This window comes from Hippopotamus amphibius, chromosome 2 (genome assembly GCF_030028045.1).
Source record: "Hippopotamus amphibius kiboko isolate mHipAmp2 chromosome 2, mHipAmp2.hap2, whole genome shotgun sequence".
NCBI classification, from domain to species: domain Eukaryota; kingdom Metazoa; phylum Chordata; class Mammalia; order Artiodactyla; family Hippopotamidae; genus Hippopotamus; species Hippopotamus amphibius.
Window position 1 is genome coordinate 116,573,948 of NC_080187.1, and position 144,179 is coordinate 116,718,126.

At 41.5% G+C, this 144,179-nt stretch overlaps 1 protein-coding gene and 4 pseudogenes across 1 annotated transcript; 2 read left to right on the top strand and 3 right to left on the bottom strand.

Annotated features, from left to right (window-relative positions):
- Positions 1-12,977: 12,977 nt before the first annotated feature.
- On the top strand, positions 12,978-13,696 carry LOC130846550 (proteasome activator complex subunit 3-like; annotated as a pseudogene).
- Positions 13,697-15,560: 1,864 nt separating this feature from the next.
- LOC130844443 (intelectin-1-like) lies at positions 15,561-48,157 on the bottom strand (annotated as a pseudogene).
- A 12,216-nt stretch (positions 48,158-60,373) lies between these two features.
- On the bottom strand, positions 60,374-60,926 carry LOC130846369 (39S ribosomal protein L42, mitochondrial-like). Its single transcript, XM_057724567.1, has one exon. The coding sequence runs from the start codon at positions 60,880-60,882 to the stop codon at positions 60,451-60,453; it is 432 nt and encodes a 143-aa protein (XP_057580550.1). The 5' UTR covers positions 60,883-60,926; the 3' UTR covers positions 60,374-60,450.
- A 3,466-nt stretch (positions 60,927-64,392) lies between these two features.
- LOC130847629 (U5 spliceosomal RNA) lies at positions 64,393-64,500 on the top strand (annotated as a pseudogene).
- A 30,957-nt stretch (positions 64,501-95,457) lies between these two features.
- On the bottom strand, positions 95,458-113,290 carry LOC130846829 (stabilizer of axonemal microtubules 2-like; annotated as a pseudogene).
- Between the last annotated feature and the right edge of the window lie 30,889 nt (positions 113,291-144,179).

Below are 144,179 nucleotides of genomic sequence, written 5' to 3' on the forward strand. Positions count from 1 at the left end.
TGATTTTCTGTCTTGGTAATCAGTCCACTGATGTCAATGCAGTGTTACAGTCTCCTACTATTATTTCATTATCATCAGTTTCTCCTTTTGTGTGTTAGTATTTCCTTTATATATTTAGGTGCTCCTATAGTGGGTGCTTATATGTTCACAAGTGTAATATCCTCTTCTTGTATTGGTCCCTTATTATATAATGCCCTTCTTTGTCTTTCTTTATAGCCTTCATCTAAAGTCTATTTTGTCTGATATGAGTATTGCTACCCCTGCTTCCTTGTCATTTCCATTTACATGCAGTATTTTTTCTATCCCCTCACTTTCAGTCTCTGTTTATCATAGGCCCTGAAGTGAGTCTCTTTTCTTGTAGGTATGTTGTACTTTTTTAAAAACCCAATCTGCCATTCTATCTTTTGATTGGAGCATTTAGTCAATTGACATTTAAAGTAATTAATAATAGGTATGTGCTCATCATTTTAATCCTTGTTTTCCAGTTATTTTTGTAGTTCTTTTTTGTTCATGTCTTTTCCTTGTTTTTACTGTTGTGGTTTCGTTATTTTCTTTTGTAGTATGCTTGACTTCCTTTCTTTTTGGTTTTTGTGAATTTATTGTAGGTTTTTAATTTGTGGTTACCATGGAGTTCTAGTATGTTGACCCATAACTATATCTACTTGCTTTAAACTGATAGTTACTCAAGTTCAAACACATTCTAAAAGGTCTATATTTTCCCCCCTCACACCATTTGTAATTTTTGATGTCATATTTTACATCTTCATATTTATCCCTTAACTGTTGAATGTAGTTATGGTTGCTTTATATTTTTTTGTCTTTTAATCTACTTACTGGCTTATTTAAGTGATCTTCAATTCTTACTATATATTTGCCTTTCCTGGTGGAATTTTCCCTTTTCTATAGGTTCTAACTTCTTTTTCATTTAGAGAAGTTCTTTCAACATTTCTTTTAGAGTAGGTTTAGTATTGCTGAATTCTTTTAGTTTTTGCTTGTCTGATAAATTCTTTATCTTTCTTCTATTCTAAATGATAATCTTGCTGGGTTTAGTATCCTAGATTGCAGATTTTCCTCTTTCAGGACTTTGAGTATATTATGCCACTACCCTGTGGCCTGGTAACGTTTCTACATAGAAATCAGCTGATAGCCTTATGGGGTGTCCCCTGTAACTGACTCTTTGTTTCTCTCTTGCTGCCTTTAGAATCCTCTCTTTAACTTTTGCCAATTTTAATTAGAATATTTCTTGGTGTGGGTCTATTTGGGTTCACATTATTTGGGACTCTCTGTGCTTCCTGTACCTGGATGTTTGTTTCTTTCTCTAGGTTTGGGAAGTTTTCAATCATAACTTCTTCAAATACATTTTTGATTCCTTCTCTCTTTTCCATCTGGAACTCCTATTATGCATAGGTTGGCATGTGGATCTCCTATCTTGCTTTCATTTTTATTTTTCATTTGTTTTTATGTCTGCAGTTCTGATTGGGTGATTTCCATTATTCCACCTTCCAGATCACTTATTCATTCCTCTGTGTCATTAGTCCACTATTCATTGCTTCTAGATTGCTTTTTACCTCAGAAGTTGATTATCTATTTTTGATTGGCTCATCTTTATGGTTTCTAGTTGCTTTTAAGTGTGATCTGTTTCTCTATTGATAAAAACTTTTTTTTTTTATTACCACCTTTTTGAACTCAGGGTCCGGTAGACTGGTAAGCTCTGTTTCATTATTTGTCCTTTCAGGGGATTTCTCTTGCTCTTTAATTTGGAGTAGTTCCTCTACCTTTTCATTTTACTTAACATTTTCTGTCTCTATGAAATTAGGAGAAACCATCATCTATTGTGGTGTTGGAGGGGTGTTTTTATGTGGGAGCATCCCTGTATGTGTTTAATGTCTTTGATGTGAGGGCTGGTTTTGATATGGACACCAACCACATCTTTCTTCAGGGTGCTGTTATCACTTTGATGCGGATGTGGGTGGTGTTCAGGTATCTAAAGCCTGTGCAGAGTCTGAGATAAGACTTCCTCTCTGCTCCATGGCTGTCGCTGCTCTGCCAGGGGTGGGTTCTGCTCACTAGTTGTTGGAGTAGAGGCCCTGAGGGTCAGGCTCCATCATGGTCCATTCCCCTTGAGAGTGTGTCCTGCCCCACAGGAAGTTATTGCTGAAGCAAGTGAGCCCCATGTGCTCACAGAGGCCCAGTGTGCTGCCTCTGTAGCAACTGCAGATCTGCTCAGATGTAGTGCAAGGCTGTGGTGTTGAGTGGGTGAGTCTGGAACATTTTCTAGACTGTGGCTGTGGATGGGGCACTGTGGCTGCAGAAATTGAGGTGGCTGCTTTGCCTCTGTGGCAGTCTTCTTCCAGGACATGTCTGCCACAGAGCCAGCATGCTTAGCTGTTGTGTAGAGGTGGCAGAGCCAGGGCACTCTGACATGTTGTGTGCTTCTGTGGCAATGCATAAGCATCTGCTGACAGTGGCCACTGTCCCATCTGGATCACACCCTAGGTTCACTGGGCTGTCTCTGTGTAGCTAGATCAAGTCTTCTTATGAAGCCTATCTGCCCCAGATCCAGCGCTAAGCTGTGGTGTGGAGTGGTGGGGGCAAGAATATTTGGTCCTGTGGTGCTGCCTGAGTTGCGCATTGACTATGGCCACCACTGCCCCACCTGGATCACACCTCAGCTCCCCAGTCTGTCTCTGTGTATCTAGACCAAGTCTTTTCCCAGGGCCTGGTTGGCCCAGATCTCACACCAAGCTGTGGTGGTGCTGAAGTATTCACCTGCTCACACTGGGGAGTATGCAGAGGCAAGTCTCTCTCCACCCTGATTGTTGGCAAGCCAGCACATGCACACTCCTCAGGAGTAGAGTCTAGACTTCTTTCAACCCTTCTGTCTGTCCCAGTAGTTCTTCCAGCAGGCAAGGGGGTTATTTCCTCCACACAAGACCACAGGACTTGGATGCCTAGACTGTGGCTCAACCTTCTCACTCCCCAGGGTGAAAGTCCACCCATGCGGACCAGTCCCTCCCAGATTAGATACCTCCCTGATCAGATGCCCTTTTTCCATTCTACCCAGTTACATAGAAATCTTTCTTGCAGATGTTGTTGCATAAGAGTCCTTTTGTCAGTTTCCAATTAGTTTGCCATGAGAATGGTTCTACATGTAGATGTATTTTTGATATGTTTTTGTGGGTAGACGAGCTTGATGATCTCTTACACCTGCATCATAATCTGTCTTCTGGGATATTTCTTTTTCTTTTTTAATATTTATTTATTTGTGCTGGTTCTTAGTTGCAGCATTCGGGATCTAGTTCTCTGACAAGGGATTGAACCTGGGCCCCCTGCAATGGGAGCACAGAGTCTTCACAACTGGACAACCAAGGAAGTCCCATGGGATGTTTCTTTTATTGATGTTGAATTGTATGGAATGCTTATATATTTGGGGTATTAACTCCTTATAAGTCATATCACTTGCGAATATTTTCTCCCATTCAGTAGGTTTACTTTATGTTTTCTCATTGGATTCCTTTGCTTTGCAAAAGATTTTCAGTTTAATCAGGTCCCATTTGTTTAATTTGCTTTTGTTTCCTTTGCCTTAAGAGACAGATCTAAACCATAAATATTGCTGTGATTTATGTCAAAGCATATGCCTATGTTTTCTTCTAGGAGTTTTGTGGTTTCTGGTCTTACATGTAGGTCTTTAATCCATTTGAGTTTTAGTGTATGGTGTTAGAGAATGTTCTAAAGTTATTCCTTCACATGTAGCTGTCCAGCTTCCCTGGCACCACTTATTGAAGAGACTGTCTTTACTGTACATTCTTGCCTCTTTTGTTGTAGTTTAATTGCCCTTATGTTTGTGAATTTATTTCTGGGCTATCTGTTTGGTTATACTGATCTGTGTGTATGTTTTTGTGACAGTATGACACTACTGTTTTAATACTGTAGCTTGTAATATAGTCTGAAGTCAGGGAGCATGACACCTCAGCTCAGTTTTTGTTTCTTTATTTGTTTGTTTGTTTTCTGGCCACACCATGGGGCTTGTGGGATTTCAGTTCCCTGACCAGGAATTGAACCTGGGTCCTCAGAAGACAGAGCTCTGAATCCTAACTACTGTACTGCCAAGGAATTCCACCTCCAGCTCTGTTCCTCTTTATCAAGTATTGTTTTGGTTACCCAGGGGTCTTTGTGTTTCTATACAATTTTAAAAATTGTGTGTTCTAGTTCTCTGAAAAATGCCATTGGTATTTTGATAGGAATTTTATTGAATCTGTCAATTGCCTTGGGTGATATGACTATTTTAACTATATTAAGTCTTTTAATCCATTGAATATAGTACATCTTTCCATCTGTGTTATTTTTCTTTTTTTTTTTTTGTATTTTTAAATTTTTATCATTTGTGTCATTTTCAATTTCTTTCATCAGTGTCTTATAGTTTTCCAAGTCCAGGTCTTTTACCTCTTTCGGTAGGTTTATTCCTAGATATTTTATCATTTTTGATGTGACTGTAAATGGGATTGTTTTCTTAATTTCTCTTTCTGATAGTTTGTTGTTAGTGTACAGACATGCAACAGATTTCTGTGTACTCATTTTGTATCCTGCAACTTTATTGAATTCATTGATAAAATCTAGTAGTTTTCTGGTGGTATCTTTAGGATTTTCTATATATACTATCATGTCTCCTGCAAACAGTGACAGTTTTACTTCTTCCTTTTCGTTTTATTCATTTTATTTCCGTTTCTTCTCTGATTGCTGTGGCTAAGGCTTCCAATACTATGTTAGTTAGTACTGGCGAGAATAGGCATCCTTGTCTTCTTCCTGAATTCTGAGGAAAGGCTTTCAGCTTTCCACCACTGAGTATCATGTTACCTGTGGACTTATCATATATGGTCTTTATTATGTTGAGATAGGTTCCCTCTATACCCACTTTCTTGTGATTTTTTTTATAAATAGATGTTAAATTTTGTCAAAAGATTTTCCTGCATCTAATGAGATAACCAAGTGGTTTTTACTCTTTGATTAGTTAATGTGGTGTATCACACTGATTGATTTGTGAATATTGAAAACATCCTTGCATCCCTGGGATAAATCCCACTTGATCATGGTGTTTTATCCTTTTAATGCATCATTGGATTCAGTTTAATTTTTTTGAGGATTTTGAATCTATGTTCATCAGTAATTTTGGCCTGTAATTTTCTTTTTTGTGCGTGATATCTTTGTCTGGTTTTGGTATCAAGGTATGTTAGCTTCATAGTGAGTTCAAAAGTATTCCTTCTTCTGAAGTTGTCTGGAATAATTTGAGAAGAATAGGCATTAACTCTTCTCCAAATGCTTGGCAGAATTCATTTGTGAAGCCATCTGGTCTTGGACTTTTGTTTGTAGGTATTTTTTAATTAATTACAGATTCAATTTCATTATTAGTAATTTGTCTGTTCATATTTTCTGTTTCTTCCTGGTTCAGTCTTGGGAGATTGCACATTTCTTGGAATTTTCCTGTTTCTTCTAGGTTGTTTGTTTTATTGGCATATAGCTGTCAAATTCAACCCATAATTCTTTGTATTTCTGTGGTTTTGGTTGTAACTTAGCCTTTTTCATTTCTGTTTTTATTGATTTGGGTCCTCTCTCTTTTTTTCTTGATGAGTTTGATTAAAGGCTTATGAATTTTGTTTACCTTTTCAAAGAACTAGCTTTAGTTTAGTTTCACTGGTCTCTTCCTTTTTTTTTCTTTAGTCTCTTGCTCATTTATTTATGTGCTGAGATTTACGATTTCTTTCCTTCTATTAACTTTAGATTTTGCTTGTTATTCTTTTTCTATTTCCTTTAGCTGTAAGTGTAGGTTATTTACTCGATATTTTTCTTATTTCCTGGTGTAAGCTTGTATTGCTGTAAACTTCCCTCTTAGAAATGCTTTGCTGCATTCCATAGATTCTGAATCATTGTGTTTTCACTTTCATTTGTCTCCAGGTATTTTTTCTTTTTTGATTTTTCCAGTGATTCATTGGTTGTTTAGTAGCATATTGTTTAGCCTCTATGTGTTTGTGTTTTATGCTGTTTTTATCTTTTATTGATTTCTAGTCTCAAAGTATTGTGGTTGGAAAATATACTTGCAATGATTCAGTCCTCTTAAATTTCCTAAGTCTTGTTTTCTGGCCTAGTTTGTTATCTATCCTGTAGAATGTTTCATGTGCACTGAAAAGAATGTGAATTCTGCTGATTTTGGATGGATACATGTGATAAAATGTATTAAGGCCAATGTTTCCTTATTGATTTTCTGTCTGCCTAATGTGTCCATTGATGTAATTGAGGTGTTGAGGTTGCATACTATTATTGCATTATGGTCAATTCCTCCTTTATGTCTGTTAATATTTGCTTTATGCATTTAGGTGCTCCTATATTGGGTGCATAACATTTACAATTGTTATATCTCCTTCTTGTATTGATCTGTTAATCATTATGTGATGTCCTTGTTTGTCACTTGTAACAGTTTTTGTTTTAAACTCTAAATTGTCTGATATGAAAATTGTTACCTGAGGTTTTTTTGATTTCCATTTGCATGGAATACATTTTTTTCAATCTCCTCAATTTCAGTCTGTGTGTGTCCTCTTAATTATCTCATTTGATTTCCATAAAAACAACATTTTCACCAATGATTGCACAAGATTCTAATTCTACTTGGTGAGTGGTCAGTGTTTCTACAGCATGTTGATTTTGGCATACCATAGAAGCTCTGCTGTTAACTTGTCACTGAAACATTTCCCAGGTTAGCATAATATTTCTAGTACATATTTATTGGAGTATAATTGCCTTACAGTGTTATATTAGTTTCTGCTGTACAGCAAAGTGAATCAGCTACATTTATACATATATCACCACATCCCATTCCTCTCAAACCTCCCACCCACCCTCCCCATCCCACCCCTCCAGGTCATCACAATCATCAAGTTGATCTCCATGCATTATACAGCACCTTCCCACTAGCCATCTATTTTATGTTTGGCAGTGTATATATGTCAATGCTACTCTCTCACTTGGTCCCATATTCCCCTTCCTTCCCACCACCCTGTCCTCAAGTCCGTTCTCTACATCTGCATCTTTATTATTGCCATGCCACTGGGTTCATCAGTACCACTTTTTTAGATTCCATATATATGCATTAGCATATGGTATTTGTTTTCCTCTTTCTGACTTACTTCACTCTGTATGACAGACTTGAGGCCATCCACCTCACTACAAATAATTCAATTTCTTTCCTTTGTATGGCTGAGTAATGTTCCATTGTCTATATGTGCCACATCTTCTTTATCCATTCATCTGTCAATGGAAATTTAGGTTGCTTTCATGTCTTGGCTATTGTAAATAGTGCTGCAATGAACATTGCGGTATATGTATGGTTTTATTTTTTTTCATGTATGATTTTGAATTATGGTTTTCTCAGGCAATATGCCCAGTAGAGTGATTGCTGGGTCACATGGCAATTCTATTTTTTAGTTTTTCAAGGGATCTCCATACTGTTTTCCATAGCAGCTGTATCAATTTACATTCCCACCAACAGTGCAGGAAGGTTCCCTTTTCACCACACCCTCTCCAGCATTTATGGTTTCTAGATTTTTTGATGAGGGTCATTCTGACCGGTGTGAGGTGATACCTCATTGTGGTTTTGATTTGCATTTCTCTCATAATTAGTGATGTTGAACATCTTTTCATGTGCCTCTTAGCCACTTGTATGTCTTCTTTGGAGAAATGTCTATTTAGGTCTTCCACCCATTTTTGGATTGGGATTTTTTTTTTTTTTTTTTTTGGTTTTTTTTTGGGGGGGGGGTACACCAGGTTCAATCAACTGTTTTTATACACATATCCCCGTATTCCCTCCCTTCCTTGATGCCCCCCCTCGAGTCCCCCCCACCCTCCCTGCCCCAGTCCTCTAAGGCATCGTCCATCCTCGAGTTGGACTCCCTTTGTTATACAACAACTTCCCACTGACTATTTTACAGTTGGTAGTATATATATGTCTGTGCTACTCTCTCGCTTCTTCTCAGTTTCCCCTTCACCCCCCGCCCCCTCCCATACCTCGAGTTCTCCAGTCCATTCTCTGTATCTGCTTCCTTGTTCTTGTCACTGAGTTCATCAGTACCATTTTTAGATTCCGTATATGTGAGTTAGCATACAATATTTGTCCTTCTCTTTCTGACTTACTTCACTCTGTATGACAGATTGTAGTTCTATCCACCTCATTACATAGAGCTCCATCTCATCCCTTTTTAGAGCTGAGTAATATTCCATTGTATATATATGCCACATCTTCTGTATCCATTCATTTGTTGATGGGCATTTAGGTTGCTTCCATGTCCTGGCTATTGTAAAGAGTGCTGCAATAAACATTATGGTACATGTTTCTTTTGGGATTATGGTTTTCTTTGGGTATATGCCCAGGAGTGGGATTACTGGATCATATGGTAGTTCTATTTGTAGTTTTTGAAGGAACCTCCAAATTGTTTTCCATAGTGGCTGTACCAACTTACAGTCCCACCAACAGTGCAGGAGAGTTCCCTTTTCTCCACACCCTCTCCAACATTTGTTGTTTCCAGACTTTGTGATGATGGCCATTCTGATTGGTGTGAGGTGATACCTCATTGTGGCTTTGACTTGCATTTCTCTGATGATTAGTGATGTTGAGCATCTTTTCATGTGTTTGTTGGCCATCTGTATGTCTTCTTTGGAGAAATGTCTATTTAGGTCTTCTGCCCATTTGTGGATTGGGTTATTTGCTTTGTTTGTTTTTTTGATATCAAACTGCATGTGCTGCTTGTATATTTTGGAGATTAATCCTTTGTCAGTTGCTTCATTTGAAAATATTATCTTTGATTCTGAGAATTGTCTTTTAGTCTTGTTCATAATTTCCTTTGTTGTGCAAAAGCTTTTAAGTTTCATTAGGTCCTATTTGTTTACTTTTGCTTTTATTTCCATTACTCTAGGAGGTGGGTCAAAAAGGAGCTTGCTGTGATTTATGTCATAGAGTGTTTTTGCCTGTGTTTTCCTCTAAGAGTTTTATAGTGTTTGGCCTTACATTTAGGCCTTTAATTCATTTTGAGTTTATTTTTGTGTATGGTGTTAGTAAGTGTTCTAATTTCATCCCTTTACATGTAGCTGTCCAGTTTTCTCAACACCACTTTTTGAAGAGGTTATGTTTTCTCCATTGTATATTCTTGCCCCTTCTGTCAGAGACGAGATGACTGTATGTGCGTGGGTTTATCTCTGGGCTTTCTATCCTGTTCACTTGATCTATGTCTCTGTTTTTGTGCCAGTACCATACTGTCTTGATTATTGTACATTTGTAGTATAGTGTGAAGTCAGGGAGCCTGATTCCTCCAACTCCATCTTTCTTTCTCAAGGTTGTTTTGGCTATTTTGGGGTGAAAAGAACTTGGATTTCTAATACACAAATGGATTTTCTATGATTTCTCAACTGGCACATTTATGTGCACAACTTAACAAATTAGCCCAAGTTGTAATTTGGCTGGCAGTTAGGGTACAGTATTTTGTGACAGTAGGAGCCAGGTATCCAAGTCCACATTGTCTTCACTATTTAGGTGGGAACCTTTATAGACTTTGTTGCACATAAAATAAAAAGACCAGTGTAGTTTACATACAATATTGGATTGGACCCTGAGATGCCCAGGGTCTGGAGTATTCCATGACCTTTGCCACTGGTAATGTTAGTATCCACACATCTCCATTTTTCCAGATGCTCCTATCTGTGAGATTGTGCAATAGGTGATATAGAAGGCCTGTAGTCTGATTTTGGCAGCTACAAAACTTGGTTTTGCCACCTGGCCAAGTAAGTCGAGATTTTTTTGTCTATCTGTATATAGTTGGTAGTACTGAACAGCTTAATCATGGAGGCACCTTCAGTATCGCAGTTGTACACAAGTGACTTGTAAGTCATCCAAAACACTTGGTGACTTGGCAGACCGCAGACATTTGTGCTAAAAAAGGTAGTGTTAGAGTCACTTACAGACTCCTTGAGATGTTTGAAGAGGCCACCTGTAGAATGAAACCACAGAGTTTGATTGTAATGTTGTCTTGAGGGTGTTGCTGTGGGTCTGTTCTCGCATGGTTTGCATGCATCCAGGAACTTTTTTCTTTTGTTTTGATGACAGTGTAGCTATTCAGCAATACCTATAAGGTCCTTCCCATCAAGATGCTAGAGCTTGTTTTCTTCTAAAAATCCTAATGTACATCTAGTCTCTTGGTCTAAAGGGATGGCAAAGCTTCAGTCTGTGGGGGCCATGCACCCCTATTGGCAATATGCTTCAAGTACACTAGTTAGTTTTTTTGTATAGTTAGTCATAATATCAAATTGTTCACTTATGTTCCCATAACGTGAATTCAGGCGTGGAACATTTAGAGATGCCAGTAGGCATTGCATATCGAAACACTATTTCTAAAGGGGTCAACCCATGTATGCTATTTGGAGTATTCCAGATCTTTATAAGGGAAGGAGGAACTTATAGCCATTTTAGTTCCGTTTATTGACAGGTCTCTCCTAGAGTCTTTTTTATGTCTAGATTTTTACATTCCACTTGTCCTGATGATTGAGGATAGTATGGGATATGAAATTTCAATGAGTGCCACATGGTTTTTGCAAGCAAGTGGCTTATCTCTGCTGTAAAATGAGTTCCTTGATCTCCAATCCATTAAGAAATGCCAGCATGAGGAATAATCTCAGTTATTTATTTACCAGTGCTGTGGCATTGGCATGTCTAGTCAGATAGCATTCAGTCCATCCACTAGACATGTATATGATAACCAAACAGTGAGAACAGCATAAAGTTGGGGGCAAATCTATAAAATCTATTTGCTGTGATGCAAAGATCAGTGTGGGCCTGAGAGGACTTCCTGAGGAATACTGATGTCTTCCAGAAGTTTGGTGAGATTTACAAGTAGTGCACTGGGAAATAATTTGGTCAGAAATTTTGTGTATGCCAGAACAGAGTCAATTTTCTTTTAGTTCCTTAACTATCTCCAATCTGCACATATGTAACATTTGATGGGAAATAAATGCAAGCCAAAAGTCAGTAGAAAAAAGTTATAGGAAGTCCATTTGCCCCAATGTACAATCCATCTGGTAATTGTTTGGCACCTTTTTGTATCCATTTGTCTTTTTCATGTTGTGAGGCATTTGCCTGATAGTTAATAATATTAGTTAGGGACAAAGGCAGGTTTACAAACTGGGTGGAGAAAGGATAAGGGTGTCCATTTTTTTGAGTGGCATGTTTAGCAGTTCTGTCAGCCCAATCATTCCCTAAAGCTATAGCATGGGTCTCTTTAGTATGAGCCGAACATGAACAATAGCAATTTTAGAAGGGAGGTGAGTAGCTGGTAATAAGGCAGCAGTTATAGGCTCATTAGCAGTAGGAATACCTTCAGAAGTTAAGAACCCATGGGATTTCCTAGTTGTGCCAACAGCATGGCAGACTGCAAAAGCATATTTTGAGTCTGTGTAACTAGTGGCAGTTTTCACTTTTGCTAAGGTGCATGCTCTAGCTTGGGCTGATTTTATAGTGGGCAAAGAATATGCTTCAGGCGTTTCATGTGGGGAAACTACAGCATAACCAATTATTATGTTTCCCTGGAAATTTCATTTACAATAGCCATCATAAAATAAAAGTAAGTCTGCTCCAATAAAGATCTGAGGAAACAAACAAACAAACAAAAAGTAAGTCTAGGTTATCTAAAGGGATATCTGAGAGACCCTCTCATGCCTTTGAGACCATTTCTATAGTTGCAAAACAATCATGTGGAATGGAGTGAGGCTCTCCATCACAGCAGCGGGGCATGGGCGGGGGGAAGGTGTAGTAAAGTAGGGGGGAGGGTGTAGTAAAGTAGCTGGATTTAAAGTGTTACAATGATTTAGGATGATGGAAGCATTAGTTTAAAAAGTCTGCTCATAGGTGGTTTGTTGCTGTGTAGAGAGATCTTGCATCCTATGAACTTGTAAGATAGCAGACACACCATGAGGGATGAATGGGGGTAGCCTAAGATTACAGCACTGGCTTTATCAATCAAGGTGGCAGCTGCAGTCACTTAATGTAAGCCTGGGGGCATACCTGATGCCACAGGGTCTAATTGGTATGAGAAATATGCTATAGGATGTTTTTGAGAGGCAAAAGATTATTCTAGAATTCCTGCAGCAATTCCATTAATTTTTATGGCAGTATAGATGAAAGGGTTTGTCAAGATTAAGTAAGTCAAGAGCCAGGGGTTTGACAGAGCTAACTCTAAAGCTGAAAAGGAGGTTAATGCCTCTCAAGGCCAGGAAATGGGCTCCAGGCTGGTGTCTGAGACACACGCATACAGAGGTTTAGTAATGGATGCAAAATTGGGGTAGCCAGCTGCCCCTAAAAATTTATGCAACTTTTTTTTTGTTTTACTAAGAGAGATGGACAAAATTGACTCAAGGTGGTTTGAATGCTTTGAATGCTCTGAGATAGTCCATGTCCTAAGTAGGTAACAATTGTTTATACCACCTGAAGTTTCTCCAACTCAAAAGACCTGTCATTTGGCCATTGATGAGTAGCATCCCCATTAGTACACTCATCCTAACCGTGGCTCAATCCAATGAGCCTTTTTTTAAAATGGAAAGACCAGAGGGGCACAGATGATGTAGAAAATTCACCCCCAAAATTAGCCTAAGAAAGTAAAGGCCTTTGAGCTTTTATATGAACCTAGGCAGGTGCCATGGAAGGAGACCCTGTCAGCTAGGCTGAAATTTGTAGGTGGTGCTTGTAATTAAAAATACGGTCTAGGAGCAGGCAGCAGGCACAGGCAGCAGGCTGGTGGGCTGACAGAGGGTGTGAAGGCAGGGAGCGAGCCAGCTGTAAGTGAGTCAGAGAGGGTGGCTGCATCCCAGAAGCAGCTGAGATTCCCCCCTCCCTCTGACCCCCTCCCGGAGCCCACAGGTCTCCAGCAGAGCAGATGTGGCCCAGCCCAGCCATGGTCTCATTGCTGAAGGTGGATTAGGAAGTGAAGCTCAAGGTTGATTCTTTCGAGGAGTGGATCACAAGTGAGGCAGAAGACTTGGTGGCAACTTTTTCCCCCCAAAAATTGTTAAAACTTGATAGTTTTTTGAAGGAATCAACCCTAAACATCTATAACCTAACTCAGATCCACTCAGACATGAATCTCCCTGTCCCTGACCCCATTCTTCTCACCAATAGCCATGATAGACTGGATGGTCCCACTTACAAGAAGCCAAGATTGGATGACTGTGAAGAGGGAACCAAGGAAACCAAGATGTTTATGATGCCCAATGGGATGCTAGAAAGCAACCAGCAGCTGGTGGACATTATTGAAAAAGCGAAGCCCAAGATCCGGCTGCTGGTCAAGAAATGCAACATTGTCAAAATGTGGGTGCAACTCCTGATTCCTAGGAGAGAAGATGGCAACAGCTTTGGGGTGTCCATTCAGGAGGACACATTGCAGAACTGAGAACTGTTGAGAAGAAAGCTGCATCTGATCTGGACCAGATTTCTAGATATTATATTACAAGAGCCAAATTGGTTTCTAAAATAGCTAAATATCCCCATGTGAAGGACTATTGCCCCACAGTGACAGAGCTAAGGAATCATTATGTCACTCTACATGACATGATCCTGAAAAATATCGAGAAGATCAGATGGCCCTGGAGCAGCAATGCACAGACACTGTTCTGAGGCCAGGGCAGGGCCAGGGGACTCTGAGTCTGGCTCAAGACTGACATTGCCTTGGTTTGTTACATGACCATGGTGGTGGGGAAACTGGCTGGAAATAGTAATTGCACCTCTCTCTGTTTTTAGTTAGAGTCTAATGAAACTCTGTGACGTGTTTACCTCTTTTTTCAGGCCTCAGGAACTCCTCTATTTCCTTCCCTAATGCCCCATGCCACCCATCCTGATTTCTGGAGACCTCCAGGTTTGTGTGCACACGATGTTGGCACAAGAATATTTGTGTTTTCTCTCCCCGGCTCCCTCCTGTGTCTTGGGCTCTGTGTTTTCTTCCTTTGATGATTAGTTGGTTAGAAGCTGAGGGAACTGGAAGGAAAGTGCTAGTTTCATAGGAACTGGGTTGGGGTGGGGGATCAACTCCTCTCTTCCTGATGGAAGGTTAGTGTCCCTTGCCACTATGGGACATTGGATCCTCCCGGCCAGAATAGAGAGCCTTCAATAAATGTGCCGAGAAAACTGGACAGTTACATGTAAAAGAGTGATATCAGAGCATCTTCTCACACTGTGTAAAAAAAAAATAAACTCAAAATGGATTAAAGACCTAAATATAAGGCCTGAAACCATAAAACTCCCAGAAGAGAGTATAGGTAGAACACTCTGACACAAATCATAGCAATAGTTTTTTGGATCTGTCTCCTAAGGCAAAAGAAATCAAAGCAAAAAAAAACAAATGGACCTAATGAAATTAAAAGCTTTTTCACACAGCAGAGGAAACCATTCACCAAATGAAAAGACAACCTATGGAATGGGAGAAAATATTTACAAATGACATGACTAACAATAGGTTAATATGCAAAATATACAAACAGCTTATACAACTCAATATCAAATAAAAAAACACAAGAAACAAAAAACAAAAAACCAATCAACACAATCAAAAATGGGGCAGAAGATCTGAATAGACAGTTTTACAAAGAAGTTATACAAATGGCTAACAAGCACATGAAAAAATGCTCCACACTGCTAATCATCAGATCAGAGAAATGCAAATCAAAATCACAGTGAGATATCACTTCACACCTATCAGAATGACTATCATCAAAAAGACCACAAATAACAAGTATTTATGAGGATGTGGAGAAGAGGGAACCATTGTACACTGTTGGTAGGGATGTAAGTTGGTGCAGCCAATATGAAAAATATTTTGAAACTTCCTCAGAAAACTAAAAATAACTATCATATGATCCAGCAATTCCACTCTGGGTATATACCTGGAAAAAATGAAAACAGTAATTCGAAAAGATATGTGCACCCTAGTGTTCACAGCAGCACTACCTTCAACAGTCAAGGTATGGAAGCCACCCAAGTGTCCATACAAGTGAATAAAGATATGGACACACACACACACACACACACACATTCTTCAAAAGAAATTGAAATTCTGCCATTTTCAGCAATGTGGATGTACACAGAGAATATTATGCTCAGTGAAATTAGACAGAGAGACAAATACTGTGTGATATCACTTATATGTGGAATCTAAAATTTGAAACAAATAACTGTATGTAGCAAAACAGAAACAGATGCACAGATATAGAAAACAAACTGGCAAACTGGCGGTTACCAGTGGGGAGAGGGAAGGGTGGAGGAGCAAAAATGGGATATGAGATTAAGAGATGCAAATTACTATGTATAAAATAGAAAAGCAACAAATATATATGGTATTGCACAGGGAATTAAACCATTACTTTGTAATAACTTTTAATGGAGTATAAGCTGTAAAAATACCAAATCACTATGCTGTACACCAGAAACTAATATAACTAATATAATCAACTATACTTGATTTAAAAAATTGTGTCCTCTCCAGGGCTCACTTGCCAGTAACAACAATCCCTTCCTCCAGTGGATAACTCTGAATATTTCGGTAGGCTGTCAGACCAACAGGTACCCATAAAATACAGCATCAACCCAGGAACCATCGTGTTTATAAGTCTGTTGAAGATTTGTGGTTGCCAAGGGGGAAGGGGGGATTGGGAAGGGATGGGCTGGGAGTTTGGGGTTAGCAGATGCAAACTATTATATATAGAATGGACAAACCACAAGGTCCTACTGCATAGCACAGGGAACTATATTTAATATCCTGTGATAAATCACAATGGAAAATAATACAAAAAGCATGTATGTGTATGTATAACTGAACCACCTTTCTATATACCTGAAACTAACACAACACTGTAAATCAGCTATATCCCAATATAAAATAAAAATTAAATTAAAAATAAGCAAATAACAGTGTCAAAAATATCCTATGATAAACTGTAATGGAAAAGAATATAAAAAGCATGTATGTGTATGTATAATTGAGTCACTTTGCTGTACAGCAGTAATTAACACAACCTTGTAAATCAACTATACTTCAATTTAAAAAAAAGTCTGTTGCAAACCTTCCTTAATATTCTTCAGTAAATTGGACACACTTTGTGAATAGGGACAAACTTTATTTAACATCATTTAACAATCACAAATATAAGCATAAAAGGAATGGTAATAATAAATATAATGATGAATGGTGATGCTGAGTGATCACTGTCATAAAGATATGAATCGTCCCACTATCAATAAATAATAGCAATGCTAATAAACCTAAGGAATGGGGGATTATGGACTCCCCTGGATTGAATGACAAATTTCTTGTGGTATTTTTTATAGAGTCAGAGTCCTAGATTTGCACAGGTTTTGGAATCACAGTCAGGTCTGTCACAATTTTCATGTGATTGTCACCACACATCTGTCACAAGCTTCTTATAATTTTCACATCACACCTGACACAACTGACTTAGAGGGCCAGGATAGGGAGGGTGGGAGGGAGTCACAGGAGGGAGGGGATATAGGGATATATGTATAAATACAGCTGATTCACTTTCATGTACCTCAAAACCTGGTGCAAGAGTGTAAAGCAATTATATTTCAATAAAGAGCTTAAAAAAGAAAAGACACGGACTTCTGTCTTTCTTCTTCTCCAGCCCTCCCTCCACATCCCCATCTCCCACCCTCCCTTCCACAGGCTCTGCTCCAGCCACACTCAGCTCCCCACCCTTTCCCAGCTGGGTGGTAAGGAATCCAACCTTGTAGTCATCACTGGTGGCCACCTCTGCAGACCCAAAGGTGTTGTAATTGGCCCATTTGCCATCCCCCTCTGGGTAGTCTGCCCTGCTGCCCTGCTGACTGGACCAGCGATCGCCCACTGTGCACTTTCCAAGCATGTTGTTCTTGTACACACTGGCCACCAGGGTCCAGCCACCACCCCCAGAGGTCATGTCACAGAACATCTGGCACACGATGCTGTTCTCAGTACGAAGGAAATACTGGTCATCTGCAGAGGGAACCAGCCCTGAGACCCCCTGTCTGAGAGCACAGGGTCCATCTCAGGCCCCACAACCGGAAAGACGCTGGGAAGTCAAATGTATCCTGGACATTCCCACACATATCCTGTTCTCGGAGGACAATTCTCTATGGGTCAGCTGTGAACAGGGACACTGACAGCCTTTGTTACATGCTACCTATTCAAAGACTTTATAGAGCAAACATGCTTAGAAAACAGAGTTGGCATCTCCTCCAGATAGTGCCTCCTTCTGGCCAGGAGAGGCCAGAAATCATCGCCCGACCACATCTCAAGTCTACATCAGGATGTTGCCTCTGCAGCTCAGAGCAAAGAGCAGGCATGGTCACAGCCCATTATATGAGACTCAGATTCCCCAAGCACAGAGCTCCTCTCCTGTGCCCAGCCCCAAAGAGAAGAAACTGACCTGAAGAAGACTTGCTGTCTCCTGGCCAGCCCAACTTGTCAGCCTGCTTGGCACACAAGCTCCCTGTGCACCTGTCTCCTGGCCTCTTCCCATCACCCTGTTGGGTGGGGACTCAGGGAACCAGCACAGGAAAATGCTAACCCTCTGGCTACTGCTGTGAGTGGGAATAATACATTTCTTAGTCTCACTGTCAGGAGTTTCATATTTTCTGCCAGCACATGTGAACCTGTGCCTGGCTAACTCTTTAGCTTAAAGAAGGGAACAATCTTAAACTCATCACTGCTCTGGTCACCTCCTAGAGAGTCACCAGGAACATTGCATTCTCTCTGTGTTCAGAACATCATGTCTGCTGTGCCTGGGTTGGACCAAAAAGCCTCAGAATTCCTGCTGGAAATCTCCTTGGCTGTTGCGGAGGTCACAGCAGACAGGAGTGGTGGGCACTCTCCTCTTGCTGTCTATGGCTGGGATTTGTTTAGCTTAAAAGTGACTGAATGAGAGGATGCTGTGTTGGTTTCTAACTCACCACCTGCTTCACCACAACTTTCTTTGATTTCCTTGCAACTTCTGGGCAGGAAAGACAGGAACTGGGTACAAGTTTTGCTCTCCCAAAACATCTCAGGAGATGGGGTCACTGCTAGAGAATGAGAGGATAATCCCCATTAATAGTCTGGTGCCACTCACCCCAGCCTTTCTGGCCATCGGGTACCAGCCCCTCCCACTTCACCAGTTCATCACTGGGCTTTGAGGCCCCAGAGGTCAGGATCCTCTCTGCTAAGACTAGCTGGCCCGTGATCTAGTACAGGCTTAACACTTGCATCCTTCTGCCCAACTAATTAAAAAGGAAAACTATCATCATACCTACTGTGAGGAATGGAACTGTGAGGAGGAGAACTAGAAAAGGATGTTCCCTGAGCACAGCCCTGACCAGTCAGCTCCCTCTTGGATTCCCAAGGCCACACAGAGGCACAAAATTGCACCCCCTCACCAAGCTTCAGAACAAACTCCCAGAGAGGCCCGCAATCAGCACCTAGGCCACAGCTCAAGTTGGCTGCAAAGTGTGGCTTCTCTGCATCTCCTCGACTCCCCCTCTGGCCCAGGACTTCAGCATCCAGCCCAGCTCTACTCTCTCTGCTCCACTGCACACCTGGGTGAGCTGAAGAAACTGCTGCTCCTGACTGACTTACCTGCACCCAGCCCTCTGGTGGCCACAGAGAGGAACAGCAGGAGGAAGAATCTGGCCCCTGGCCTCTAAGGGGAAAGGAGATGCACAAGGTCATTGGCTGCAGCATCCTTTCTCTCTCTCCCTTGATCCCTGAACTTTCTGAGTAAGGAAACCTCAAATGGAAAGTGATGGGCTTCTGGGCATTCTAGGATCTCCTGAAATAGCCTCCAACCCACCAACCCCACAAATCCTTAAGGGACCACAGGCTCCTTTCTCTAAAATTCCCCATCCCTGAAACCAAGACCAGACCTGAGCTGGCATCCTCGCTCCCCACACACTCAGATCTTGTCTCTGACTCAGAAACAGCTTCCTCACAGCACAGAGAGCTTCCTTCCTCACAGATGCCAGGAACTGAGTGTTCCTGGCCAGGTGGAGACTCAGAGCTACTACCTCTGCAGAGAGTCCTGAGGTGGGTGAAGTGCTGAGCCTTTATGGGGAGAGCAAGCCACGTGGGCCCTGCCCAGCCCTGCCCACTTCAGGCTGCAGGCCCCTCCCTCAGGCAGGCACCCTGCCCTTGAAGGTCCCCAGGCCTTGAACGCTGGCAATGAGAAGGGATATGTGACTGGCTGGAGGGGCAGGGAGCAGTGCTCCTGGTCACACAGGTGACACTCACCACTGGGGAACCCACTGGGTCAGAGCACATAGTGTTACATTCTGTAACAGACTCTCAGGGCGGACGGGACCTCTCAGCCTTCCCTGCAACCTGTCCTGCTCCCACCACAGTCAGGGGCTCCAGTGCCTCACATGTCTCTCAATACGTCATCCTTCTAGTCTCTCGTGAAACTCTCCGTGAAGCCTTCTCTAACTCCCCAACCCAGCAAAGCTGATGGCTTCTCCCCATCCTTCTGCTGCACTTTGTCCAACCCCTAATTATGACATGTGCCACACTATCATGTCATTCTTTTATTTTCTTTTTGGTGAGAAATAATTGAAAATTTAGAGAACATTGCAAAAATTAAAACAATACAAAAACACGCATATAGCATTTACATGAATTCACCTACAGTTAGTATTTTACTGCATCTGTTTTTCCCTGTATGCTCTCTCTCACAGTGCAGACACAAACACTTTTTTGTGGAAAGTTGAGGCTAGTTACATACATAAAGGCCCTTTCCTGTAGATACCTGTGTATCTTCTTAACAGTGAAATTCTCATATATAACCACATGCAATTTTGAAATTCATATCATTACCCCTTTTTAATGTAACCAGTACTTTCCTAGGGTCCACCAGCCCAGGAGTTCTACTGAGCCGGCTTTCAAGGTACTGAAATGTCTCTGACTTTCGTTCCCTCCCGTCACTAGGAGATTCCTGTCTACACTGGAGCCCATAATCCCCAGGGCATGTTCTACACCTGCTTATGAGCAAGATTTCTCCACTCCACACATGTTCCCCGCCCCACACCTTTCAGCGCTGTCCACTGCCCAGTCTCTGGCTGACCACTGAACCGATGACTCTTCATCCCCGTCACCTCTGGTGCTGGACCTGCTCTCTGGAGCCAGATGCTGATGTTCAGGGTACTGCTTGCTCTTGCTCCTGGGCCTCTGGCCCCACATCTTTGCTGTCCAAGGTGCAGGAGCCGTTCAACATATTCAGTGCTGAAGATAGCAAATGTCTTACACACTTAACCAAAACCCAACCCAAGAACTGGAATGTTGTTAGTAACTTACATTTACCCAGGGGCTTCTCTACATCACCATTGTTTGTATTGCTGTTGTTGGGAAAGAAAGAGGAAGGGAGAGATGGGGAGAGGACTGACCTGTCTCCCATGAATCTCAGCTGTTTGGTACAAAAATAAGGAAATGACCACTAATATCACTTCATCAGGAAATTTCTCAGGTAATCATTAGTGTTGTTTACTGTGATTAATTCTCCTTTTTTTGGCAGCACTGGAAGACTGTGCCTCTTCTCTGGGAAGTTAAACAAGCCAGGGAAATTGTTCTAGCCAAGAAATTTGAGCAGAAAGGGTTACTTTTAGGCTGAAGCCGTTACCAGGCAGGGCACAAGTTAACATAGTCTTTTTCCCAGCTTCAGGAAATAACTCAAATATGCAGCGCTGCCTTGGTGGTCTGTTTATAGCTGATGAAGTGACTAATGTTGGAGGTTAGAAGGAGGTGTTCTGTGTCCTCTTGTAGGGAAAATGGTAAATGCATTGCACATGGTATCTCAGGAGGTACGTGATATACCTACTGCACTGGAGCTTTCAGGGAAGACCTCAGGGAAACAATGTCAGCACTGCGTGTCAGCTGCCCTGTTCTATATCACAAAGGAGAGGGTCTCAGGGAGAGAAGGTAGTCTGTTTTGCAAGCAGGAATGAAAGGAATAACTGATTCTGGGTCTTCAACCAGCAAATAGTATGGAAAAATGTCCTTATTATATCATCTTCAATCAGGACACAGGACACAAACACACACATAGACACACACACCTGGGCTACCATTATATACTTATATATACAGAAATACCACCCCCCAAATCTTTCTCTTTATGGACCTCCATCCAGAGCATGTATGTACTATTTGGTGTCTCATGTACATTATAGTAACCAGTGACACAGACCCAAACTAGCAAGGGAGGCAGCGGGGAAGTATTGCTCCCACACAACATACCAAACTCCTAAAATTTGACTAGTTACGTCTGGAAGAATATAACAATACATTTTTAATTGCATTGGGATTGCGTCATCTTCCAGATGTTCATTTTTAGGCATCAACACATGGCTTTTTCCTCTGCTAAATGCTGTTGCCCATGTTTCTATCGTGGGACTACTGAGAATGTGTGGCCAAATGTATATTGAGCGACCTCTACCGAAAAGGTCTGGAATTGCTGGCTGAGACCTCGAGCACCCCGAAAACCTGTGCTGTGAGGGGTTGTGACTACAGTACAGGTTTGGCATGTGCTGACATTCAGTCCTCTTAAGTTCCAAACTTGAATATTTGGGATAAGATAAAATATTTTAATGATTCTGAAAAATATGAAATCTGAATTTGTGTATCTTAGTATCTATCTCAAGGAACTTTTTGCATTAAAATATCAAATTGAATAAATCTATACTCCTTTCAAAAACTACACTCCTTTTAAAAAATGTCACCATATCCAGGGACTTCCCTGGTGGTGCATTGTTTAAGAATTCACCTGCCAATGCAGGGGACACAGGTTTGAGCCCTTGTCTGGGAAGATCCCACATGCCACAGAGCAGCTAAGCCCGTACACCACAACTACTGAGCCTGGGCTCTAGAACCCACAAGCCACAACTACTGAGCCCGTGTGCCACAAATGGTGAAGTCCGCAGGCTCTAGGGTCCGTGCTCCACAACAAAAGATACCACCACAATGAGAAGCCCACGCACTGCTGCAAAGAGTAGCCCCCATTCGCCACAACAAGAGAAAGCGTGCAGCAACGAAGACCCTACACAGCTAAAAATCATCAATCAATCAATAAAGAATGTCACCATATCCAATCCTCACTTAAAAGCCCATTGTGGCTTTACCCCAATAAGTACATTAGCATTGCGATCTTACAGAATATCACCGTGTACTTGAGTACTGAAAGCTTGTTTTGTAGTCACAACATCCTAAAGGCAGGCCAAGGTTTTAGGCCTGGTTATGGTCTATTTCTGCAATTCTTAAAAATTCTTATTCCCAGACATCTGAGAACTCTTTTCTGATGTTAATTCATCTGAACCTATTGAGTAATTCATTTCCTTGACATTCTCAAAATAGAAAACGTTAGCTTGGCAGACATGGAAAACCACCTTGTTCCTAAGAATTGCTGTGAGAGAAAAATAAATACTTGAATGCAATGCTATCAGTTCCATAATAAACTCTTGCCTCACGATTCTCTAAATATACTGGAGGAAGTAGTTGATTCTTTCATTGAGAAAGAGAGGTAAATATTTTTTCTCAAAGAACTCATTGACTCCAGGATATGAATAGGGTCAAATATTTTGATCTGGAGAGGCATTTGTACTGAATCAAATATTCACAAATTGCCACCTAAAGATTGTGGCAGGTCATGACACTTCCAGTGGTTGGCCTACAACATCCAAAATATAAGAACAAAATTGTGAGTTTTCCATGGAACTCAATATATTCACGCTAAAGGACTATACTTACTCTGTGATTATGGCCTCTCTATTTTGTTGTGGCTCAAATAACTTTCAGGGAAATTGATATTGATAACAGATATTCTATTTTTGCTTTGTAATCTTTAATTAGCAATTTTTAAAATTTGATAACTTTATATTGTTTCCCATGGAAATAAATGAATGTCATGAGAAGCTCTAAGTCTATGACTCTGTGCTGAGCCTAATGTAGTCCTGAGAAAACCAAAGTTCTCTACTCCACTGGGCAAAGTATGTGGGCAGAGGCACCACTGGGCTTTCCTCTTAAAGCACCCAGCAGCAATCCCTAGGGAGTTTACAAAATAAACAAAGGATCCCATCTTAGCAAGGTGGGATCTTCATTTCAAGAAGCTGATGGATGGAGGGAGAGATAAGAAAAAGCTCCTCCACCCCTTGAAAGGAGAATTCAGGGACTGTTCTGGTTTGGTGGTTAAGTCTCTCACCCCTTTCCCTTTGGGGAATCAGTAAAATACTTTATGTCCATCTTTGCTTTATATATTTAATGGTCTGTTGTTGCATAAAGGTTTATAATTGCCATATCTTCTTGATGTATTGATCCTTTCTTAATATATACTGTCCTTTGTCTCTTGTGACTTTTTTTTATTTAACGTTTATTTTGTCAAATATTAGTATACCAAAGCTGCTCTTTTTTTTTTTTAATTTTTTAATTTTTTTATTATTTTTATTTTTTTCTTTTTTTTTTTCTTTTTTTTTTGGGGGGGGGTACACCAGGTTCAATCATCTGTTTTTATACACATATCCCTGTATTCCCTCCCTTCCTTGACTCCCCCTCCTCGAGTCCCCCCACCCTCCCTGCCCCAGTCCTCTAAGGCATCTTCCATCCTCGAGTTGGACTCCCTTTGTTATACAACAACTTCCCACTGACTGTTTTACAGTTGGTAGTATATATATGTCTGTGCTACTCTCACACTTCGTCTCAGTTTCCCCTTCACCCCCCGCACCCTCCCATACCTCGAGTTCTCCAGTCCATTCTCTGTATCTGCATGCTTGTTCTTGTCACTGAGATCATCAGTACCATTTTTAGATTCCGTATATGTGAGTTAGCATACAATATTTGTCCTTCTCCTTCTGACTTACTTCACTATGTATGACAGATTGTAGTTCTATCCACCTCATTACATAGAGCTCCATCTCATCCCTTTTTAGAGCTGAGTAATATTCCATTGTATATATATGCCACATCTTCTGTATCCATTCATTTGTTGATGGGCATTTCGGTTGCTTCCATGTCCTGGCTATTGTAAAGAGTGCTGCAATAAACATTATGGTACAAGTTTCTTTTAGGATTATGGTTTTCTTTGGGTATATGCCCAGGAGTGGGATTACTGGATCATATGGGAATTCTATTTGTAGTTTTTTAAGGAACCTCCAAATTGTTTTCCATAGTGGCTGTACCAACTTACAGTCCCACCAACAGTGCAGGAGAGTTCCCTTTTCTCCACACCCTCTCCAACATTTGTTGTTTCCAGACTTTGTGATGATGGCCATTCTGATTGGTGTGAGGTGATACCTCATTGTGGCTTTGACTTGCATTTCTCTGATGATGAGTGATGCTGAGCATCTTTTCATGTGTTTGTTGGCCATCTGTATGTCTTCTTTGGAGAAATGTCTCTTTAGGTCTTCAGCCCATTTGTGGATTGGGTTATTTGCTTTTTTGGTATTAAGCTGCATGAGCTGCTTGTATATTTTGGAGGCTAATCCTTTGTCCGTTGTTTCATAGGCAATTATTTTTTCCCATTCTGAGGGTTGCCTTTTAGTCTTGTTTATGGTTTCTTTTGCTGTGCAAAAGCTTTTAAGTTTCATGAGGTCCCATTTGTTTATTTTTGATTTTATTTCCATGATTCTAGGAGGTGGGTCAAAGAGGATCTTGCTTTGATGGATGTCATAGAGTGTTCTGCCTATGTTTTCCTCTAGGAGTTTTATAGTGTCTGGCCTTACATGTAGGTCTTTAATCCATTTGGAGTTTATTTTTGTGTATGGTGTTAGGAAGTGTTCTAATTGCATTCTTTTACATGTTGCTGTCCAATTTTCCCAGCACCACTTATTGAAGAGGCTGTCTTTTTGCCATTGTATACTCGTGCCTCCTTTGTCAAAGATAAGGTGCCCATATGTGTTTGGGCTTACTTCTGAGTTCTCTATTCTATTCCATTAGTCTTCCTTTCTCTTTTTGTGCCAGTACCATACTGTCTTGATCACTATGGCTTTGTAGTATAGTTTGAAGTCAGGAAGCCTGATTCCACCAACTCCATTTTTCCTTCTCAAGATTGCTTTGGCTATTCGGGGTCTTTTGCGTTTCCATACAAATCGTAAGATTTCTTGCTCTAGTTCTGTGAAAAATGCCATTGGTAATTTGATCAGGATTGCATTGAATCTGTAAATTGCTTTGGGTAGTACAGACATTTTCACGATGTTGATTCTTCCAATCCAGGAACATGGTATGTCCCTCCATCTGTTTGTATCGTCTTTGATTTCTTTCATCAGTGACTTAAAGTTTTCTGCATACAGATCTTTTGCCTCCTTAGGCAGGTTTATTCCTAGGTATTTGATTCTTTTTGTTGCAATGGTGAGTGGGAGAGTTTCCTTAATTTCTCTTTCTGCTCTTCCATCGTTAGTGTATAGGAATGCAAGAGATTTCTGTGCATTAATTTTGTATCCTGCTACTTTACTAAACTTATCAATTAGTGCTAGCAGTTTTCTGGTAGAGTCTTTAGGATTTTCTATATATAATATCATGTCATCTGCAAAGAGTGACAATTTTACTTCTTCTTTTCCAATTTGGATTCCTTTAATTTCTTTTTCTTCTCTGATTGCTGTGGCTAAAACTTCCAAAACTATGTTGAATAATAGTGGTGAGAGTGGACACCCTTGTCTTGTTCCTGTTCTTAGAGGGAATTCTTCCAGTTTTTCCCCATTGAGAATGATGTTGGCTTTTGGTTTTTCATATATGGCTTTTATTATGTTGAGGTAATTTACTTCTATGCCCATTTTCTGGAGAGCTTTTATCATAAATGGATGTTGAACTTTGTCAAAAGCTTTTTCTTCATCTATTGAAATGATCATATGGTTTTTATCCTTCAATTTGTTGATATGATGTATCACATTGATTGATTTGTGTATATTGAAGAAACCTTGCATCCCAGAGATAAACCCCACTTGATCATGGTGTATGATTTTTTTAATGTGCTGTTGCAGTCTGTTAGCGAGTATTTTGTTGAGGATTTTTGCATCTATATTCATCAGTGATATTGGTCTGTAATTTTCTTTTTTTGTGACATCTTTGCCTGGTTTTGGTATCAGGGTGATGGTAGCCTTGTAGAATGAGTTTGGGAGTGCTCCGCCTTCTGCAATATTTTGGAAGAGTTTGAGAAGGATAGGTGTTAACTCTTCTCGAAATGTTTGATAGAATTCGCCCGTGAACCCATCTGGTCCTGGGCTTTTGTGTGTTGGGAGATTTTTAATCACTGCCTCAATTTCCGTACTTGTGATTGGTCTGTTCATAGTTTCTATTTCTTCCTGGTTCAGTCTTGGAAGATTGTATTTTTCTAAGAATGTATCCATTTCTTCCAGGTTATCCAATTGATTGGCATATAGTTGCTTGTAGTAGTCTCTCATGATGCTTTGTATTTCTGAGGTGTCCGTTGTTACTTCTCCTTTTTCATTTCTAATTCTGTTGATTTGCATCTTCTCCCTTTTTTTCTTGATGAGTCTGGCTAATGGTTTATCAATTTTGTTAATCTTCTCAAAGAACCAGCTTTTAGTTTTATTTATTTTTCTTATGGTTTCTTTCCTTTCTTTTTCATTTATTTCTGCTCTGATCTTTATGATTTCTTTCCTTCTGCTCACTTTGGGGTTTCTTTGTTCTTCTTTCTCTAGTTGTTTGAGGTGTAAGGTTAGGTTGTTTATTCGATCATTTTCTTGTTTCTTAAGGTAGGACTGTATTGCTATAAACTTCCCTCTTAGAACTGCTTTTGCTGCATCCCATAGGTTTTGGGTTGTTGTGTTTTCATTGTCATTTGTTTCTAGATATTTTTGATTTCCTCTTTGATTTCTTTAGTGATTCCTTGGTTGTTTAGGAGTGAATTGTTTAGCCTCCATGTGTTTATATTTTTTGCAGTTTTTTTCCTGTAATTGATGTCTAGTCTCATGACGTTGTGGTCTGAGAAGATGCTTGATATGATTTCAATTTTCTTGAATTTGCTGAGGTTTGATTTGTGACCCAAGATGTGATCTATCCTGGAAAATGTTCCGTGTGCACTTGAGAAGAAAGTGTAGTCTGTCGTTTTTGGATGGAATGTCCTATAAATATCCATTAAGTTGAGATGGTCTATAAAGCTTGTGTGTCTTTATTTATTTTCTGTTTGGATGATCTGTTCATTGATGTAAGTGGGGTGTTCAAGTCTCCCACTATTATTGTGTTACTGTCGATGTCCCCTTTTATAGCTGTTAGCATTTGCCTTATGTATTGAGGTGCTCCTATATTGGGGGCATAGATATTTACCATTGTGATATGTTCTTCTTGAATGGATCCCTTGATCATTATGTAGTGTCCTTCCTTGTCTCTTGTAATAGTCTTTACTTTCAAGTCTAATTTGACTGATATGAGTATTGCTACTCCAGCTTTCTTTTGACTTCCATTTGCATGGAATATCTTTTTCCATCCCTTTACTTTCAGTCTATATGTGTTGCTTGGTCTGAAGTGGGTTTCTTGTAGGCAGCATATAGAAGGGTCTTGTTTTTGTATCCATTCAGCCAGTCTGTGTCTTTTGGTTGGAGCATTTCATCCATTTACATTTAAAGTGATTATTGACATGCGTGTTCCTATTACCATTTTCTTAATTGTTTTGGGTTTGTATTTGTAGGTCTTTTCCTTTTCTAGTGTTTCCTACTTAGAGAAGTTCCTTTAGCACTTGTTGTAAGGCTGGTTTGGTGGTGCTGAATTCTCTTAACTTTTGCTTGTCTGGAAAGCTCTTGATTTCTCCCTCAAATCTGAATGAGATTCTTGCTGGGTAGAGTATTCTTGGCTGTAGATTTCTCTCTTTCAGGACTTTCAGTATATCCTGCCATTCCCTTCTGGCCTGCAGAGTTTCTGTAGAAAGGTCAGCTGTTATCCTGATGGGTTTTCCCTTATATGTTGTTTGTTGCTTTTCTCTTGCTGCTTTTAATATTTTTTCTTTGTGTTTAATTGTTGTTAGTTTGATTAATATGTGTCTTGGTGTATTTCTCCTTGGGTTTATTCTGTATGGGACTCTCTGTGCTTCTTGGACTTGGTTAATTATTTCCTTTCCCATGTTGGGGAAGTTTTCCACTAGAACCTCTTGAAATATTTTCTCAGACCCTTTCTTGTTTTCTTCTTCTTCTGGGGTGCCTATAATTCGAATGTTGGTACGTTTAAGGTTATCACTGAAGTCTCTGAGAATGTCTTCTAATCCTTTTATTCTTTTTTCTTTTTCCTGCTCTGTGGCAGTTATTTCCCCCATTCTATCTTCCACCTCACTTATTCATTCTTCTGCCTCAGTCATTCTGCTGGTTATAGCATCTAGAGTATTTTTAATTTCAGTTATTTTCTTATCCATGGCTGTTTGTTTTTCTGAGTTCTTATGAACTGTTTCTTGTACTTTCTCTATTTTGTTATTGAGATTTTGTATCATTTTTACTATCATTACTCTAAATTCTTCTTCAGGCATTTTTCCTATTTCCTCCTCATTTATTTGGTCTTGTGGGTTTTTTTCCTGCTCCTTTGCCTGCATGGTGTTTCTTTGTTTCCTCATGGTTGTCCAAACTTTTGGGGTTGCTTGTCCTGGCGATAGAGGTGTTTATAGAAGACTGTCCAAGCCTCACACTAATGTCCAAGTATTGGATTACACGAATATTAAGTCTAAGAAACACATACACGTATAAGACACACAATTACTGAATCCGTTAGGACATAAGGCTCTAGAACAACCTGACAGAACCCCAGTGTGCTATCAGATATTCAAAGAGAAACCCAACAGAAATTGACAACTGAAACAGAACAAATCAGAGACAAAAGCAAAAGCAAACAAACAACAAATAACACCCTACACATACAAACATCAATCCAGGGAGATTTTGTAAGCTAGGATCAAATATAGAAAAGAGCTGGAGTACCACCAGACAGAATGGAGATTCTCAGAATGTAATTAGACAACTGTACTAAGAACTAAGATAAAGACAAAAACCTAATATTAAATACCAAGGCTGTGCGTCATCTGGAGAATAAAGCAAGTAGTCTGAGCAGACCGATAGTGTTGCTTATAAGTATGTTAAGATAAAATAAAGTTAAAAAGGCTGGAAGAAAGGGGAACAGAAGAGCATAATGTGGTTGGAAATATGCAAAGAAAAAGAAAGGAATAGAAATGTATAAAAGATAGGGATGAAAGGAAAGTATGAGAGATATTTTGTCCGTACTACCAAAAGCTTAGCTACATATAGAAATATATAAAAAGGCAAAAAAAAAAAAGGATAAAAAATATCATTAAAAAATTATGTTATAAAACTTGTAGATCCCTTAGGGCTAAGATCGTATTTAATAAAAAAAAAAAAAAAAAAAAAAAAAAAAAAAGAGTGATAGAGAAAGAAAAAAAAAAAAAAAAACCAGAACTGATCCCCGAATGGACCAGTTCAATAGGTATTGATACTACTATTTCTGTTTCCTTAGCGTCTCAGCTGTAAGTGTCCTTCTCCTTGCCTTGGGTTTTTTTTGCATTATTCTGTGACCAGCAGAGGTTCCTTTATTGTTCATCTGTAAGTGTCAGTGTGTGGGGAGGGAGAGGGTACAATAGTGGCTCCTTCCCCTGGGAGTGAGTGAGCAGTGGCGCACTGTTGTTTCAGTCAGGCTTGGAGGTGCCTGTTGCAGAGGGCGCTGGTGGCTCAGGCGTACACAGAAAGTCTTAGAGTTGGGCCTCTCTCAGGGTTTTTTTCTTTTTGATGCTGTTGTTTTTTTTTTTTTTTTCCTCTCGGCAGCCTCCCTGCTGCTGGCGTTGCAAGGGGTTTTAATCTAGCCCCGCCTGAGCGCCTGAGCGTGCTTGTTATCCCTGAGCACCTTAGGTGGCCCCCAGGGCGTCTCTCCACTGCCTGTTGCAGAGGTGCCGAAAGAGAGGGAGAGGCTAAGCGCGCGGCTCCTCCCCCCCGCCCGGGAGCCTGCAGCCTCCAGCCGCCATCATGGCTGGGCAGCTCTCAGGGACGGGCACTCCTCTCCGCGGACCTCCTCCCTCCTGTCCTCTCGGTCCGTCACCCTACCGGCAACAATGTTTCTCACCCTGAACCAGCTCTCCGGTTCCCACGCTCCCGCTCCTGGACCCTCCGTTCAGCCGCGGATCGATGTCTCGGTCCGGGAACGCTGAGCTGCGCTGCGGACCCTCCGTATGTTTCTCACTCCCTCCCATCTGCCACAGCTCCGCCGCTTCACCCTCTTTGAGCCCTCGTAGATGCCTCCCTACCGGCTATGTCGGGCTCCCCGCAGCCCTTTCTGGCCCCGCTGCCCTTTCTGGTGTCCGAGGCCGTCTGCTGGTGTTCAGCTGGTTCTCTGTGGGAATGACTGCGTCCTTCCATGCATTCCCAATGCATCTGTGGAGAGGGATGCACTCCACGTCTCTCTACTTCGCCGCCATCTTTTCTCTCAGCCAACCCTGCTCTTTTTATTGCTATTTTCACAGAATATCATTTTCCCTTCTCTCACTTTTATTTACTTTCAACCTATTTGCATCTTCAGATCTAACCTGAGTCTCTTGGAGACAGTATAGACTTGGATCGTGATTTTTTTTTTTTTGTAGTTGCTTTTTTAAAAAAAATTTGCCCATGAAAATCAGCTTGCAGGATCTCAGTTCCCTGGCTAGGGACTGAATCCAGGCCACAGTAGGGAAAGTGCTGAATCCCAAGCACCAGACCACCAGGGGATTTCCCTGGATCATGATTTTTTTTTTAAATCCATTCTGCCTAATTCTCTTTTTGATGGAGAATTTAATCTATGTACATTTAAAGTGGTTACTAATAAAGGGGGACTTACTGTTATCATTTTGCTCTGTTTTCTATATGTCTTGTAGATTTTAGTTTCTCATCTCCTTCACCACTGTTTTCTTTTGTGTTTAGTTGATAATTTTTTTGGAGTGAAATGTTTAAATTGTATTCTCATTTCCTTTCATATATTCTATAGCTGTTTTATTTGTGCTTAACATGGAAATTACATGTAACATACTAAACTTATTATATTTGAATTTATACCAGGTTAACTTCAATAACATACACAAGATGCTCCTTTATACTTCTGCCCCAACCCCTTTCTCTTGCTGATATCACAAAATTACATTTTTATTATATTGTGTGTCCAAAAACATAAACTAATAATGTTTTGAATGCATTTGTCTCTTAAATTATGCAGAAAAAAGTGTAGTCATGGTGTTTGCATAATTTGCTTCCAGGGGTGTCTCTCCCAGCCATTCCTCTGAATTTGCCATCTTTCCACTGCACTCTACAACTCAATGAACATGTTTTTGTTTTCTTAACATCTGTTTCAGAGTTTACCACAATGCATGGCACAGTGATTCTTCAGCAAAGGGGCCCCAAAATGTCTTTTTCATGAGTGGGTAAAACTGAATTCAAGTAGACTTTTCAAAATTCTCAAGAATGCAACATTATGATAGCTAGCATGTTGTATCAAGCAGATGCCATAAGCCAGGCACTCTTTTAAGGACAGTAATGTTATTTCACTTAATTTTTATAGAAACAACATGTGAGGACTTTACTGTTATTAGCTGCACTTTATTATTATCTACATGAGCTGTATTCAGTTAAAGAAACTGAGGCTCTGATATATGAACAACTAACTATCTAAGGGCCAGGTGAATGTAGGGAGCCAAGATTTGGAGTAAATACATCTAATTCTAGAGCTTGGACTTGTCATCATGCACTTGACAGATGTGGGGCACAAAAAAATACAATGGCAAAAGGTAAAAACTTCCTAGCTCAGAGTTCTTTGGTTCCTCCAGGGGAGGAAGGGACCACAGTTAAAGTCACCTTCTCAAAGAGGTTCTCCCTAACACTCTTTGCTGGACTTGTGGCTGCTTTTCTGTTCTCCCACAGCTCCTCTGTGTGTCCTCATCTGAGCACTTTTCACCTTGCACAGAAATAGCCTATGGGCCCCACCACCTGCAGCTTTAGAATGGAGCTCATCTGTCTCCTCTACCACTGCACCCCCAGCACTTACCCAGGAACTAGTAAACATTCAGTAAAAATTGTTGGAATGAATGCATAAAGGAAGGTGGGGAAAGAAAAATTATCCTTATATTTCCACCCCTGGTCTGTGCACCCTCACACCAAGGAGAATCACATAGGGAAACAGCAATGAGAGGCAAAATAAAATCACATTCCCTGTCATCTTCTCCAGTTGGAGGAAGGACTGCTGGGAGCAATGAGGGCAGAGACATGTGCATGTGGGGATAGAGAACGGGACCAAGAGATAAGGAGGGTGAAGAGGACAAGGGGTAAGAGAGAGGGCAGGGAAAAACAGGGAACAGAAAACAAGGTATTGAGGAAAGGTGAAAAAATAGGTGAAGAAAGGCTGCGGAGACAGTACTAACAATTTCCAACCCAGGACCACATAAATCTAGTTTAAACAATGAAAAACGTCCCAAGCATGTTTAAAGCAAACTTCTTTCCTTTTCACTTCCCCTTTCTCCCTTTTTTGTCCTTCATCTTCCTCTCCTTCTCCTTCCTCCTCATCTTCTAATTTCCCCCAAGGAAAAGGGCTAAGGACTTTGCACTTCTTGTTCTAGCCAGTGAGAAATAATTGACACATGGCAGGTGGGAGAAAATTGGAAGGGCTTGCTATCACCAGATTTGCATCCAAGAGGAAAAACACTGGAAAATATCTAAGATTTAGTCATGGGTCAGGACTGACATCATCCACATCCTATCTGTATGGATAACACATGAGGGATAATTTGGCCACTTGGCTTCTTTGGAATGAGCCCCTGAGGAGGGGATCCCAGGAGTTGTCAATCCACTGCCCAAGAAGAGTATCCATCATCACAGGCCTGCCAGCCCCATCCATCCTTAAGGAGACATCCCCAGAAATGAGGCTACGATATACCCGACATGCATATGGGGAGTAAGCTTTCATCCTTTAGTACCCACCCCCCAAAACTAAACACTTTTCTTCTTTCTGCTCTTCAGATGATGGACTTAAATTGATCAATCCACGTCGGTGTGTTAGGAAGGGTGAGGATAAAACGCTTCCCCTCCGCCCTTAATATTTTGGTTATTTTAAGGGCACCCTGAAAGGGGATTGGGGGGTGGCATGTCCCTCTGTCAGGATTCTTGAGCCCTAACACTCCAAGCACAAAACAAGTTAAAGGACCATCGACCAGAACAGTACACATTCTTTTGAAAGAACCTATGGTGCTCTTCCCTCTGCAGGAAAAGGAGTCCCAGAAACACCATGCCTTGCACTGATGTGATTATTCTTCTCTCCTCTGCAAGGAACGTTCTAGTTACCAGGCGAGTTGTTCTCCACCCTGGGATCCGATGATGGGAGGAGAGGTTCGTGTCCCACACCACAGAGCTATCAACAGTAGAAGTCAGCACAGCGGCCTCAGTTATCTCCTGGCTGAGGCTAAAATTACTGTGAGGTCCACATCCATTCCAGTCAAAATCAGAGAAGTCCCACACTGCAAGGGATTAGACTCTGGGAAGATTCCTCCTGCAGCACTCCAGTGCTGAGACATGAGGATAGGAGGGCACAGTAATGGGAGAGCTGCTGCAGAGGCCAATGGCATCTTTGTGGCCAAATCCAGCGGACACGTCGGTCCTCATTGCTCCTCACAGACGATCCTCTCCTCTTCTATCTCAGCAACGTCATTTCCTCCTGACTCACCTTCAGCATTTCTGAACAGTCATTCTCAAGCTCCGTGACTTACTCTCTTCTCATGAATTCCATAACTACGGGTCCCCAGGAGAGGATACACATCCCCTCCCTTATAGACTACATAACCCCTGGGCTTCAGACACTGAAATTTCTCTGATGGCCGCCAAACTGCTCTCTGTGGTCCAGATGTTTCTTGTGCTGAACCTCAACATCCAACCGCCGCCTAGATAACTACAAGGCAGCTCAACCCCACGTGACCAAAACAGCTAGCTCTGTCCCTCACTGATCCCAAACCAGTTCATCCTCCAGACATAGAAACCCTCAGTCACCCACATGGAAACCATGCAGTGATTCCGCACCTCTTCCCTTCCCATCTTCTGTGTGCCACTGCCCATAAATATAAAGTCTTTGGACTGATCGAATCCCGCCACTCTCCCCATAGGCACTGGCCCCTTCAAGCCTTCATGGGGGTTATGGAACCTACTCCTCACTGGCCTCCTTGTCCTAGAATCTGTCCCCTCTGTGCTACCAGCATGATCTGTGTATAATACACACACATGACCAGGTCAGCTTTCCCTTTAAAATGCTTTAATGGTCCCATTGCATAAAGCATCAAGTCCAGAATCATCAGCAGCCATGAGGACCTGGCTTGTCACAGGAGGAGGAGGAGTGCACAGAGCCCTGCCCCCTTAGTGCCCCCCTCACCACTCATCACTCCTCATCAGATCCCAGGTCCTCCCTGAGAGGGAAGTGGGAAAGGGACAAGCTGAAGCCTGAGGAGGAAGAAGAGATGGGATCTCAGGGTCACCTGCCAGCAGGTAAGGACACTTGTCCCAGACTGTAGGTGTGGAGAGGGGTGGGTCCACAGTGAATGTGCTCACTCTTGACCACGCCAACTCCGAGCAGCCCTGGTCTCCCTCCTCATCCTGCCTCTGGCCATGAGACATCCCACAGAGATGGGAACAAATGAGCTGGGTGATCCCTGGTCCAGAGGGGACATGCAGGCTGCTGCCAGTGAGAGCCGTGTCCACCTGCCCTGGAAGGTAGTGCTCCTGTTGACCGCGGACCAGAGACCATGCCCGTGGTGGGGAGGGGGTGGCCTGAGTGAGGACAAGGGATGTCCAGGGTTCTTCCAGTAACCCCCCTACCCAATGAGCATGTGGGCAAACCTTACCCGGGGATAGGGACATCAAAGTTTGCTCTGAAAAGCTAAAACTCAGGTTGAGAAATCTCACCTCCAAAAGGCTTCCACAGAGTGTTTCTGCACACAAGCCTCACCCAACTCAGGCAACCGAGCAGCACATCCCAAAGGTGAGCATCCAACAGCAGTGTTTTGAAGCCCCAACCTTTGCAGTTCAGTCCTCAAAGGTACAGGATGCCTGTACCTGGATGGAGGCTCCTATAGCCCTGGCCCCAGAGACTCAGCAGGGAGTAAAGGAGGGTCACAAATAGACACACTCACACCATGGTCACACCACACTCACACACACACACTCACACTTGTAAGCAAGTTCCCCCTGAGCCCCACAGGGACTTACATGTGACTGTCCCCTGGTGACTCATGCTTCAGCACACAAGGCTCTGACTGCTCTCTCATTATTAAATTCCTGAACTGGACAACACACAGTGAGGTCCTCAGAAAACAAGGGGCAGAAGACAGTACTAAAGTACGTGCTAGAAATAGCCTATGTAGGTCACCCCACAGATTCTCTGTGCCCAACACTCCAGCTGATTGGTGTAGCCCAGCAGCTTCATGAACAGTCGCTGGTCATCTGGCCCCAGACTTTACCCACCCTGAGACCAAGATCCAGTCCTCAGAGAGGCCCCTGGTGTCCCAGAGGCTTGAGAGGGGAAACTCACCTACACAGGACGACCACACCCAAAGACCTCCAAGGGTGCAGTGGCCGTATTAGCAGATTTACTCACTCTGATCCTGTGCACACTTTTCTTGTCCTCCTTTAAGATCTCAAATTTCCAAACATAAATAATGACTGCTTTGAATTTTACATCAGAGGCTCAATCCACATGAAGGATCTTATGCTGCAAACTTCAGATGCACTAAAATAAACTAATGGTTCCCCATCGCATAGAAAGAAAACTGTCTCACCCTTGTGTTGGTTACTCTGCCCTGTGCACACGAAGCCAGCCTGGTCCTAAATGTTGCTGAGGGGCTGACAGTGCAGCTTCCAGGGGTAAAGTGTCTGGAGCCAAGGTGCCTCATTCCAAAGCCTGACTCACCTAAGTATACCCTGGGATCTTGGGCAAGTTCTTGAACTTCACATTGCTTCAGTTTTCTGATCTGTACAGTGGATCAGGTAATAGCTCAGACATCAAGAGTAGATTAAATGAGACAACACACACAGCATTCATAGAAAAGAGCCAGGCTGTAGTAAGTGAAAATAACTGTTAGCTCACATAATTGAATTTACCACCTTTGCTGTTACAAGTTCAGAGGAGCATTAAAGACTCACTCTGGCCAAGGGGTGAGGAATAAGGTGCCGTTTTCTGGGCATCACCAAAGTCAGAGACCACAGGTGTTGCCAGGCTGTTGTCTGGACAACACTCTCCTTCTCCACATTCCACGGGGAATTTCTGTAAGACACAAGTAAGTCACTGAGTGAGGATGATAGGTTTCACTCTGAGAGATGCTGCTATTCTTAGAGGACAAAGGGGGACCAATGCTTTCTCAGTAACTGAGATTATTCCAAAACCAGTCAAAGTAAGATCTTTCGATTTTCCTGCATCTCTGACAGCCCAGGCCACCATGCATGCTCTCTCTCCCTCTCTGTCTCTCTCTCTCTCACTCACACTCTCTCTCTCCCCTGCCTCCCCCAACCACCACCGAATCCTCCTCTCCCATAGGTCTCTTCCCTTGCCTGGCTCAGATTTCCCGAGAGAAGCAGGACAGGACTGTCACAGAGTCTAGGTTAGGGGAACATGGATGATAGGACCACAGGTGCAAGCTCAGTCACTTGCTGGTCTCTGCACTGGGGAAACCAGCCCCAGCCAGCAGCCCTGGGAGCCTGGGAGAACGAAAGAGGTTGTATCCCAGATCCTGGAAGAAGCCAGTGCTGCTGCAGTACCTCAGCAGGGAGCTGTCCCTCCAGTGCTCCAGGGGGACTTGGGCACATGCCAAATGCCCAGGTGCTGGGCCTGGATGTCATAGTAGCCAGGGTTCTGAGAGCAACACACACTCAGCCTGCCCAGCCCAGGAGGCCCACCAGCCAAAGACCCACACACGCAGCCCTCACTTGAGCTGAGGGCTCTGGGCATCAAGGGGGCAGGTGGCAGCCCTGTTCAGACACCCCTCCAGCAGATGATGAAGTCCCACCACCCAAACAGCGTTGGTAGGAGGAAGTTCTGATTCAAGACATGGAATTCTGTCTTTCTTCTTCTCCAGCCCTACCTCCAGTCCCATCTCCCACCCTCCCTTCCACAGGCTCTGCTCCAGTCACACTCAGCTTCCCACCCTTTCCCAGCTAGGTGATCAGTGCCACCAACCTTGTAGTCATCGCTGGTGGCCGCCTCTGCAGACCCAAAGGTGTTGTAACTGGTCCAGTTGCCATCCCCCTCTGCATAGTCTGCCCTGCTGCCCTGCTGACTGGACCAGAGATCACCCACTGTACATTTCCCATGCATGTAGTTCTCATGCACACTGGCCCTAGGGTCCAGCGGCCACCCCCAGAGGTCATGTCACAGAAGGTCTGGTAGATGACTCCATTCTCAGTGCAGAGAATACACAGGCCATCTGCAGAGGGAACCAGACCAGAGACCCCCTGTCTGAGAGCACATGGTCCATCTCAGATCCCACAACCAAAACTGTCCTGGGAACCAGAAACATGATTGAAAGGCTTCTCCACTGAATCTTATCACTGAGTGTCCCTACTGGCGCTGACATCTCCCCAAGATCAGAAGACCATGCCCCATGACTGAGGCAGAGCCTAGAATTATCAAAACTTCCAATGACTTTCCTCAACAATTGAAACACTGAAACCCAGCAATTCTACTCCTAGGTATATACCCAAAGCAATTGAAAGGTGAGACTCCCAGGCTTGGACACCAGTGTTTGTTGCAGCATTACTCAGGTGGTCTTTCCTCTGTGCATGCATCCCTAGTGACTCTGTGTGTGTCCAAATGTCTTCCTCTTGTAAGGATACCAATAAGTGGATTGGACCCAAACTGATGGCCTCATTTTAACTTCATAAACTCTTTAAAGACCCAATCCCCAGAATGTCCCCAGTTGTCCAGTGGTTAATACTCCATGCTTCCAATGCAGGGGCACTGGGTTCAGTCCCTGATCAGGGAACTAAATCCCGTGTGCTGCAGCTAATGGAGTAAGCATGTCACAACTGAGACCTGACACAGCCAAGATAAATTTAAAAAATGAAGAAGAAGCTTTAAAGACCCAACTCCCATACGCACTTGTGTTCTGAGGTACTCGATGTTAGAGTTCTGGCATGAATTTGGGGGAAACACAGTTCAACATATGATAATCTGTGTTATTTTTTTTACAATATGTATTGAAGTATAGTTGATTTACAATGTTGTGCCAATCTCTGCTGTACAGCAAAGTGACTCTGTTATACACATATAGACAATTCTTTTTTTTTAAATTCATTTCCATTGTGGTTGATCACAGGGTACTGAATATGGTTCCCTGTGTTATACAGTGGGACCTGGTTGTTTATCCATCCTGTATATGATAGATTACTTTTCCTAATCTCAAACTCCCAATCCTTCCCTCCCCCAAACCCCTCTCCCTGGGCAACCACAAGTCTGTCCTCTATGTCTGTGAGTCTGTTTCTGTTTTGTAGATAGGTTCATTTGTCCCATATTTTAGCTTCCATATATAAGTGGTAGCATGTGGTATTTGTCTTTCTCTTTCTGACTTACTTCACTTAGTATGATAATCTCTAGTTGCACCCATGTTGCTGCAAAGGGTAATATTTCATTCTTTTTTATGGCTGAGTAGTATTCCATTGTATATATACCACATCCTCTTTATCCATTCATCTGCTGATGGACATTTAGGTTGATTCCATGTTTTGGCTATTGCGAATAGTGCTGCTATGAACATAGGGGTGCATGTATCTTTTTGAATTATAGTTTTGTCCAGGTATATGCCCAGGAGTGGGATTGCTGGATCATATGGTAATTCTATTTTTACTTTTCTGAGGAACGTCCACACTGTTTTCCATAGTGGCTGCACCAACTTACATTCCCACCAACTGTGTAGGAGGGTTCCCTTTTCTCCACACCCTCTCCAGCATTTCTTATTTGCTGCCTTTTTAACAATGGCCATTCTGACCGGCGTGATGTAGTACCTCATTGTAGTTTTGATTTGTATTTCTCTAATAATTAGTGATGTTGAACATTTTTTCATTTGCCTACTGGCCACCAGTATATCTTCTTTGGAAATGTCTTTTAAGGTCTTCTGCCCATTTTTTGATCAGATAACCCATACAAATTTGTAAGATTAAGAAATATCTGTAACAAAAAAAAGGGATCACTTCCTCTGACTCCTTTCTAGAAGAAATGAAGTTCTTCCCAGAGTCCCCAGCACACTTTTCCTCATGTCTCAAAGGGAAGAGATAGGACACATGCCCACTCCTGAATCAGCCTCTGGGAAGGAGGGTGGAACCCCCTTGGTGGTCTCCAGCTAATCATCTGGACATGAGATGATGTTGGTGACCATAGAACGAGGTTCTTCTAAGGCCCCCATTACTGAAATGTCCTCTTGACACCTTCTAATCCTCGCTGTGTCCACTGTTGGCCCACTCTCATCCTGTCCCCATGTGCTGCCAGCAAGGGTCCTTATAAACCACAAGCATGTCCACGATCCCAGTGAAAACACTCATGTTGTCAGCTAGAGCCCCAGCTCACACTCTACACCATGGGGGCTGCATCAGTCACCTACTGCAGCACAACAAGCCACTCCAAACCCAGCAGCTTAACACAACAACAGCCATTTCTTTTGCTCATGAGTCTGCAATTTAAGCAGAGCTCAGTGAGGACGGCTTGTTTCTACTGCACATGGTGTCCCCGGGACATTTGAATACCTTCTCTCTCCTTCAATCACTCCTCTCTCCTTCTCTCCTCCCTCAATATCCTGCCCTCCCCCCAAGCACCTCAACTTTGCCTTCTCTCTCCCTACTCTCCTTTCCTCTTTTCCTCTTTACTTTCTCTGACTCCTGACTCCTTCCTCTTATTCCCCCTTCCTCTCTCCATTAACCCTCGTCCCTGTTCCTCATGTGGAATCAGCTGTGGTCAACCATCCTCTCTCTCCCACCCCACAAAGCACCGTGGGACCTGGGACAGATTTCTGGTCAGAACTCTGCCTCCTCCGAGTCTCTTCCAGAATCATGATAAAGAAACAAGCAGAGTGATCACAAATTACATAACTTTGAATGTTTTCTTCATCTGTTTCATTTTTTTCCTAATCCTTTTCTTTCTGAATTGGCAACTCCCAACTCAAGTGTCAGCACTTTCATCTTTGCCTCAGGCGTTTATGTGTGGATGTTCCAGGCTGGGATAAATAGCGCCAGAAATGGTTTTGGAAACAGGCTGTCAGGAAGGGCTTTAGAGTCTAATCACTCACATATGTGAAAGGAAGGGGGACTGTTGCTACCAGTCAGTGGGATTGGTGAACACCTGGCACTTGCCTCTCCACCTTTCTCTTCCCCATTTTGTGCCCTTGTGCCCTGTAGGTCAACTTCCCTTATCACTGAACTTCCACGTGCACCAGAAGTTAGGATTCAGCAAGAGAAGTTAAGAGGGAAACTGTAGACCCACCAAGGAACATTACAGCTTTGGCAGTGAGGAGGAGCTGGGGAAACAGAGGGAAGTAGGAGGTCGAGATGGCAGTCAACTCATCTTTCTACTACAGGACAGACTAAACAGGGGAGACAAAATACAGTTTGAGGCTGGGTTGTGTGTGGTGACAAGCTGAGGCTTATTAAAAGGTGGAGGAGGGTTGGTCCAAATGTAAAAGAGGGAATAAATAATTGATTCTGATAGAGTATTGCTTTTTGTGAATTTAGATTCATCACCAATCACCAGTCTGTATCAACATAACTCAAAATGTAGATACAGCCACTGTGGAAAACAGTATGGAGGTTCCTTAAATTACTGAAAACAGAATTACCATATGACCCAGAAATCCCACTGCTGGGCATATACCCAGAGAAAACCATAATTCAAAATGACGTGTGCACTCCGATGTTGATTGCAGCACAATCTACAATAGCCATCACATGGAAGCAACCTAAATGTCCACCAACAGACGAATGAATAAAGAAGATGTGGTACATATATACAATGGACTCACTCAGCCTTATAAAGGAACAAAACTGGGTCATTTGTAGAGATGTGGATGGACCTAGAGAGTGTCATACAGAAGTAAGTCAGAAGAGAAAAGCAAATATCATATATTAATTCATATATGTGGAATCTAGAAAAATGGTACAGATGAACCAGTTTCCAAGGCAGAAAAGAGAGGAACAGATGTAGAGAACTAACACATGAACACCAAGGGGAGGAAGGGAGTATTGGGATGGATTGGGAGATTGGGATTGACATATATACACTAACATGTATAAAATAGATAACAAATGAGAAATAAAAAGAAAGAAGGGGATAGGACAGGGAAGACTCCTCAGTATTCTGTAATGGCATATATGGGAAATGAATCTAAAAAAGAGTGTACGTATGTATATGTATAACAGATTCACTTTGCTGTACACCTGAAACTAACATAACATTTTAAATCAACTGTACCTCAATAAAATTTTTTAATGTTTTTAGGCAAAAAAATATTGACAGTAGGTTTGTGTGTAGAGAGAGAATAGTGTGGAAGGTAGCCATCCCCCTTCCAACCTCACATCCAGCCCAGCATCTCCAGTGACTTCTATATGTTTTATTGTACAAAAAATACTTTATTGTAAAACATTAACACACATACAGAAAATGATATAAAACATACATTTTCACAACTTATCAAAAAGCAAATAGCTATGGAATCACCACCCTGTTTAAGAAATAAAATTTTCCCAGTGCTCCAAAAATACTCCTTCCAGATGACTAAGTCCTTCTAAGCCGTGTCCTGGGATCTGTTTTGTAGATACTGAAACCCCCACCAGGTGGAGGAAGTTAACTGTATGCTCACCACAAGCAAGTAGACCCCAGATCAGTTGGAACCTGAAGGTTGATGATGTTGACTCCCAATTACCTCACCATCAACCAATCAGAAGAATGTCCACTACCTGATCCTGCACCTGCAACCTGCTTCCTCACCCGGTCACTATAAACATTTCCCTGAAAGCCATCGGGAAGCTCAGGGGTTTTTGAGTGTTAGCTACCCAAACTCCTTGCTGGGTGCCTGCAGGAAATGCTGCACTTTCCTTCACTACAACCCTGTGTCAGTAGATTGGCTTTCCTGCACACAGGCAAGCAGACTCAAGTTTGGTTTTCTAACACCCTGATGACGAGAGAGAAATAAGGCAAGAGGTATCAAAAATGAGTCAATCCCAGGCTGGGCCTTGGCTGCAGCTTTAGCCACTCCAATGCTGAGGAGCACCTGGGGAGTCTGTGGGAACCAAGTGTGGTGAGAGGAAGAATCAAGATGGTGGAGTAGGAGGACGTGTGCACACTCCCTCCTGCAAGAGCACCAGAATTACACCTAAGTGCTGAACAACCATCCACAGAAAGACACTGGATCTCACCAAAAAAAACCACCCCACATCCAGAGACAAAGGAGAAGCCACAATGAGATGGTAGGAGGGGTGCAATTGCATTAAAATCAAATCCCATAAATGCTGGGTGGGTGACTCACAAGCTGGAGAACAGTTATACTGCAGAAGTCCTGAGGGTTCTGAGCCCCACATCAGGCTTCCTAACCTGGGGGTCCAGAAATGGGAGGAAGAATCCCCAGAGAATCAGACTTTGAAAGCCAGCGGGATTTCATTGCAGGACCTCCACAGGACTTGGAGAAAAGGAGACTCCACTCTTGGATGGCACACAAAAAAGTATGCTCACCAGGACCCAGGGGGAAGGAGCAGTGACCCCATAGGAGACTGAACCAGACCTACCTGCTGGTGTTGGAGTGTTGCCTGCAGAGTTGGGGGGCAGCTGTGGCTCACCGAGGAGACAGGGGCACTGGCAGCAGGGGTTCTGAGAAGTGCTCATTGGTATGAACCCTTCCAGAGTCCACCATTAGCTCCACCAAAGAGCCTGTAAGATCCAGTACTGGCTCACCTCGGGCCAAATGACCACCAGGGTGGGAACACAGCCCCACCCACCGGCAGACAAGCATATTAAAGTGTCACTGAGCTGAACCCACCAAATTGGAAAAGTTTTACTGAGCTCTGCCCACCCAGCCCAACCCACCATCAGTCCCTCCCATGAGCCTCCTAGACAGCTTCCTCCACAAGAGGGAAGACAGCAGAATCAAGCAGTATCAGCAGTATTTCATCTTGAAGAACTGAAAATCACAGCCACAGAAAGATAGAGAAAATGAAAAGGAAAGGATTTTGTACCAGATGAAGGGACAAGATAAAACATCAGGAAAACAACTAAATGAAGAGGAGATAGGCACTCTTCCAGAAATAGAATTCAGAATAATGATGGTGAAGATGATCCAAGACTTTGAAAAAAGATTGGATGCAAAGATGGAAAAGTTGAAAGAAATGTTTACCAAAGACCTAGAAGATTTAAAGAACAAACTAACAGAGACATGTAACACAATAACTGAAATGAAAAATATACTAGAAGGAACCAACAGCAAATTAACTGAGGCAGAAGGGCGAATAAGTGAGCTGGAAGACAGAATGGTGATAATCACGGATGCAGAAAAGAATAAAGAAAAAAGAATGAAAAGAACTGAAGACAGCCTAAGAGACCTCTGGGACAATATTAAGCACACCAACATTTGCATTATAGAGGTCCCAGAGGAGAAGAGAGAGAGAAAGGACCTGAGAAAATACTGGAAGAGAATCTAATTGAAAACTTCCCTAACATGGGAAAGGAAATAGCTACCCAAGTCCAGGAAGCTCAGAGAGTACCAGGCAGGATAAACCCAAGGAGAAACATGCCAAGACATAGAGTAGTCAAAATTGACAAAAATGAAAGACAGAGAAAAGTTATTAAAAGCGACAAGGGAAAAACAACAAATAACATACAAGGGAACTCCCATAAGGATAACAGCTGATTTCTCAGCAGAAACGCTGCAAGCCAGAAGGGAGTGGCACGATATACTTAAAGTGATGGCAGGAAAGAACCTGCAACCAAGAATACTCTACCCAGCAAGGATCTCATTCAGATTCAATGGAGAAATCAAAAGCTTTACAGACAAACAACAGCTAAGAGAATTCAGCACCACCAAACCAGCCCTACAACAAATGCTAAAGGAACTTCTCTAAGTAGGAAACACAAGAGAAGGAAAGGATCTACTGAGACCAAAACAAAACAGTTAAGAAAATGGTAATAGGAACAGACATATCGATAATTACCTTGAATGTAAATGGACTAAATGCCCCAACCAAAAGACACGGACTAGCTGAATGGATACAAAAACAAGACCCATATACATGCTGTCTACAAGAGACCCACTTCAGACCTAGGGACACATACAGATGGAAAGTGAGGGGATGGAAAAAGTTATTCCATGGTCTCATAGATTCAGAGTTCTGAGAGGAGGTGGAATAAGTGAGAAAGCTCACCTCAATTCCCAACAGGGCAAATGATGGTTACACTTGATGTTTTTCTAGGTGTCCTGGATGTTTCAGATTGGTTTTCTGTTTTTTTCTTAACTTTTTCCAGATCTTTATTGGGGTATAATTGCTTTACACTGTTGTGCCAGTTTCCACTGTGCAACAAAGTGAATCAGCTGTATTTATACATATATCCCATATCTCCTCCCTCTTGTACCTCCTTTTAGTTAAAAAAAGAAAAAAAACTTTAGGCTCTGCCATGTGGCTTGTGGGATCTTAGTTCCCAGTTCAGGGATGGAACCTAGGGCCTTGACAGTGAAAGTGAAGCATCCTAACCACTGGACCACCAGGGAATTCCCTCAAGATGGATTTCAAAGATCCTTTAAGGGTCCTCTTAAAAAACAAATGTCAGAGCTGTCCAAATTAGCCATGAGTGATTTGGGGGAGGTGAGGTGGGGAGCCGTGGCCACTCAAAAATGTATGCATCACCTAGCATGATTTCTTCTATGAATTATTTTTTACTTAAACAAAAGATATGATAGTGTTCATGAAGTTCTGAATCTTTTTTTGTTTTTGATTTTCCCCCCACAGTAATTATTTTTTAAAGGAAAGAAAGGAGCACAGCTGCACACAAGCATTTGAAGAGCGATGGTGTCTGGGCAAAACACAACCAGAGAAACAGAGCATGTTCCCTATGTCTTTGCACAATAGACAACATTAAAAAAAAGCAACTCACTAACATAAGAGCTTAGACATGAGATGATAAAACATAAGAATGAAATGGAAAACTATGGAGCTGAGGAAACAAAGTACGAAACATAACTTTATTAGAAACTAGCAAATAATTCAGAATCACAAAGAAAAACAGAACATGGCTGAAAATGAAACAAATGGCATAGAGGCAAGACTTGGAAGTGAATGCACTGTTGAGAGAGAAAGAGAAGCTTTTAAAGCAATTAGAGGAGTGGAAGGAGGCTGCAAAGGAAGCTTTTGGAGTGCCGGGAATCTTTTGTATCATGAATGGGGCTGGGGTTTGGTGGTTGTGTACCTCTGTTAATACTCATCACTTTAAACAGACACAGTTTTGGTATGTAAATTATACCTCTCTAAATTGATTTTTAATGCAGTTTTTAGCGATAAAATGAGAGGGAACCTAAACAATCCAATACTGAAGATAACTGGATTCTTAAAGTAGAGGTTTCAACACATGAAACAGAAAAAAAAATGTTCATAAATAAAATATGTGAAAAATGTGCCCAAAATACAGTTTGGAAAGGTACACTGTCTTCCAGGAAAAAGTGATAAAAAGTGTTTAAAATTAAAAACCTAAAGGTTTTGGACTTCCTAGGTGGCGCAGTGGGTAAGAATCTGCCTGCCAATGAAGGGGACATGGGTTCGATCCCTGCCCCAGGAAGATAGCACATGCCATGGAGCAACTAAGCCCATGCGCCACAACTATTGAGGCTGCGCTCTAGAGCCCGTGACCCACAACTATTGAGCCCATGTGCCACAACTACTGAAGCCCACGCACCTAGAGCCCGTACTCCACAACAAGAGAGGCCACCACAATGAGAAGCCTGAGCACCACAAAGAAGAGTAGCCCCCGCTCACTGAAACTAGAGAAAGCCCATGTGCAGCAATGAAGATCCAACACCTCCATAAAATAAATACATAAATAAATAAATTTATTAAAAAAAATCTAGACCTTTCAGCAGAATAATGCCCCCCACGAAAGATGCCCACACCCTAATCCCTAGAATTTATGAACCTGTTACAATTCATGTCAAAAGGGATTTTGCAGATGTGATTAAGGTTATGAACCTCAAGAGAGGGAGATTAGCCTAGTTGGCCTAATCTAATCAGGCAAATCGTTAAAAACAGAAAAAATTCTCTGTCAAACTTTAAAGAAGTTACTTAAATAAAACATGGGAAAAGAAAGCATATGAACTATATTCTGTTCACTTTGGTAGAAGACAAATTAAATGTCTGAATTTATTCTTCAATGAAACTATCATTCAATCCAGAGAGAAATCATTGTCTAAAAGTAGAAAAAAGAAGAATGTTAAAAAATAGTTATCTCAGATGTAATTCCAGGGAACTGGGAAGTCAAACTAGAATAACCTCCATTCAGACCCAGCTTGGTGTTCAAATATTTGGAGAAACGTCATGGACGTGGTAGCAATGAACCAAAACTGAACTTAGAAGCCCAGACGCTATCCTTTGTCTCTCCCTACTACCCTTCCTTTTAAAAGTTCTATCAGTCAGGATGCTTCTGGCTGCAATTAAGGAAAACTAACCTCAAATTATTGTGTCATAAAGTGGACATATTGACTCATGCAAACGGGAAGTGCGGAGTGATATCTTCTGAGCCTCAGTAGGACTTCGGCTCTGTGACTCCGCAATTCTCAGAGTTTGTTCTTGTCTGGGAGCTGGCATTGGCCTTGGGGGGGGGGTGGTTATCTACCCCGCAACCACTCCAGTCTAATTGAGATGGTTTATATCATATGCCTGCCTCTGAACTAGTGACTGGGACCAGAGGACTTCACATCCTGCCTGACTTAGGCCTGGGTTATGCATCTATTACTGAACAAATACCTGTGGCAATAAGGACATTATGGGCCATCCTGAAACTGGGGATGGGCTCAATCCCACCCAAACTTCACGACTGCTATGCATAGAAGAGAGGAAAAGGGGAAGAATTACAAGTGTTACAAAAGTGGTGTGGTAGAGACTGGCTGGTTGTTCGAAGCCATTTCCTGGGCACAAATAGATATAGACAGATCACATTTCCCAGGCTCCAGGGCAGTTAGGTGTGGCCAGGTGGCCAATGCAACAGACAGACATGGACTATTTCCAGATCTGGTTCCTAAAAGCCTCTCATCCACAATCCCTCATGCTCTTTCCCCTTCTGCAAGCTGCCCATGCAGACATGCAAGGTGATCTTGGGGGGGCCATGTGTTGAAGATGGCAGAGCCACAGGAATGGAAGGAGCCTTGGGCCCTGAGAAGAGTACTCCACTGATCACGAACACCTATTTTACACTTTATGTGACTGAGCAACTTCTTTCCAGGTTGAGACTTCTGTATATCTGGGGGGTTGTTACAACAGTCAGCCTATCCTAACAGGTGAAGAAATTAAATTAAGGTCCACAAGGTTGGATGACTTGCCCAAGATACAGTTAACTGATGAAATAGACACAAAAACACAGGATGCAATGATCTTGCGACAGGAATGCAAAAGCAGAATAGAAAACAAGTATAAAAAGAGAAGTAACGAGCAACACGGTGTCACTAAGGATCTTTTAGGCAGGATGTACAAGTGAGGAAGCAGGGTAACTGCAAAGCCCTTTCTATGTCAAAACTGGTGGAAATTTTCCCACAAGTTATCTCCCACAAGTTATCCATTCTTCTCTCAGCAAACAGAATTACTGGAAAGTTCTCTGATAACTGAGAATGCAAACTGCTTCAGAGTCAGAATTAGGAACAGTAAGTCCTATTACACATAAAAGTGGTATTAATTCTCAAGCTGAAAAGCATTTGGGGGCTTGGGCTGCACCCCAGTGCAGGGGCAGCTACTGTCTGTCTGACCAGCACCCTCCCTGCCTCTGAGAGCTGCTCCCCATCCGACTACCTACTTCTGGGAAAGCCATTGCTCCTCACAGAGGCCAGCACTGGCCACTGTGCAGGCAGGTGTTCCAAGCCAGGCCATCGTAGTTCTTCCCAGGAATTAAAGGAAGAGGCTCAGTCCTGCTCCACTGACGAAGCTGTGAAATGTGAGGCCGGGAGCTATTGGTGGGCACTGTTTCTTGCTGAGCAGAAAAACAGCAGCCCAAGAAAATGAAGCTGGCATCACATGGAAGGGAAAGATGGAGAAGAGTTGTGGTTTCACGTGGCCCGGAGGCTGGCATACCCCTGTCCTTCCCATGGTTTGGTTATGTAAGCCAGGCTATGGTGGCCCACAAATTTCACTTTGGGCCTCTGCTAGTTCAGATTAGGTTGATGTCACTTGGCAATCAAAAGAATCCTGACCAGTATAATCAGGAAAATTGCCTGAAAACACAGACAAACAAAAATCTTCCTAACATCTCACAAATCTCCAAAAGTAAAATGAAAAGTACAGAAGTAGCAACATCGAGTATGGACTCAGAAACCAGGGTACTGGGACTGAATCCCCGTGTGGCCAGTTACTAGCCAGGGAACCTTGGGAAATTGTTAAACCTCCCACTTGCCTCGGTTTTCTTACTCTTAAAGGTGAACCTTTAGGGTAACACCAAGCCCACTGGGTTTTCTTAAGGATTAAATTAGCTAATACACATAAAGTACTTGGAACAGTACCTGGTATGTAGTAAACATTCAATATAGGATGGATTTATCATTATATTTTATCAGTCTTAGTTGGTTTCCAGCTTAGTGTCCCATGTTTTTAGTAAGTCAAGGTGGAACAAGCCAGGTGAAAACAGGTGCCAAGCTGACCAGAGAAAACAGCATGTGTGTCCCACAAAACCTGATCCTCAGCAGTGCACCATCAAATCCAGATGCTCTTTCATTTGTAATGAAGGGACAGCTTCTTCAGGTGCCCACCAAGGAGAGGCCAGTTCAGCAGCCTCACACCCCTCCAGGAGGTGAGCAAGACCAGCTGTATCCGCCACCAGCAGGCTCCTCTGCTCCCTAGGATATCCATTCTCTCCAACGTCCTCTAACTCCCTGGGCCCTCAGGGCCACAGTGAAACAGCCAGGAGGGCAAATGCTGTCCCAGAGCAGCCTATAGGGACCTCTCCATCTTCTGTACATGCATGACCTTGACAGTGAGAACCCTTCATCCTATCTTAGGCTCATCTTTTTTTTTTTTTTTTTTGTAATGGAATTTAACAAAGAAAAATTTGAGGGCATTTGTCCCAGACATAAGATACTTCCTACAACAATCACCTACTTCCTTCATAGAGCTCTACCTTCTCCAAAGTTCTTCTGCTATTTCTGCTGATTAAGTTAGGGAGAAATTCTCAGCAGAGTGCTTTCATGGAAACTGCACAGTCAAAAGCCTAGAGGTTGGGAACTTCCCAGGTGGCTCAGTGGATAAGACTCCATGATCCCGATGCAGGGGACCTGGGTTTGATCCCTGGTCAGGGAACCAGATCCCACATGCATGCTGCAACTAAGAGTTTGCATGTCACAACTAAGAAGCCAGAGAGCCACAATTAAGGAGACTGCCTGATGCAACTAAGGAGCCCTGGAGCCACAACAAAGGTGCCCACATGCTACAACTAAGGAGCTGCTGAGCTGCAACTAAGGGGGATGCCTGCTGCAACTAAGACCTGGTGCAAACAAATAAATAAATAAATATTAAAAAAAAAAGAAAGAAAGAAAAGAAAAGCCCAGAGATGTTAGGTCCCTGAAAGTATAAGTACTTGAAGCGTTCGGTCTGTAAAGGTGTAGGATGAAGCTAGAGAAGGGGGCAGAAGGCACATCTGGCTGGGCTTTGAGGTCACGGAAAGGAGTCTAAATCTGGCAGTGGGCAGCCACAGAGGGCTGGAAGCAGGGAATGGCATAATCAGGTCTGCATCTGATTGCCGTGAGCCTCCTCTGAATCTCTGCTTGCAGGGCAGCAGATCTCCCAGACGTCCGCCTGTGGGACCTGCTTACGTGGGAAGTAGAGAAATAAGGTCTGAAGACATGTTTTTCAGAAGAATAGCTCAGGTGGGGTAGAAATTCCAGAAATTTTCCTTGTGATGGAGAAATAATACATAGGTAGATCATTTTAGCACCCTGGCTCTAGAGTGGCAGAGAAGGCTGAGAACAACGGGAGCAAGGCAAAGCCCTCATGCCACCAATTAGAAACCACTGACTCAGAGCAACCGGGTGCGGAAGCGCCAGGGCCCAGGGACAGTGTCGTGCTCACAGGGCTCTCTAGAGCCAAGCGATGGGACAGGCACACTGCTCCCACTGGCCACAGCCTGCCTGCTGGAAGAACACCTGCAATTCCTACTAGCCCTGACCCCTCCAGCCAGCCTATGATATTCTGCTCCAGCAGAAACTGAGCAGTAAGCAAACTGTACATTGGAGCAAAGCTAGCCTCGTAAACAAGTGAACCCAAACCAAAACCCTGTGATCACCAGAGAGATTCACCTGGGGTCTGAAGCTGTCCTATACTGCAGAAATATCCTTGGCCTCTCAAGACAAACACAGCTTTTGGCACTGAAAACTTTTTTGGTTTACAGGCCATAAAACCACTGCACCCCTGTTTATTCTTCCATTATCTCTATGTTCAGCAGCACTGAAAGGATTGTAAGAGAGCTTCTTACTCTACTGACCCACTGGTGAGAAAATGCAATTCTGATCAGTAAGCAAAAAGAAACCAGAAAAGTCTGTCACGTTTACGGTGCATGGCAGGTAGCCTCCCACACCTTCTCTCATACACTTATTTTATATACAAGGAACTGTCGCTCACAGACAAGTTATGTGACTTGAGCCGGCTCACAGCCAGAATTCAAACCCAAGCCTGATGCTAATTCCCCTGCCCTCTTTTGAACTGGAGAATTAGGGGTCAGGGAGACACATACAAACAGAGGCAAGCCTATTCCCTAATGAGTGTATCATCTAATAGGGGAGGCAACATCACATATCCCACATTACCTGCAAATGCCTGGTGCAGTTCCTGGTGCACAGTAAGCTCTAAAGAAATATGGCTTGAGTGAATGAAGGAGGTTTTGTTGTGATCCAATACTTTGTTGTCCAATAAAGAATCAGTGACTATCACACAAACTTACCAAACCAGAGTTTTCTGTGTAGATGGAGAGCTGATGAGGGAATTTCTACAATGGGGGAAAAGTGAGACTAGAAGGCCTCTAAAACACTTTCCAACTCAGTCTCTGAAAACTCATCCCACTGCAGACATTAGTGTCTAACAGAAGTGCTGATTGACTTTTGTCAGTGTTAAAAACGAGTCTATGTTTGTTCATACTGCACACTAATATCATTATATTTAACAATGTTCTGAAACTCCAAAGCAATCCAATAAGAAAACAAAGATTAAGAAGTATTACTGATACTGGACTTCCTAGATGGCGCAGTGGTTAAGAATCTGCCTGCCAATGCAGGGGACTCGGGATTGAGCCCTGCTCTGGGAAGATTCCACATGCTATGGAGCAACTAAGCCCGTGCACCACAACTATTGAGCCTGTGCTTTAGAGCCTGTGAACCACAACTATTGAGCCCGTGTGCTGCAATTACTGAAGCCCACACACCTAGAGCCTGTGCTCCACAACAAGGGGAAGCCACTACAATGAGGAGCCCGTGCACCACAATGAAGAGTAGCCCCCATTTACAGCAACTAGAGGAAGCCCATGTGCAGCAATGATGACCCAACACAGCCAATAAATAAATAAAATAAAGAGATAAATTCATTTTAAAAAAAAGAAGTATTACTGATACCGTTGGAAAGGAAAACCCAAAACCATCAGTCAGCTAATAATGTAAACATTTATCTCAAGCCAAGACACTCTACATTTAAAATTTATCTATTTCACAATAATAAAAAAAGGCGAGATTGGGGAAAGATGGCGGTGAAGTAGAAGGACATGGAATGCATCCCTATCCACAGATGCATCAGGAATACAACAAAAGGTGCAATAATTCCCACAGAGTACCAGCTGAACGCTAGCAGAAGAACTAGGACACCAGAAAGGACTGCAAAAATCTTGACATAACTGGGTAGGACAGAGGGGAAAAAAAAGGAGAAAGAGGAGGAGAAGAAAGGAAAGGGACGGGTCCCACACCTTGGGGAAGGGGGAGCTGAAAAAGAGGGAAAATTGCCGAATTCAGGGAAACATCCCTTATCTGACAGGGAAACCCCTTCTCCAATGGGGAATTTCCCTTGATTAGAAGGGAGGCATCTGGGACTGTTCAAAGAGGGTGAAGCAGCTGATCTGTGGCAGATGGGAAAGAGTGAGAAACACACGGAGGGTCCGCACCACAGCTCAGCATGTCTGGATGGAGACATCAGTTTACAGCTGAACAGGGGCTCTGGGAGCTGGAACATGGGAACTGGAGAACTGGTATAGGGTAAGAAACATTGTTGGCAGTGGGGAGATGGGCTGAGGGGACAGGAGGGAAGAAATCTGCTGTGGAGAATGCCTACTGTGGAAAGATGTGTGGCCATGGTGGCAGCTCAATACTTCTGGCTCACAAGGAGGGGGGGAGGAGCCACAGGTGTAGTCTCTCTCTAGGTGCCTGTGACAGACAAAGGAAGGCCCCCTCTGGGCCTGGCTAACACACTCAGGGGTAACAAAGGCCCTCCAGTGGGGCTGGCCTAGAGTGCCTGCATCCAAGAGCCAAAAGTCTGCAGAGTGGCCCAGCTCTGGAGACATTCTGTTTACACCTGAGCTGTCAGCTTCCCTCTGCAATAGGCACTACCACCGCTGCCTGAGCCACCCCAGGCAGGGCACTACTACAGGAGTCATATGCATGGGGGAGGAGTGGAGGTTGCAGTCACTCTCTTTGCCTGAGCCGCCAGTGTCCCTCTGCAATAGGAACTGCCACTGGCACCTGGACCACCTCGACCAAGGCGGGGTGCTACTGCTCACTCACTCCCACAGGAAGGAGCCACCATTGTACCCTCTCTCTCCCCACACACCAGCACTTACAGATGAACAATAAAGGAAGCTCTGCTAGTCACAGAGTAATACAAAAAGCCCAAGGTGGGTAGAAGGACACTTACAGCTGAGACCCCAAGGAAACAGAAATATTATTATTCAGTTTACTGATCTGGTCCATTCTGGGGTCAGTTCTAGCTTTTCTTTTTTTGTTTTAATTAATTAATTACAATCTTAGTCCTAAGGGATCTACACATTTTATAACATATTGTTCTATTCTATTTTTTTCTTCTATTTTTATTTTTAGACTTTCTATATATTTCTATTTCTAGCTTAGTTTTTTGTTGTGCTGATTTTATCTCTCCTACCTTCTTTCCTTCTCTATCTTTTATACATTTCTATTTTTTTCTTTTTCTTCTCATATTTCTAGTCACACTACACTCTTCTGTTGCACTGTCTTCTCTCCTTTGTTAGTTTATCTTAATATATTTATAATCAATATTACTGGTCTGCTCTGTTTCCTTGCTTTATTCTCCAAATGACACACTGCTTTGGTTTTTATTATTAGATTTTGTCTTTATCTTAGTTCTAATCATAATTGTCTGATTTTGTTTTGGGAATCTTCAGTCTATCCGGTTGTACTCTTGCTCTTTATTATATTTGATCCTAGCTTTCAAAATGTCCCTGAATTTGTGTTTGTGTGTGTGTGGTTGTTTGTTTGTTTGTTTGCTTTTTAGGGTTTTTGTTTGTTTGTTTGTTTGTTTGTTTGAATTTTTGCTGTTTTTCTCTTTGATTGTCTGATTGTATACTGGGGTTTTGCTGTCCGGTCTTTCTAGTACTTTATGTTCCATTGGATTTGGTATTTGTGTGTCTTGTGCATGTATGTGTTTCCGTGATTTAGTATTTGTTTGACTCAACACTCTGTCATTAGTCTGGGGCTTAGACACTCTCTTTTAAACCCCTTTATCACCAGGGCAAGGAACCTCTGAAGTCTGGACTACTTGATCAGAATTCAAGTAGGAGGCTCTGGAGAGGGAGCACCGAATCCAGGATGCCATACCACTAGGGAGTCCTCAGCCACAGGGAAGGTTAACTGTAGAAAATTCTCAAGGAGTCCTGTATCAGAATCTAAGACCCAGCTTTGTCTGACTGTTTGCAACGGCCAGTGCTGAATACCTCACATCAAACTACAAACAAGACAGGAAGACAAAGCCACCCATCAGCACACAGACTACCTAAAGGCATAGTAAGCTCACAGATACCCCAAAAGACACCACCTGACACAGCCCTGCTCATCAGAGAGAAAAGACTCAGAGCCACACACTGGAAAGCAGGCACCAGAATCTCCAACCAGGAAGCCTACTCAAGACACTGGACAAACCCCACCACAGGGAGCAGAAAGCAGAAACAAGAAGAATTACTACTACATAGCAGAGGGAAGGGAGACAGCAAATCCTACAAATTAGACAAAATGAGAAAACAAAGAAACACCTTGCAGGCAAAGGAGCAGGAAAAAACCCACAAGACCAAATAAGTGAAGAGGAAATAGGAAAATTGCCTGAAAAAGAATTCAGAGTAATGATAATAAAGATGATCCAAAATCTCAACAACAAAATAGAGAAAATACTAGAAAAAGATAATAAGGACTCAGAAGCACTAAAGAGCAAACAGACAGTAATAAACAACAAAATAACCATAATTAAAAATACTCTAGATGGTATAAACAGCAGAATAACTGAAGCAGAACAATGAGTGTTAGTTGGAAGATAGCATGGGGAAATAACTGCCACAGAGCAGGAAAAAGAAAAAGAATAAAAAGAATGGAAGACAGTCTCAGAGACCTTGGTGACAACATTAAGCACACCAACATTCAAATCATAGGTGTCCCAGAAGAAGAAGAAAAAAAGAAAGGTTCTGAGAAAATATTTGAAGAGGTTATAGTGGAAAACTTCCCCAAAATGGGAAAGGAAATAATTAATCAAGTCCAAGAAGTGCAGAGAGTCCCATACAGGATAAGCCCAAGAAGAAATACACCAAGGCACATATTAATTACACTAACAAAAATCAAACACAAGGAAAAAATATTAAAAGCAGCAAGAGAAAGGCAACAAAAAACATATAAGGGAAAACCCATAAGGATAACAGCTGATCTTTCTACAGAAGCTCTGCAGGCCAGAAGGGAGTGCCAGGATGTATTGAAAGTCCTGAAAGAGGAAAACCTACAGCCAAGAATACTCTACCCAGCAAGAATCTCATTCAGATTTGATGGCGAAATCAAAAGCTTTACAGACAAACAAAAGTTAAGAGAATTCAGCACCACCAAACCAGCCTTACAACAATTGCTAAAGGAACTTCAATAAGTAGGAAACACAAGAGTAGGAAAACACTTACAAATACAAATCCAAAACAATTAAGAAAATGGTAATAGGAACATACATTTCAATAATCACCTTAAATGTAAATGGATTAAATGCCCCAACCAAAAGACACAGGCTGGCTGAATGGATACAAAAACAAGACCCTTCTATATTCTGCCTACAAGAAACACACTTTAGACCAAGCAACACATATAGATTGAAAGTAAGTGGATGGAAAAAGATATTCCATGCAAATGGAAGTCAAAAGAAAGCTGGAGTAGCAATACTCATATCAGACAAATTAGACTTTAAAGTAAAGACTATTATAAGAGACAAGGAAGGACACTACAAAATGATCAAGGGATCCATCCAAGAAGAACATATAACAATTGTAAACATCTATGCACCCAACATAGAAGCATCTCAATACATAAGGCAAATGCTAACAGCCATAAAAGGGGACATTGACAGCAACACAATAATAGTAGGAGACTTGAACACCCCACTTACAACAATGGACAGATCATCCAAACAGAAAATAAATAAGGAAATACAAGCTTTACATGACACATTAGACCATCTTGACTTAATTGATATTTATAGGACATTCCATCCAAAAATGACAGAATACACTTTCTTCTCAAGTGCACACGCAACATTCTCCAGGATAGATCACATCTTGGGTCACAAATCAAACCTCAGTAAATTCAAGAAAATTGAAAGCATATCACACATCTTCTCTGACCACAATGCCATGAGACTAGATATCAATTACAGGAAAAAAAACTGTAAAAAATACAAACACATGGAGGCTAAACAATACACTATTAAACAACCAAGAAATCACAGAAGAAATCAAAGAAGAAATAAAAAAACACCTAGAAAAAATGACAACAAAAACACAATGACCCAAAACCTATGGGACACAGCAAAAGCAGTTCTAAGAGGGAAGTTTATAGCAATATAATCCTACCTCAAGAAACAAGAAAAAATGTGGATTAAAAAACCTAACCTTACACCTAAAACAATTATAGAAAGAACAAAACAATCCCAAAGTGAGCAGAAGGAAAGAAATCATAAAGATCAGATCCGAAATAAATGAAAAAGAAATGAAGGAAAGAATAGCAAAGATCAATCAAACTAAAAGCTGGTTCTTTGAGAAGATAAACAAATTGATAAAGCATTAGCCAGACTCCTCAGGAAAAAAAAAGGGAGAAACTGCCAATTCAACAGAATTAGAAATGAAAAAGGAGAAGTAACAATGGACACCACAGAAATACAAATGATAATAAGAGACTACTACAAGCAATTATATGCCAATAAATTGAATAACCTGGAAGAAATGGATAAAGTCTTAGAAAAATACAATCTTCCAAGACTGAACCAGGAAGAAATAGAACATATGAATGGACCAATCACAAGTACAGAAATTGAGACTGTGATTAAAAATCTCCCAACACACAAAAGTCCAGGGCCAGATGGATTCACAAGTGAATTCTATCAAACATTTAGAGAAGAGCTAACACCTATCCTTCTCAAACTCTTCCAAAACATAGCAGAAGGAGGAACACTGCCAAACTCATTCTACGAGGCTACCATCACCCTCATACCAAAGCCAAGCAAAGATGCCACAAAAAAAGAAAATTACAGACCAATATCACTGATGAATATAGATGCAGAAATCCTCAATATATACTAGTTAACAGAATCCAATGGCACATTAAAAAGATCATACACCATGATCAAGTGGGGTTTATCCCTGGGATGCAAGGATTCTTCAATATACACAAATCAATCAATGTGATCACATCAACAAATTGAAAGATAAAAACCACATGATCATCTGAATAGATGCAGAAAAAGCTTTTGACAAAGTTCAACATCCATTTATGAAAAAAGCTCTCCAGAAAATGGGCATTGAAGGAAATTACCTGCACATAATAAAAGCCATATATGACAAACCAAAAACCAACATTGTTCTAAATGGTGAAAAATTGAAAGCATTCCCTCTAAGAACAGGAACAAGACAAGGGTGCCCACTCTCACCATTATTATTCAACATAGTTTTGGAAGTTTTAGCCACAGCAATCAGAGAAGAAAAGGAAATAAAAGGAATCCAAATCGGAAAAGAAGAAGTAAAATTGTCACTCTTTGCAGATGACATGATATTATATATAGAAAACCCTAAAGATGCTACCAGAAAACTGCTAGCACTAATCGATGAATTTAGTAAAGTAGCAGGATACAAAATTAATGCACAGAAATCTCTTGCATTCCTATACACTAACAACAGAAGAGCAGAAAGAGAAATTAAGGAAACTCTCTCATTCACCATTGCAACAAAAAGAATAAAATAACTAGGAATAAACCTGCCTAAGGAGGCAAAAGACCTGTATGCAGAAAACTATAAGATGCTGATGAAAGAAATTAAAGACAATACAAACAGATGGAGGGACATAACCATGTTCTTGGATTGGAAGAATCAACATTGTGAAAAATGACTATCCTACCCAAAGCAATTTACAGATTCAATGCAACCCCTATCAAATTACCAATGGCATTTTTCACAGAACTAGAACAAGAAAACTTACGATTTGCATGCAAATGCAAAAGACCCCGAATAGACAAAGCAATCTTGAGAAGGAAAGATGGATTTGGTGGAATAAGGCTTCCTGACTTCAAACTATACTACAAGGCCACAGTGATCAAGACAGCATGGTACTGGCACAAAAATAGAAAGGAAGATCAATGGAACGGAATAGAGGACCCAGAGGTAAACCCAAGCACATATGGGCACCTTATCTTTGACAAAGGAGGTGAGACTATACAGTGGAAAAAATACAGCCTCTTCAACAAGTGGTGCTGGGAAAATTGGACAGCTACATGTAAAAGAATGAATTTAGAACACTTCTTAACACCACACACAAAAAATAAACTCTAAATGGATTAAAGACCTAAATGTAAGGCCAGACAGCATAAAACTCCTAGAGGAAAACATAGGCAGAACACTCTATGACATACATCAAAGCAAGATCCTTTTGACCCATCTCCTAGGATAATGGAAATAAAATCAAGAATAAACAAATGGGACCTCATGAAACTTAAAAGCTTATGTACAGTGAAAGAAATCATAAACAAGACAAGAAGACAACCCTCAGAATGGGAGAAAATACTTGCCAATGAAGCAATGGACAAAGGATTAATCTTCAAAATATACAAGCAGTTCATGCAGCTTAATACCAAAAAAACAAATAATCCAATCCACAAAGAGGCGGAAGACCTAGATAGACATTTCTCCAAAGAAGACATGTAGATGGCTAACTAACACCTGAAAAGATGCTCAACATCACTAATCATTAGAGAAATGCAAGTCAAAGCCAAATGGGGTATGACCTCACACCAGTCAGAATGGCCATCATCAAAAAATCTAGAAACAATAAACGCTGGAGAGGATGTGGGAAAAGGGAATCCTCCTACACTGTAGGTGGAAATTTAAGTTGGTACAGCCACTACAGAAAACAGTTTGGAGGTTCTTTAAAAAACTAAAAATGGAATTACCATATGATCCAGTAATCCCACTACTGGGCATGTACCCAGAGAAAACCATAATCCAAAAAGAAACATGTACCATAATGTTCATTGAAGCACTATTTACAATAACCAGGACATGTAAGCAGCCTAAACGCCCAACAACAGATGAGTGGATAAAGAAGGTGTAGCACATATATACAATGGAATATTACTCAGCCATAAAAAAGAATGAAATTGAGCTACATGTGATGAGGTGGATAGACCTAGAGACTGTCATACAGAGTGAAGTAAGTCAGAAAGAGAAAAACAAATACCGTATGCTAACTCATATGTACGGAGTCTAAAAAAATGGTACTGATGAACCCAGTGACAGGTTAAGAATAAGATACAGATGTAGAGAATGGACTGGAGGACATGGGGTTGGAGGGGGCGCGAAGGGGAAGCTGGAATGAAATGAGAGAGTAGCATAGACATATATACACTACCAATTGTAAAATAGATAGCTAGTGGGAAGTTGCTGTATAACAAAGGGAGATCAACTTGATGATGTGTGATGCCTTAGAGGACCAGGACAGGGAGGGCAGGAGGGAGTCAAGGTAGGGAGACACGGGAGGGAGGGGATATGGGGATATATGTATAAATACAGCTGATTCACTTTGGTGTACCTCAAAAGCTGATACAAGAGTGTAAAACAATTATTTTCCAATAAAGAACTTGAAAAAAAAATTAGAAATAGAATTACCATATGATCCATGAAGTCCACTCCTGGGTGTATGTATCTCCAAAAGAACTGAAAGCAGGAATTCAAAGCTATGTGCACCCATGTTCACATGCAGCATTACTCACAATAACCAAGAGGTGGAAGTGATCCAAGTGTCCATCAGTGGATGAATGGACAAACTAAATGTGGTATATGTACACAATGGAATACTATTCAGCCTTAAAAAGGAATGAAATGCTGATACATGTTACAACATGGATGAACCCTGAAGACATTATATCGATTGAAATCGGCCGGTGACAAAAGCACAAGCACTATATGATTCCACTTATATGAGGTACCTAGAGTAGTCAAAAGGGAATGGTGGTTGCCAGGGCCTGGGGGGAGGAGGGAATAAAGAGTTTAATGGGTGTGAAATTTTAGCTTTGGAAGATGAAAAGTTTCTGGAGATCGATGGTGGTGGTGGTGGCAGAACAATGTGAATGTACTTAATGTCACTGAATTATACACTTAAAAATGATTACAATGGTAAATGTTATGCTATGTATACCTTACCACAATTTTTGTTTTAAAACGGTAGACTTTAATACCTCAAAATGAAAATACGATAAAATAGCCTTCTGTAAATAAGAATGTCAGATCCAGAATTATTTAACATATACAAAGAAATACACATTCTAACATATGAAAAGACATTTTATTATTTTACTATAAAACATATTAGTGAATATACCCAATTGTATTTTCTCAAATGGCAAATGAGATGCAGGATAACATTTCTCTTTGATTCCTGAAAACCTCAATATCATCTGTCTTTTGGAGGATTCAGTTTCCTACGACGTCTATGATACTGTCCACGAGGATACCAATGGTGTTTAGTAGTAAAGAACATTTTGCTAAGTTGTTCTATCATGGGTCCTTGCTCTAAGTGTTCACCTTTTTCTTCTAATCTGGTTTTCAGCACTAGATCATGTGTTTCTTCATTATTCTGCATGGGATCTGGCCGAGGGATAGGTTTTGTGTGTTCATATGGTACGTCCACAGAAGGGTGATAGCATACTATTGTCCTGCCATTAGATGTCAAGGCAAGCTCTACTTTGCAATTATAGTCATCTGGAAGAGAAGAATACGTAGAGTTATGACAAACATAATATAAGGCTCCATTTTGAATTGGAAATAAGTATTTCAAGATAGTTCTACTTGATATCGCCCATTTTACTGCTGCCAATGCCACCATGAATCAAATCGCTTATCAGGCGGTATGAAAGATGACTTGAAGAGAAACTGCTTTTAAAATCTGCTTCTTTAAAAAAAAATCTGCTTCTAGGTATACCTATTTTCACCCCTCAACTTGCAGCTCACCGCCAGCCCGCCATCTTGTCTCAGTCGGGGTCCTAGGAGGCACTGCTCCACGTGCCTTCCTTACCACAATTTTTTTTAAACACAGTATGTATAATCTAATTTCAGTGAAAAACATGCAATTATACAGATAGACAGATAGATGCGGGGGTGGGGACAGCAAGAAACAGAAAGAAAAATAGGGGGAGGGAGGGAGAAAGAATCTGGGAGGACACATACTAACATGTTACAATAAGTTATCTCTAGGTTGTAGAAGCATTTGCTAATTTCCTACAGTCTGTATACTGCTTCTGTAATAAAAGATGATGTTATATAAAGCAGATGGAAAAATACATAAAAGGAAGAGTGCTAGATTTGATTTCATAAAAATATAAAATGGCTACAATTTAAAAAAATAATATAGCCAATAAAAAGACTAGAGAAAAAGATTCACAATAAGCATGAGAGATCAAAACTGAATTCCCAAACATATTAAAAAGCTCTTATAAATAAAATTTTTTAAACTCTAAAACCCAAACAGAGAAATAGGCAACAGACACAAATTCACTGAAGAGGAAGTTCAAGTGTCCAAAACACACTTGGAAAAGGAAAAGGTAACAATAAATGAAATAAATTATAATTAAAATACCAATAAATTTTATCACTCTCCCACAATCAGATTCTGAAAGCATAACAAGCACTCTTGTGTGCTCCTGTGATATTAAAGTTTGATCACACCTTTCTAGAGGGCAATTTAACAACGTGGATCATGAGCTTTTAAAAGTTAATAGTCACAATAGGGACTTCCTTGGTTGTACAGTGGTTAAGAATCTCCCTGCCAATGCAGGGGACACGGGTTTGATCCCTGGTCCAGGAGGATCCCACATGCCATGGAGCAACTAAGCCCATGCACCACAACTATTGAACCTGGGCTCTAAAGCCCATCACCCACAACTACTGAGCCCACATGCCACAACTACTGAAGCCTGTGCACCTAGAGCTGGTGCTCTGCAACAAAAGCCACTGCACTGAGAAGCCTATGCACCACAATGAAGAGTAGCCCCCACTCACTGCAACTACAGAAAGTCTGTGAGCAGCAACAAAGACCCAAAGTAGCCAAAATAAATAAGTACATAAATATATGTATAAATAAAGTCAATATCACAATACTAGGAACTGCTCATTCATGAAACATAGATGAATCTCAAAAACATAATGCTGAGTGAAAGTTACATGAAAGAGTACATACTATATAATTCCACTTAAGTTCTAGAGCAGACAAAGCTATTCTATGGTAGGAAAAAAATTAGAAGGTGGTTGCAGGAATGTCAGGGAGAGACAGCCTGGAAAGGAGCATGAGTGAACTTTCTGGAAAGATAATATTGTAACCTTGACAGAGGTTTCAATTACACAGATATATGTATGCATCTGTCAATACTCAGCAAATACACAATAAGTATTTGTGCATTTCATTGCACATAAATTTTTAAAAATATTTATTTATTTATTTTTGGCTGCGTCAGGTCAGTTGCGCAGGATCTTCATTGTGGCATGCAGGATCTTTTGTTGTAGCAGGTGAACTCTCTAGTTGGGGCTCACATGCTCAGTAGTTGCAGCGCACAGGCTTAGTTGCCCTGAGGCATGTGAGATCTTAGTTCTGTGAGCAGGGATCAAACCCACATCACCTGCATTGGAAGGCAGATTCTTAACCAGGGAGGTCCCCCACTGCGTGTAAATTTTACCTCAAAAGAGAAATTTAATACTGGACTCTAATTAATAATATGCATGCTGCAATATTTTAGAAGTGTATTTTAGATGTCTGCAACTACTTTAAAATGCATCAAAGAAAAAGGAAGTGGAGATGACAGACACAGTTGTCCCTTGGTTTCTGTAGGGCTATGGTTCCAAGATTCCCTCAGATACCAAATCCACGGATGCTCAAGTCCCTTATATGAAAGGGCATAGTATTTACACATAACCTAAGCACATCCTCTCCTACATACCTATACTTTGAATCATCTCTAGATTACTTATAATACCTAATACAATGTAAACATTGTATAAATCATTATGTAAATTGCTGTAAATACAATGTAAATGCTATGCTAGTCATTATCACAAGGCAAATTCAAGTTTTGCTTTTTGGAATTTTCTGGATACCCCCCACCCCCACCCCCTGCCCATTGGTTGAATCCCCAGATGTAGAACCAATGGATACAGAGGGCTGACCATATATGATAAAGCAAGTACAGTAAAACTCTACCACAAAATACAGGAGTTTGGGGTGTACAAGGGTTCACTGCAAAATTCCTTCAAGAATGCTATATATTTGAGATTTTCCATAATAAAATGTTAGAAATATTAAAACAAAAATCAACAGCCAAAAGGCAGACTTCTGAAGTGCTGGAAATATTCTATGTTGATCTGGGTGGTCGTTATATGCAGCATATATGGGTAAAATTGTATCAAGCTGTACTCTTTAAGATTCTGTATGCTTTGCTAACTGCATTTATACCTCAAAAAATATTTAAATAAACAGCAATCAGAACAGGATTTTAAAGTGTATATAATTAATATACTCAAAAAGATAACAGAGTATGCTATAACAACAAAAACTCAAAACAAAACCATGAATAAGCAGTTACAAAAAGAACATGCCATAAATCTTCAACACAGAAACTGTCCAATTTCAAAACTCAAAGGGCTAGAGAGCTGAGTAGACCCTGAGGAGTGAATCAGTGAGCTAAGAGAGTGAGCTCAAGAACCCCCCCAGACTATAGCACACAGACGGGAAGTAAAAGAAAAGTGAAGAGATATAGAGGACAAGTCAAAGTTGTGCCTAAATCCAATCACTTGGAGGAAGCTGCAGAGGGAAGTGAGGAAATGGAAGAAGGGACATTTCAAGAAATAACAGCTAAATGTGTCCTAGAACTAAAAGAATAAAACCATTTTAAAAAATAATTTTTAATTACAGTTATTTAAAGTAATCTACATGGATGGAAGGAAAGATACCACACTTTTATAGTAGCTATCTCCTAATTGTGCAATTTAAGTGATTATGCAATTTAAGTGATCCTTGTCCTTTTCGTTTTCAAGCTTTCTAAAATAAATGTTACTTCTGTGATGAGAAAAAGTAATAAAAGTTTACTTTTATAAAATAAATCCAGAAACCAAGAGACAAAAAAGTCTTTTTTAAAAACTCTCCAACCTCTTTCCACTGGTTTCTACCCTATGCTATTATAGTGAACCTGTTTCTGTAAGCAGTCACCACAAACTTGGGCACATCATTGGATCACTTTAAATTTCTGCTTTTTTTAGGTCTTCAACAGGGAAAATAAACTCCCTCCTTCCTATCTCACAGGAGTTTGGGGAACATCAAATGAGATGGTGTATAAAAATTGTACTCAGTATACTCTGATTTCTCTTCATATCAAATAAATCTCTCACCTTTTACTAAAGATTTCCATGGGGAGAAACAATTCTGAGACTCACAGACATAGAAAACAAACTGATTGTTATCAAAGGGGAAAGGGGGAGAGGGATAAATTAGGATACAAATTACCATACAGAAAACAGATAAAAAACAAGGTCCTATAAAAAAGTGTTAAAATAAAAATTTCAAAAAGGAAGTTATATAAACAATCAATTAGCACATGAAAACATACTCCAAATTATTAGCCATCAGGGAAATGCAAATCAAAACCACAAGGAGGTACCACTACATACCAACCAGAATGGCTAAAATTAAAAGACCGGCAACATCAAACCGTGGCAAAGACATGGACCAACCAAACTTTTAGTATACACTGTTGGCAGGAATGTGAAGCTGTGTAACCCTGGAGAAAGGTCAAGCAGTTTCTTAAAAAGCTAAGCATAATAGCTATCCTATGATCCAGGAATTCCACTTCTTGGTATTTACCCAAGAAAAATGATAACATATGCCCACATAAAAATTTATACTAGAATATTCACAGCAGCTGTATTCTTAATAGCCAAAAATTAAAAGCAGCCCTAGCATCCATCAACAAGAGGATAAGTGAACTGTCATCTAGTCAAATGACAGTATACCACTCAGCAAGAAAAAAGAGCAACCTACTGACTCATGACACATAGATGAATCTCAAACATACTATGCTACATGAAAGAAGCCTTACACAAAAAACATACATTCTTTAAGATTCTCTCTATATGAAGCCTAGAACAGAAAAAATAATTTACAATGGGAAAAAAAAATCATTGTTGCTGGGTGGGGGTAGGAATGGAGAAGGAGCACAGAGAACTCTCTGGGGTGATGGTAATATTCTGTATCCTGGCACAGATTTGCATTACATGGGCATACTCATTTGTCATATAGGGGTAGAGAGATGTGGTAAAGCAAATAAAGTGTTAACTGCAGAATCTAGGTCATAGGTATACATGGGGTGATTCTTTCAACTTTGCTGTATGTTTGAAATTTTTCACAATAAAGTATTAGGGAAAAGACAAAACTATATTTTAAAAAGGAAGAGATTTTCTTTAGAAAATAAAAAATAAGCAGATAGGGACTTCCCTGGTGGTCCAGTGGTTAAGACCTCACCTTCCACTGCAGGGGGTGCAGGTTCGATCCCTGGTGGGGGAGCTAAGATCCCATATGCCTTGTGGCCAAAAAACCAAAGCATAAGACAGAAGCAATATTGAAACAAATTCAATAAAAATTTTATAAATGGTCCACATAAAAATAAAATCTTAAAAAAGATTATCAAAAAAAGAAAAAAAAAAAAAGCAGATATATTTGAGCAATGTTTGCCTTTGAAAAGGGTAACTGAAAGAAAAAGACCAGTCCTTACCTGTACTGGTGCTTTGGAGTTTACAGAACACTTTCACACAGATTATTTTAAGCGATCCTCACCAAAACTCAGGTATTCTAGTCTGATTTTATGCCTGAGAAAACCTAGGATCAGAACTTGCCAAATGTCACACAGCCGGTACCACACGGTGCTGGACTTCAATGTTTTCTTGTAAACACTGCTGGCTCCTCTACCTCTGTTCTTTCACACACACCTCGCTGTGGAGCTGCTGTCAACCTCAAACATCTGAGGACCACACGGACACTGCTAATGTGCCACCAGCCCCTCGCGTGTCCCACGAGCAGAGTGACTGGCTAAAGCAGCTGTTATACTTACCAGCAGGACATGAAAGGGAGACGCACGCAGACCGTGAATGAGCATGAATGTGACAGGTCGAAGGTGTATTTCCAGCCCACACAGAATAAAAGCACTGGCACACCCCCTCACTGAGTTCTTTGAGGCCATCCCCCAAGTCTGGGGAGATCTGTCTACACAGATGGGCAAACTGCACGAGGTCTGCAGCTAAGAAACTGCAACACAAAACTTGTCAGAGCAGCTCTCTGACTGCGGGGAGCAGCCCTGAGAAAGGGGTCCTGCTCCCAGGACATGGCCCTGGGAGCTGCCTTAACTCAAGGATTTGTGTAAAACAAACATAGCTCTCTGTCCCGCCACCCCGACCTTGAGTATGTGCTTAAACAAAGAGCATGTGATTCCTTGGGCTGCAGTATGTGTTCCCACAGACTCCTTATCGTATGAGAACATCCTGAGACCATGTAGGGTACAGGCTACTACGCAAGTTCCTGGTGCCCTTGAAGAGATAGCACAAGTTACAACAAAGAAGGAGTCATTTCTTTTGATGTCCCCCTTTGTTCTGAAAGTGTATTAAAGGCCACCGCATAATAAAGAAGTTTGTCAGTTGCCCTAGAGGCTTCTGATCCTCTGGACCCCATCTTTTGTCTGTCTTTCTTTATTTCCTAGCCGCGTCGTGTTTGCCTAAGGACCTGACCGATTTTGCCGGCAGGCTCTGGCAAGTGGCGCCCGACCAGGGACCTGAAGGAACACGGTGACGGCCGCTGCCCAGGTGAAAAAGGGGTACCCGAGAAAAAGCCGTTAAGGTAAGTGTATGGGCAGGGAGAGTATTGTCAAGAGTAAGAAATTATGGGACAAGGTAATAGTAAGCAATTATTTATATGTATGTTAAAGACTATGTTAAATGACCGCGGAATTCATGTAAATAAAACACAATTAGAAAAATTATTTTCTTTTGTTGAGGAAGTCTGTCCTTGGTTTCCTGAAGAAGGAACTGTAAATAGTAATACTTGGGGAAAGGTGGGAGAATGGTTGAAAGATTATTATTCCATTCATGGTCCCAGTAAAGTACCTATAGTTGCATTTTCTTTATGGACTCTTATACGAGATTGTCTAGATCCCGCTCATGAAAATCAGAAACTAGAATCTAAGCTAAAAAATGGCTCCTCAGGGATTGAGTCAGAAATTCCCCGGCCTTCAGCGCCACCTGCTGAGCCTTTACAGGTAGGTATAGATAATGAGGATAAATTAAGTGAGGGGGAACAATTGGATTTAGAAGATCAGGCGGCTCATTATCATGATAAGGAGCCTCCATGAGAGGTCCTCATGGAATTAGAACAGTCCCCTCTACCTCCCCTTGGAATTCTCCTATATTTGTAATCAAGAAAAAATCTGGAAAATGGAGATTATTACAAGATTTGAGAAAAGTTAATGAAACAATGGAAATTATGGGACCCTTACAGCCAGGATTGCCTTCTCCAATGGCTATTCCTAAGGATGCATTTAAAATTATTATTGATTTAAAAGATTGTTTTTTCACTATTCCTCTGGCTCCACAGGACTGTAAGCACTTTGCTTTCAGTGTCCCTTCTACAAATCTAAAGGAGCCAATGAAAAGATATCAATGGCGTGTCTTACCTCAAGGCATGGCTAATAGCCCAACCTTATGTCAAAAATTTGTAGCACAAGCTTTACAGGCAATCAGGCAAAAATATCCTCAGCTATATGTTGTTCATTACATGGATGATATTCTTTTGGCTTATAAATCTGAAGGCATACTACTGTCTGCTTTTGCAGATATGAAAAGAGACTTAGAACGCTTTGGTCTTATAATTTCTCAAGAAAAAATACAGCGTTTTCCTCCCTTTGCATACTTGGGTTTTCGTTTGGAAGGAGAACATTTTTTTACTCAGAAAATTGAAATCCGTAAAAATAACTTATCAACTTTAAATGATTTCCAAAAACTTTTAGGAGATATAAATTGGATTCGGCCTTATCTTAAACTTACTACAGGAGAACTAAAACCTCTTTTTGATATTTTAAAGGGCGATCCAGACCCCACCTCTCCTCGAGCTTTGACTAAACATGGTAAAATTGCCTTAGCCAAGGTCGAAGCAGCCCTTAGTACCCAACAGGTTTCTTACTGTGATTACACTAAAGAATGGGGCCTTTATGTTTTATCTACTTCACATACACCCACAGCCGTTTTGTATCAGAATGGTCCTCTTTTATGGCTGCACCTTCCGACCTCCCCGTCTCGAGTCCTAACCCCTTACCATGAATTAGTAGCCACCTTAATCGCTATGGGACGCACTGATTCTGTCCGTTACTTGGGAAGGGATCCTCATCTCATTTGTGTTCCCTTCTCTAAATCACAGCAAGATTGGCTAATGCAATTTAGTGACATTTGGGCAGCCTCGTTAGCTAATTATCCTGGCAGAATAGATAATCATTATCCCTCAGATAAATTGCTTCAATTTGCTACTCTACATCAGTTTTTGTTCCCCTCTAAGGTAAGTTCTCTACCAATTAAACAAGCGCTTTTAATTTTTACAGATGGCTCTTCAAATGGAATTGCAGCCTTTTCCATAAATAATCAAGTTACTTCCTGGAATACTGGCTGCTCTTCTGCCCAGGAAGTAGAATTGCACACTGTTTATACAGCTCTATTACAAACCTCAGATCTACCTGTCAATTTATATTCAGACAGTCACTATATTGTTAGAGCATTAAATGCTATTGAAACCGTCCCATTTATTGGAACCACTAACTCATTGATTCAACAGCTTTTTCGAAAGATACAGACTATTATTAGATCTAGAACTGCCAAATGTTATTTTGGGCATATTCGTGCCCACTCGGGACTCTCAGGTTCCTTAAGTATGGGAAATGCTCAAGTGGACATGGCCACTAGAGTTTATTTCTCTTCTGAACAATTGGCCGCTGCATCCCACAAGCTTCATCACCAGAATAGTAACAGCCTGAGACTCCAGTTCAAAATTTCCAGAGAAGCTGCTAGACAAATTGTAAAACAATGTGATGCATGCCCACAGTTGATTCCTGTTCCTCATTTGGGAGTAAACCCCCGTGGGCTCTTACCTAATCATATCTGGCAAATGGATGTAACTCATATTGCAGATTTTGGAAAACAGAAATATGTTCATGTTACTATAGATACTTTTTCTGGTTTCATTCATGCTACACTTCAACCAGGAGAAGCTAGTAAACATTGCATTGCACATTGTTTACAGTGCTTTGCCATTATGGCACAACCTAAGGAAATAAAAACTGATAATGGTCCAGGCTATACTGGCAAAAATTTTCAAAACTTTTGCGTTCAACTACAAATTATTCATAAAACTGGTATTCCCTATAATCCCCAAGGACAAGGCATTGTTGAACGTGCTCATCAAACACTGAAAAATCAATTATTTAAATTAAAAAGGGGGGAACTATACCCCTGGACGCCACAGAATTATCTTAATCATGCTTTATTTGTTTTAAATTTTTTACAATTAGATATTCAAGGCCACTCAGCAGCCCAAAGGCTATGGAATCCAAATTGTGCTAATAAGGCTATGGTAAAATGGAAAGATCCCCTTACTAATCACTGGCATGGACCAGATCCCGTCCTAATATGGGGACGAGGACATGTTTGTGTGTTTCCCCAGGATGCCGAAACGCCCCGCTGGCTGCCGGAAAGGCTGGTATGGACGATGGAGAAGATCGCTAGTGAACCAGATAAGAGGATTGGAATTATGGAAAAATGTTGAAAAGGCTTTAATGCGTTTCCGCAGGGCAATAGGACTAATTATTTTAGGAATTGTATCTTTAATAACCCTCATTACCACTGCTACTATGGCTGCTATCTCTTTAGCAGAAACAGTGCATACAGCCACTTTTGTAGATAAGTTGGCGCAAAATGTTTCTACGGCTTTGGGAACCCAGGAGAGTATTGATCAAAAATTAGAGAAATGTTTAAATGCTCTTTATGATATTATCATGTATATGGGAGATGAAATTCAGGGGCTAAAACTAAGAAGACAATTACGGTGTCACAGCAATTATAATTGGATCTGTGTCACCTCAAAAAGGTACAATGCTAGCATTACAGCTTGGGATAAGGTGAAAAACCATTTGCAAGGAATATGGTTCAATAGTAATATTTCTTTAGATTTGGCATTTTTACATAAGGAGATATTAGACATACAAAATGCTCCTTCACCTGATGATGATTTGGGAAAAAGAGCAGAAAATTTCATACAAGAATTTTTGAAACATGTGCCTTCTTTAAGTCATTTTAAATATTTGGGTTTGACTGTTATTGGTTTATTAATTTTGTTTTTTATTATTTTGGCACTTATCCCGTGTTTTATCAGAATATTAATGCAACACCTGTGGGCTATCAAGGCTGCAGTCCATGGAGTTCACTTGCATTTGCAGGAGCACAAAAATGTGCTCAACTAATTACAAGCTAAAATAACTGGCATGTAATATGCATCTTTGCAATCTCTACACCAGACTGCTACTTTACAAAGTATAGCCGATGGATTAAAAGCATTGCATCCATTGGATTGGACAAAAAGCATGAGTAGCAATCTCCTAGACATTCTGATATTCTATTGTTGCTTTTAATTATCTTATGTTCAGTTCTCAGATGCGCAAGAAAAACACTCCAAGGATTGATGAAAAAAGAAGTAGCTGGATGGCTTATCTTTTCCTACAAAAACAAAAAAGGGGGGAATATGGGAAAACATTCAGAAGTCTTTCTGAAATCTTGAAAAAGTTACAATAAATATGGCTAAAAGTAATTAAAGTATGTGGGCTAAACAATTGGGTGCAGGATGTCCTGCTTGAGCAGCAGAGGAACTAAGGGTGCTGGGCATGGAGGCCATGGGGGCATAGGCTACCATGGAAACAGAAGATTGACCCTCTCTGGGGGCGCAGCCCCTTCCTTGATTGCACACCGCATATCACCTTGTTTGGCCCTGGAGGATGGCTGGTTAGCCAGAGACGGGTAAGATTCCTCAAGGGAGGAACAACCTAAGATAGGCACAGTCGCAGAGGGGCCAACAGGGGTGGGGCACAGACCCTTACTTCTTCTGAGAGAGGTCTCCTGCCCCCATGGCTGCATTGCTTCCCATGCCCAGCTCAGATTGGGACCCAGGAGGCAAACAGAGACCTGGCCAATAGCAGTTGCCCTCCTCCTGCTGTTCTTGCAAAAGACCACTGCCCCCAATCATATGAGGCCTTTGTTTGGTTATTTCAAGAATGTGCTCTTTTTAAGTTAAAGAAGGGGGAGCTGCGGGGAGCAGCCCTGAGAAAGGGGTCCTGCTCCCAGGACATGGCCCTGGGAGCTGCCTTAACTCAAGGATTTGTGTAAAACAAACATAGCTCTCTGTCCCGCCACCCCGACCTTGAGTATGTGCTTAAACAAAGAGCATGTGATTCCTTGGGCTGCAGTATGTGTTCCCACAGACTCCTTATCGTATGAGAACATCCTGAGACCATGTAGGGTACAGGCTACTACACAAGTTCCTGGTGCCCTTGAAGAGATAGCACAAGTTACAACAAAGAAGGAGTCATTTCTTTTGATGTCCCCCTTTGTTCTGAAAGTGTATTAAAGGCCACCGCATAATAAAGAAGTTTGTCAGTTGCCCTAGAGGCTTCTGATCCTCTGGACCCCATCTTTTGTCTCTTTCTTTATTTCCTAGCGGCATCGTGTTTGCCTAAGGACCTGATCGATTTTGCCGGCAGGCTCCGGCATCTGACAAGATATTCCACCACTCTTCTTACCAGCGCAGAACAAAAGTAGAATAGAAGGATGGGACCCAGCAACACTGCTCAACCCTGACACGGCCAAAATGAGAAGCAAAAGTTTTCCTAATCACTCTTCAGATTAATCACTGGCTTCAGGGTATTCTGGCTTTTTGTTACAACATATAACAACACATCCCAGTAATTTTGGTTAAATTTGCACAGGAGAGAGAGACCCGTGGAATATGAATAAATGCCCTTTCAGCCTTAGAGACTGGTGTATTTATCCAAACATTTACTTAGTGTGCCAGACACTTTGGGAACTGTAATGAAACTAGGATACAGTCCTTGCCCTCAAGCAGCCTATAATCTAGCAGGAGGCTCAAGAGAGAAATCTGAGCCCACAAGGGCTATAGGGGAAGGTCCCAAGAGCAGAGGAAAGAGAATACAAAAGTATAGCCAGGGGTTCAAGAAAGATTTCAGCCGGACCTAAGTCTGGGAGGATATGTATTTGCAGAACTGGGGGCAGAAGAGGGCGAGGAGTTGCACTCCAGGCTGGCTCCTACTAAGGTTCTGGCTAAGAAAGGCTACCTGAAGCCTGAGCAGGAGGGAGAGGAAAAAGTACTACTAGCACATTTTAGAGAGTGAAGAGGACAGAATAGAGGGCCTCACAAACTGCCTGATGTGAGGAATTAACTGGGACAGGGCCAAACATGGCTGTGACTTCCACAAACATGGGAACATAAGGTAGGGCTGGAATCAATCTCCCCAGTAAGTCAAGACTTCACAAAATCTTAATAATGCAGATTCAGGATGCCTGCTTAAAACCCAGGTGGGCCTGTGATGTCTGTCGCCTAGCAGGTGGCCAGAGAATGGTAGATGTAATTGAGACAGGTGGTTCACAGAGCAAAAAGCCAGGAGATAAGCACAGGGAACAATGGGTATTGAATCCCAGCTTGACTGAATGGCCTTGGGTGAGTTTCTAACCTCTGGTGCCTTATCTGCAAAAGGCAGATGACACCAGCTACCTCACAGTGTTGAATGAGATAACATCTGTAAGGCATCCAGCATGGAGCCTACAACAAAGAGGGCATCAAGGAAAGGGGGAGATTACTCATATGAACAGTCCGCACTCTAAGAACTTCAGAGTCTGATTCCTCCTACCATCCCACTGGGTTGAGAAACCAGCTAAAACCACTGACTTCAGATAGGACCAAGGGCTTACTCATGTCCTAAGCAACTTCTCCCTCTGTTCTCTGATTTCTTTTTATTTTAATTTTTAAAAATACTCTGTCCTTTAACGCATTTTAGGTTATTCTGGGACATCTGCCTCACCCTGTGGCCTCACATTGTGAACGTTCCCCTACTGAAGAACCCAATCCAAACAGGCAAGCCATGCAAGGGAAAACCAGGGTCATAAGCCACTTCACAGGGAACATCCTAACACTCACTCCAGCAAGGAGAGCGTCAAGGGCAGCCCATGGCAGGTTTGTGCTGATAGAGCTGTGACATTCATAACATCCCTCTTAAGAACAACACAAAGTTACGGTGGTAATGATATTAAGCACCAAGAAATGTATATAATACAAAATATTTTACATATGTAATAGGTATTCAAGAAAATTTAAAAAAGTTATCTTTCTTTATAGCTAGGCCTGTCAAGATAGTGAGATTCTATACACCAAAAGGCATAAGAACACAGTGATGAGAGAACTCACAGCCCCTGAGCTCAAGATAAAATTACAGTCACTTATTTCAGGAACAGAAAGTTGGGTCTCATTCTCTCAACTACACTTTCACAGGGAAACTTTCAGTAATTTCATATAATCTATAATACCAAGAGTCAATGACCCCTGGGGGGGGGTCACTCAGGTCACATACAAAGAAAAATTCGCTATCTTTTAGGAAATACAAAAATTTGATTCATCCACTCTGCATATGAAGAGCAGGCAACACATTTTATTCCCTGACTAGGGAATACTAAGAAACCACTACACTTTGGTGGACTAAGGTGGTTAATTTCACCACTTGTGTGGAGGATAGTGGGCTGGCAGGGAAAAGGAGGGAGGAAGGCTAGGAAGAAGGGGAAGGTGGGGAAAAAGAAGAGAAAACTAAGTGAAAGAAAAAAAAAATGACACAAGCAAATGCTACAGACAGACAAACGGAGAATTGGCCTGAGAGCTGCAGGCAGCAACCCCTGGTTAGAGGCTGGGCTGCTACCTGTCACCTGCTGTGCACTGCCCATCCAGCTGCACCAGTCTTTAAATCTTTACAGGGAAATTGACTCAGATCACCAGGCTGGAAATATATTATTGCCTGGGTACAAATGCTCTGAAAGAACAGTTCCTAAGACTTCCAAAAAACCAAATCTACATTCTACAGCCTCCACTCTAGTTAAAACTGGTTTCTATTTCTCCTTTACATGGGTTGGCTGGATCTTCCACTTCTACAGCCTAGTTCACTCAATTCTCCAATTCAACCAATATTTGTGGAAGGCCTAGTCTGCGGGGGGACACAGCAATGACAAAACAGGTGTGACTGTGCCCTCACAGAACTGATTAGGGACACACAGTGGGAAGGGCATCCATCTTTAGCGGTGCACTGGGTGCAAAAAGGGAGGGAGGAGGAGCATAGGACCTCCTCCAACACTCCTGCCCCCACACTCAACTCTTTCAAGGGCAACTCAAAGTTCTGGTTAAGGAAAGGGAAAACTGAGTAAATTTAAAGATGGACAAGAGAATATTAAATGTTACAGTTACAGTGCACCCTGATTCAAAACAAAACAAAACTGTAAGTATTCAAACTGAACAGAGCATTCATTACCTGTAACCACATAGATGATAACTCCTGAAATGGATAACAATCCAGAGTATTTTTAGTAACACATAAGTAAGTCCATAAAGATGACCCAGCCTAACATATTACAAAATCCTAAAGTAACTTTGGAATCATTAAGAAGCAAATTGTTTACTGAGTTTTACTGTTAAATATATTTCTTGTACTTTGAATATTGGCAACTCGAGCTAGGAATCGTGTCTTAACATGTGGCCTAAGATACACCTCAACAAATGGGCTCCATAATCAAACACATTTGGGAAACATTGCACACGCTAAATACCACTTGGAGAGTCACAGTGTGTTTTAGGAAATTAAGTTTTCTGACAAATCCTGTATGAAAGAAATCTGCCAAACTTAGTCTGAGCCAGTATTTCCCAAACTAACTTGACCACGAATCCTTTATTCATTTAATACTTATTAACGGTCCACAGATTGCTTCACGGAATACACGTGGGATACACTATGGTGTAGGGGATGCACTGCTTAATTAACTCGAAATGCAATTGATTATCAATCTCCCCAGCATTCTGATGAACTGGTGTTTACTACATGCTATAGAAATGCATACATTTCCCCAATAAATTTCTGACTGGAATTCAACAATAAGCTGACTCACTATATTTTTAAGAAGAAATATTTTTCATGAACTAAAAATGGATCTTGATATGTTAATATAAAGGAATTCGAATTCATTAGATAATAATTTGACTTTGTTACATTGCTGAAAGCATATCTTCTCTAAACATGGGTTTTTAAGTTTCCAGAGTATACTGAATATATTAATTTCTAAAGATACAGTCCCTTAAAGAATACTGAACTAAAAAATGCTAATATTTACCTCTGCCTACTATCTGGTATGCCTAATTACAAATATCTGTAACTGAGATGTGGTATCAACATGTATAGTTCATGAATAACGAGTTGGGACTATTATTTCTGTGGGTATGGGGTTATTTATAACTTGACTCCTCTTAAAAAACTAATCTTAAAGCCTACACTGGAGATTTTATGGAATCCAATTCCAGTGACTGAAAAAGTTTTAATCATTCAGTTAGTTAACAACAAAAATCAAACTCAACAAACATTTATTTAGCACCTATTATATGCATGCCACTGGATTAAGCACTGTAATGATGAAGGTATTTTTCTGGGCCCCACCTCAAGACAATTGTCTGACAATGGGCAGAATACTTGGGACTCTTAGAAACTCAGGGGACCTCTAGGCAATGTGGATGGCTGAAGAAAGCTGCTCCACAGGAGAGGCTTACAAGACACCTGGGTGAATTTAGCACACCCACGACACCCCCCAAAAGGCTGATAAGGCACAAGGGCCTCTTTCTTTAAAAGCTACTTTAGTGACTAAAAGGTTAGTATTACCTAATGCAAGATAACCAATATCAGATGTGGGTCAAAAACCTGAAAGCTGTTAAAGCTTCCATATTCAACTTCACCTGTGTAACGTTTCTTTTTTTATTTTATTTTAAAGCCAGTTAGGAGCTTAACTTACAAGTGTTACAATGATATTAAGAGCAGCTTCGGTTAATAGTTTAAAACTATCACAGGTGTCTACAAAGACTCTGTAGGAGAAGGAATCCAAATCTGATAATTAGAATGAACTTGAAGTTTCAGATAGTGTATGAAAGGGGGAGAAATCACTTCATCTGTTATGCAACACTGAAAAAGACTTTTTACTTTTATAGAAAAGGCATGATGACTGCTAGAAACTTAAGATAGAAAGTGAACTGATTTCTATCCCTCTAATTTGGGAGCTCCAGCAGTACTCAGTAAGCAGGAAAATCAAGACAATTTTGTAAATGACTCTTTTAAAACTCAGCAGCTACTAGAAGGATGATCCTCAACAACCTGCAGCAATGCATGCAGGATTTAACAACACATAAACAAATGCGTGAATTCCAAATTTAAAACGTCAAATCAGAGAACCTGAAAGCTGCTGAAGCTGCCTTCATGGACACTTTTTTCCTGTTTTTAAAAAGGAAAAATACCTTTCCTTTAGAAAACCATAACAAAGACTAAGCCCAGAAACTTTGTCAAAACATAGCCAAGGCAATAGACGCTGGAGAAGACACACAGTTTAAAAAGTCACAAAATGTCCCAGTAAGATTGCTTAATAAAAAAATTAACTTTAAAAAGAAAATTAACTTTGTTCTGCTGAATGCTTCAAAAATCACATTTCTGATTGTATTTTCAAATTCCATATGCTTTAAATACAACATGCATGCTAATAAACGTGAACCTCAAATACATGTGCAAAGAAGTAAAACTGACATTCCAGATTACAGTTTAATAGTCCCAAAGAAAATGGAAAACTGCAACTGCATGCTTGTGCAAAGCTGACAGAGGGAAAACACAACTGGTAGGGTCCAGTACCCTGACTTCCCAGTGCTAGCCACCCTTCCCTTTCCACCAGGAGAACCAAAAGAACAAAGTTCACACTGCTGTAATGTTCAGGGTTGCGCCAGAATATCCTGGGGGGTTCCTTTGCACCTGCTGTTTGGTAGGGAATGGATTCAAGCCCTGGTCAAGTTCACAGCGGTCCCTCCTGCTGGAAATGTCGGGTCGGATGTGTCCCAGGGACCCACACCACTGTTCTGAGTGTGCTAATCACAACTCCACTGAGCAGGATCCCCAGGACCAGGATTGCTCTTCCTCTGGTCGCTAGCCTGGCAAGAGGGTCCACTAGTGTCCGTCAAAGTCATCCACAGCCTGAGGAGAGGGCACCGTGCCTTGGGAGGGACCCCCTCCCGGGAGGGAGCCCCTCCCCTCTCCCATCACCGCTTACCTTGTTTCAGTTGCTGCTGCCTCCGCGAGGCTGGGACTCCACTAGGCTGGAGCTGCGGGAGCGGGCAGGCGCCTGTCTTCTGGCCGGGTGAGAGGCGTGGCCCGCTGGGCTACAGAGGTGGCGCCTCCGGGCCAGCGCATCCTCAGCCTCCTGGCCACCATGGTTCACCAACACTTCCTGGTTCTCAGAAACATGCATGCTCCAGGCACAGCCCATGCTGGTGGTGGCGCCGCCTACACGCTGGTAGGCAGCCGTGATCCCCTTAGCAAGTCAATTCTCCCCTTCTTCTGAAAGCAGAACTTCAAGGGAAGCCAAATTATCAGAAGGTTGTTTGAGCTGAGAACAAGTCAGACAGACCTCAGTTCAAACCCAGCTCTACTAGCCATGTGAGCTTGGGCTTGTTGCTCAGCCCCTCTGAAGGAAGATGCACATGAGTGACTGGAGCTATGATTGAAGCTAGCTCTGTGCAGGAGTGTTAAGACAATTCAACAGAGTAAATGCAAAGATCTAATTAGCTTTATTCATGAATTGGGCAGCATCCCATCTGGCAAGTAGAAAGGAGCTCTGAGGAGGTGCACAAAGTGGAAAGTTTTTAAAGGCGGCAAGTGGGTGGGACAATAAAGTCATAAAAGAAAGGAAGGATTATGTCAGGTAAGGTCACCTTCCCTGGGGCAAAGGGGGATCTATCAGGTAGATTACCTCCCTGTGCTGATCAGGTAATTCCACATTGACCAGTTAAAGGTCACATTCCTGCCAGTGGCTAAACCTGTAGTAGAGTCTTGGTTTGCTGTCCTAAGGACAAGTGACTCCATTTTGGGCCTGTTGTTACTTTTTTTTTTTTTTTTTAAACAGACACATCTCCAGAGGTCCTGGAACCCATGAGGCACTGTCCTCTAACCTCAGAACTGATGTGGTTCAGAGATGGTTCTTGCCTCATTTCCAAAGGGCAGCAAGTGGTACCATCTACTCAGCCTCAGGGGATACATCAGGCGCAAGGCTGAAGAACCCTCACCCTGGCAATCGCAACATACCTGCATGGTAGGAGAACAATAGGACATGATCATATGGATTCTTGGGCTGCGGTAGGGTCTGGTCAGCTGCTCTGGCCACTGGCTTTTTAATGATTTGAATAGTGCACCCACACCCAGTATGAGACATGTCCCTTGGGTTTCAATCAGCTGACACTTCTGACCAAATTAAACACCCTTGTTTCACACTAAATCTCTTTGGTTGCGCCAAACCCCCATGAGAATTCTCATTGCAGAAAGGCTGTGGACAAACCCCGGGTCCTCTCTGAGACCCCCAAGGACCTATGGGGAAGTGACTCTGCCTTGGCATGGGCCAGTGCCTGGGGTAACCCACGGCAGGCGGCACCCTGCTTCCAGCAGCCTGGGGTGAGGGGTGCCCACAGAACCAGCCTGTAGTGGGGGCCCTGCTCAGATACCCTTTACTGTGGGGACCCGCCTCCCTGCCACCTTCCCATGAGTCAAATGGAAGCCACCCCCCTGGAGTGATGCCCCCTCCCAAGCCCTTCCCTGGTTCTTGGCCCGTGACTGACTGGCCTGGTCTTGCCTCAAGATGGGACTAACCCAGGGTACCGTTTGTGTTCCAGATTTTCCTTGCAGGATCAGATGAAAGCCAGACTCTAGCCAAGACCACACTCTTACTTCTTACCCCTGCACTGTGCTGCAGCCCTTACTGCCCTTCTGCCAAGAGCACTGTCCCTGCCACCAAGTACATGACTTGAATGAGAATCCCCATCTCAGGCTAAGGAATCTGCCTAAGATGCAGGTAGACTCTGTCACTGGCAGAGAAATTTCATTAGGGCCCTTGATTTCTAACAGGGCAAAACGTATGTTCATGCAGCAGTTGGAATCAAATCATTCAGTCTGGGGGGCGGAGAGGGGTGGTTACCCTGCCCCAGAGCACCCGCCCAGCACCCAGTCTGGGTCCCACCGGTGCCCAGGCCTGGCTGAGGAGGCGGGTCCCCGGTGCTGGTGGCTCCCTCAGGACCAGGTCCCCAGACCCCGCCCCACTGTCACTGCTGAGGGAGCCAGGCGCCCAGCACCCAACCGGCCCTCACTCTCCTCAGGCCACCCAAACAGTGGGGGCCAGGTCCCCCAGACTGTGTCCCGTGCAACCTGCCACTGCCATGAGGGCCACAGAACTGGGGTGCGGTCGAGGCTCACCACTGCCTCAGAACCTGGGCCCAGACACTGGAAGGTCTTGGCCAGGGCTCTGGAGCCCTGAAGGACACACCCCCAGCCTGTTCCCTGTGCCCCCATGGGAGATGGTGGGGATCAGCCTGTTACCTCACTCTCCACCTGACCACAACAGCCACCCACCCTTGACTAGAAAAAATGGCCCGCACTAACTGTAGCTCACTGACAGTTTCGCTTGGGGGAGGGGCCCACTGTATGCCGACCAATGGCTGAGTGGGGCCCCCTGTGGTGCCAACCAATGGCTGAGCAGGACCCCCTGTGGGGCTGACCAATGGCTGAGTAGGACAGTTAGAGTGGCATTGGTGGTCTCCAGGTAACTGTTGCCTGGTAGTGGGGGGAGGGGTAGCAGCTGGCAGCAAGGGCTGTGTGCTAAGGGCTGCACACTGCTGGCTCTACTCCAAAGCCGCATGAGGGATGGCTCTTGGAGCCTTGAGGACGGCTCTATCCCACCTCTATGTTGGTTGTCTCTACATGGTGATTCTGTTGCTTCTCTGAGTAAAGAAAATCTGAGAATATGGCTGGGAGTTATCTGTGCTGAGGCTCATTCCCAGAGAGACATGTGACAGCCCTGAAAGAGCCATAATGGCAGGATCAATTTTTCCTTGGGAAGGCCCTCCCTGTAGGGTCTGTCCTACCAGTGCTTACTAACCTCCTGTAGTTTTGTTCTTTGGTCCACGGGTGCGTGCTCAGAGTGCTCTGTGTCTTGTGGTGAAGGATTCTGCAGCTGCCAAGTGACAGGTCAGAGCACAAGAGCCAATGGAACTGTGCAGGTGATGCCTCCAAGAGCACGTGCCCCCACACACAGGCCTCTGGGAAGAAGACCCTGTTGCAGTCACACATGTGTTCAAGGGCTCGCAGAACCAGGGAACCAGGTGACACTGACACATCTCGTGTTTTGATAGTAGAATCATCCAGGATCACCACCCAGTCCCTGTGGTCACACCCACACAGCAAACAATTAAGAAAGGGGCTTCCCTGGCTGTCCAGGGGCAAAGACTTCGCCTTCCAACATAGGCGGGTGTGGGATCCATTCCTTGTTTGGGGAGCTGAGATCCCAATGAAGACTTTAAAAATGGTTTTAAAAAAACACAAAAAAACAAGAACAAAATCATGCATCAGAGTCCCTCTCCAAGAGGGAAGGGGAGAGCCTGACCCCTACGTGATAGTCAGGAAACTCAGCTGCATGGGGACCTGACCACAGCACACACAGGCTGCTTCACAGGACCTTGTTGTCCTATCATGGGCCTCTCAGTCATAATTAACACAGGCTGCAGGGACCCACATTCCCCTCAGGCCTTCTGGTAATATTCGGGAATGTCAGTGCAGGAAGGCAATGCATGCTTTCTGCACTTCTGCCCTGCAGTGCAGCAACTGCTGCTGTTGGGACTCGTCGTACTAATTCTCTTAGGTCGTTTTTCTGTTTAGTTGTTCTGATTAACTACAAGTACTACATGACCACTGCTTCTCTAACTGGAAAAAGCAGAGCCCCAATTCTGTGCAGGGAGGATGCAAAACACAGTTTATTAACAATCAAGTTTATTAACAAGAATTGGAAGAACCACGTTGAGGGGGGAAGGTTGGGAGGAGGGGGGTGGGTGAAAGAATTCTTCTGACGGCTGTGGAGGTGCTGGACTTGAGTCCTGTGCAGAGAACAGTCTTATCATCCACTGGACTGGGTCCCATAGAACACAGCAGCCTGACCTTCTTCGGTCACCTACGGGGTGCAGAGAACACTCTCATCATCCGCTGGACCAGGTCCCAGCGAGTACAGCAACCTGACCTCATTTGATCATCCATGGGGTTTATTTACATGGGCTTAATTTTGTATAATCGTTTCCTCCTGGGCAGCCTGAAGCAGAGGTGTGTTAAGATGCAGTTCCATATTCTCCCAGCCACCCCCTTCTTCTGTTTCTGGCTGTGGCCAGAGGGAGTGGCTGGGGACACATACTCAGGCTGCCCAGTGTGGGAGGAGCTTCTGGTGTTGGCCACACCCGGGGGGCAGTTGCTTCCCTCTGGGGCTCCAGTCGTGCTGCCAGTGCTGCTGGTGGAGGAGGAGGCCCCAGGGCCTCACTGAGTGGCTGGGCTGGGGGTAACGGTCCTCTCCTCCAGGCTGGGTGGGGGACTGGTGGGCTTGCTGGTCTTCTGCCCTGATTCCTGCTCTTCATGCAGCAGTACCTTCTCTTCATGGTAGAACCACGTGGGTATCAGGGTGGACATCTCAGGGCTTGGGGAAGGCTCAACATCACAGCTAGTGAGCTCAGTTGAAGAGCAGGTCCTCACGGTGATGACAGTGGTGGTGCAGCCCCCCACCTCGGGTTCGTTGGAGCTCTCACTGCCTTTTCTTGACACCTGCATCTGGTCCCTCCTGGAGCCCAGAGTCTTTGCCACTGGTACCCCTGGGTTCTCTCCACAGGCTGGCCAGAGTGGCTCCTCCTGGCCCATGTTCACCCAAGGATGCCTCAGGAGGTCCGCTGAGTCGCTTCTCTCACTGGGGTTGACGACAATCATTTTCTTAAATAGGTTTCTGATTGCTGACGACAGGTAAAATGGGATGTGGTATTGCCCTTGTAGGACTTGATGCTGCAGCTCCCCCAATGATCATCCCTCAAAGGGCAGGTGCCCAGTTACAGTGACATACAGGATGACTCCCGGGCTGCACACGTCCACCGCTGGGCCATCGTAGCTCTCACCCAGGAACATTTCCGGGGCAGCGTAAGCGAGGGTGCTGCAGAACGTATGAAGCATTCCCCCCTCCTCATACTGGTTGCTGAGCCCAAAGTCAGTTATTTTTACACTCATGTGGTCATCCAAGAGGAGGTTCTCTGGCTTGAGGTCACGGTGTACAATGCCCCTCTGGTGACAGTGCTGCAGGGTGCAGACCAACTGCTGGAACGGGCCTTGGTCCTCAGCCTCTGTCATTCGGCCGTGGTGCTCCAAGTGGCTGAACATGTCCCCCCCCCTTAGGTACTCCATCACTAGACACAATGTCTCCTCAGTGTCAATCATCTCCACGAGTTTAATGTTATTCGGGTGATCTAGAGCCCTCATGCAATCAACTTCCTGGTAAGGGTCCTGGATCCCGGAGGACCTCAGACCCCTTTTCTGAATGACCTTGACGACCACCTCTGTCCCGGTCAGAATGTGCTGGGCCAACTTCACCTTGGTACATGTACCTTTGCCAATGGTGTGGAGGATCTTGTAGTTCTCACTACGAGCCTCCTTGTCAGCAGAGGTGGCCATGAGGCCCTGCATCATAGTGAACTGCTAACTACACTGACTGACAGCACTAACTAACAATGCTAACTATGCTAACTAACAATGCTAACTATACTAACAATGCTAACTCTGCCAGCTATATTAACTGTACTAACAGTGCCAACTAATACCAACTATGCTAATAACCTATAAACTACACCAACTATGCTATTCCAATGATACTAACTATGCTAACTGTACTAATACTAGCAATACTGACTAAAAAAACCACTAAGATAAAATGAGAAAAAGAACAAAGGAAAAAAAGATAAAAACAAAAGAGAAAATGGGAAAAACTGAGAAGAAAAAACTAAAACTAAAAGAAAAAAATGATAAAAAGAGAAAAAGGCAAAAAAAGGAAAAATAAGAAATAAAAAACTGTAGATAAAAAAAGGAAGAAAATCAACAAAATGGCAAGGACAAGGCAGAAACAGGCTAGCTGGGGGTCAATGCCATCAGGTCATCAAAAACAGCTTCCTGGGCTCTAAGGACCAAAAACCTGGGCCCAACTGCAGTCTTTTATAGTATTTTTGGTGAATTTCATCACAGTGGTGCCCTGTGAGCAAGGGCAAGAAACAGACCAATCAGGGCTGGGGATAAGCCACAGTGGTTTTCTCACTTTTTGAGTTCAAGGTCCCTTTACAGTTTGGAAAAAGGATCCCAAAGGAGTTTTTGTTTACTTGTGTTAATAGCAATTGGTATTTGCTTTGTTAGAAATTAAAATCCGTAGGATGCTTCAGTGGCCTTTTCATTTCTAGTTTGAAAATCTGTAATAACTTTAAAGACCTCATAACATCTACACTTGAAGCATTCAATTCCTTTTCCCTAAACTCTGGTCTCAAAATAACTGTTACAACTTAACTGACTTCACGATATAATAGGAAAATGTTCTGTTGTAAAGGACACTGATAAGGTACCTTATTCATGTCTATGAAGCTGAGAGAAGATTTGCCAGGGGGGTCATGAGCAGGTTTCTCATCAGGAGCCTCAGGGTCCAGATGGCGTGGGTCAGTGTATTCCAAGTGTTGAAGGACAGGGGCTGTCGACCAAGAATCCTGTATCTAGCAAAACCATCCTTCAAAAAACGAGGGCAAGGTTAAGACATCCCCAGCTAATCAAGAGTTGAGAGAGTTCTTAACCACAGACCTGCCTGCAGCAGAGAGATCTTCAGGTTGGAATGAAGGACACTGGACAGTAATACAAAGCCTTATGGAGAAATAAAGATCTCTGGTAAAAGCAGATAGATGGGCGATTAGAAAAGCTAGTCCGAATGTTACTTTGGTTTCTATTTGATTTAAGTGACTGATATAGAATTAAAAACACATGAACAAACACAAATCATCAGCTTGTTTCTAATCCTTTGGTGGGGGGTGGGGGGTGGTTGGAATCTGATTGTTCTCTAAAATGAATGTATGTGTCTGACCTCAAGGTTGCTTTTAGAAATCATAGTGTCTCTGTCTTCCAATACAAAGGTATACCAAGGTTGGGTCCCTTTGAATGCAGCAGCTCAAGAAAAGAAGCTACAAAATAGACAGATTTGAGGCAATAGGGATAAGAGCAGGCTTCAAGAGAAGGAGCAGAGGAATACTAGTAATATGCACACAGAAGTCTCAGAACCCATATTCCAAATAACACCTTGAATAATATTATAATAAAGAATATTTGGGGAAAAATTTTTTGAGAAATGTGTAGGACATTGCATTAGTCTGCAGGGCACCATAACAGGAAACCACAGACTGGGTGCCTTAAATAGCAGAGATTTCTCACAGTTCTAGAGGCTAGAAGTCCAAAATCAAGGTGTTGTCAGGGTTTGTTTTGGTCAGACATCTCTTTCTGGCTTGTAGACAGTGACCTTCTCACTATGTCCTCACATGGCCCCTTCTCTGCGCACACGGAGAGAGAGAGTGAGTTCTGGTGTCTCTTCCTCTTCTTATAAAGACATTATTCCCATTGGATTAAGGCTCCATCTTTATGGCCTCATTTAACCTCTAATCTCTTTGTAGACCCTGCCTCCAAATAGTCACATTGGTGGTGAGGGCTTAAATATATAAGTTCTGAGGGGATACAAATTGGCCCATAACATTCTGCCCTTTGCACCCCAAAATTCTTGTCCTTCTCATGTGCAAAATACACTCCATCTCAATATTCCCAGAAGTCTTAACCCATTCCAACATCAATTTCAAGCCCAAGGTCTCATTAAATTTCACCTGATCAGGTATGGATGAGAAATGACATAAAATTAATGATCCCAGAACCTATAAAGAAAAGTATCACACATTGTTGAAACACATAATAGAAAAGTTGAACTGTACTATAAAAATGTCCATTCCCTTAAGTGAACTGAAACATGTAATTCCAATTTAGATGACAGTAGAATTCTTTTTTCAGAACTTAAGATAATTTTGACATTCATATGGGAGAATGAGTGAGGACAAGACATTTTTAGAAAAACAAATTATTATAGGTATAGAAAGACTTTCCTTATCTGATGTCAAAGTGTGCTGCAAAACTGTTGTAAGTAAAATAGTGCAGTGTTAGTGCAGGAGTAGATATGAGTCATGGAGTATAATTAGAGTACAGAGACAGACCCATGATAAGTGAGTTTAAAGTTCAAAGGCAGTTTATCATAGAGCGAAGAATAGTTTAAAAAAATAAATAGTATAAAGCTCCAAAAAGGTTTTTTTGCAGGACATTAAAGAAGATCTAAATACATGAGAAGACAATCCTCTATTTATGGGTCAAAAGACTTAATATTATTCAGATGACAACACTACCCAAATTAGTCTACAGATTCAACACAAGCCCTATCAAAATCACAGCTTCTTTGCAGAAATGGACAAGCTGATCCTAAAACTCATATGGAAGTATATGGACCCAGAATAGCCAAAACAATCTAGAAACAGAACAAAGTTGGTGGGCTCAGACTTCTCAGTTTCAAATTTTACTACAAAACTATAATAATCAGGACAGTGTGGTACTAGAATAGCAGAGACACATAGATCGATGAAATAGAATTGAAAGTCTGGAGATAAATCCATATTATCTGTATCAATTGAGTTTCTACAAGGATGACAAGACCATTCAATGGGGAAAGAATAATCTTTTCAACAAATGGTTCAGGACAACTGAACAGCCACATACAAAAGAATGAACTTGGACTCCTAGCTTATAACACACACAGAAGAGTTAAGTCACAATTTATCAGAGACCTAAATTTAAGAGCTAACATGATAAAGCTCTTGGAAGAAAATGTGGCCATAAATCTTCATGCTTTGGATTAGGAGGCAGTTTCTTATATATGACACCAAAACCAGAAGCTACAACAACAACAAAAATAGATAAGTTGGACCACATCAAAATTAAAAACTTTTTTGCTAAGGACAGGATCAAGAAAGTGGACAGCTCACAAAATGGGAGAAAATATTTTAAAATCATATATATGAAAGGGAACTTGTTTCTAAAGTATATAAAGAACATTCACAACTCAATAATAAAAACACAAATAACCTAATGAAAATATTGACAAAGGATCTGAATAGACATTTCTCCAATAAAGATCTACAAGTGGCCAATAAGGACAGGAAAAGGTACTCAGCATCATTGTCATTAGGGACACGCTAATCACAAAGAAAGATAGTAGCAAGTGTTGATGAGGACACGCAGAAATTGGAAGCTTAATACATTGCAAGCGAGAATGCAAAGTGCTCTAGCCACTTTGGAAATTAGTCTGACAGTCCCTCAAAAGGGTAGATGTATGGTTACCATATGACTCAGTAATTCCACTCCTAGGTACATACCGAAGAGAAACGAAAACAGATTCACACAAAAGCTTGTACATGAATGTTCATAGCAGCATTATTCATAACAACCAAAAAGTGGGAACAACTCAAATCAAACCCATAATAAAATTCCAAAAATTGGAAATAACTGATGGATAGATAAATGTATATTTGTATAATGGAATATTCTCTGGCCATTAAAAACAATAAAGTACTGCTATATATAACAATGTGGATGAACCTTAAAGACATTATGGTCAGTGAGGGAAGGCAGACACAAAAGACCACATATTGTATGATTCCATTTATATGAAGTGTCTACCATAGGCAAATCTCTAGAGACAAAAGTAGATTAACAGTTGTCTAGAGAAAAAAGATGGCGGCAAAGTAGAGGGACGTGGAATGCATCCCTCTCCACAGATGCATTGGGAATGCACCGAAGGACGCAATAATTCCCACAGAGAACCAGCTGAACACCAGCAGACGGCCTCGGACACCAGAAAGGACCGCAAGGAGCCTGACATAACCGGTAGGGAGGCATCTACGAGGGCTCAAAGAGGGTGAAGCGGCGGAGCTGTGGCAGATGGGAGGGAGTGAGAAACATACGGAGGGTCCACAGCGCAGCTTAGTGTTCCCAGACTGAGACGTCGATCCACAGCTGAACAGAGGGTCCGGGAGCAGGAGCGTGGGAACCAGAGAGCTGGTTCAGGGTGAGAAACATTGTTGCCAGTAAGGTGACAGACCGAGAGGACAGGGGGGAAGAGGTCCACGGCGAGGAGTGCCTTCCCCTGAGAGCTGCCCGGCCTTGATGGCGGCTGGAGGCTGCAGGCTCATGGGCGGAGGGGGGCGGGGGGGGGCGGAGGAGCCACGCTCATAGCCTCTCTCTCTCTATCGGCGCCTCTGCAACAGACAGTGGAGAGACACCGTGGGCCACCTAAGATGCTCAGGGATAACAAGGACCCTCAGGCACTCAGGCAGGGCTAGATTAAAACCCCTTTGAATACCGGCAGCAGGGAGGCTGCAAAGAAAAAAAAAAACCCGAGAGAGGCCCAACTCTAAGACTTTCTGTTTACGCCTGAGCCACCAGCTCCCTCTGCAACAGGCACCTCCAAGCCCAACTGAAACAACAGTGCGCCACTTCTCACTCATTCCCAGGAGAAGGAGCCACTATTGTACCCTCTCCCTCCCCACATACCAAAGCTTACAGATGAATAATAAAGGAACCTCTGCTGGTCACAGAATAATGCAAAAAAACCCAAGGTGAGGAGAAGGACACTTACAGCTGAAACGCTAATGAAACAGAAATATTAGTATCAATCCCTATTGAACTGGTACATTCTGGGATCAGTTCTGGATTTTTTTTTCTCTCTCTTTTTTTTTTCTTTATTAAATACGATCTTAGCCCTAAGGGATCTACAAGTTTTATAACATAATTTTTTAATGATTTTTTTTGGCCTTTTTATATACTTCTATATCTAGCTAAGTTTTTGGTAGTACAGACAATATATCTCTCATACTTTCCTTTCATCCCTATCTTTTATACATTTCTATTCCTTTCTTTTTATTTGCATATTTCCAACCACACTACGCTCTTCTGTTCCCCTTTCTTCCAGTCATTTTAAGTTTATTTTATCTTAACATACTTGTAAGCAACACTATCGATCTGCTCAGACTCCTTGCTCTATACTCCAGATGATGCACTGCCTTGGTATTTAATATTAGGTTTTTGTCTTTATCTTAGTTCTTAGTACAGCTGTCTCATTACATTCTGAGAATCTCCATTCTCTCTGGTGGTACTCTGGCTCTTTTCTATATTTGATCCTAGCTTACAAAATCTCCCTGGATTAATCTTTGTATGTGTAAGGTGTTATTTGTTTGCTTGTTGGTTTTTGCTTTTGTCTCTGATTTGTTCTGTTTCAGTTGTCAATTTCTGTTGGGTTTCTCTTTGAATATCTGATAGCACACTGGGGTCCTGTCAGGTGTTTCTAGAGCCTTATGTCCTAATGGATTCAGTAATTGTGTGTCTTATACATGTATGTGTTTCCTAGACTTAATATTTGTTTAATCCAATACTTGGACATTAGTGTGAGGCTTGGACAGTCTTCTATAAACACCTCTATCAATGGGACAAGCAACCCCAAAAGTTTGGACAACCATGAGGAAACAAAGAAACACCATGCAGGCAAAGGAGCAGGAAAAAACTCCACAAGACCAAATAAATGAGGAGGAAATAGGAAAAATGCCCAAAAAAGAATTTAGAGTAATGATAGTAAAAATGATACAAAATATCGATAACAAAATAGAGAAAGTACAAGAAACAGTTCATAAGAACTCAGAAAAACAAATAGCCATGGATAAGAAAATAACTGAAATTAAAAATACTCTAGATGCTATAACCAGCAGAATGACTGAGGCAGAAGAACGAATAAGTGAGTTGGAAGATAGAATGGGGGAAATAAACACTACAGAACAGGAAAAAGAAAAAAGAATAAAAAGAAGAGAAGACAGTCTCAGACACCTCAGTGATAACATTAAGCATACCAACATTCGAATTATAGGCATCCCAGAAGAAGAAGAAAACAAGAAAGGGTCTGAGAAAATATTTCAAGAGGTTATAGTGGAAAACTTCCCCAACATGGGAAAGGAAATAATTCACCAAGTCCAAGAAGCACAGAGAATCCCATACAGAATAAACCCAAGGAGAAATACACCAAGGCACATATTAATCAAACTAATGACAATTAAACACAAAGAAAAAATATTGAAAGCAGCAAGAGAAAAGCAACAAATAACATATAAGGGAAAACCCATCAGGATAACAGCTGACCTTTCTACAGAAACTCTGCAGGCCAGAAGGGAATGGCAGGATATACTGAAAGTCCTGAAAGAGAAAAACCTACAGCCAAGAAGACTCTACCCAGCAAGAATCTCATTCAGATTTGAGGGAGAAATCAAGAGCTTTCCAGACAAGCAAAAGTTAAGAGAATTCAGCACCACCAAACCAGCCTTACAACAAGTGCTAAAGGAACTTCTCTAAGTAGGAAACACAAGAAAAGGAAAAGACCTACAAATACAAACCCAAAACAATTAAGAAAATGGTAATAGGAACACGCATGTCAATAATCACTTTAAATGTAAATGGATGAAATGCTCCAACCAAAAGACACAGACTGGCTGAATGGATATGAAAACAAGACCCTTCTATATGCTGCCTACAAGAAACCCACTTCAGACCAAGGGATACATATAGACTGAAAGGAAAGGCATGGAAAAAGATATTCCATGCAAATGGAAGTCAAAAGAAAGCTGGAGTAGCAATACTCATATCAGACAAATTGGACTTGAAAATAAAGACTATTACAAGAGACAAGGAAGGACACTACATAATGATCAAGGGATCCATTCAAGAAGAACACATCACAATGGTAAATATCTATGCCCCCAATATAGGAGCACATCAATACATAAGGCAAATGCTAACAGCTATAAAAGGGGACATCGACAGGAACACAATAATAGTGGGAGACTTGAACACCCCCACTTACATCAATGGACAGATCATCCAAACAGAAAATAAATAAAGACACACAAGCTTTAAATGGCACATTAGACCATCTCGACTTAATGGATATTTATAGTACATTCCATCCAAAAACGACAGACTACACTTTCTTCTCAAGTGCACACGGAACATTTTCCAGGATAGATCACATCTTGGGTCACAAATCAAACCTCAGCAAATTCAAGAAAATTGAAATCATATCAAGCATCTTCTCAGACCACAACGCCATGAGACTAGACACCAATTACAGTAAAAAAACTGCAAAAAATACAAACACATGGAGGCTAAACAATTCACTCCTAAACAACCAAGGAATCACTACAGAAATCAAAGAGGAAATCAAAAAATATCTGGAAACAAATGACAATGAAAACACAACAACCCAAAACCTATGGGATGCAGCAAAAGCAGTTCTAAGAGGGAAGTTTATAGCAATACAGTCCTACCTTAAGAAACAAGAAAATGATCGAATAAACAACCTAACCTTACACCTCAAACAACTAGAGAAAGAAGAACAAAGAAACCCCAAAGTGAGCAGAAGGAAAGAAATCATAAAGATCAGAGCAGAAATAAATGAAAAAGAAAGGAAGGAAACCATAGCAAAAATAAATAAAACTAAAAGCTGGTTCTTTGAGAAGATTAACAAAATTGATAAACCATTAGCCAGACTCATCAAGAAAAAAAGGGAGAAGATGCAAATCAACAGAATTAGAAATGAAAAAGGAGAAGTAACAACGGACACTGCAGAAATACAAAACATCGTGAGAGACTACTACAAGCAACTATATGCCAATCAATTGGATAACCTGGAAGAAATGGATACATTCTTAGAAAAATACAATCTTCCAAGACTGAACCAGGAAGAAATAGAAACCATGAACAGACCAATCACAAGTACAGAAATTGAGGCAGTGATTAAAAATCTCCCAACACACAAAAGCCCAGGACCAGATGGATTCACGGGCGAATTCTATCAAACATTTCGAGAAGAGTTAACACCTATCCTTCTCAAATTCTTCCAAAATATTGCAGAAGGCGGAGCACTCCCAAACTCATTCTACAAGGCTACCATCACCCTGATACCAAAACCAGGCAAAGATGTCACAAAAAAAGAAAACTACAGACCAATATCACTAAGGAATATAGACGCAAAAATTCTCAACAAAATACTCGCTAACAGACTGCAACAGCATATTAAAAAAATCATACACCATGATCAAGTGGGGTTTATCCCTGGGATGCAAGGATTCTTCAGTATACGCAAATCAATCAATGTGATACATCATATCAACAAATTGAAGGATAAAAACCATATGATCATCTCAATAGATGCAGAAAAAGCTTTTGACAAAGTTCAACATCCATTTATGAAAAAAGCTCTCCAGAAAATGGGCATAGAAGGAAATTACCTCAACATAATAAAAGCCATATATGAGAAACCAAAAGCCAACATCGTTCTCAATGGGGAAAAACTGAAAGCATTCCCTCTAAGAACAGGAACAAGACAAGGGTGTCCACTCTCACCACTATTATTCAACATAGTTTTGGAAGTTTTAGCCACAGCAATCAGAGAAGAAAATGAAATAAAAGGAATCCAAACTGGAAAAGAAGAAGTAAAATTGTCACTCTTTGCAGATGACATGATATTATATATAGAAAACCCTAAAGACTCTACCAGAAAACTGCTAGCACTAATCGATGAGTTTAGTAAAGTAGCAGGATACAAAATTAATGCACAGAAATCTCTTGCATTCCTGTACACTAACAACAGAAGAGCAGAAAGAGAAATTAAGGAAAGTCTCCCATTCACCATTGCAACAAAAAGAATAAAATACCTAGGAATAAACCTGCCTAAGGAGGCAAAAGACCTGTATGCAGAAAACTTTAAGACAATGATGAAAGAAATCAAAGATGGCACAAACAGATGGAGGGACATACCATTTTCCTGGATTGGAAGAATCAACATCATGAAAATGTCCCAAAGCAATTTACAGATTCAATGCAATCCCGATCAAATTACCAATGGCATTTTTCACAGAACTAGAGCAAGAAATCTTACAATTTGTATGGAAATGCAGAAGACCCCGAATAGCCAAAGCAATCTTGAGAAGGAAAAATGGAGTTGGTGGAATCAGGCTTCCTGACTTCAAGCTATACTACAAGGCCATAGTGATCAAGACAGTATGGTACTGGCACAAAAATAGAAAGGAAGACCAAAGGAATAGAGTAGAGAACTCAGAGGTAAACCCAAACACATATGGGCACCTTACCTTTGACAAAGGAGACAAGAATATACAATGGAAAAAAGACAGCCTCGTCAATAAGTGGTGCTGGGAAAATTGGACAGCTACATGTAAAAGAATGAAATTAGAACACTTCCTAACACCATACACAAATGGATTAAAGACCTACATGTAAGGCCAGACACTATAAAACTCCTAGAGGAAAACATAGGCAGAACACTCTATGACATACATCAAAGTAACATCCTTTGTGACCCACCTCCTAGAATCATGGAAATAAAATCAAGAATAAACAAATGGGACCTCATGAAACTTAAAAGCTTTCGCACAGCGAAAGAAACCATAAACAAGACTAGAAGGCAACCCTCAGAGTGGGAAAAAATAATTGCCTATGAAACAACGGACAAAGGATTAACCTCCAAAATATACAAGCAGCTCATGCAGCTTCATACCAAAAAAGCAAATAACCCAATCCACAAATGGGCAGAAGACCTAAATAGACATTTCTCCAAAGAAGACATACAGATGGCCAACAAACACATGAAAAGATGCTCAGCATCACTCATCATCAGAGAAATGCAAGTCAAAGCCACAATGAGGTATCACCTCACACCAATCAGAATGGCCATCATCACAAAGTCTGGAAACAACAAATGTTGGAGAGGGTGTGGAGAAAAGGGAACTCTCCTGCACTGTTGGTGGGACTGTAAGTTGGTACAGCCACTATGGAAAACAATTTGGAGGTTCCTTCAAAAACTACAAATAGAACTACCATATGATCCAGTAATCCCACTCCTGGGCATATACCCAAAGAAAACCATAATCCCAAAAGAAACGTGTACCATAATGTTTATTGCAGCACTCTTTACAATAGCCAGGACATGGAAGCAACCTAAATGCCCATCAACAAATGAATGGATAAAGAAGATGTGGCATATATATACAATGGAATATTACTCAGCTATAAAAAGGGATGAGATGGAGCTATATGTAATGAGGTGGATAGAACTACAGTCTGTCATACAGAGTGAAGTAAGTCAGAAAGAGAAAGACAAATATTGTATGCTAACTCACATATACGGAATCTAAAAATGGTACTGATGATCTCAGTGACAAGAACAAGGACGCAGGTGCAGAGAATGGACTGGAGAACTCGAGGTTTGGGGGGGCGGGGGGTGAAGGGGAAGCTGAGATGAAGCGAGAGAGTAGCACAGACATATATATACTACCAACTGTAAAATAGATAGTGGGAAGTTGTTGTATAACAAAGGGAGTCCAACTCGAGGAGGGAAGATGCCTTAGAGGACGGGCATGGGGCGGGTGGAGGAGACTCAAAGGAGGGGGGGAGTTGAGGGAGGGAGGGAATATGGGGATATGTGTATAAAAACAGATGATTGAACTTGGTGTACCCCCAAAAAATGATAAAAAATAAATTAAAAAAATGTTGAGAAACTCATTCTCACTTAAGTATATATTTTGAAACAATCCTAAAGCTACAAAAGACTAAACTTTAAGATAAAAATAATTGTTATCCCATAATGCATCATGGATCAAAGAAAAACCACCCACTAAGAGTTTAATTCATTAGGAAATTCTCAGCATTTATACATGCAGTCTGTTCTTTCTACTTCACTTTATGGCACCATTGCTCCCCTCCTTCCCTTCTTGGCACTTCTCTTCACACTGCAGGAGGAGGAAGACATAATTGTACCCATACCGAGCTTGGTTCTCCTGCACTGATTCTGGGAGCAGCAATTAGGTGCACAATTACCTGCAGTTACCCTGAAAATGTTCTTCAGAGTGGTCAGTCATTCCTGAAACTACTCTTGCAGATTCTATTTCCTTTTTGGAAATTCTGTCTTTCAAACCACATGAATCCCTGCATCCAAGCTCTCCGGTTCTCTGGAACAACTTCTAGGGTGCTTGTGAAGCTTTAAATTTCAAGACTCTTCTCAGAAATCATACTGCTTGTAAGCTGGAAGCAGATTAGGTTATTTTACAATTCTTGCTACTGGCCAGAAAGTGAGTGTTGAATAGTTAATTCTCCTAATTTGAAAAAGCATAAAACAGGTACAGAAAAAAATTAAGTGACTTATTAACAACCACTGACATTTGGTTAGATTTTTACTGTATGGATTACAATAGATCACATGACCTGATGCTCAGGGCAAACTTTCTGTGAGGTAGGGAGAGCAGATATGCTCTTGCAAATGAAGACACTGAGCGTCAAAGACAGAGTCACTTGTGTAGGGTGGCACAAGCAGAAACTGGTGTCATTGGGCCTTGAACTCAGGTGCTTTGGTTCCCAGCCCACAGAGCCTTTACTTGTCACACCACAACGCCTCTTACTAACTTGAACATGGTGAGGAGCAGTGCAGCCATCGTAACGCCACCAACCAAAACTTGACTCAGGGTGCCCTATGCAGGGTGCCTTGAAGTCTAAGGAGAAAAATACCATTGTCTTGAAAGAAGAATCTGTGTATCATTTTCAGTGGTGTTCTAGCTAGTCCTAAGGCACTTGATAAATGAGATCTCATATGTGAATAACCATGTAATTGCCATAATTATAAACACATACAAATGATAACAGACTGAAATAAGCTACCAAACAGTATGCTGGGACTAAAATAGTTCAGATGGGAACATACATTATTCAACTCTCGGAAATGCCTATTAAAGGGCAATCTTGGTTAAAACAGTAATACAAAATGGATTTTAAAATCCTGATTTCCTATAACACATTTTCTAAATTTCTTGTTTAAAAGTATTAAAAAATGATTTGTTTTAGCTCTCATAATTTTTTTTTCTACTATAGAAAATTGGTTTCTCCCTTGGGAGACCAACATTCTATTTGTTAGCTTCCTTTTAAACATGATTCAATGATTAGAAGGCCTTCTCTGTGGGAGCGATCTCGTGGAAGAATTTATGAGCTCGGGAATTTGTGTTTTCAAAGATATAACCTGGAGGAGAAGGATAGCTAGCAGAGCAGATTTCCTGTTTCTTTGGTGCATACTCTAGAGGGGCCATGGTTACATCATCAAATGGAATAGAACTCTTGAAGGGAACATTTACAGGTTTGCAACTCTTTGTTGGAATCAATTCATGTGGCACATAGTGAGGTCTGAATGTGCTCAAACCATCAAATTTTCCAGATGGGTTGGGAACCAGCTGCTTCTTCTTAATAAGTCCTTGACCACAACTTTCCCTTGCTGGAAAATCTTCCTTCGTGGTGCTTTTTCCTTGGAAAGGAAAACTGTGATTTTTTTCTATGAGACACTGGCCTGATGGGAAGAACACGTTTGGCCTGATCTGGAACATAGTTGAGGTGGCTTGTGCTGTTTAATTGCATGGTACCTGTGGGAGGGATGTACTGTTGTACTTTCTTGACTTCAGGTGGTGGGATTTCCCATTGTTGAAAACTGTCACGGAATTCAGTGCTTCCTTCAAATTGAGCATGTTAGGCCACACAGGTGTATGCAGGTCTGCAGATTTTTGCAGTTTCACCAACAAGACCCTGAAAATCAGGGTGAGTTGTGAGATCCTTGAAGGGTTGGTCGGCTGGCTTGCAAACTTCTTTTGGCCTTGCAAACTTGAATTCTAGCTGACGAGGTATGTAATAAGGGTGCTGACTTATATCACTATTAAAGGGGCTGTAGAACGTTTGACCACAGGGCTGGATTTAAAGCCGTGCCTAGGCTTTATCTCCCAAGGAACATAATCATCCTGAAAAGTAGTTGAGTTTCCAACTTTCACAGTAGGGGGATAATAAGTTTGTGCTGGTTTATAAAGTTCACTTTTCTGAATGTCCCAAGCTCTTATAATATCTTGAAAATTAAAAAAAAAAAAAAAAAAAAAAAAGAGCACGTTGAAAACAGCACAGGAAAACAACCACTCTCTAAAGGTCATGCCTGACTCCTCTCTGTGCCGTCCTTCTGTTTTCCTTTAGAAACCTGAACGCCAGTCAAGTATGATGTTTCCCTGATTCCCCTCAGGTTTATTTTTCTTCACTTCCACTTTCCTCTTCCTAGCTCTCCACTTTAATGCACCTAACTTTCCTTGGTCAGAGTCTTCTGATTACACGTGGGAATGGAACATCTGAACCTGATTGTTGATAGTTTCTGAAAGCCAAAAAGCTTGTGTTTTGGGTGAAGACAGAGTTTAGGAGATTGTGGTTGCATTCCCAGGAACTGGTTGGGGTTTTTGCTATAACTTACAAAATGCTAAAGTAAAGCATAAAATCTTAAGATTAACATAAACTCAAAGGCCCTGATGTGTGGGCAAAGTGATGTGGACATTACTCCTTCCTTTGGAGGGACTCCTCAAAGGAGAGAAAATGTCAACTCCATTGTATCCTAGGAAGCCTATAGGACTCCCTGAGCGAACATACAGGACACAAGGTAACTAGACGATCCCAGAAACATCACTGGCTTCCACTTTTCCTCCTCAGGAAACAGACTTCCAGGCATTCCTGAAAGATAGAGGGTCATCTAGAGGTGAGGGGCCCAAATGGAGTTCTTTCTAAAGTGTTAGAAATTGTATATGGAATTTAGAAATGAACATCAGAGCTGAGTCCGGCATTTAGTGTTAAATACCTTAATTCTGCTTCCCTGCAGCTTACCTAGACCATGGATGGAAAACTGAAGTGCCTATATTTCAACTGAGGGTTATTTAGGTTTTCCATTTCTCCATGAGAAAGGTAGAAAGCTGAGAAATACTACAGAATTGACTTCACTCCAAAAGATGTATTTCTCAATACCAAAAATTAATTTATAAAAGACAGAAGATATACAAGATAAAGAATTAGACTCTAGGCTAATGTCCAAGCAATGTTTATTGGAAAAGCCAAAACTCAAATGCTTGTTATGTGGATACTTCCTTTGAAGAGAAAAAATCCTTAGCCATAGGCATTTGTGCCAAGATGGTCAAGTTTTACACCAAATGAATACTCCCACCACCCTCAAGCTAAGGATGTTTGAATAAGAGTGGATACCTTACCTAAGAGCAGGTGATCTTTCGCGTAGTAGAGAGCTGGCAAGAAACAGCCTGGCAAGAAAAGATGACCTGGGTCAAGCACATTCTCATTCTTGTGAGCCTGAATTTGAAAATACAGGGCCACATAAAAGTGGGAGAAGAATGTAAAAGGATGCCATGAAGCAGATCTGGAGAGCTATGGTGAGTTGAAGACGTCAAAACAAACTTGTAAGGAAACAGAGATGATATATAGGCAAAGGAGGCCAGCTAGTAGAATCGCAGCCAGAGAAGATGTGTAAGGGGAAGGCAAGATGCTGTGAGAGAAGCCATGTAGCTCATGGCAGAGATGGAGGGAGTAGCTCTTCCTTCAAGTTTCCTCTGTACCTGATAGCTTTCCATTTTCAGTTTACATGAAGCTTTACCATAAACTTGCTTCTTACTGAGGCACCATGAAGGAAACTCTGTTGTTTGCAATTTAAAGTATAAAACTATAGCACTCTTTTTCAGTAACTAGAAGGAAACCATAGGATGTTACTGAGGGTCTATGGGTCCATCTAAACATACAGGGAGAGCCCTTGTTGCTATAAAGTCCATGAGAAAAAGATGTTAATTTCATGAGAGAACCTAAATAGAAGAGACTATTTCTCCCTTACCAAACAACTTTGGTTTTCAAAAAGGAAGCAAGAATTTGGAGACTGAGAGACGAGGTTTGAATAGCATGAGTATCGGATAACTGCAGAAGACTGACTTGCCTCTCATAAATATTCCTGTGCTCATCTGGCTGGAAAAATTGATTATTTGTTGTGGAATATTTTTTAATAACATTCTAGCAATACCTTTAAAACATCATAGTCTTTATTAATATCATCTGTTCTTAGTATCCTATGACACTCATGAAAAAAAAAAAAAAACCCATAATGCCATCTACATCTAACAATGCAGTCTGATCGTTTGACAACTTCAGTAGTGCCCTTGTGAGAGAAGGGCAGTCCAGTTTCCTCAGCTTATTCTTTTGCTCTCTAGTCACTAAACTCTAGACAGGAAGTTTGCTTTCTTCTGAGCAGTTTCAAGTCCATGAGGTGCTTGTGTGTGTTTGCTCACCATGAACATTTGTAAGCAGAGCTCCGTCTCCAACCTTTCCATAGTGAGCTGTACTCCTCAGCTGCATACAGGAGTTCTTTCTCTTGGTAGTTGGGATGCTGTTCCCTGTGCTGTCTTATGGCACCAAGGAATCAGGACCAATTTTCATAGTCAGGGGGCTCCATCCTTTCTTTCTCCATCTACACATCACCGGACTGGCCTCACAGTTTTAACCCTGCCTGTAAGCTGATGACTCCCAAACTAGAGTCTGCACTCCAGACCTCCCTTAAAATCCAAGCCAACACATCTATCTTCCTGTGAGACATTTCTATTCAGATGTCCAAGAGGTAAACTGAAGTTTAGAATTCCCCAACCAAATTCACCATCTTGCTCAGACTCATATTCCACCAAAATAACACATCAACAACAAAACACATACTATTTTGAGTTTGGTATCTCAGGTAAAGGTTTCACCCAGCCAGTTTTCTCTCCCTCACTCCCTTCTCCCTGCTTCATTTTTAGATCCTGTCAATTTTACTTCTGAAATTTTAATTTTTTCCTTCTTGAGGCAAACAAGCAATCAATGAATAGCAACCTGATGAAATCATCAAAAGTTAGAAAAGGGAAACAGAAGAAACAATAATGTAAACTAAGGTTCTATAGAGTCTATAGTAAGATCCTTATTTTCATTCTTACTATTTGTAATTAGTGTCTTTCTCTCTTTCCAACTGCCCCCTTAGTCAGTGTGGTTAGGGTTATTCAACTTTACTATCCTTTAACAGAATCAGCTTTTTCATTGATTTTTCTCTATTGTTTTCCTGTTTTCAGATTCATTGATTGCTGCTCTTTATTCTTTCTTTCCTTCTACTTTGCTTTGGGTTTAAGTTGCTCATTTTCCTAGTTTCATAAGATGAGGCTTAAGCTGTTAATTTAAGACTATCTTCTAATACAAACATTTAATGCTATAAATTTCCCTCTAAGCATTGCTTTAGATACATCCCACAAATTTTAATATCATATTTTTTTCATTTTCATTAAATAAATATTTTGGGCTTTATGGTCCGTGTGGTCTGTGTTGCAACTACTCAATTCTGACATGGTAGCATGCAAGCAGCCATAGATAATATGTAAATGAATGGCTTTGCTGAGTTTCAATAGAAATTTTACTTTTTGTGCAATGTGTAATTTGTATTTGAAAGCTGGATATTGTATGTGTGTATATCACAGTAGAGACTGAGATAAATGGTACTTATGTGCAGAAATGGATGTACATCTTCATTTGCCAGGCCTTGAGTGAGTGAGGCTAAGTCAGCTCAATCAGCAGTTGAGCTAGGTTTGGGTTTTGCCATTGCCATGCTTACCTTCAGTGTACCATCAGCTTTAAATTCCACTGGCATTATCTTGTGCTTCAGGTGGGGCTGGTTTTCTTCACTTCTGCTCCATCTGCAGCTTTAGGCATTCTCTTTGCACCTGCACCTGAGAGAATGTCTCTCTCTGTACCCTTGCTTCTCTCCAATGGGAAACTATTGTTGCTTGTTATTCAGTGCTCCGTAATCTGGTGTGTGTGTTTGGTGGTGGTGGGGTTCTTCTGTGGTCCGGGTCAAGGCTCAATCTTAAGCAAAACCTGTGTCCCTGGGCCTCAGTGGTGGGACTCTTTCAGTATTTCTATCCGTCTCCACAATATAGCTATCTAATAGTTGGGCCCAGGATGTTTTCCTCTTTTTCCTTCAGGTTACAGGTTTGTTGTTTTTCTTTTCATTTCCCCTGTAATCTCAGCTTTCTGAAGTATTCATGAATATTTATGATTTTGTATATTATCTGACTGCTTCTTGTTAAATTGGAAACACTTTTCTAGCCATTCATATCCCACTCAGAAATTAGAAATCCTCGAATTTTCCTTATGGTCTAGTTTTAAATTCCACCTTAAATTCTACATATGCAATTTCTTTAACAGATATAAGGCTATTCTGAATTTTTCCTTCGTGAGTTAGTTTGGCAAATTGTATTTTTCAAGGAATTTATCCATTTTATAACAATTATTGGCATTTTCCATAGTATCTTATCTTTTTAATGTTTGAGTAATCAATATTTGAGTTTTAATTGTAATATTTATTTCACTTACATTTAATGTAAGATATGGTCTTGTTTAGTTTAAGTTGACTATATTGGTATTTGCTTTTGGTTGGTCCCATATGTTCTGGGTTCCCTTACCCCTTATTTCCTGCCTTCTTTTGGATTAATAAAGGATATTCTTATTATTCCATTTTCTCTATTAGCATTTTAGTGATAACTTTCTGTATTTTTAGAATAAACATGCATTTTTGACTTATTAGGGGATCTTTTTGTCCTAGTCAAACTTTAATTGATGTTTTTACCACTTCTAGAACAGTGGAAGAAGCTTTCAACAGTTTAATTCCATTTACATCCTTCTGCCTTTTGTGCTATTGTTATAATTTACTTCTATATTTGTATAAAATCACCTAATATAATTATTATTGTGACTTTAAGAAATCAATATCCTTTTATATTTACCCACTTATTTACCCTTTCTGTGTGCTTCATTCCTTCCTGCATTTCACGCTTCTCTGTGGAATCATTTTCCTTCAACCTGAAGAACTTTCTCTAAGTACTTTTTGTAGTATGTGTCTGCTTCTAACAAATTCTCTGCTCTTTTTTTTTCTCTAAAAAGAACTTTATTTTGCATTATTTTTGAAAGATATTTTTACTATATATTAAATTCTGAGATTCACTAGGTTTGAAATTCTCAGTGTTTTTTCCTTTTAGTACTTTAAAGATGTCATTCCAATATCTTCAGTCTTCCATAGCTCCTGGTGAAGTTAAGTACGTTTCTAATTTTTCTTTTGTAAATGATTTGTAGTTTTGCTCTTGCTACTTTTAAGAGTTCATCTTTACTTGGTTTTCAGAAGTTTGATGACAGTTGCCAGATGTGGTTTTGTGTTTATTTTGGGGTTTGTTGAGCTTGTTGAAGCTGTGGCCTGATTCCTTCATCAATTTTGGAAATTCCTTGACCATCATCTCTTCAAATATTTCTGGATTCTTCATAAGTCTCATAATGTTTTACTCTATGCTGGATGTCACGTATAAGAAAACCATAGAAACTAAAATCAATGTTATTTTCAACTGAAGACAGCTTGCTGTTTCCTATGTTGAGCAGATAGGATATCACCTTGATCTAGTTGGGAACTAAGTGAGGCTGGCATTCAACAGCACCTTCAGTTAAACATAGTCTTCCTCTAGTTACAAATTTCTCAAGGACAAGACCTGTGATGTGTTTGTGGTAGAGCCTTCATTCTAGTGGGACTTTGGCTCCTAAACACCTGCTCTCAAGTGAGACTGTGGATATTTCTGTGGGCTCTTTCTAGCCCAGTTGCCTAGCCTGCCATGTCCCCTAAACACTCAGCAGACATCCCACAAGGAAAACCAGCCATGCATCTGGGGTACTTTAGGTTCCTTCTGGCCATGCCAGCCTACATGTCAGGTGCTCCACTGGTTTCCCTTTCCCTATGAGGGTCCCCCTGCTTATGCTACCCCAGTCTTCAGCCTTGGCCTAGACTTGACAAATGCTCCCAGAGATGTAAACAGCTGGCCATCTCAGCTCATCTAGGAAGGGATCCTCCATCTGTGTAATTTCACTTGTTTGCTTCCATTAAAAAAAGATTTTCAAAAATGTATTTTTTTTTTAGCTGTTTCAGTGGAAGTAATGGCTTTCTGCCATCTACCACATCATATCTGGTAGCAAAACTCAGAAATTTTTAGTGGCTACTAGAAAAATGTTAAGCTCCTCAGTCTGACAACTAAGACTTCAACAATCTGATTTCAACGTACGTTTTTAGAGCTATGCACCAGTCTCTCAGATCCTGAAATTCTCTGGTCCCCACCATGTTCACTGAACAACCCTTTTATTTTTCTGACTTTATGATTTTTTGCTCCTTTCATCCTAGCTTTTAGGATGTCCCTCCTCTTTCTATATGTCAATACTTACTAGTTTCTGATGCATTACCAGACTAGCCTGGAGTGACATCTTGATCAGTCTAAATTTTTGAAACACTAATTATTCCATTAATTTTTCAGTGAAGTATTCTGCCCCCCTTGTCATATTCCAATTATTTATTTCTCATGTGAGCATTTAATTCTTCATGGTATTATTGCTCTTTTTTCTCAATTCAACTGTAAAGTTTCTAAGTGTCAACAACCATGGTCAATTCACATCGCTATTCCTTACAGTGCCTAGCACACAGAGGAGTAACCCCTAGAAAGTATGTATCAAATCAAATACTGACCTATTTTCATTACCTACATTTGAATCTGAAAGAATTTCTAAACCAAGGGCCCCTTGGCCCTTAGCATTTGTTGTCTCATGCCTGAAAACCTGGAAATACAAGGATAACTCTTCCTCACTAGGGAAGATCAGGAGAGAGAAGGCCAGAGGGAAGCCAGGAATCCCCAACATTGGATTCTGGAAGTGGAAGTATGGGAATCTATGTGAAACTCAGGTAATGAGAAGCCAGAACTAGTGTTGGTGTTTGTGTGTGTGTGTGTGTGTGTGTGTGTGTGTATGTGTGTGTGTGTGTTATAAGTAAATAGTCACAGCATCAAGGAATATCAATATTGTTGTATTTTCAAATAGACTTTGTGGGGAAGAAAAGAAGAGACAATCTTACTATGGTTGTTTAAAAGACCCAGTACAGACATTTCACCAATTATCTTTTATGTCAAATGATTATGCAATACATTATCTCCTCTGCATACCAATAAATATATCTTTTAGCAATCACTACATGCTATGTTAGATTATAACGATATATTTGTTCACCATATGCATTGTCTTAAAAATTTGTCCCTTGTATAGCATCTTATATGCTCACAGCTTAAAAAAATAGAAAGAACACTGTTCCTGATCTCCCTACTGTGCTGATTTATATGCATCATAGTATACTGATACCATACACTTTACTTACCCATTAAACTGATGAGAGTGATATTTAAAGAAAAAGTATGTATTCAGTTATTACCTATTTAAAATATAAATAATTTCTTTTATTGTGGATGGCATCACTCTTACAAAAGGATTTATGTTAGGACATACCCATTCAGTTATATCACATAACTAGTGAAAAGGCTGTAAGTCTAAATATGCAATTATATTATCAACAAAAGTAATAGAAGAAATATGAACTAATAAGATAGCCTATTGTTTAAAAATAAAGATACCACCCCCCCAAAAAAAGCAATAGAGTATTATAAAATCAGATTGATTTTTGGAAAGGAAAGCGGTCATACATCATTCATTGATTTTGGGAAGAAAGTGGTCATACATCATCCAGCCCCCTACTCTTCCAAGTGGGTTGCCATCAGGCAGAAGGTGTTCCATGCTGGAAGTCTTAGAGGAGCAGGTTGCCTATGTGGTAGTGCAACACTGTCTCACTGGGTGGACAAGCCTATTTTATTCTAAGGTTCAGTATTGGCACCAATCTGCTAACAGATGCAAGTTTCATCCTCTATTCCAGCCTTTATGAGTATAAAGGGAATATTCTGGTTCTCTACCTAATGCTTTTGCTTTCTCAGTTGGTTCACAACTTGAATGGTGAAGAGGCTTGCTATTTATTTGACTTTCTTGAAAGCTCCACTATGGTCAGTAAAGTTTCAACTCAGCCTGGGATGGAAGGAAGGGAACAGTGTCAACTAAATGTGGCATAATGTGACAAATATGACATAATGCTTGTTCAATGGCATCCTTTGTTTTCATGGTTTGAGATAGAGAAAGCTAATTAAGTGGCTGAATTTGGACAGGAATCCAGGTGTCTTCACTCTCAATCAAGCCAATGGTCTTTCTTTTCTCACTATACAATACTGTTTTGACAAAAGAGAAAGAAGTTTTTTCCTAAGCCATGGAGACTTAAGTTTGGCAATGCATCAAAATTATGATTGGATGTTAGATATCAAAGCTGGAAGTAAGTTTTTGTTTTTTGGCTTTTTAAGTTTGGAAATGGCAAGTTACCTTTATAGGTTGGGACAGTGTCCAACTTTCCTATTTATTTATTTATTTATTTATTTCTAAGCTCTTTATTGGAATATATTTGCTTTATACTCTTGTACTAGTTTTTGAGGTACACCAAAGTGAATGGGCTGTATTTATACATACATCCCCATATCCCCAACATTCCTTTTTTAATTTGTTGTCTCTCCAAAGGCCGAACTATTGCCACAGGTTGCACTTCATAAGAATGAAAATCCCGTTTGTTGGTAGTACAAGGTCAACCTACCCGTTTTGGTTTATATTCTGCTGGTGCATGGTGAAGCTGTTTGACTATTTCAGAAGGACAATAATGTGATCTCAAATATATAAATTTGAAACTTAGCCTCATAGGTTCTCTTATTTCTAAGTATTTCAATGAAGTATTAAAGTTTTCAAGACTTTTTTCTAACTTGAAAAGTCAAAGATAATAACCTGGTGATGGTTGACAAACTTTTTTTTATAAATTTATTTATTTATTTATTTATTTATTTATTTCATTGGCTGTGTTGGGTCTTTTTTGCTGTGCATGGGCTTTCTTTTTAGTTGCGGTGAGTGGGGGCTACTCTTCGTTGTGGTGCGCGGGCTCCTCATTGCCATGGCTTCTCTTGTTGCAGAGCGTGGGCTCTAGGTGCGTGGGCTTCAGTGGTTGCAGCACATGGGTTCAGTAGTTGTGGCTCACGGGCTCTAAAGCGCAGGCTCAATAGTTGTGGCGCACGGGCTTAGTTACTCCACGGCATGTGGCATCTTCCTGGAGCAGGGATCGAACCAGTGTCCCCTGCATTGGCAGGTGGATTCTTAAGCACTGTGCCACCTAGGAAGCCCTGACAAACTTCTTGAAAGAGATTCCTGAGTTACTTTATATGCCATCCAGTGACTAAGTATAAGAAAAATAAATGTCAAAAGTACTAGTTTTCAAAACATCTTTAAAATGGATCCTCAGTTTTAATTGGATCTTACATTAATGAAATCTTCAGATAACTGAATTTTTTCCTAACGTGGAAGGAAGTCTCAGGTTAAAGATTTAAGGAATCTGAAAACAATTTTAAATATATTGCCTGGGCCCACTTTGTCAAAATCCTTATTCATCCTGTTAAAGACTCTAATAAACTATCTGGGCATGCTCTCTTGTTGAAGTCATGCTGTCTTTCTGCTCATCATTAAATAATCAATTAAAGAAATAATTTATGTCTAAACTCTGGCTTTTAGACCTAAACCATACTCATGGTATGGATGTGAGTCTTACCCATCTCCAGAGCCCCCAGAAGCCCTTGTTAGCGATGGGAGCCATATGATACCCCAGCCACCCTAGGCAGCATGTAACATTATGAGGCAGAAGTAGTACTGCAAACATGGGGTGGTCTGGTGGCGTGGAGAAGACCACCGTCTCAGACTGATCAGACCACCTGGGTCTAAATCCTGGCTCTGTCATTCACTAGATATATGATGTGGGACAACTTAATTTGTCTGTGCTCCAGATTCCTTATATATAAAAGTGGACAGTAATATCATCTGCCTCACAGGGTTGTTTTAAGGATTGACACACACATGCATGTACACCAGGCACCTGAGTGTTTAGTGCACAGCAAGGGTGATATGTTAGCTGCTACTAATATTACTAAAAGTCTTCAAAATTGCTTTTTTTTTAGGACTCTGTGGAGTGTTTCACTCATTTTATGGTTTATTTAAACCAGCCTGTATTAATCAATATTATCCATGCATGTCCATAAGCTCCAAAAAACAAAATTCACTGAATCCCTTCTCTATTCACGATATAACCTCTCAGACATGTTAGCTCCATTTCCTTACCCCCATCAGTGGGCATCAGCTTACCTCTTCAATCCACTGCAGCCTGGTTTCCAGCACTGTTACTTCTCTAAGAGGGCTTGAAGATTCACCATGACTTCTAGGTGATTAAATCCATCAGACATTTTCAGTCCTCATCTTACTTGACCTCTCAAGTAGGAATTGACATTATTGCCCACTCCATTTCTGAGAAACTCTATTCCCGTCCTCTTCATGATTTCCTGTCAGTCTCCTATGCAGCTTCACCCTCCTTTAGTCAGTCATGAAGCTGGGAGTTCCTCGACACTTGAGCCCGCACACTCTCCTCCTCTCATCCAGTGTTCCCTCCTGAGGACAACTCCTCTGCTCCCGCAGCTTTAATTCCTAACTATATGCAAATGCCTCTCAAACTTCTATCTCCACTCAGACCTCTTCTCTTAGCTCAATGCCAGTTTTTACAATGGCCTGTTGGATATACAGTGGCACCTCAAAATTTAATAAAAGCCTAATCAAACTATTTCCCCCCAACAAATCTGGACCTGTTGGCTTGTCCCTTCTTTTGGTGAGTGGCGTCATTGTGTCTTCAGCTGCAGTCAGGAACCTAGGACTCGCCCTTCACTCCTCACCTCCCTCCTATATTTAGTTCATCATCAACTCCTGTCAATTTTGCCTCTTAAATCTCTCTTACATCTAACTGCTCTCCTCTATCTCATCACCACTCTGATATCCCAAGATTTCATAATAGCTGATTCAAATCAATTCAATAGCTTCCTAAACTCATTTACTCTCTCCAGTCTTTTCTTACATGGCACCCAAAGTAACTCTCACACATAAACTTGATCAGGTCTGCTTGCCGTCATCTCCCTAGCCTCTTCCTCACCTCTCTTTCGTACCCCCCTCAGCAAAGAAACAAACACACAAACAAAAAACAAGGAAGAAAAGTAAGTGGCTTCTTACTGCTCCAAGGATATGGAAAAAAACGGGACACGTCCTCTTCGCGAGCTTCCGCTCAGCTAGTGCTTCCTCTTGCTGTCCCTGCTCCTGCTGGCTTCTCTGACAGTTTCCTTCTTTCCACGCTCCTGCCTGCTGCGTGCTGCGCTCTGCCTGGAAGGCACTGCCTTACACTCTTAATCCAGTTAATAGCTTTACAGCCTTCAGATTTTAGCTCAATTTTCTCATTTCCCTGATAAAGTCAAGCCTCTTATTCTGGCTCTGAAGTTACCTTGCGCTTATCCTTTGTAGATGTGGTCACTGTTGCAATTTTATACGTATTTTGAGTGATGTGTTTGGTTTCCATCTTCACCAGAGTGCAACATCTGTGAGCACAGAGATCACGATGGTTTTTGCTCACCACTGTATCCCAGGTGCCTCACATAGCACCAGACCCTTAACAAATGCTTAAGAAATATTATTCAGTGGATTAATAATAGTAGGGATCACATACCTCTGCTTCTCAAGACATCTTAGTTGGTCTTTGCTTTTCCCAAATACTGGCTAGAGAGGAATAGGCTAAAATGCAGTCAGGAAATGGAAGAATCAGGTAGAGGACAGAGAAAGCTCAAGAAGTCTTAGTTTCTCTAGTTAGATTAGTTGAGTGTTAGACAGTATACCTCCAAACATAAAGCAACATTCTATGGAGAAGTAGTAAAGGGTAAAAACACTCTTATTCATCTGACATATTCCAAAACTTGTGACATGTCTGGAATCATACTTTCAGGGCTGACTTCCTGCCAACTCTGGCAGTCATCTACTGTGCTGCAACTGTAATGCTGGAAAGGATCAAGTGTCTTGTACACATCCAGACACCCGCTCGTTACACAGCCTCTTCCTATATTGTAGGAACATAGAGAACAGAATGACACATTTTTCTTTCTTTGTAAAACTGAATCAGCTGCTTTCTGCTACTGAGTCAATGTGTCAACATGAGGGAGTTAAGCAAGGGTTCCAAAACCCCCGAATGTGGCTCTTGGAAATACCCCTAGTTCCCTGGTCAAAATATGAAGAAAAGATCTTGTGTTTTACTAAGTGGAAAGATGATGATTTATGAAATGGAAGTTTTTGTTTTGTTGGCATATTTGAACTTTTTGGGAGTTGGGACTTTTTTTTCTTTTCTTTCTTTTTTTTTTTTTTTTTGTGCTATTAATGGCTACTTGAACAAGGCAACTAAGAAAACCCAGAATTGAAAAGCAATTGTCTTTTTAAAGAAAGATGAGGCAGGTTAAACTTTCCTGATGTGAACACTTAGCTTTGGTTAAATGCAAAATCTTTATTCAATAAATATGAATATTGTGAAATTTATTTCAAATCTCCACTATGAATGATTAAGGCATCAAGGAAGAAAGGAGTAAAGGTGAAGAAAAAAGAGCAACCATTCCCATTTGCTCTATCTCAACCAATTGCTCAATTCCTTCATCTCATTTTCTAAATGTGTCATGATCTTGTGTATCTGATTTTTGTTTTGGTACTGTCATTCCCACAAGACTACAAACAACAGTGGGAAGCCCTTCTTTCTGTTCCACGTTATACCCAGTGAACAGTCCAGTGCCTGCCCATTGCACACAGTCTGTAGCAACAGAATCACCAGCCGTGCTGGTTAGAAATGCACACACCTGGGATCCACGCCATTGTCTACTGACTGTTTTTGGTGGAGCTCTGGAATCTGCAATTTTAACCTTTCTAGATGATTCCAAATCACACCAGCGTCTGAGGACTATGGAAGATCTTCAAATTTCTGGAAGAGCCACATACCTACAGAAGTAATTGTAATCACAAAAGCACTGCAAATTGCCTGAAATGTTCAAGGTATAAGTATTGGACTGTAAGTTTGAAGGTCTCCACCTTTGCTATGTAAGTAAAATAAGGTCTATCTGAAATGAAAAGAAAATGGATCATACTAAAAATTAAAGTCATTACAGAGCATTTAAAAATTATAAATTATAGAAATCTGTTGTATGAGTTTCTTAAATGGAAGAACCTCTATTGATATTTTTATACTTAATGCCTAAGATTGTACCTTGAATACAGTGTGCACATTAAGAAAATAGAGAAAAAAGTTAACTCACTGAATTGACAAAGATACAAAGAGATCAAAAAAGCTGAGTCCAAATGAAAAGTTTAGGCTTCGAAGGACTTTTTTGTCTTTCACCCATAGGATAAATATTGAGTGCCTACTATGAGCTAGTAGGCCTTGTAGTAGGTTTCTGGAAATAGAATGCTGAGATAAGAACAGACATAATTCCTATAATTTCATGGAACACTGAAAGTAATCAGATGCTTTGAGAACTTGCACAGGGGACTGTTACCAAGCCTGAAAACAGGGTGAGTGTCAGAGAATGCTTTTCAGAGTGACAGTTGAGTTGAGATCTAGAGGTTGAAGGGGCATTAATTAGGGCAAGAGGCAGGAAAAATTCTAGGCAGCTAAAATAGTATCTTGGAAGGCTCTGTGACAAGGGAAACCTGGTACATTCAGGAAATGAAAAGTGTCCTGTGGGATGTAACTATAAGAGTGCAAAGGACATTACAGTGAAAATAAATCAGAGAAGAAAGTAGGGACCAAATAATGAAGGGATTTTGGTGTGTATTAAATATAATGGGAAAATATAAGAGCAGGTTTAGCAGGGTGGTGATAGGATTAGGTCTGCATTTTAAAAAGGTCATCTTGCTCAACATCACTAATTATTAGAGAAATGCAAATCTAAACTACAATGAGGTACCACCTCACACCAGCCAGGATGGCCATCATTAAAGAGTCTACAAATAAAAAATGCTGGAGAGGGTATGGAGAAAAGGGTACCCTCCTACACTGTTGGTGGGAATGTACATTGGTGCCACCACTATGGAAAACAGTGTGGAGGTTCTTCAGAAAACTAAATATAGAGTTACCATATGATCCAGCAATCCCACTCCTGGGCATATATCTGGACAAAACTATAATTCAAAAAAATACATGCACCCCTATGTTCATAGCAGCATGCTTCACAATAGCCAAAACATGGAAACAACCTAAATGTCCATCGACAGATGAATGGATAAAGAACATGTAGTATATATGTGCAATGGACTACTACTTAGCCATAAAAAGAACAAAATATTGCCATTTGCAGCAACATGGATACAACTAGAGATTTTCATACTAAGCGAAGTAAGTCAGAAAGAAAAAGAGATAATATGATATCACTTATATGTAGAATCTAAAACATGGCACAAACAAACATCTACGAAACAGAAACAGACTCACAGGCCTGGAGAACAGACTTGTGGTTGCCAAGGTGCAGGTGGGCGGGGGAGGGATGGACAGGGAGTTTGGGATTAGCAGATGTAAACTATTATATATAGGATGGATAAAAAACAAGGTCCTGCTGTATAGCACAGGGAATTATATTCAATATCCTGTGATAAACCATAATGGCAAAGAATATTAAAAAAACAAGGTCTATATGTGTAAAATTGAGTCACTCTGCTGTACAGCAGAGATTGGCACAGCATTGTAACTCAACTACACTTCAAAAAAATTAAATGAATAAAATAGAATTAAAAAGAAGAAAAGGTCATCTTGGCTGGCTAAAGTTAGAAAACAGATCAGAGATGTAAAAGCTACAGTAGAGAAAATCATAACCATTAGGAAGCGACTGCCTTCCTCTAGGTTCTGGTCACAATGGAAAGCAGATAAACACGAGATTCTAGGAGGGTAGAAAAAAAATCAATAACATTTTTTATATTTCCCTTCTCTTTTTTGTCATTCAAACTTAATTCTCACCTGTTTTTCTCAAATTGTGACTCCACTAGTTTCTTGCTTCTTAAGTTGGTTCAACTTAAATCAACTAAATAGTTTAAAGAGTTGAAAAAAAACTTTATTAAAACTAGAAGAGTGGGGGAGAAAAATAGGTAAAGCAAATAGTTTCTTGATATTTACTTAAAGGTTGTTACTCCTTCCATTTTACCACTATATGCTCGAAATTTTTCCTTGGGCTTCAGACTCTGAGGTGGAAGAACTCTGCCATACATACAATATTTTTCCAAATATTCAGTTGTAGGAAAAGACACATCAGAATTTTCATAAATCCTTGTGGTTCCATGTGAGCAATAATGTTGCCTATGCAAACATAAATAATTTGTCACATGAGCAATTGTATATACACACTGCAGAGAATAATATGAGATATACGGTTGTTTTGACTGATATAGTGAAAGAAATAGACTTTTGAAAATATTTAGTCACATAGTAGGAGAAAAACAGATTCAAACAGCAAGATGAAAAAGTAACAGACACAGGTCAACATTTCCCTGAAGGGGTCTCTTGACAATCTTGATCCTCCTAAAGAGAGGCAGTGTATTGAAATAGTGATGAGTTTGTTCTCCTTGTTTTTTGCCCCTCCTTGCTTTCAAGCAGGTAGTCAGGACCTTGACATTTCCTTCTTGCAGTGCTCTTGGAAGGACAGAGGATAGACACTGCCTGCAGTCAACACATTTTCCTGTCTTTTTAAAAAACAATTCATGAAGGGATGAAATCAGATGTCCTTCTGGAAATGAGATCCTAACAGGAAACAGATTGTCTTGGACTGCAACAGAGGGATGAGGGGCTGATTCCTAGAGAGAGGAAGGAGGTAAAAAGTGAGGGGGAAGGAGTTCTTAGAAGAGCAGGGGTCTTTGCCCCACTGTATCAGTGTTAAAGGAGGTGGCCAGATCTCAAGAGTTGGCTAGGTGGAACCCTACAATAGTGGCTCCCAGCCTTGCCAAGATTCTTGTACTTGAAACATAAATTTGAAAGCAGGGTGGTACCACTCTTGAAGGGGTTTTGTGAACTTCAGCAAGAGACATTTCAGTGGGAAGCATTACCAATGTTTAAAGCCCAGAGGAATCTCCTCTTGCATTGGCAATGCCTCTGCTCCCTGGATCATTTTACTGCTTGAAGAAAAGGAAGGCTCCAACATAACGAAGACTGAAATTTCCTGACAGCTGGATGGCAAAGGAACTTAGGTTGGATAGAAATTAAAGATTAGAAAAAAAATACAATTTTCATGCACATCAGAGTTTTCAGATATGAATGCAATTCTCAAATGTCGACTTATCTTTTGGTTACATCTGTTTATTAATTATAAACAACATTTATCATGAAACTAAGGGGAAAACTGCTTTCCATCAACATGCAAAATGTTTTTCCTTTGGAGGGGATTGCAATATGACAGGACTGACATATTCATAATATTTATTTAGCAAATAGTGATCTAATCTCTGGGTCAACAGGGAAGTGGAGGAAGGAGACGACTGTTTATGGGTGGTGGGAGGTTGTTAGGGAGGACTCACAGACCAATTCTGGGTTTGAGGAGACCACCTACTACCTTTTCAGTCCATCAGACCCCAAAGGGGCACAGCCGGGATGGGACTGGGCATGGAAATATGGTCAGGCTGGGATAGAAAGCTAGGGGATAGAGGAAAGTGTAACATGGATCCAAAACTCACAGACTTGCACACCTTTCTATTCTTCTTCCATTTCCTTTTTTTTATTTAATTTTTAAATTTTGTGGGCTTACACTCTCCCAGTCGGATCCGATCTCCCCACTTACCAGCCTGACACCCAGCCGCTGCTACACAGGCGTATATTATCCTCCTGGCCCGATAGCATTTCAGTTTGTGCCCCTGGATAGGAGCTGACAAAGCAGAGCTGTTTAACTGTAGCTGGTGGGTGCACAGTGGGCATTCATGGACCCAGACAAGTGGGGACATCGCTGCGCCCGCATCTCTACACCTTTGTGGAGTGGCCACTCTGAGGGCTCTGTCCCCTGAAGCCCCAGCTCACTCCCAAGGCCCGGCAGCCACCACACTGCCTGTTCCTTACCCGCAGGTACAAATCTGACTTGGGTGGAGCATGGAAGCTGTGAAGTTGAGCAAAGTCGATGGGGTGACCGGATCAGGGTTCACACAGCAGGCTGGTATTCTGGGCCAAAATCAACAAGAGGAAATTCAGTAGTGATTCACGTTAAGTCTTGCATAAGTAAAAATGGGAGAGAGAGGGCTCTCCTGGCATTGTTTGGAAAAAGACATTATTTTGAAGAACAATAGCTTACACTTATGGAGACATTTATTACATTTACTGAGATGCTGTGTGATTCATTCTATAGATGGTATTTTGTGTAAATCCTATTAGGGTAAAATTATCATCTCTATTTTATAGGTGAGTTTTAGAAAAGTTAAGAAACTTTATCTAGAGTCACACAACTTCCAAATTTTTTTTAATTGAAGTATAGTTGATGAACAATGTTGTGCCAATCTCTGCTATACAGCAAAATGACTCAGTTATACACACACACACACACACAAACACACATATATATATATTCTTTCCCATTATGGTTTATCACAGGATATTGAATATAATTCCCTGTGCTATACATTAGGACTTTGTTGTTTATCCATTCTAAATGTAATAGTTTGCATTTACCAACCCCAAACTCCCAGTTCCTCCCTTCCCCACCCTCCTCCCCCTTGGCAACCACAAATCTGTTCTGTATGTCTGTTTCTGTTTTGTAGATAGGTTCATTTGTGCCATATTTTAATACCCATATAATCCAGCAATCCCATTAACTATAACCTGGGAATATACCCAGAAAAAACTATGATTCAGAAAGATACATGCACCCCTATGTTCATAGCAGCACTCTTCACAATAGCCAAAACATGGAAACAACCTAAATGTCCACCAATAGATGAATGGATAAAGAAAATGTGGTACATATATACAATATGTATATTGTATTAAAAATACAATAAAAAAGAATGAAATAATGTCATTTGCAGCAACATGGATGCAACCAGAATTACACAACTTTTAACCATTATGTGATACTTCCTCCCTAATGAGATCCAATAAATAGTGTGACTGGAAAAGTTAGGGAGGGAGGGAGGGAGGGAGAAGAGGGAAGGGAAGAAGGAGAGAGAGAAACTTAGATTTCATCAAAAGAAACCTAGATAATAGAGGCACTATGTGGTCTGCATTATTCTCAGATACAGTGTTATATTCTGGATGCTACATTTCAAAATAAAAAAATGTGCAGACTGCAGAGTAGGCAGAGAGAGGAAATATTTGTGGGAGAGCTGGGACAATTGAAGGTACCAAATTATTTGAGAAAGTTTGAGAAGGGGTCTTCTGTAGACGAGGATGGGCACTCATCATCCACTGCTCTAGAGGATGTAAGTTCCAGGGAAGCAGGTTCTGTGTCACTATAAGGAAGAATACACAAATATTGGGTTGGCCATAAAGTTCTTTTGGGTTTTTCATAAGATGTTATGGAAAATGCAAACAATCTTTTTTGCTAACCCAATACAAATGTTGAGAAATGACACTGGGGGCACTTTGTTCAGCTCCAATGGAGGTTTTTTTGTTTTTCTTTTCTCTGAATGTTTGTGTTATGATCATGCTGCTGGCATCAAAGGGAAGAGATGAGAACTGGGTAGAAATTGGGGATATTATTGCTGCTCTTTGGAAAACAAGGAATGAGACAAGCAGGAGGACAGGCTGGTAGGAAACAGTATTGGGGTTTCAGAGCAAATCTGACTATCTTCATGGCCAAGAGAGCAGGAAAACTTGAGGACCCCTCTTGAGGTGTCATTTTCTCTCTCTTATTTTAGGAGAAAAATATCGTACTGATTCAACCAGAGAAAGCAGAAGCCTGCTTGTATAATGCCTACTTTAGTTATTTTAGAATCAAGATTCTTTTCATTTTGTTTTTTAAGTAAAGGAGGAGAAGTTATGGCAAGAAACCTGACTCTAAAAACTGAACAGATGGGATAGTGGGAAAAGAGAGAAATCAAAACAACATTGCAAAGAACTCCCAACTTTCATTTTAAAATATAATGATGTTTTTCAACTTTTCACATCAGTATATCAACCTATCAGTATATCCAGTGACAAAATGAAAAATCAACTTCAGCTGTGTCTATTTTAACCGTTTACCTAAATGATTTGGACTCACCTATCTAAAAGCCCAGATGAATGTATTAAACTGCTTATTGTATTTTTTATGAATTAAAATTTTATTTTATGTTAAGCTATAGACAGGACACAATTCTGTTTGGTGACATTTAGTATAGAAAATGGAACTGAACAGTGGTCTATTTAGAACAGTAAATAGTATGGGTTTAATTAGCCCTTATTCCTGATGACAGACTTGATCAGCTGCCAGGTATTTATTCTTTCCTTACCCTTGACTGTTGCTGAAATGTTACCTCTAGGAGCTTACTGTGCTATAAATAGGTAGCTTGGCAAGAAGCCAGGAAACCCACTGACCAGTGAGACTTTGGGTGAAAATTATTGGAAAACCTCCTCCTTGCGTCCAGTCATTACTTCTTCATTTTGCATTTGAAGGTCCTTTCTACAGACCCCTCTCTTAATTTTTTTTTTTTTTGGGTGGATGAGGTAACTTGGCCTAAGGGCGTATGAAAGTCTGCACAATATCTAGTTAAGTCCCATGCTTCAGTTTATTAGTATGTCGGGGGGGGGGGGGGTGGGGTGGGGGGGGATGGTTTCCTTCATAAACTTCCCTGGTCTCTAACTTAGAACTCACTATTCAGTCCTGTCTGACTTGAGCTTTTCTGTATGTCAGCAGGATGTGGTTTTGTTTGTTTGCTTGCTTGTTTTCAATGAAAATATTAAAGTGTTGGCTTTAAAAAAAGAACTTTACAAAATGCAGAGAAACAAAAACAGAAGTTTAAATTGCCCAGCACCTGGAAGTAGCCACTGCTAATATTTTAATTAATCTCTTACCCCTCTCCCTAGGCAGGTACACATTTACCTGTATTAAATATGATATAGGCTTACATTCTTCTCTAATGATTGTCTTTTACCCTCAAAATATTTTTTAAAAGAAGTTTTGAAATCCATAAAAATTCAGATAAAACTCACATCCATGATAGCACCAACTGGCTTCATCAAATTGAATGTTTTGTCATATTTGCTTCAGATCTTTTATGGGAGGGCTGGGAGGAGAATAAAACATTCAGTTAGCAATCCTTTTGTGTCCTTCCCCGAGTTCACTCCTAGACCTGCTCCCTCCATCCTTAGAGGCAATTTGGTGGGTTTTCTTCCAGCCCATACACTTGTACTTTTACTACTGCATTTTTGTGTGGATATTCATGTACTTATTCCTTTGTCTGTTGGTGAAGAGATAGAAAATGCTGTTTTTATTTTAATGTAATTAAAATTATCAGTCTTTTCCTTTAATGGTTTCTACCTTTGTTGACATATCTAGGACAGTCTTTGCTATATCAAGTCTGTATAACTTTTAATCTGTAACTTTGTTTTAGTATTTTATGGTTTCAGCATTTAAAATATTAATTTCTGGGATATATCTGAATTCATTTTGGTGTCTTTTGTGAAGAAGTTATCTATTATTTTCTTTTAAACCATTCATCACACCGACATGTGGTTCTATATTGTCCTTATACTTGGGTCTGTTTCTAGACTCTTCTTTTTTTAAATTTAATAGCTCCGAATGCTTATTACTATGCCAATTCTATCCTGTTTTGATTGAGGCAATGTCTAATTTCCCTTCTTTTACTGTTTTTTCTTGGCTCTTGAAGACATTTACTCCACTGGATGAACTTCAGAATCATTTTCTTAGGGTCCAAAAAAGTCCCCTTTGAGATTTTGATTGGAGTTGTTATAAATTTATAGATTAATTTGGAGAGAATTAACATTTTACAGTATTGAGTTCAGCTATTTAGGACTATGGTATGTTCTCCATTTATTCCAGTCTACTTTAGGCCTCTTTGTAGAGTTTTGTAATTCTATTTAAGTAATACACATCATTTCTTTGCATATCTATATATATTTAACAAATTTTAACTCTGCCTGTTCCCTTTTCTGTAGAGTGTCTTGATATAAGTCAATGGTGGCAAGTCCAGAAGACAAATTAAACCAAACTGTATTCATAATTGAACTTTCTCTATTTTCTTGAATCCTGAAGCTTTATCTATTTTGTTCACTTGGGATGGACCCTCTCTCAGGAGGTTCCATAAATCCTCATGCAAAAAGGTTTCCTTGGGATAAGCACTAGTCTATATGACAGACAGTGGTGAGAATTTCTTAGGTACAAGCTGGGCCCCTGCTGTGTAAGTTATAGAAGAAAATAATATTATTATTTATATTTAGCCAATTTATTTAAATTTTGGAATGATAAAATTTCAAATTTAAAACTGAGCTTAGAAGCCATCTGGATAAAATGCTCGTAAGGTGGAAAGGTACTCATGTGCTCCTAGTTTCCATATGTGTGTGTTAATGTAGCCATTGCAAACAGAGCACGTTTAGGCAACTTCCACCGTTCTGGACCCCCAGGGTGAGGAGGAACCGGCCAGAAAAGCCAGTCAGGAAAACAAGTTCGCTCCGCCAGGTCCAGGGAGCGGGGAGTCAGCTGTGCGGCAGCTGCGCCATCAGCGCCCACTGCCCTCGCCCGGGCATGAGGACCCCAGCCCCGCAAAGAGGCACAGACCCCCAAGTCCCAAAGGTGACAGGGGAGGCACCAGCTGCCACCGCCCATAGCGACCAAGGCAGTCAGCCCCGCCCCCACCCGCAGGGGCGACCCCTGACCTCCCCCGCCCCAGCGGAGACCGAGGCGCTACCGCTCGCGCCGCCCTTCCCCCATCGTCGAGCCGGCGGGAGCCCCAGCACCGCATCGCCCCGCATCTGCCCCGTTCCGGCGGTCTGAGGTCCGGAAGCCACCGCCTCCGTATACTCAGCAGCTGCAGCGGAGCTCCGGGGGCGGGGTGAGGGGGGCGGTTGAAGTCCTTGAGTCCTTGTGTGCCTCAGCGGCGGAGCCGGGGACTACGACTCCCACAATACCACGCGCCTGCCCCGCCCCAAGCCACGCCCCCTCGCTGGCCGCTTCCCACCGCCCTCAGACTACATTTCCAGACAACCCTCGTGGCTCTTCGGCCCTCCCTCCCGAGACACCTGACAAACTAGGCGTTAGGTCGCAGAGCCGCTCGGATTCCAGCTCGCGGATGCCGCCACTCCCCAGCAGCGACTGTCCTGCCTCTCTACTCGCGCTGGTCGGGGAGCTGCATCGACAGCTTTGCTCGGCTGTGGAGTCGCCGTCCGCGACACACTGAGGCTCCCCATCATCTCCAGGCGGGGAGACCACTCCGGGGTCAGCCCTCCTCCTGAGCCCCGGCAGGAGGCCCCGGCCCCAACGGCGCGGCGCCAGCATCCCTGCCCCTGCACTCCCACAGTGGCCGCCCCCACCCTGAACACGGACTGCGCCTCCAGCGCCACCGCTTTCCACCCTGAAGTGAGTGAGAGAGCTGCGCCCCGAGAGCCCCTGACCACCCCCACACCGACCCTGCGCTCCCGGAGCCGGAACCCCGCCGGCTGAGAGCCGCCCTGCCCCCCCAGCTGTCCCCCGTCGCCCCGCGCCCGGTGTTCCCCGCCCGCTCTCTCCTGGGCGTTCCTCCTGTGGGTGTCCGCGTCCTCCCGGCGCCCCTTCCCGCAGGTTGCCGCACCCACCCTCCCCTGGCCTCGCGTAGCCCGGGGACCTGTCTTCGCCCCCGGCCCCTCCCCGGCCTGGCTACCTTTTCCCCGCCCCCGCGGACTTGGTCCCAGCCGCCTCCGTCCCGCGCTCCCGCTTCTCGGAGGAATCCCCCACCCCCTGCCGGAGGGGCTTGTGGCCCCGTGGGACTCGGACTCCGCTCCGCGAGCCCCCGGCTTCTCCCCTAATCCCCGCGGCCTGACTCTCGCTCGACCCCCGCCCCCTCCGGCTGGGGTGGGGGAGGTTCGTTCTTCGGGGTCCCCACCCCTGTGGGGGCCCGAGCCCTGCTCCCACCCCCGTGCTCTTGGTCCCCCACCGGGGCCCCCTCCCCCAAGCTCGACTCGCCCCGCCCCAGCTCCCCCTCTTTCCGGGGATCGGTCCTCGGTTCTCCCTGGCTCCCCCACCCCCGGCGCCCCCGCCGCCCCCACTGCGGTCCCCTGCCCCTTCCGAGGCCCGCGGAGTCCGGGGTGCAGGTCCAGCCGCAGGCAGGTGGGGGGCGGGGCGGGCTCCTCCACCTCGCTGCTGCCTGGGAGGCTTGTGGGGCCTGCCGGTCCCGGACCCCGAATCCTGCCCGGCTCCTCGCCCGCCTTCCTCGCTGGACGGGCTCCGCACCTACCGGGGCTGCCTGTCGGTGGTGGGCGGCTTCAGCGGGTGGGCAGGGAGGGGGCCGCTCAGTCTGCTGCTTTTTCTATGGGTGGTGGGGGCAGCGCGGGTCCCCCGCCCTGGTCCGAGGGCACCGCTGCCTTCCAGTCTGCGGCAGGCAGCTGACCCACTTATGCACATTCCCCGCTGAAAGAAAAGTTCTCCCCGAGAGTTTTAGGGTTGGGGCCCTCCTTCTAATACCCTCTTAAAGAAAATGCCATTCTTTGTAAGTGTCCACAGTTTTCGTATTATGTTATTTAGATCAATTCAAAGACTCTCTTCAGCCAACCAAGAGTTAAAAGATTCTGGAATGTTTAAAATTTAATGTAGCCTGGCTGAGAGTTTAATAAATTTCAAAGTTCTGTACTGCTGATGAGTCACAAAGATGGAAACATACAGTGTTAGAAAATGCTAAGACTGGGTCAACCTATGGTGATAATGTACGCAGACGTTTTAAATGCCAAATCAAGAGAAATACATTAAAAAGGGGCAACTATTTGGACACTTGGTCTGTATCCCAGTTCAGAAATATAATTATCATTTAGTTAATGCTTTTGGAGGCAGCTGTAGTGCTGTTCTTTTCGCTCTGAAATGTCTTTCTCCCATATGCTTTCTAAATCCCATTGGGGACTGCACCTCACAGAAAGTAGATAGGAAGAGAATGAGGTACATGCTGCAGTTGGAACAGAAGGTAAGGTGAGGATGGTGTAAGATGTTGCTAGAGAATGGTGAGTTTAAGGAGGATTGCCAAGAAAGAAAAAGCAGTATCAAAAAGTGTATCAGGGAGTTCCATGGTCGCCTAGTGGTTAGGATTCCAGGCTTTCACTTTCACTGCCATGGCCTGAGTTTGATCCCTGGTCAGGGAACTGAGATCCTGCAAGCCTCATGGCACTGCGCCCCCCCCCCCCAAAAAAAAAGTGTATCGGGTAATAAAATACAGAATAATCACTACGGGAAAAAGAAAATCAGTCGTGTGGAGGGATATCTGTAGGAGATTTCTTGGAAGTATAACAGAAAGTCAAATAAATGAGATGTATATTAGAGAAAGTCATAGGTCAATAAGGATATAATAGGAGCAGAGAAAGGGAACTCTAGTTTAAGGATTACACATATTCTCAGAACAAGAGCAGTAATCCAAATTATAATCTGAGAATAATATGAAGCACTGCAAATAAAGACCTTGAGTATTGCAATCAAAAAGGCCAGCTATTTTTTCAGTCAAAATCAGTGAAACTAAACACACAACTAGGTACACCCTGGCTACAATTTTTATTTCAAATTCTAAAAACAAAACACTATAAGCTTGCAGGTGGAAAAAATAAACCCATGTACAAAAGAATAAAAATCAGACTTCTGCGAGTCTAAATGTGAATACAAAGTTGAATTGGCTGTATGATTTCACATCTGTAAATAAATCAGGGCAGAAACACTGAAGATGAAATGCCAGAATGTTAAGGGTAAAGGTCTGATGATGGGATTGTTTTTTTATTGGGGTATAGTTGTTTTACAGTGTTGTGTTAGTTTCTACTGTACAGCAAAGTGGAGTTCCTTGTGCTATACAGAAGGTTCTCATTAGTTATCTAGTTTATATGTATTAGTGAATATATGTCAATCCCAATCTCCCAAATCATCCCACTACCCCACTTCCCTCCTTGGTGTGCATACGTTTGTTCCCTACATCTGTGTCTCTATTTCTGCCTTGAAAACCACTTAATCTGTACCATTCTTCTAGATTCCACATATATGTGTTAGTATATGATATTTGTTTTTCTCTTTCTGACTTACTTCACTCTGTATGACAATCTCTAGGTCCATCCATGTCTCTACATATGACCCAATTGTGTTTTTTATGGCTGAGTTGTATATGTGTACCACATCTTCTTTATCCATTCATCTGTCGATGGACATATAGGTTGCCAAGAGGCACATGAAAAGATGCTCAACATCCCTAATTATTGATGATGGGGTTTTTAATGATTGCTTTTCCTCTTTTATACTTCTTGGCACATTATTAGTTTTCACGTACTCTTTTTGTAATTGATAAAGTAGAATCGTCAGACAGTATGCAATGAGTTGTATATTGCTGAAAAGACTTGTTCAGTCATTTCATATAATCTCGTATTTAAATCACACCAGCAAAAGATGATCTCTTTGGATCCACTTTCTAAAAGTTCTATTCTTCCAGGACTAACTACTCTAAAACAAATGGCATAGTTGTGATTGACTTTTAATTCAAGATGGCAAGTTACACCTGTGTTTTGCTTTGTTGCTCCAGATCTGCCATTGAACTGACTGGGGATACATAAAGGATAAACACATAGCTCCATGGGAAAATTGGGAAAGATGCCATTTACAGATGAGTTATCTTTAAGGAGTTAATGTAAGATATAGAGCAGCAAGCACTGCACGGAGAAAAGGATCTACCAGATGGAATTCCAAACATCGGAAAGTTTGCCTGGAGGAAGAGTGGAGGCAGGGTCCCAGAGCAAGTGGTTGGAGGGAAGGAAGTGTGTGTGGTGGTCATCTATGGAGGGTTCTCAAGCGTATAGTTATCTACGTATATGACTTCAGACCCTATGGGATGGGTATTCTAAGAAAGCCTCCCCAAGACTATTTTGTAGCATTCGTTTAGTAAGGCCAGTGGCTGAGGTAAAATATAAGCATTGCCTCAGGCAAATTTCTGACAGAGACAGTTGTGTTGATTAGAGAGGGAGGGTATAGAAGGCCCAGCTAACTTGGTGACCTCCAGCAAGTGAGGAAGAGAAATTCCCCTACAGGGATGCGCTACACAAATGCTTCTGCCTGTAGCTTTCCCTTCTTTCTCATTAAAAAAGAAAATATATGCACACATTATACGCACATACACACTATACATTAATTTCAGTGGTTATATGGACCCTGGGATAAAAACTGTGCTTAAGCATAATAATATTAGTAATAATAATAATAATAATAATAATAATAAATTATTCAACTAAAGAATTCACTCTCTATTTAACATGACACTTCCATGAGACTTTTTGGCCTTCTGATCCTTCAGAGTTATTTCTTAGAATTTAAAGTTTGAATCTTTGAGGTAATGTGCCATAATAAAAGTTTTACAAGTACCTTTTTGCTTTTTTTTTTTTTTTTTTTGGGCTGCTTGCAACTTCCATGAAATCCTTATTTTCTTTTTTCCTTCAGGAATTGTGAAGGGCAGAATATTCGATACAAGACGTGCAACAATCATGTAAGTTCTGTAATAAAAATATATAATCCCATAGAATATGTTCATGTTTTAAGTTAGAATATTATGTACTGTAAAGCTAATGGCCTCTTGGTACTCTTTGTGGAAAATTTGAATATTTGTTTAATTGGCAAAAGGTTTTGTGTATCTATTGCCTTCCACTTATACTACCTTTTTAGGCCTCTTCACATGTATGGTCTAATTTGGTAGGCATTTAATAATTTCTGAATTCATAGGAACAATACATAATACTTGTAAATGCCTTCAAAGTTCAGATTTCCCCTGGCCCTCACTATGATTTCCTAGATGTTGGCATATCAGGTGTGGCAAATGAGGGGACTGGGGCTGAGGGAGGTGAAATTATTTTCCAGAGGCCATATAGGAAGAGTACAGACTTGAACTTCTCTCATGCTGTTTCTCCTGCTCCAAAACACCTGTTGTGCCCCCTGTAAAATGTGTTAGAGTGCTGTAGGTGACTCAAGAAAATCACACCTAGGGAAGGGTTTGTAAACCTTACTCTCATTCTACAGTAATCAACACAAGCAAAAAATAAAATTCAAATATACAAATGTGCAGTGCAAAAGAAATGTCAAAAAGCACCAGTCATATTTTCCACACAAAACATTTCCTTTGTTAGTGATATATACCTGAATCGAAATGAGAGGAATTCAGAGGAAATTCTGAAAATCTGGAGCTTGATGTGAGATTTAGGGTTTTTTAAAATCCATTTTTCTCAAGTAGCTATAACTCGTTTATTTTAAATATTTCACTTACTGGGGGCCTGTCCCTCTCTTCCTTCTCTGTCCTGGGCCAACATGAGAGAGCAGTCCTGGGTAAACATTTCTGTTCTGCTGACTCAAACTCTTCCTCCGTGGGCAGCCTCAAGCCCTAGCCTTGGGGAGTGGAGAATAGGCAGTGTTAGCAAGACCTCTTGTCCATAGAGCTCAAGCCAGGTTTTCAGTCTGCTTGAATTAGTGGCGAAGCAGAAATGTTTTCCTCTCAAACTTGCGTGGGAAAAATGGGTGCTTATTTATTGGGCACTCAGAGCTCAATATCACCCAGCCCGGAGGTAGCTAGAGTTGTGTCCACTATGTCCTAGGAGGGATTTTGGGAGACAAAGCAAATAGGTTTCACATGTCCTATGACAGGATGGACTTGGGGACTCAAGAGACACAGGTGCATGGGGGGCACAAAATGAAATGAGCTGGAATCCAGGTGGGGATGAAGGAGGGAGATTGAGCACAGACACCGGGCTGGCATTTAGATAAGAGCAGAGTCTAGCATTCATTCTTTTTCTTAAATGAAATGAAAAATGAAATGAATTAATTAACTTTATGTATATTTGGCTGCCCTGCATGGTGTGTGGGATCTTAATTCCCAGATCAGGGATTGAACCTGTGACTCCTGCATTGGAAGCGGGGAGTCTTAACCACTGGAGCGCCAGGGAAGTCCCCTGACATTCATTTTTACTCCAGCATGTGGATGGATTAGCAGGGTTTTACACACAAGATGTTTCGATCTACAGCCTTTGGCTTGGGTACATATGATTTTTCAATTGCTGCTGTCACACGTTACCATGGACTTGGCTTACAGCAACACAGATTTATTATCTTACAGTTCTGGAGGTCAGGAGTCTGCGCGTCTCACTGAAATGAAATTAAGGTGTTGGCAGGGCTGCATTCCTTCTGGGGTCTCTAGGGAAGAATCCATTTCTTTGTCTTTTTCCAGCTTCTAGAGGCTGCCCACATTCCCTGACTTGTGGCCCCTTTTTCTGTCTTCAAGGCCAGAAACATTACATCTCTGTGTCCATTTTTATGTAGTCACATCTGCCTGTGATCGCAGCTGAGCGAGGTTCACCCACCTGGATAATCCAGGATTCTCCCCGTCTCAGGGACCTTAACCTTAGTCAAAGGATGATTTGGGCAAAGCCCATTTCACCACCTAACAGCCTATTCACAGGTCCTAGGGATTAGGTTGTGACCGTCTTTGGGGAGGGTGCATTGTTCTGATTAACACGGTGGGACAGCTCGTCTTCTCAGACAAATTGGTCTGGCACATTCCTTGCAGTCACTCCAGGATAAACTTCACAACAGTGTGCTATCAGGCAGTACTCTGGGAAGCTCTCTAGGGGAATTCATTTTAAATGTCCAGATCAAGATAGCACATTCTGAGATTTCATTCTAGGGTTTCTGTGTGTGTGTGTGTGTGTGTGTGTCAGAGACTCTAGCTAATTCCAAAAAGGCAACTCTTTTCAACACAAGTGTTACAAGGGTCTAGGAATGTTGTGCCGTGCAATGCAGAGATAAAATGTAATCTGCTAAAATTGTTGGGTATTAGTTGCCATGGTTAGAACTTCAGTGCATTTGAGAGCAGATCTGATGCCCCTGAGGCTGGGAGGGTCTTGGGAGTACCCATGATCTCTAACTAATGGCCCCTCAGAGGAATCTGCAGGAACCTTTACCACCTGTAGGCTGGTGAGAAACAGATGCTTAGGAGGTGGGAGCTAGTGGGGCAGGACAGCATAGTAAATATCAGCCTTTTCTATTTCTCAGAGTTGGCGTCCTAAGAGAGTCCTTAGAGAGATTTCATAAGAAAATGACATTCATTTCTGTGCTTGCCATTGCAAATGCAGTTTCCAACAAAATTCCTTACAGGGAAATACGGGAGCCCTGTGGCAGGTCTTTCATATCTGTAGTGTTCAGGGCACCCCTCCGTCTCCATGTGCCAAGTGTCTGTAGCCATGATACTCAAGCCCTACTGAAGACCTGACGTGGGTCAAGGCAGCCCCAGCTGCAGTGTTGATGATCTGTAAGAAGTCTGTTCCTATACAGGAGTGAGTATATGGGTATATTCCTGGGAATGTAACATAGAGACATTGCAAGGCGTCAGGTGCAGTAAGTGGATGTAACCACAGTGAACTCGGTACGGATGTGGTCACATTTTGTTGTTGTTTTTCCATGTAATTACTTGAGATGCTTCCTGCTTTATTAATTAGGAATTGAGAATAACCCTCTTGAAGTCTCCGTGTCTCTATGACGCCAAGGATTCCAGAGAGCATGAGTGGGAACGCCCCCAGCCCACCTCAAGTGGAGAGGGAACTGAGTTGTGAGCCCTGCTGCTGTTTCCCCATGCCTTCCGGTGTCCTCACTGAAGATGGGCCATGCTCAGTCACTAGTCAGTGGCTCCCCTTTCCCTGGAGATGGGGCTTGTCCCTCACTCCTTTGAAGGAAGCTGCCTTTAGTGATTCCCAGGTCAGGCACTCTTTTGAGGGAAACTTGCTTCATGATTCAAAGATGCCCACACCTATACTTCTGGGGTCCTGAGCACCCCATCTGTTGGGACTGCAAGATCTCCATTTCCATCCAAGGGATGTCACCTTCAGTGGCCGCATAGGGAAGTGTGCTATATAGAGAAGCAGAAGTCACTGCTGCCACTAATGAGCCCCGGCAACCTGACATCAGTCCTGTTCCCGAGGTTGCTCATACTTCTGTTCTTCCACATGGTTATTTGAAGGCTCAGGCTCTCGGCCTCAGAACCATGGAGTTTGTCACATGTGTATCAGCTTTCTAACTCCTAACCAAGATCACTAATAGTAATAATAGCAATGATATAAGCTCAGGCTTATTAAGTGCTTCTTAAATGCTAGGCATTGTTCAGAGTGCCTTTTCATGAATAAATAAATTTGATCTTCATAATCCCTATGAAGTAGGTGTTATTTTTATCTTAACTTTTACAGAGAAGGAAACTTAGGTAACCCGCACAGGGTCACAGAGCTGCATTCAACCGCAGGCAGTCAGTCAGGTTCCAGGCTCCCTGGAAGTGTGTGCTCTTGTTCACTGAGACACCATCGTGCTTCTTGGAAGAGGTCTCAAGTTTTGTCAGATAATGAAATGACACTCAGACAGGAGCAACTCAAACAGGGTCCCTTCTAATGGCCCAGGAGCACATGATTGCAGAGGTAATTGGAGGAACATGACATTTTTTGATACCATTATGGAAACTCCAACACCGGGAACAGTAGGAAGGACCTTCTGAATATTCACAGCTGGCCAGAGACAAAGGGCAGGGAAGGAGCTGAAGGCAGAGGCAACAGAGCGGAAGTCCCAGAAATGAGCTCCTCCATGTCCCTGGGCTTTCTGCTCCAGCAGCCCAGCTGGAGGGATCTGCAACACAAGGAGGGTCTGGCTTAACCACCCTGACAGCTCCATTTCTGACCTCTGCCCAGGTCAGTGGAAGACACCTGGGAAAAAAGTAGGTTCCAGGCTTCAAGGAACGATTGAAAGTTCTTTTGTTTTGAAGTCTGGATGTGTTAGGGACATGCATTCAGAGCTCACAGACAAAGAAATTCCACTCCTGGTGTGCAGGAACCCATGCTTCATGTGGCAGTGTGGGAGGCACGACCACGAAATGAGGACCACACTTCCCTCCCTGAGAAATCAGGCATGTGTGTTCAGCAGCTCTCCCTGGATTCATTCTTTCAGGAGAGATGGGGCTTTGGGCTGAAGGGCCAGTGAGATTAGGGGAACAGAACATGCCTATGTGCAGTAAGGGGGCTCCAGGTAACTGTCAGCTTCAGACGTGACCCTCCGATCAGCACTCAGCATGGAGTTGTGGCCAGGGCTGGGCCCCCGGGGCCTCAGGAAAGAATTATCTTATCAGGGGTGTATAGAGCAAGTGGAGAAGTTCCCAGGGCGGTTATGCATGTCAGCAAGGAGGCCCAATACCTGATTCACTCACTGCTCATCTGTTTTTATACCAGTGTTCATGGGATTAAAGGTAAAGCTGGAGGAGAGCAAAGGGAACATATTTAAAAAAATAAATACATCATAATTTGGTAAGAGTACTTTTGTAGCATAAACATGTTTTGTGTGAGCACAGAGGGAGGCCTGGCTAATTCTGCACAGTGAAGTCCCTGGGCTCCATGACAGCCTTCCAGAAGAGGTGACATTTGATGTGACCCTTGAAAGATTCCTTATACTCTGGATTCTATGAATGGCTGATTTCTGACAGTTTTCTCTTAGAAGTGTTTTGTTGTTTTGTTTTGTTTTTGCTTTTGTTTTCCATTGCCATTGCTCCTACTCTGGGCAAGGGCCCCTTCCTCTCATATCTCCAGAATTCCACTCCATCCTGCTACCATACTGGCCCTCCTAAAATGCCACCTATTCTATCCCTTTTTAATGTCACTCCCCTCTGTGGATCCCTGTTGCTTTTAATTTCCCTCACTTGCATTTCAGAACCTCCAGAAGTTGAAGAGATTTGCATCTTATTCAGCTCACAGTTTTCACCCTGGCTGGGCTAGAGTGTGCCTCATAGATACTGAATTTATTTTTTCTGTTTCTCTTTGGCTTATGTTGTTTCACATGTCTTGTCCTACTCACGTCACATCCTCCTTTAGATCCCTTCTGAAGTGTTATTTCTTCATGATGCATCATTTGCTTATTCTAGCTGATAGTGGCCACCTCCAAAGATTTATTTTTATGCTAGAAAGTTTTGCCTTTGTTATATAAGAGGATGGCAAAATTTAACTCATACTATAACATGGATATGAAGATAAAAGAAAATGTTCAAATTTGCTTATATAAAAATCATATTTCCCCTGAGTCTCTACTCATGGGTTATCTGGGGGGAATTAAATATCTAATCCAAATGAAAGCTTGGTCCAGTCCTATTATATAAATCGTCTCTTAGGTGATGGTCTGTCTCTCCTGCATAAAAATACTCGGTTTCTTAGATAATCTCCCTGACTGGGCTTCTCTCCCTAAGTTGTCCATACAGGCCTATGTGTTCTCATGGCTTTAGGGAGGAAAGGAGACCCCTGTCTTCAGAATGGTCCTTGACTGGGTGGTGGTTGTTATCTGCTATGCTTTACTCCCTCTCCCCATCACTCTCCCTCTTTCCCTCCCCCATCTCTTCCCCTTTTCCTCCTTTTCTTCCTCCTAATCCCTCTCCTCTTTCTTCTTTTCTGTGCTTCCCTGGCTGGCTGCCCCCTCCTGACTGAGTCAGGTCTTTCTGATCTAGGATTTGTTCTTTGCTTATTAGATTGATTCTTTCCTTATCAACTCCATTTATTCACTTGTAAATCTAACTCTTGGGTAGCAATTGCAAAGTCCTACCATAAGTCTACAAATACCAGTAGTAAATTACCCACTGTTTCAGCGTATTCCATGCACATAAATGCTACATCTCCAACAAGATAACAAGCTCACTAGGTAACTAGTGGGCTATATTCTTCTTTTGTGTTCCTCACAGCATGTCACCTGGGCAAAACCCATAAAGCATATTTAATAAATGTGTTGTCTTGAACTTAACTGATATGAAGAAATGCTTCTCGGGGAAAGGAAAGCAGATGGGTGTTTGGCATCCAAGCTTCCTAAATGTCAACTAAACTTTAGACACAAGAATCCTTAGGTTGTCTTGCACCAGGGTATGTGGCCCAGCTGAACCAGACTAGACAGACTTAGTGTTGACACTGGAAGAATGCCATGTAAATGAAAGCATTTAACATAAGTAGTCAATGTCCCCCAAAATTACTAGAAAGCAGTATCATATAATGGAATGCTTGTTACTTTGGGAATCATTCTTGGCTCTGTCATATTCTAGTAGAATGTCTTTGGGCTAGAGACTAAAGACCTTCAGATCACAGATTTCTCCATTTATACAAACGAGGGTAATGATAATCCTGACCTACCTAGCTCACAGGGTGGTAGTGAAGAGCAAATGTCAGTAATATTTCCTGGTAAACAAGAAAGTGTTGTCCAGATATACAGCTGTCTTAATCAGGGATCATCATTTATAAGGAACAGAAGCCCTCTCAAAGTAGCTAGAAAAAAAAAAAAAAAAAAGGGATTCGCTGCATGGATGGGTGGATATTTAGTGGAATTTAGGCAGAAGCACATCTCAAGGGCCTGGAGCTGGGAATCAGAAGGCGAAGCCCAGGTTACTTACTCCTTCAGCTGAAACCTGTGGTTTATTATCTGACCTTTCATGTCTGATTCATTGCTCTTTGCTGTGGAAACTGGCTCTTTGCTTCCTCATGCATCACATAAATGAAATGGCTCACCCAGCCCACACTGATGGGAGTTCTCAGCTCCAGCGCTTTCATCGTTGCTGTTGCAGCTCCAAATTCCTGGGAAAGACTGACCTGGCGTGGACCAGATGTTTGCCTCTGATAATCAGCTGGGATCAAGGAGGCTAGGTCACACATGCAAACCTGGTCACCCTTTCAGCAAGGGCTCAGTTTAGGGGGCTTCCTAGGTGGTCTTCTGTTTATTAACCATAGCTGATTTTGTGAAACTTCACTGGTTTGGGGGTTATAAGACATTCAAGAGTCAGACAGTTGTTAGCACTTGCATTTCCTAGAGTGTCCTTAGGATGCTAAGTAAGCCTAGTGCAAGGGAAGTTGTTTTTACCCCGCTCTCTTATACTCTCTGCTTTGGGTTTCAAAGAGTCAGATACAGAGAACATTGGCTATGATTGAGGATAGAGGAAGTGATAGAATTTTGTCACTGATGATCTTCTCTATGGCTAGGTGGAAGACATAGTCCTCATTCCAAGACAGAAACGTCATCCAATTTTAATCTTCTTCAGTTTGATTCTTTCTTCTATAGATGTGACCGAGGTTAAGGGTTAATCTTGTAAAAACAAAGAAAATGCAATATAAGATTTTGGAATAGTTTATAGCAAAGTAATACAACTAATTCCAGGGGAAAGTTTATTAATTATATTTTATTTATTCCCTACCTATTTCCAAAAAGGATTAGAGGCACTTTATAAAGGCCAAAAGCATAATCACAGTAAAATACAAAAATCACGTAGCAAAAAGGAGATAAATAGAAGAAATTATATTTTAAAATTCTGTCTGATAATTTGCTAATAACTATTTGCAGAAAAATACAGGTAGATTTCTACCTTACCACATAGATCCAAATAAATTCCAAATGTAATAAAGAATTAAACATAATTGCTAAAGTATAAAGGATCTAAAAAAATACATTTAAGTATTTATCTGTTTTCAGGGCAGGATGGGAAAAGTATATCTCATTAGCAAAGAAAGAAACCTTAAAAGGAGATAAGAATAGAGCTGACTACATAAAAAATTTAAAACTTCTTGAATTCACAAAGCACCAAAACCAAAAGTAAATGGCGAAAGTATTTCCAATACAAATGACAAAGAGTTGATAATGTCACTATGAAATTTAACTTTATCTATTAAAAATAATGAAAACAAACATTTCAATAGATGAAGGACAGAAAACAAGAAATCTTTGAAGAATTAATACAAAAAGCAAATATGCATGAAAAGATATCAACTCTAAATAAGAAGGAAATGCAAATTAAAATGTCAAAATTCTGTGTAACACTTATGATTGGAAAATGTTTTAGAAAATTATAATATCCAAATTGAGAAGAGGTACTGAGAAAAGGGAATGTATGTAGCCTGGTGATAATAATCAGACCTTTTTGGAGGGCAATGTGGTAATATTTTGAAAAGCGAATGAAACACACCCTTTTTCTCAGAAATTTTATTCCCAGAAATTTGTCCTTGGGAAATAATCAAAAATTTGTGCACAGATTTATGTATAAAAATCTGTTATTTATTCTTTTTTTTTGAATAGAAACTATTCCCGAGGTTTTTACAGTGAACATTTCTTTCTTTTGCAATAAGAAGAAACATAATGTATTGCCTTTCTGTATCTACTTTCTTTAATTGGGAAGTTTGTATACAGTTCATTAATTCCCATTAGTTGGAAAGTTTGTGTTCAGTTTTTTTATTATAATTTTTTATTATAAATTTATTTATTTAATTGGCTGTGTTGGGTCTTTTTTTGCTGTGTGTGGGCTTTCTTTTAGTTGTGGTGAGTGGGGGCTACTCTTCGTTGTGGTGCATGGGCTCCTCATTGCCGTGGCTTCTCTTGTTGTGGAGCACGGGCTCTAGGTGCATGGGCTTCAGTAGTTGCAGCACATGGGCTCAATAGTTGTGACTCATGGGCTCTAAAGCACAGGCTCAATAGTTGTGGCTCACGGGCTTAGTTGCTCCATGGCATGTGGGATCTTCCTGGAGCAGGGATCGAACCCATGTCCCCTGCATTGGCAGGCAGATTCTTAACCACTGCGCCACTTGGGAAGCCCCTTGTGTTCAGTTTTGAAGAGTAAAGTAATATTTTGTCATCGATCATCTTGTTTAGGATATATCTGATGAGATTGATTAGTAATTAAATAAAAAGATCCTGAGGCATCAAGACTTGTACAAACACTCTTTACTGTTATTATGAGAGCTCCTTGGGGTGTTAACTTTGAATGTATTATAGATGGAATTTGAAAAAGCTACATTGTCTCTTTCCATTCTAGAGGCAGTTGAAGGCGAGCACTGGGTACCAGTAAAGAGCAATGGCTGCGAGCCTGACAGCAAGGGGGGAAAGGCAATGAACTAAACAATAAAGACAAAAACAATGAAACAAACACGAGTGCCCACATAGCACAGCAGTTTGGGGCCCATTAAAATAATGGCTAATAATCCTTTACTTTGAAATGGCTCCTAAAGGCATGGATGATAATTAATTTTCCATATGAAGACCTGAGGTCACCTGGAAAAATCAAAAACATTCCATTTTCCCTTGTCTTGAAAAGAAGGAGGTTGTGTAATGCATTTGAAAATTTATATCCAGGGTGGTTAAAATAGAGCAAAATTTGGCATTTAAATATGGTAAGCTTTAACTAACTGGGAAAGAACTTCCTGGGCAGAAGAATAATCTGAATAAATGACATGATTTCCCTCCATTATCAGAGAGGTACCAGTAGAATTGCACATGATAGATTCTGTTTTGAATTAAAAAAACAAACAAACACGTGAAAAATTAAGTGACATGCAGGAGAGAAGCAATTGGGGTCTGCTCTACTGGGACTCAGGTAAACTTGTTCAGCCATCTGCTGGCCCACCTCACTGGGTGACGTGCATGTGGCCCGTTTTCTCTGCCTCCAGGACTGCCCTCCAGATGCGGAGGACTTCAGAGCCCAGCGGTGTTCAGCCTACAGTGATGTCCAGGATGAGGGGCGTTATCATGAGTGGCTTCCGCAGTACAACGATCCTGCTGCCCCCTGCACACTGAAGTGTCACGCATGGGGACAAAACGTGGTCGTGGAGCTGGCGCCTGAGGTCCTGGATGGAACTCGTTGCAATGCTGACTCCTTGGACATGTGTGTCAGCGGCATTTGTCAGGTAAGCCACACCTGCTTCCCGAACCGCTGGTTCAAGGATGTGCCACGACCCCTCTCAATAAATATAATCTTTTTCTTCTGTGCTTTTGTTCATGCAGATGAAATATTGTCTTTGATCATTTTACTGTAAAATGTATTTTAGGGAGTATCACTCACCTGTAGGTTATGTTTTACTTATTCAAAATAGTGTAAATTTTGCCCGTGTGAAAGTAAAAGGTTGCAATATATGAGTTGTGATTTTTCTAGATCAGTGGTGCTCCAACTTGAAAGTGTATTGGAATCACCTGAAGGACTTGTTGAAACACAGCGTTCTGGGACCCGATGCCAGAGTGTCTGATCCAATTGGTCTGGGGTAGGGCCTGAAAATGTGCATTCCTAACAAGTTCCCAGGAGTTGCTGGTGTTGCTGGCTGGTCCAGGGGCCCCACTTTGAGAACCACTGCTTTGGAAGGCTAAGATTGATAGGTTCTCTGACCCCTCTCATTAGAACTAATTCATTGTTTTGGGTTTTGGGGAGCAATGACTTATTTACTAAGTAATCAGCATGCATGTATTCCAGCAGACTTTTCAGAGTGGACTTTGCAGAGCTGTGATGAGTGTGGCTGAAGTATAATCCCCCATGGCTTGTAATGGGTCTGAGGATTCAGGGGACTATGACGGGTTGCTGAGACATTATAGGGATAGTAGGGAAAGGATAGGATTCCACCCCATTCCTTTGATCAGTGGAAGAAAACTGTAAACATAATGAATGTGTAGTATTCCATCTACCCTACTACGTTCATAACAAAAATGGTAGTAACAATAGCAAATGAACCTAACCATCTACTAAGCGTCAGACAGTGCCAGGCATCTCTGACTTCATATGCTTAGACGAACCGTGGGCTTGCTCCTCCTCCAAGCTTCTCCTTCCTACATCTTTTCCCTTAGAAAACGGCCTCCACTTGCTCACCACGAAACCTTGGAGTCATCCTTGATTCTTGTCTTTCAACCCACACATTTAATCCATTGCCAAGTCCTGTCAGTTCTACCTCCAAAACCTCTTTGGAATTCATCATTTCTATCTCCACTGATTTCTTTCCTAGTCTAAGCCCCGCATTAGCTGTGAGTTACAATAGCTTCCTGTCCTGATCTCCCAGCTTCCAGCACTGGAAGATCTATGAGCCCCTCTCCACACAGCAGCCAAAGTGATTGTCTTCAAGCCTAAATCAGAGTTTGTCACTCCTGCCCCCAAAATCCCCACATGGCTTATCATTGCATTGATGAGGACATCCAGGATCCTTGCTTACCTTTCCAGGCCTTTCCTGACCTCTTCTCTCCCCTTTCCCATCTTTTTAAAGAAGGACTCAATGTTTTAGATTCAGAGCAAAATTGAGTGGAAGGTACTGATGTTTCCCATATACCCCCTGCCCGCACACATGCAGAGCCTCCACCATTTTCAACTCTCCCCACCAGAGCGGTGCCTCTGTTACAACTGATGAACCTACGTTGACACATCATAGTCACCCAAAGTCCATAGTTTCCTTTAGGGTCTGCTCTTGGAGTTGGATATTCCATGGGTTTGCACAAAAGTATAATGCCATGTATCCGTCATTATGGTATCATACAGAGTATTTTCACTGCCCTAAAGATCCTCTGTGTTCTGCCTACTCATCCGTCCCATTCTTAACCCCTGGTAGCCACTGCTCTTTTAACGTTCTCCGTAGTCTTGTCTTTTCCAGAATGTCATATAGTTGAAATCATACGCCTTTTAGGTTGGCTTCTTTCACTTAGTAATATGCATTGAAATTTTCTCTGTGTCTTTTTATGACTTGATAGCTTATTTCTTTTCAGTGCTGAATAATATTCTGTTGTCAGGATGTGCCACATTTTATTTATTCATTCACTTTACCGAAGGACATCTTGGTTGCTTCCAAGTTGCGGCAATTATGAATCAAGTTGCTATAAATATCCATGTGCAGGCTTTTGTATGGACACCACTTTTCAACACATTTGGGTAAATATGAAGGATGTGATTGCTGCATCATGGTAAGAGTATGTTTAGTTTTGTAAGAGTCTCAAGCTGTCTTCCAAAGTGACTGCATTTTGCACTCCTGCCGGCAGTGAATAATAGTTACTGTTGTTCCACATCATCACCAGCTTTTGGTGTTGTCATTTCTCCAGATGTTGGTCATTCTAATAGGTGTGTAGCGGTATATTATTTTAATTTGCCATTCCCTAATGACATATAATATTAGCATCTTTTCACATGCTTATTTATCACATATATATCTTCTTTCATGTGATGTCTGTTCAGGTCTTTTGCCTGTTTTTTAATTGGGTTGCTTATTTTCTTATTGTTTAGAGTTCTTTATATATTTTGGATAACCATCCTATATTTTGGATAACCATCCTTTATCAGATGCGTCTTTCGCAAATATTTTCTCCTGGTGTGACTTGTCTTCTTATTTTCTTGACAGTGTCTTTTGCACAGCAGAGGCATTTTATTTTATTTGTTTTGTTTTTAAGGTTGTTTTTTTTTTTTTGACGTGGAGCATTTTTAAAGTCTTTATTGAATTTGTTACAGTATTGCTTCTGTTTCCTGTTTTCGTGTTTTGGCTGCCAGGCCTGTGGGCTCACAGCTCCCTGAACCTGTAGGGCTCAAACCCACACCCCCTGCAAAGTCTTAACTACTGGACCGCCAGGGAGGTCCCCAGGCTTTTGATTTTAATGAAGTCCAGCTTATCAGTAATTTCTTCCAGTGATCATGCCTTTGGTGTTGTATCTAAAAAGTCATCTCCATAGCCAAGGTCACCTAGGGTTCCTTCTAGGTTACCTTCTAGGAGTTTTATAGTTTTGTGTCTTACATTGAGGTGTATGATCCATTTAGAGTTAACTTTTGTGAAGGATGTAAGTCTTTGTGTAGATGCATTTCTTTGCATGTGGATGTGCAGTTGTTCCAGCACCAGTTGTTGAGGAGACTATCTTTTGTCCCTTGTGTTGCCTTTTGTCAAAGATCACTTGGTTGTATTCATGCGGGTTGATTTCTGTGCTCTGTATTCTGTTCCATTGATCTACCTGTCTACTCTTTTTCCAGTACCATACCATCTTGATTACTTTGGCTTTATTAGTAAGCCTTGAAGTGGACAGTGTTAGTTCTCTGACTCTGTTCTTCTCCTTCAGTGTCGTGTTGACTGTTCTGGGTCTTTTCCCTCTTTACGTAAACTTGAGAATCAGTTTGCTAATATCCACACAATAAGTTTCTGGAACAAGTTGGAAAGAGCTGACATCTTGATAATGTTGAATCTTCCTATCCACAAAAATGGAATATCTCTCCATTTATTTAGTTCTTCTTTGATTTTTTTTCCCATGTGCTGGATCTATCCATTTCTGATAGAGGGGTGTTGAAGTCTCCAACTATAATGGTGGATTCACCAATTTTTCCTTGCAGTTCTGTAGGTTTTTGCCTCATGTATTTTGACATTCCATTGTTAGGCACGTACACCTTAAGAATTATGTTTCTCAGAGTATTGACACCTTTATCATTACATAAATGCCCTTGATAACTTCCCTTGTTCTGATGTCTGCTCTGTCTGAAATTAATGTACCTACTCCTGCTTTATTTTTATTAATGTTAGCATAGTATGTCTTTCTCCATCCCTTTACTTTTAATCTGTAGATGCTTTTATATTTCAGATGGGTTTCTTCAGACAACAGATAGTTGGATCTCATTTTTTGATCTACCATGACATTCTCTGTCTTTTCAGTTGGTGCATTTAGACTCACAGCCATACCCCAGGACCTCCACAACGTCTGACCCCATCAAAGGTCCTCAGTTAAAAACTGGCTGAATGAATGAGTCTTACCTACTTGCAAATATAGAGGCTATTCATAACTCTTGGTCTCTCCTTCATTTCTCTCTCAACCTCCAGTCTTGAATTTTCTTGGTGTCCGTTCTGGGGGATTCCACAGATTCCTCCAATACACCATCAGAGTCCTCTGATCCCCGCACCTTCTCAAATGAATTAGTATTGTCCTTCCCAGACCCACTAGTTATTCTAACTGCTGTTTCTATTCGTTTCTGTGTATGAGACCACACTTCTCAGTGGTACCTTCCTGAATTCATACTGTAGTCACAGAGTGTATTTGTTTACATGTCCTCTATATCCTGGTACCTCTGTCAAATCTCTCACATTTTACTCTTCTTTCCTCTGTCACTTGAACCTTTTCACCCCAAGACTAGACTAGCCCATCTCCCTTGGTGGCCTCACCAATATCTCTTCCTTTCTCTCCCACTGTTAAACCATCTTATTTGGTGTTTGCTGTTGCCTAATCTTGCCAAAGGTCAGAGTTTACTTCTTCATTCCCCTATTTTATGTGCTGTCAATTGCTTCCCTTTATAACCACCAGTTAACTTTGGGGCTCTTCCACTAAATCATAATAATTGCTATTATCTGTCAGTGGAATTATGCTTTTCTGTTTTCCAAGGTTTTGACAGTGAGTGTGTAATGCTTTTATAATGAAAAATAATTGTTATAAAAAACAATTGAGTTTGGGCTAAAGAGGAGCAATGTGATCAAGGTAATGTTTTGACATTGAGGTTCTGAAAAGTTGAATAGAAGTTACATAAACCACGATGAGGAAGAGAATCGCAAGCAGAAGGGATGGGGTAGAGATGTGTTTAGGTGTATTTAAGCATCTTTGATTCATTCTGTAGAGTTGAGGTGAAAAATGCCTGTGGGATAATGCGAGAAGTTGAGGCTACAGATATGCGTGGAAACCAATCATGAACTTATTCTGAAAGTTATAAGAGGAGCTAATGAAGCCTTTTAGAAGGAATAGCTGAGTTGGCATTGCCTTTAGAAAGATCACTCAAGTGGCAATGTGGCAGATTATTTGGGGAAGACAGGGTTGGAGCAGATATTAAGAGGTCAAGTTGAGATAACAAGAGCTTCAAGTAAGGCAGAGGTAGGGTGAGTGAAGAAGGGAAGACAGGCTCTACAGATTAAAGAAGCAGATCTTTTAGGGCTGGATGTTTGATTGGACATGGGGAGTGGGAGAGAGAAGTTTAGAATGATGTCTGGATTTCTGACGTGAGAACTAAGTAGATGATGAGGCAGAAGATACTGTGTGAGGACCAAGTGTGTGGGGAAAAGATGATGAGCCTGATGTACCTGTGGATATCCAAGATGATACATGAATGTAGAGCTTAGGAGAGAATTCTAGATGAGAAATAGAGATCTTGGGGTCATCGCATGGTTAAAGCTAATGTCTGTCCTTGGGGACTGAATGAGAAGAGCAGATTCCCAAGGACAGAGTTCTGGCCCCATCATTTAAGGGGCGAGCATTGGAAGAGGTGCCTATGATGGAGACTACACAAACCAATCTTCTGTGTAATAGAAAACTGGGAAAAACAAGATATGGGTGGGCGAGTGTTTAAGAAGAAAGGTTCACAGTGCCAAATGCTTCAGAGAAGTCGAGAGGGAAAAGAACTGAAATATGCCTGCTTCATTTGGACCAAACAGACATCATTGGTGACCGCAGCTTAAGCAGTCTCAGTGACATGGTTGGAGTGAACTCTACTTGGTGCAGGATGTATTAATTTCCTCTGAGCCTTGGTCTCCTCAGTCTGTAAAAAGGAGATGTTACCCTCCGTAGAGGTCCTATTTTAAATTCGTCCTTTCATTAATCAACTATACTCCATTATGAAATAAAAAGTTAAAAAAAAGAAATGGTATGGATATTGGCTCTTTATCCTATTAGGTGCGGCAGGCTCAAGAAACTGATATACTGGTAATTACAGAATCGCCTGAAAAAGTAAAAAGTATTCTCATGTAAGAGGGATAATCTGAAAGAATGAAAAGTTACCTGTAGAGGAGAGTTCATCATCCTTATTCTGTAGTCAGACTGTTGATGGGTTAATAGTGCCCGGTTGTGCTGAACATGTACACTCAGCTCATCAGTGCGACACTGTCCTGCTGCCTTTCCTTTCACGGTTCTCAGAGCAGCAGGGAGGGTCTGATTACAAGAGAGGCAGACAGGAACAAAAGGTACCACTGGACAAAAAAGGAATTTGAATCACGCCGAAAACTCACGTGTAGCCTGTAAACCATTTAACAGTGTTATTAGTAGAATTAAACTCCTAGAAAAGAGTTGCTTTTGCTGTTAAGGACAACCGTAAATAGGTGGATTTATAGTGACTTTTTATTTGTGAGGCAGCATGAAAACAAGCAGGACTAGTTTACGTGATACATTTAAAAAACATTAAACTTCGTTAAAAAAATCCTAAAAAATAAATAAATAAATGTGTTCTTTCATGAACATTTCAGGAACCCAGCACAGTAGGTGTCACATGGGAGCCCTGCAGGCTACCCTGGTGCCCTTTCCCTGGTTTCTCCTTGTGCTCACTGACCAGAGCCCGCTCTTGTTTGGCTAAGGTGCATAGTTTGCTCCAGTAGTTTCCAAGGTTTGAAGGAGATTGCAGGATAAAGGTGGTTTTCGGTGCCAAATTCAGCTCTTTAGAATATGTGTTTCCTATCATGTTTTTGTGAGTCTCATGGCTATGCAGATTCTTGGGGCAGGCACAGGTGATACCTTGCTGAAAGCTGAGTACTCTTCTGGCAAGGCTATTCAAGTAAAAATGAATTGGACACACTTCTTCAGAAGTGACTCAGACGCTTCTCTGTTGAATTCAGTGGGAAGCTTTCCTTCAGTGGGATAATGTTCACATAAATTCCCTTTCCCGTACAATGTGGCCGTGGCTGTCCGCAGCCTTTAGGATGGGAGAAAGTAAACTGTGTGATTCGCTCTGATCGCCTTAGGGTCAGTGAACTGGTCCCTGATGTTCACTTGGCAGGGACTGCAGATAATTTTTGCAAGAGTGTGTATAGTTTGCTCATTTACATGACCGTGTCACCGTGCTCCTGGGAACGTGAGTTTGAGTGCAGCAGACACCATGACAACTATACTCACTGAATGAAATTTGCTTCTGCTTTGGAGGTCTGATTTTCATCAGAAACAATACCTGGTTGGAACCAGATCTGCAGAGCAAATCCAATTTATCATGCAGGTGTATTGAATTCTTTGATGACTGGGTAACTGAAGAAATCAGTTTGTATTTCTAATAAAAAGATAGCATCTAGCATGTACTGGGTGCTTACAAGGTGTCAGACATTGTCTGCGCACGTTACTGTGTTAGCTCGTCGTACACTATGAAGCCGGGAAAGTCATTATCCCCACTCTGTAGGGAAACTGGAAGTTGGAGAGGCTAAGTAATTTGCCCAGATGGCACAGCTAGAAAGTGGTAGAGCTGGAATTTGGAGCCAAGAAACCAAATTTCAAAGTCTGTTTTCTTAACCGTGGTGCTATACGGATGACATTTGTACTTTTTGTATTGCTGCCAGTATAGCTGAAGTTTGTAACTGGAAGTAAGATGTGATTCCAGTGGATGGCAGTCAGCACAATAGGCGAGTGACGCTTAGGCAGTTGAGTATAGAGGCTGAAACTCAAATATCTCCACTCCACTCAGGAAGGAAGACTGCTCAAGTATAGTTGTGGTGAGTGATGAGGGCTGTCATGAGCTGGAGAATCCATATGTGCTCACTGATATGCTTAAGGGGGCAACCGTGTATAAACATGTCAGAGTTTTTTTAGTCATACAGGAGCCAGAAAGCTTGATTTTAATGTGAAATGGCCAATTTCAAACAACCCTTTGGTGTTAATGGCCCTGCTCTATCTGTTAATCGTTAAATAGGACTCCAACATAAGACAGCCTAGGTTTTCCTTCAGTAACCAACAACCCCCAAAGCTCTGTGGCTTAAAACAATTAAAGATGACTTTTAGCGCATGCTGCTTGGTCAGCCTGGGTGGGAGGGGTGTTTGCCCTTGAGCATCTCAGAGACCCAGACTGAGGAAGGCTTTATTTGAGCACGTTTTGCATAGTAACTACAGCAGTGAGAGAAGGAACACGTGATTCACGCGCTGACCCTTGAAGCTTCTTACAGAAGTGACACAGACACTTAGGCTCACATGTCGTTGGCCACAGACAGTCAGTGACCACACTTAACTTCTGAGGGGGCGGAGAAGTGCACTCCTCCTTGGGCTGAAGGGAGAAGCTAAATATTTATGAGTGTTCCCAATGACTACCATAGCTCCATATCCTCTGGCTTTTCAGGCAGGAATGTTAGAATGTTTTGTAAGGTAGAATCCAGTTTTCAAAGATGTCAAACAGAAGGTGACTCAGAAAGTTCTTTGCTTCTTGAAGGATTAAATTTGACTGATCTGGAAAATTCATGTTTTGGCTTCATGTGGAATAATGACCCTTATTAAAACACTGACTTCTGTGAGCTGATTAAGAAATCATATGCTGGAACTATGAAATAATCCTTAGCTGCTGTGGTGATTTATATATGAGTATTTATTCCCCAAAGCACTGCTCATACATCTTAAATTTGTGTTTATATTATCCCCTGTCTTGTGTAACTTGTCTCATCAGCTACACTGCAGACTATGGATCTTGTCTTACTGACTTATCCTCTGTGGTGGCTGGCTCTGTAGAAACAGGCTATGTATGGATGTTAATACATTTAACTGATAGGTTGATCCACTGGTGGTTTTTAAATCATTACAACTAGAGATCTTGACTTCAGGAGAAGCCACAGAAGTTGAAAATACTTGAGGCAATTCTTAAAAAGTTGCTCATTTGTTGCTTATAATGAGAACCGAGAGCCAAAATTCAGTAGTCCCTCAATTTCAAGGGCAGTTCTGGCTTATGCCCTGTGAATCACAAGGCACCCAGACCTTCTTTTCCGATATTGTTTTTCTGTGATATTTTCACATGCTTTGTTTGGGTGTAAGGTTTGGATGAACTGTAGCTTTAAAAATTATGAAGTAGGAACTTCCTAGGTGGCACAGTGGCTAAGAATCCAGCCGCCAGTGCAGGGGACAGGGGTTCCATCCCTGCTGCAGGATGATCCCACATGCCGCGGAGCAACTAAGCCCATGTGCCACAACTATTGAGCCTGTGCTTTAAAGCCCATGAGCCGCGACTATTGAGCCCATGTGCCGCAGCTAGTGAAGCCCATGTGCCTAGAGCCCACACACCGCAACAAAGAGTAGCCCCTGCTCACCGCAACTAGACAAAGCCTGTGTGCAGCAACAAAGACCCAACGCAGCCAATAAATAAATACATAAATACATAAGTAAATTAAAAAAAAAATTATGAAATAAATGTCAGTGCTCAGGGAGGTATTGAATTGCCCAAGATCTTGCAAGGCTCTAAACACGCTTCAAAACAAGCCCATCCTAGCTCGTAAACCCACACCCTTCCTGGATGACCAGATAAAGGGTGCTTCTCATTCTCATGACATGCAAAGTGCTTAGGGACACAAATGTGTGAGGACAGAGCTTGGCCCAGGAACAGTGCTTCTATAATTTAATGGTAGAATTACTCCCCTTGCAGTAAGTTGTATGAACACAAGTTACTCATGATTGAATCTCAACCATGCAAATGTGTTTCCAAAATCAATCACTCTCAAGTTATTCCACATGTACTTGTAAATATTAACATAATGGCCTGTGTAACTGGGTTCACGGTTGTCCATCTGCGGAGACTAAAGGTGAGGAAGGTATAGCACAGTGTTCAGACTCTGCTGTCAGATACCCTGGGTTTTATTTTATTTTATTTTATTTTATTTTATTTTATTTTGTTTTGTTTTATTTTTGTTTTATTTTTCCCATATGTTGCCTGAAACTGCCTTCTTGAAATCACCCCAGGAACTCTTTGTCAAGTCCAGTAGTCTTTCCAGTTCTCATTGTTTTATTCCTTTCTGTAATTTGCCCAGTTCTAGCTGCTTTTGCTTTCGTTTTCCTCTCTTCCTGGTTATTTTCCTCCTCTTGCCTTCTTTACTATGGACATTCCCTCCATGTACTTCTCAAACTTTTGCTATTTACTCCTTTTATCCTTAGCTTATTCTTGCTCAAGTCTCCAACATTGCAGGTAACTTTTGTACAGTTACTTATTCAGAACTGCAACAGACTCTTTTATTATACTCCAAATAGCGACCACAGTTTTGAGTTGGGGGTTTGCCACAGCTTCAACTTTCCTGTTCAAAACCAATGTAATGTTTGTTTTTCCTCTGCAATCAGAGAGACTCAGTTATATGACATTGTTACTCAAAAGGTTTCTCTTCATCTGCCCCTTTCTTTCCATTCCCTGTGCCATCCCTTTCATCTCTTCCTGGAATTAATACAGCAACCACTTTACAGGTCTGCTTGTCTTCAGTCTCTCCTTCCTCACTCCACTCCCATAACATATGGCCACTTACTTTCAAAAACATGGATTTTATTAGAGTATGCCTCCATACACAAACATGCCCTCAGGATAAACTGTGAACTCTTTAAGCATGGCTTTCAAAATCCTTCTTTATCTAACTCTCCCCTCCCTCCTGATAGGCCCCCTCCTCCCACCATCTTTAGCTAATCACTGTTACATGCAAACGTTCTGTGGCCATTTTATGCTTATTTTGCTTTCAGTATCTTTGTTTGGTTCTGCACATGATTTCTTTGATAACTGCTCCATACACTACTGTATCACTGCCTGTCATCAAATAATTTTAAATTATACTTTCTCAAGATTAAGAAATAAATCGTGATGAAGCCATAAAATGGACTTCTATGAAGATAAATGGATTATTTAGTAATAGAGGAAAATGCTCATAGTTCATTGGTGTTTGTCATAAAATGTAAAAAAATAATGTATATACACACACACAATTATTATACTACATATAGTAATATATATAGCTATAGTTTAGATACCTAAATATTTGTAGAGCTTTCCTTTTAATATTGGGATGATGAGTGACTAATTTCACTTTTTATACGTTTCTGTAATTTCAGAGTTTTCAGCAAAAAATGTTAGTATATTCATATAATGATAAAAATGTGCTGGATTAATAAAAACATTAAAAGTGTACATGTCACATTTCTTTAGCTATATTGAAATATTTCTATCTTATATAAAGTGTATTTTTGAGAGTGTTTATAATTTCATCTTTATTACTCATTCTATTTATTTAAAATTATCTCAATATACATGTTATTAATGAATCCTAGCCTTGTGGTCTCCATCCTGAGCTTTGGTCCTGGTGTTATAGTAA

Coding starts and splice junctions, on each gene's coding strand:
- LOC130846369 (XM_057724567.1), bottom strand. CDS start 60,882: ATGGTGGCATTGGCAGCAGTAAAATGGGCGATATCAAGTAGAACTATC.